General features: G+C 44.8%; 1 protein-coding gene across 1 annotated transcript; it reads left to right on the top strand.

The window, feature by feature from the left end:
- Nucleotides 1-50874: 50874 nt before the first annotated feature.
- On the top strand, nucleotides 50875-134708 carry IRF2 (interferon regulatory factor 2). Its single transcript, XM_052661365.1, has 9 exons — nucleotides 50875-51045; nucleotides 92210-92305; nucleotides 100613-100712; nucleotides 102112-102288; nucleotides 102598-102644; nucleotides 111546-111663; nucleotides 123459-123623; nucleotides 132048-132094; nucleotides 133403-134708. Exons 2-9 carry the CDS (start codon nucleotides 92219-92221, stop codon nucleotides 133709-133711), a joined length of 1050 nt encoding a protein of 349 aa, XP_052517325.1. The 5' UTR covers nucleotides 50875-51045; nucleotides 92210-92218; the 3' UTR covers nucleotides 133712-134708.
- The last annotated feature ends 9471 nt before the right edge of the window (nucleotides 134709-144179 follow it).

The following is a 144179-nucleotide window of genomic DNA, read 5'->3' as shown; positions in this document are numbered from 1 at the left end:
GCACACCAGGCCTCCCTGTCCATTACCATCTCCCGGAGTTCTCCCAAATTCACGTCCATCGAGTCCGTGATGCCATCCAGCCATCTCATCCTCTGTTGTCCCTTTTCCTCCTGTCTCCAATCCCTCCCAGCATTAGAGTCTTTTCCAGTGAGTCAACTCTTCGCATGAGGTGGCCAAAGTACTGTAGCTTCAGCTTTAGCATCATTCCTTCCAAAGAAATCCCAGGGCCTATCTCCTTTAGAATGGACTGGTTGGATCTCTTTGCAGTCCAAGGGACTCTCAGGAGTCTTCTCCAACACCACAGTTGAAAAGCATCAATTTTTTGGCGCTCAGCTTTCTTCACAGTCCAACTCTCCCATCCATACATGACCACTGGAAAAACCATAGCCTTGACTAGGCAGACCTTAGTCGGCAAAGTAATGTCTCTGCTTTTGAATATGCTATCTAGGCTGGTCATAACTTTTCTTCCAAGGAGTAAGTGTCTTTTAATTTCATGGCTGCAGTCACCATTTGCAGTGATTTTGGAGCCCAAAAAAATAAAGTCTGACACTATTTCCACTGTTTCTGCCTCTATTTCCCATGAAGTGATGGGACCAGATGCCATGATCTTCATTGTCTGAATGTTGAGCTTTAAGCCAACTTTTTCACTCTCCTCTTTCACTTTCATCAAGAGGCTTTTTAGTTCCTCTTCACTTTCTGCCATAAGGGTGGTGTCATCTGCATATCTGAGGTTATTGATATTTCTCCTGGCAATCTTGATTCCAGCTTGTGCTTCTTTCAGCCCAGCATTTCTCATGATGTACTCTGCATAAAAGTTAAATAAGCAGGGTGACGATATACAGCCTTGACGTCCTCCTTTTCCTATTTGGAACCAGTCTGTTGTTCCATGTCCAGTTCTAACTGTTGCTTCCTGACCTAAATATAGGTTTCTCAAGAGGCAGGTCAGGTGGTCTAGTATTCCCATCTCTTTCAGAATTTTCCACAGTTTATTGTGATCCACACAGTCAAAGGCTTTGGCATAGTCAATAAAGCAGAAATAGATGTTTTTCTGGAACTCTCTTGCTTTTTCGATCATTCAGCGGATGTTGGCAATTTGATCTCTGGTTCCTCTGCCTTTTCTAAAACCAGCTTGAACATCTGGAAGTTCACGGTTCACGTATTGCTGAAGCCTGGCTTGGAGAATTTTGAGCATTACTTTACTAGTGTGTGAGATGAGTGCAATTGTGCGGTAGTTTGAGCATTCTTTGGCATTGCCTTTCTTTGGGATTGGAATGAAAACTGACCTTTTCCAGTCCTGTGGCCACTGCTGAGTTTTCCAAATGTGCTGGCATATTGAGTGCAGCACTTTCATAGTATCATCTTTCAGGATTTGAAATAGCTCAACTGGAATTCCATCACTTCCACTAGCTTTGTTTGTAGTGATGCTTTCTAAGGCCCAACTGACTTCACATTCCAGGATGTCTGGCTCTAGGTGAGTGATCACACCATCGTTGGTCATGAAGATCTTCTTTGTACAGTTATTCTGTGTATTCTTGCCACCTCTTCTTAATATCTTCTGCTTCTGTTAGGTTCATACCATTTCTGTCCTTTATCGAGCCCATCTTTGCATGAAATGTTCCCTTGGTATCTCTAATTTTCTTGAAGAGATCTCTAGTCTTTCCCATGCTGTTGTTTTCTTCTATTTCTTTGCATTGATCTCTGAGGAATGCTTTCTTATCTCTTGTTGCTATTCTTTGGAACTTTGATCACTTCAGCGATATCTCAGCCCATCTCAGATCTACTGTCGAACAGAAGATGGCACCCACAGTTCCCAAACCAAGTTGCCCTGTCTTTCAGACGTTCGTTGATACCATTACCGCTAACTGCACTGTGAACTCTCAGAACCGCATTTGTCTGACCTAACACTCTCGGTCTGTGTAATGCAAGATAAACTACAGTTCCCGTGGGGCTCTGCTCCTGGGCGCTACCCGTGCGCCTGCGCATTCTGAGCATGGACTACAACTCCCAAGATGCATCGTGCTGCCGCTCTCGCCGCTCTACTTCCTGCCGGGGCGTGTCCTGAGCAACAGTGGCTCCGCGAGTCCAAGAAAAGTTAAAGATGGGTGGAGTTTGTGGGCTGCGTGGGAAGCTGTTGGGCGCCGCTTATTTTTTTCAATCACACAAAACCTTTGCTGACCTACAGCAAAGTGTACTGGTGCGCGGCTGCCTAGATTTATGGTGTGCACGGGCTTGACTCTTCTCAATTGGGAGAAGGGTCTTTCAGGCACTTGCACAGGTGGTCGCGGCCTGCGCTGGTCCTCGCCATCAGCTCTTGAAGCTGTCCGACTTCCCTCCCAGGGCGTGGGAGAGGCTGACAATCCTAGGTTTTCTTGGAGTGGTGGATTTTTTTTTTTTTTCAATCTTTATATTTTCGCGGGAAATTAGAAGACTCCAGAGGAGACTTCAAGTCAGATATTTTACCCTAGTAATCCACGCGCGCTTCTTGAAAGATTGTTCCTATGGTTTTGTAGTGTTTTGGTTGGGCCTGGCATTTCTATTTTCGTAATATTTCAACTCCTGATTGTTACTGTGCTCTGAAAACAGAAGAGTGGAGGAATGCCTATATTTATAATGAATAGGAAGTCTCCTAAGGAATCACTTGACTAACAGTTTTAATATATATAATTAATAAATGTAATATGACAATAAATGTAATGAGTGGGAAACTACAGCCTCCACCCGCCCCGCCTCCCCAAACCCCCCTGGAAACAGAAGCGTTCCAGTTCAAAAGTGGGGAATATCAGAGAGAAATGGGTTGAAGAGTGAATGGTGGGTGGGAGGTGAACAATTACAGGTAACCATAAATTGCTTTTTTTTTTTTTTTTTAATGTGTTCTTGAGGAGAAACCTGGATTCCCAGCTCTGGTATTTATTAACTGTAATTTCATCCAGGTTAGTTTACCTCTTTGAATCTCAGTCTCCTCATCTGTGAAATAAAGACGATTTTTCCTTTCTTCCCCATATGAAAGTTTTAGTGAAGGCAAGTTAAAGTATGTGAACATAGTTCTTAAACTCCATAATTACCCCAAAGTGAGTTGGTAATGATAGTTATGTGGCAAGTGTAATGAAAGGCCAGGGCAACTAGGAATGCTAGTTAAGAGTTGAAACTGGGGACCACGGGGTCAAGGCTGAAGAGGAAAGCAAATGAGTCTGGGAAGAGCTGAGAATCCGGGAGAAGACAGATGGGTCAGTTGGCAGTATTTATGACTTTTTGCTAAACTTAAGGAAGGTAGGAACCACATCTGTGTTGTTCACAGTGGTCTGCATGGTGTCCAACATATGAGGCCTTTGCTCTTGCCTTCCCTCTGCCTGAGCACTCTTACCCCATATATCAGTCCGGGTTCTCCAGAGAAACAGCCAGTAGGATTTGTGTATGTATGTGTGTGTGTGTTTATGGTGTGCATGCACTCAGTTGTGTCTGACGCTTTGTGACCCCATGGACTGTAGCCCTCGGGGCTCCTCTGTCCATGGGTTTTTCCAGGCAAGAATACTGGAGTGGGTTGCCGATTCCTTCTCCAGGGGATCTTCCTCACCCAGGGATTGAACCTGCATCTCTTGCTTCTCCTGCATTGCCAGGTGGATTCTTGACCATTGGGTTGCCTGGGAAGGTCAGAACAACCCTGAATACTAAGTATTGTTATTCTTAGTTTACAGATGAAAACACTGAGACCCAGAGACATGAGATAATCTGCCCAAAGTCACACAGCGAAGTAACAGGCGAAAGGAAGGCCAACTGGATCTGCGTATGCTGCTTCTCCACTGCTTCTTCCGCCTCATGGACATGAACTCTGAAATCCTTCCTTTTCTCCCCTACAACCCACTGTCCTTCCACCCTTCAAAAGAGTCTGTTCAAGAATAGTTCAGGATGAGACCCTCCATTTATTCCGCAAGTATTTACTGAGTGCCCACCTTCATACTCGCTTTGAAAGTGAAAGTGAAGTCGCGCAGTCGTCACCGACTCTTTGTGATCCCATGGACTGTAGCCTACCAGGCTCCTCTGTCCATGGGATTCTCCAGGCAATAGTACTGGAGTGGATTGCCATTCCCTTCTCCAGGGGATCTTCCTGACCCGGGGATCGAACCCGGGTCTCCCGCATTGTAGACAGGCGCTTTAACGTCCGAGCCACCACTCACAAAGATTTCTTGAGGGCCTGTTGTGTGTTAGGTACTGGTGGGGGTGCTGAAGATACATCAGTGAAAAACACACATCCCTGCACTGCAGAGCTTACATTCTACAAAGGGCAGAAAGACAGTAAACATAAGAAATAAGATATAGGGTGATGGGTTCAAGACAATAGGTGCTAAGGGAAACATAAGAAAAGAGGAAGATAGGCAATGTAAAGCTATCTGTGTGGAGGGCTGCGATTTTCAATATTATGAAAACAATATTGAGCAAAGATTTTCCAGGATATGATGGTCAGTTTTATGTGTCAACTTGGCTGAACTATCAGTTCAGTTCAGTCACTCAGTCGTGTCCGACTCTTTGCGACTCCATGAATCGCAGCGTGCCAGGCCTTCCTGTCCATCACCAACTCCCGCAGTTCACTCAGACTCACATCCATTGAGTCGGTGATGCCATCCAGCCATCTCATCCTCTGTCGTCCCCTTCTCCTGCCCCCAAACCCTCCCAGCATCAGAGTCTTTTGCAATGAATCAACTCTTCATATGAGGTGGCCAAAGTACTGGAGTTTCAGCTTTAGCATCATTCCTTCCAAAGAAATCCCAGGACTGATCTCCTTTAGAATGGATTGGTTGCATCTCCTTGCAGTCCAAGGGACTCTAAAGAATCTTCTCCAACAATCTTCTCTTCTTCAAAAGCATCATTTCTTCGGCGCTCAGCCTTCTTCACAGGCTGAACTATAGTACCCAGTTATTTAGATGAGCAATACTCATCTAGGTGTTGCTGGGAAGCTATTTTGGAGCTGTGGTTAACATCTATAAGTTGTGTGGGAGACAACCCTCCATATTGGGTGGGAGTAGGAGGGGGAGACTCATCCAATCACTTGAAAGGCCTTAAGAGCAAAACTGAGGTTTCGGTGAAATAGAAGTTCTGCCTCAAGACTGAAACATCAGTTCCCACCCAAGTTTCCAACCCACCTTACAGATTTCAGACTTGCCAAGCCCGCACAATTACCCAAGCCAATTCTTCAAAAAAAATCTTAGTGTACCTTGTGTGTGTGTGTGTGCACGTGTGTGTGCGAGTGCTATCATATGTGCGTATATGGGTGTATACTGTACATATATAGTACATGCATATATGTATAATGCATATACATATATGAGATGCTGAACACACACACAGGGTTGTTCCAATAATGAGAAACTTAACATAGGTTTAGCTTAGGACCTGCCACAGTGAGCATGTAAGAGATAGCTATTGTTAATATCATCATTATCATTCAGTATCAGAGTGAGGACCTTCGTAAGAATCATTAAAGTAGACTAAAAGTATAAAAGACTTAAGGGTAAAAAAAAAAAAAAAGACTTAAGGGCCTGTGAGCTTGGGATGCTAAAGTCTGAAGTGACTTTCATACACAAGTTTCATACACAACTCTCTCCTGCAGAGTTAAGGGCATAGTCCATTTTAGGTCTGGGTCCTTTAATTTTTTTTTAAACAGGATGAACATCTTGTAGTGTCTGTAGTCCAGAAAACAGACTAATTGACACCAAACCCTTCATTTTGCCCCAAGCTGCCATTTTAACTGCGGGGCTAATTGGTTCCAGGTCAGAAGCCCCGTTCATTTGCTGCCTACCAACACTTGAGAGAAAAATGTACATTTTTACTGTGATGTTTTCTCTCCAGGGTTCCTTTGTTTTCCCCTGAGTCGTTGCTTTGGGCAACAAGAGAAATGCTAGATTCCAAAAAAGCTTTTTATCTACCCTGACCCAACTCCACCTTAATTATGACCACAGACAGCTACAAGCATTTTTAAAAAAAGATACAAGGAAATACACATGTTGAAACCAATATACATCTTGTTGATTACCTATTGATATTTTACAATTTCTAGTTTTGCTCCCCTCTGATAAAACATACTAGTTTTTATGATATGTGGGTGGTGTGTTCATCAGAAAAATACTAATTTTGAAAAATATAGTGTGGACCTGGTCATTCTATGACATCATGTCTGATTTTAACTTCTTAAGAGGGAAACATTTATAGTCACAAAGCCAAGTAGATTTCATGCAGAAGACAGATGAAGGCCGGATGTTTGAGGTTTTTCTTCTGGTCTTTTTGCTTCCCGTAGTATCTGACTACAGCTAGTTATAATGTTTCATGTTTGTATAAGCAGTGGGCAGATTGTGAAAAAATAGACAGTTGGCTGCAGCATTCTGAGCTATGTTTTGTTTCTTGATTTCTGCTTTGCTCCCTTGTTATAAGAAATAAACGAGAGTGTTTAAGAATGATAAATTCTTTCAGCAGTTCTTTTTTTAATCCTAGGTCATTTCTTCACATAGGGAAGACTATGGAACTTGTAGTAACATTTGTTTTTGAGTATCATCCAATTTGGGATGGCTGGACTTTGGTGGGGAACAGGGGTTACCTTGACCTTCCTTCAAGATTATAAAATAATTTCTTGTCTAAATGTTAGGGGTGGGACAAAAAGGGATCACCGTCCGTGCTGTTTCCCAAATGAAAAAAACATGGATTTAAATGGAGCTCCTCCTTGCTTTCCTGTGTATTTTGTTTTAGACATGTTTATAATAAAGAATCAAAAGAGTGCTTTCACATTTATTATTTTCAAATTAAGGTAATTAAATGTCACTTTAATTCAATGTCAAATTAAGAAGGATTGATACAATACTGCTTCTGTTTTATGTTTTGGTTTTTTGGCCACAAGGCACATGGGATCTTAGCTCCTGACCAGGGACTGAACCTGTAACCCCTGCATTGGAAGGCAATGGTCTAAAGGTCTTAACCACTGGACAGTCAGAGAAGTCCCTGTCATAGACATAGGCAAATTGATAATAGAGCAGAATGAAGATACCAGAAGTATTTCTAAATACATATGGACAATTGATTTTCAACAAGGGTGTAAAAGGGAATTCTGTGAAGAAAGGGTGATCTTTCTAGCCAATAGTGCTGCAACAATTAGATGCAAAAGAAAGCAAGAAATAAAAAGGACTTCAATCTAAATGTTCGTTTGTAACTCTGCAACCCCATGGACTGCAGCACGCCAAGCTTCCCTGTCCTTCACTAATCTAAATATCTCACATAATATACAAAATCAACTCAAATGGATTATAGACAAATATGAAACCTAAAACTGTGACTCTATCAGAAGAAAATATAGGATAAACATCTATGACGTTGGATTTGGCACAGATTTCTTAGCTACAACACGAAAGAACCGTGCATAAAAATTGATAAATTGTCCGTATCAAGATTAAAATTTCTGCTCTTAAAAGACACTGTTAAGGGAGAAGGGATCGTTGGGGAGTTTGGGATGGACATGTACACCCTGCTATGTTTTAAATGGATAGCTGATAAGGACCTACTGTATAGCAAGCACATAGAACTCTGTTCAATGTTGTATGGCCACCTGGATGGGAAGGGAGTTTGGGGAGAATGGATACATGAGTAGGTATGGCTGGGTCCCTTCAGTGTTCACCTGAAACTGTCACAACATTGTTTGTTAATTGGCTATACCCCAATACAAAATCGGAGAAGGCAATGGCACCCCACTCCAGTACTCTTGCCTAGAAAATCCCATGGACAGAGGAGCCTGGTAGGCTGCAGTCCATGGGGTCGCGAAGAGTCGGACATGACTGAGCGACTTCCCTTTCACTTTTCACTTTCATGCATTGGAGAAGGAATTGGCAGCTCACTCCAGTGTTCTTGCCTGGAGAATCCAAGGGACGGGGGAGCCTGGTGGACTGCCATCTATGGGGTCGCACAGAGTCAGACACGACTGAAGCGACTTAGCAACAGCAGCAGCAGGAGCAGCAGCAATACAAAATAAAAAGTTTTAAAAAATTCAAGTGTAGGCATCTCAGAACCACCTTCCACATGAAAAAAAAAATGATAAAAATATTTTTAAAATAAACTTTCTAAGAAATCCTTTCCAAACAAACCCACGATGTCAAGAGAATGAAAAGACTGGGTTAAAAATTTGTAAATTGCATCCAATAAAGAATATATATCCAGGATACATATAAAAAAAAAACTCTCAAAACTCAACAAGAAAACAAAAAAAAAAAAAAAATGGGTAAAGATGTGAATAGATGCTTCACAAAAAAAAAAAAAAAAAAAAAAAACAAACCTCAGACACGACTGAGCAACTGAACTGAACTTCACCAAAAAATGTCTCTGGATGGCAAATAAGCACATGAAAAGATGTTCAATTTCATTAGTCAGTAGGAAAATGCAAATTAAAACCACAGTAAGAAACCACAACTGTTGGAATGGTAAAAAAAAAAAAAACACACACACACAATAAAATCTGACTACATCCCAAGTGTTGATTAGGATGTGGAACTCTGCTCTGTTGCTGGTGGGAATGTGAAATTGTACAAACACCCTGGAAATGATTTTGCATTTGTTTTGAACCAGACATTCCATTCTAGGTATTTACCCAGGATAAATGAAAGCGTATCTCTATACAAAGACTTGTACATCATTGTTTACGGCAGCTTTACTTGTAACAGCCCCAGATTGGAAATAACCGTAGTGTCCATCAACAGGTAAATGGGTAAACAAACTGGGGTACAAATAAATGATGTTCAGCAATAAAAAGGATAGAAACCTTTGTACATGCTGCAACATGGATGAATCTCACAAGTATTGTGGTACATGAAAGAAAAAAGATAGAAAAGAGTACCTATAGATTTCATTTATAAAAATTCTGGCAAATGAACACAAAGTGACAGAAAGCAAATCAGTGGTTGCCTGGGGAGTCAGGGATGGGAGGGAAGGGATAGGGTGGTATGTTTATTATCTTCAGTGTGGTGAGAGTTTCGTGGGTACATCATATGCCCACTGTACATCATTAAATTGTACACAGGAAATACATAGAGTTTACTGTCTGCTAGTTATATTGTGTGCTCAGTTACTCAGTTGTGTCTGACTCTCTGCAGCCCCATGGACTGTTGCCCACTAAGCTCCTCCGTCCATGGAATTTCCAGGCAAGAATCCTGGAGTGGGTTGCCATTTCCGATTCCAGCGGATCTTCCCTACCCAGGGATTGAACCTGCATCTCCTGGGTCTCCTGCGTTGGTAGGAAGATTCTTTACTCCTGAGCCACCTGGGAGGCCTGTGCTGGTTATAGCTTCAATAATTTGCAACATTTTGCTGTTCTCTTTCAGGGAGTTTGGGGGTAAAGGGCAGGCGAGAGATACAGCAAATCAGAAGAGGATATGGGATCGAGCGAGGATTTTGGTCTTTTATGAAGCTGGGATATGCCACAGCATGTTTAGTTGCTGATGAGCAGAGAGCACAAACAGATGCAAGAGTAAGAGGACCTGCCAGAGCTCTTGAGTGGGCAGGAAAGTCTGGGCTGGTATCCTGTGTGCGAGGGAGGCCTGGGCCTGGAAGAAGAGGACAGCTCACCCACAATGGGAGAAAAGACAGACAAGGGTGGGGCTTGCTTAATATGCCACACTGGCTCTTTGTTAATAATGAAGACGATATCCACAATCACAACAATGGGAATAGTCAGTAGGCGCCGTATTCATTAATAAAATGAGTCACACCAATTCAGTAGAACTTGATTTTCTTTGGTAAAATGTTCAACCAGGACACCAATGAGCATCTTGTTGGTACAGATTTCTGGGTCTCCTGCTGAAAAAGGGTGATGCCAGCAACCCTAGCTCTCCTTTGAAACAACACTCCCTTGGTCTGAATTGGACAAATCAGTTTGATAGAAATAATGGGAAGTCCCCTGCCTGAGTGTTCAGTATAAAATAACACTGCCATTCAAGTTTCCCAGTGTTAGGAATATTTTCATAAGGGAAAATCTCTGTTCTCTGACTTCTGTCCCTTGTTAGTAGCATCACTCTTGCCACCATGACCTATGCAGCAAAAGCAGCAGCAGTTACCATTTGTTAAGTGGCGCCCAGCAGCTCAGCAGTAAAGAATCTAGGATGTGGGTTCAATCCCTGGGTCAGGAAGATCCCCTGGAGGAGGGCATGGCAACTCACTCCTGTATTCTTGGCTAGAGAATCCCATGGACAGAGGAGCCTGGCAGTCTACAGAGAGTTGGACATGAGTGTAGCGACTGAACAGACATGAAGTGGCTGTCTCACTGCATCTCCACCACAGCCCTGTTGGGTTGATGTGCCATGAGCCCCTGTTAATAGTCATGAAAAATGAGTCTTACAGAGGTTAGATTATTGTCCCTGGTCACATCAGAAGTATCAGAGCCAGAATTAAAATCCAAGTCCGTGTGACTCCAAAACCTTTGCTCTTAACAAAAATTGTATGCAGTACTTACCTCCTCTTCTGAATTCGAAGTCTCACTGGTGAGAGTAGATTACATGCATCTTTTCCTCCGAGTCTTATTCACTGCAACCACCACCTTTGGACCATAATAAAGGAACTCAGGAGAATGAAAATAATTTAACATCCTGTCTCAGCAACTGTTTTCATTTTTGTCCATTTCCTTTTGATCCTTATCCACGTGTACATAGTTCACATAGCTGTAGATGCAATTTTATCTTTTGCTTTTATGGTTAATGTTATACCAGGCATTTTTCTTGTTGCTATTTAGTCTGTAGCGGATGCATAATACTCCATTTCGTTAATGAGCCATGATTTAATTAACAAAATCCCCTGATGAACAAATCTTATTCTGTTTTTCAGTTTTATAAACTATGCAAACTGATTTCCCCCCATCTTCTTGTAATTTTTTTTAAAGAACAAATTCCCAAGAGTGAGATTACCAAACAAGAATTTGAACATGTTTATGACTTTGGTACTTTGAAAGAGAGTGAAATTAGGAAAGTTTGTACCTTGGATGATGGTAGAAAATTCTCATCACTAGCACAAAGAGATGAATAGTTTAATTATTGTTCAGGATGACCAGAACTGAAGGCAAATGGGGAGTGACTGCTCAAGGGTACAGGGTTTCTTTTTGGGGTGATGAAATGTTCTCGAATTACATAGTATCGATGCTTGCATGGCTTTGAAAATATACTAAAAGCAATTCACGTGTATACTTGAGACAGGTGAATTTTTATGGTATGTAAATGTTATCTCAATATAGGGTTGCAAAGACCTTAGTCAGACATGACTGAAGTGACCTAGCAAAAAAATTAAAGACAGAGTTTCAGATTTTCCAAGTAATAGTTTCAGCCCTTGTTCAATTGCTCTCAGAGTGTTCTGTATTTGTTTTTATATCTGGGAGCAGCATCTCATAGTGCTTAGAAGCATCACCACTTAGCAGCTTCATGACCCCTGCTGAGTGCTGGAGGTTGCGTCCTCTGGAAGCCCACGTGGAGACGGAGATTGGGGTGTAGGATGTTTATGAAGGATTGGGACTTAGGAAGGCAGGGCAGAAGCAGGACTGGCTGGAGGAAAGGATGGAAGTGAGCTGCAGGTCTGACATAGCCTCAACCAACCCTGACTATCACCATCTTGCGTTGGGCTGAAATGGCCAGGCCGTTTTACAGGGACCTTGTGCTAAAGTTTGGTATGTGCTGCCCTGGAAGGGCAGACTCGCAGGTCAGGTGTGCGCCGCACCTGTGGCTGACCCTGAAGGAGCTGACGGCAGAAGGCTGACCTGTCTGCTCCCCGAAGGTAGGCAACATGACCGGGCCTCTGGGAGTAACATCTCTGTGTCTATCACAGGAAGTTGCTTTAATCTCCTTTGGCTCCATTTCCTCACCTGTAAAACTGAGATAATATCTACCTCCTAGGATTGTTAGGGGTTTCCCTGGTGCCTCAGTGGTTAAAGCGTCTGCCCGCAATGCAGGAGACCTGGGTTCGATCCCTGGGTGGGGAAGATTCCCCGGGAGAAGGAAATGGCAGAATTAAACACGGTAACACATTGCTTGCTGGGTGGTTCAGTGGTAAAAACCTGCCTGCCAATGCAGTAGATGTGGGTTTGATCCCTGAGTCAGGAAGATGCCCTGGAGGAGGAAATGGCAACCCACTCCCGTATTCTTGCATGGGCAGAGGAGCCTGGTGGGCTACAGTTCATGGAGTCACAAGAGTTGGACACGAGTTAGTGACTAAACAACATAGGGAACACTAAGAATAGTGCTAGTCATATGAGAAGAGTTCAAAAAATACTAGCTGCTACTCTTGTGCATCATTCTATCATTATTTATAATACTTAAAATTTAATACTATACTACTTAAAATATAATAAAGATATTAATCAATATAAGTTTATAGTACTAATTAATTATTAAATGGACTTCCCTGGTGGCTCAGAGGTTAAAGCATCTGCCTCCAATGCGGTGAAATATAATATATAAATACTGTATATATAGTATTAGTTACTATCATTATTAATGAATAATACAGTCAGTTTTGAAGAATTGTAGAGTACATACTGAGAAGATTCAGAAGACTTTTTAAATTTTTACTATTTTTTATGCTAAAGATTTTTTTTGATGTGAACCATTTTAAAAGTCTTTATTGAATTTGTTACAATATTAGTTTTATTTTATGTTTTGGATTTTTGGCCACAAGACAGATGGGATCTCAGCTCCTCGAACCCATACTCCCTGCACTGGAAGGAGAAATCCCAACTCCAAGCTTCCCTGTCCATCACCATCTCCTGGAGCTTGCTCAGACTCATGGCCCTCGAATCAGTGATGCCATCCAACCATCTTATCCTTGGTTGTCCCCTTCTTCTCCTGCCCCCAGTCTTTCCCCGCATCAGGGTGTTTTCCAAGGAATTGGCTCTTCGCATCAGGTGGCCACAAGTACTGATAAATAGTTGCTGAATAGGAGGAGCTCTCCAATGCAGGGGTTCAAGGGTGGTGGGCCTGGATGTTGCACAGAGCAGAGCCTGTGCATTGGTGGGGAGGGCAGCATGAGGCCATGGGTGCCCCGCTTGCAGTTCGGGCAAGGGGAGGGCACCAGGAGAGGAAGGTAGGTGCTTGGAAAGGGAGGAGGGAAAAGAGGAGCCTTTGCTTTCAGTTCAGTTCAGTTACTCAGTCATGTCCAACTGTTTGCAACCCCATGGGCTGCAGCATGCCAGGCCTCCCTGTCCATCACCAGCTCCTGGAGTCCACTCAAACTCATGTCCATCAAGTCGGTGATGCTATCCAACCATCTCATCCTCTGTCATCCCCTTCTCCTCCCACCTTCAATCTTTCCCAGCATCAGGGTCTTTTCCAATAAGTCAGTTCTTTGCATCAGGTGGCCAAAGTATTGGAGTTTCAGCTTCAGCACCAGTCCTTCCAATGAATATTCAGGACTGATTTCCTTTAGGATGGACTGGTTGGAGCTCCTTGCAGTCCAAGGGACTCTCAAGAGTCTTCTCCAGCACCGCAGTTCAAAAGCATCAATTCTTTGGTGCTCAGCTTTTTTTATAAAGAAAACTGAGCATTTGCTTAGTGACAGCTTTACCAAGGGCTGACGCTTGGGTACAGCTTTGCTAGAGGAGGAAAGACAGCTTACACTTTTTACTTTTGGAGTCAATATCAATTGTATCCACATTGCATAGGAGAAAATTTTCAAGGGTTGAAACAGCTTTGCTTTAAAAAAGAAAAAGTCATCATACAGGTAAATGGACTTCGTACGAATTTTAACATGTGTAGATTCATGTAACCAGCAGCACAGTGAGAACACAGAACGATTCTACCACCATGTAGTGTTCCCGGGGCTGCATCTGTGTCGTCATGCTCACTTTCGGCAGCCGCTGATCTGTTCCCCATCACTATAGTTTGAGACACCTCTGCTTTGAATCATTTTATCTTTTATCCTCACAGAGTTTGCAAAGACCATGGGGTTTTTGTGTCAGAGAAGGTGGATACGTCCTCCATTACTAAGTATGGGACTGGGGGAGGTTAACTTAATGAGGCATGGAAAGAAAAGGAAACATTTATAAGGTCCGGCCCAACAAGCATGTCTGTCTTTGCCATCTTGGTATCTGGACCTTACTCAAAAGATTGGAGTAAAGTTAAGGGCTGGTGGGGTGGGGCAGAGGTTAGGCATGCCTGCTCAGTCACTTCGGTTATGTGTGACTCTTTGCAACCCCATGGACTGGAGCCCACCAGCCTCCTCTGTCCATGGGATTCTCTAGGCAAGAAAACTGGAAAGAAAGTGAAAGTGAAGTCACTCAGTTGTGTCTGACTCTTTGCGACCCTATGGACTGTAGCCTACCAGGCTCCTCAGTCCAGGGAATTTTCCAGGCAAGAGTACTGGAGTGGGCTTCCCAATCCAGGGATCAAACCCTGGTCTCCTGCACTGCAGGCAGACACTTTACCATCTGAGCCACCTGGGAAGCCCAAGAAAACCGGAGTGGGTTGCCATTTCCTCTTTCAGGAAGTTACTACTCTAATGAATAATACGGTCGGTTTTGCCCAGATCATGCTGAAGAGGTGTGATGTAGCATACACACCGAGAAGGCTCTGAAAAGTTCTTAAAAATATAGAGTTTTAATTTTTTTCGACCAGTTTTACGTTCACAACAAAACTGATTCACAATGGAAAGGTTACAAGTTACTTGGGGAAAGGAGATAACGGGTTTGGCAAATGAAATGAGATGGGCAAAAAGTGAAAGAACCAGCACAGGGTGTGTTGGAGAGAAAGTTTTGTTTTCCTTTGTGGGGACGGGGTTGAGACATGGAAAGAGAAAGATTGGGGGAGGTTGAATGCTGTGATCCATAGTGTTTTGGGCAGTTATATGCTGGATAAGGAGGATATTCATAGACATTTCATTGTGTATTATAAAGGAAATCTTCTATGGTACTTTCAAAACATGTGTGAAGTTTTAAGTTGCTTTTCGAATATTTTTGGATAAAATTTACCTGTGTGTTCTATTCTTGAGGCAGACTTCATGCTTATTATGTTATACTTATTGTGATATACTGTTTCAGAAATGTGATATATATATATATACACACAGGCTTAATAGATACTGTGGGCCAGGCACTGTTGAAGTGGCCTTATCAACCTTATCTCATTTAATCCTGAAAATAACCCTAAGAGATAGGTATTATCAGTATTCTATTTCATAGAAGATGAAATCAAGATTTAGAGAAGTTGAGTAATCCAGTCAGAGCTATTAAACGGATTTGAACGCAGGCTTTTGAATGGCAGAAATCGGTCATCTAGCTATTATGCTATATTGCTGCCACTCAGCTTCAGATTTCTCATCTGTTAAGATAGAGAATAATTCCTAACCCATAAAATCATTCTGAGGGTTAAATGAGATCACTGTAACCTCCCTGCACAGTTTATTCATGTTCTTTGATTCCGATTGTCCATTACTGTGCCTTGCGCAGAAAAGAGATTTCAATAAAAGCACTACTGTTTTATGACTAAGCACATTCCATGCCCACTCTAGGTTTTACGCAAGACATTTGTGAGTTAATAATCATTGTGTTATCATTGAGGATACGAAGATAAATAAGACAGTCCTTGCCCTGAGAGCTCAAAAGTCCTGTGGGTTAAAAACGCACAGACACCGTTCCCAGATACTGTAGATAAGTGCAGTGAGAGTGGAAGTCAAGATGCACGGTCTGCCTGAGAGCTGCCTTAAAGGATAATCTGGAGTTCAGAGAGTAGGTGAGAAGGAAAAGGTGGGCTTAGGAAGGCAAGACATCTTTTGGAGAGTGGGAAGCCAGTGATATTTGGTGTTTGTTGCTGAGGCATGAGAGGTAAGGCAAGAAGTGGCAAGAAACGAGGTTGCAGAGGAAAGTACCCTGGGTGCCCTGCAGAAAACTTGAACTCCATCTTGTCAGCCACCATTGCCAAACATCTTTGCCCCACTCTTTTTTTTTTTTTTTTTAACATTTTGGCATATCCATGCCCTCTGTCTTATTATTTGCTTAATATTAACAGTTCTTTTTTACTTAATCTTGCCCTAAGCAATAATATCCCCCAAACCAGTTTTGTTATACTAGTTTTACTTTTCTAATAATACACTTTACAACAAATGGGTTACAATTAAAATTTTAGAAAATATCTATCATGGATCACTTAAAAATCATCTCAAAAAAAAAAAAAAGAAAGAAAAAATCATCTCAGATAGCACTGAGAGAATGAATGTGTATTGTGGTTGTTTGGGTAAGCATTAGGGTCCTTGGAGGGTTTTTAGTAGAGGAATGATTTATTAGATTTACTTTCTTTCTGAAAAATGGAAATTAAAAAATTTTTATATAGGAGAAGAATGAGCAAAAAAGGCATTTCTCATTATAAAAATGTCCTTTTTAAGATTTAGGGTTTATGTTTGCATCTTTTTTCTTTGGCTCCCAGAGAAAAACTAGTTTGCTAACTTTAGCCACAATACCTTTTAAGAAGGTCCAGGGAGGCCTGGCGTGCTGCGATTCATGTGGTCGCAAAGAGTTGGACACGACTGAGCGACTGAACTGAACTGAAGAAGGTCCACATGAAGCATTTGTTTATTTTTCTAAGCAAATACAAAATACTGTATTTGCTTAGAAATTTTTCCCGTCTGTATAGTTTTGGGAGCCTTTTGTTTCTGATTTTAAGAGTTTTTGTCTTTTTCTCTTACTTTTATTCAATTTTGCTTTATAATCATGCTTCCCAAGTAAAATCTACAAGACAAAGTGTTTTCAAAGAACTCTAGTTTCTACCCTTCATCTCTACCTGGTTCCTTCAATCCATTCCATAGGGAATCGTTTTGTTTATTTGTTTGTGGTTTGAAAGCGAAAGTCGCTCAGTCGTGTCCGACTCTCTGCGACCCCATGGACTATATAGTCCATGGAATTCTCCAGGCCAGAATACTGGAGTGGGTAGCCTTTCCTTCCATTTGAAAACATATGTGAGATATATCTCCACCTTGCTTTATTCACTTGGTATTCTGGAGACCACTCCATAGCAATACATAGAGATGTTTTTCACTTAGAATATGGCTTTGAGGAGAAAAGTAGTTCATACAAAGTAAGTTTTCTGATCACATGAAATTAAACTATAAGTCATAACAGAAATATTTCTAGGAAAAATTTGAAATTGAAATATTTCTAGGAAAAAACCCTTCAAGTATTGCATATTAATCATTACCCTTCTAAATAACCCATGGTTAAAGAAATAATTACAAAGAAAAATGTAAAATATTTGAATAAAATTTATTGACACACATATTAAATTTATAGGTTACAGCTAAAGCAGGGCTTATACAGAAATTTATAGCATTAAATGCTTATATTAGAAAGGAAGAAACCTAGACTTTCATCTTTAAAAAGTTAAAAAAACAAGAATTAAACCCAAAGCAAACAGAAGGAAAGAAACAACAAAAATAAAAACAGAAATTAATATACAAGAAAACAGGTGAAAATAAAGTAAAAACAAGAAGCTGTTTCTTGAAAAGATCAAAATTGATAAACCTCTAGCCAGATTGACAAAAAAAGAACAAAGTCACAAATGAGCAATTTTTCAAATAAAAGACGGCCATCATTACAAATATTAAAATAATTAGGATATATGATGGTCAACTTTATGCCAGTAAGTTTGATAGTTTAGATATAGACATCTCTTGAAAAACGCAAACCACTAAAGCCCACTCAAGAAGAAATAGATAACCTGAACAGCCTTCTACTAAAGAAACTGAATGAAAGAAATTGGATTTGTAGTTAAAAACCTCTCCACAAAGAAATTCCAGACCAGATGACGTGAATTTTACCAACCATTTAAGAAATGAATAGTATCAATTTTACACGCAGTTTTTATGACCTTAGCTTAGGCAAAGATATCTCAGGTAATTTAAAAGACTGGCTACACTAAGTGCTGATAAAGACACGGAGCAATTGGAACTCTTATTCACTGCGGGTTGGTTTACAAAATCATACAGCCACTTTGAAAAACAGTTTGAGAGATTTTTATAAAGCCAAACATCCACGTACATTTTCTATATGACCCATAACTTCATCCCTATGTATTCACTTAACATAGGAGAGAGGAAGAGGCAGTCACGCAGAGACCCAGCTGTGACTGTTTCTAGACGTTTGCTCATAGCATCATCAAAATGCAAGCAACTAAAATGTCCTTCAACTGATGAATGGATAAGCCAATGTGTCACTATACATCCATACAGAGGAATGCTACTCGGCCATAAAAAGGGACTGAGCTATTGATAACCACAACACGGATGAAATCAAAAGATTTATGTTAAGTGAAAGCGGCCAGACACAAAGGTTTTATATTGTCTTATTTTCATAGAATTCTTTAAAAGGCAACACTCTAGAGAGAAAAATGGTTAGTGACTGCCAAACCTGGAAAGGGGATTGGCTATAAAAGGTTGAGAACTTTTTGGGGTGATGGAAATCTGTTGTATTTTGATTATGGTGGTGGTTACACAACCATATACATTTGTCAAATCTCATCAAACTGTACTTAAAGGAGTGAGTTTTATTTTTATATACTTTACCTTTATAAACTTGACTTTAAAAATATAATAAAGGTAAAAAAAGAAATGAGGGAAAAAAGATTAAAAGGACTTCCCTGGTGGTGCATTGGCTAAGATCTCATGCTCCCAATGCAGGGAGTACAGAATGGATCACTGGTCAGGGAACTAAGAGCTTGAATGCCACATGGTTTGGCTAACAAAAGACATTGAAGGTGGATAAACCAATAAGGAGACAGAAAGGATGAAGTTTAAACTAGGGCCCGTGTGCATGCTCAGTCGTGCAACTCTTTCCTGCCCGGCTCCTCTGTCCATGGGGTTCTCCAGGCAAGAATACTGGAGTGGGTTGCCATTTCCTCCTCCGGGGGATCTTCCCCAACCAGGAATCAAACCCACGTCTTTTGTGTCTCCTGCATTGGCAGGCAGGTTCTTTACCACTGAGCTGCCCAGACAGACACCTTGATGAGCCTTCCACTAAGTGTTGTGTACAGATTGTCAGAGCTCAAAGGAAAAGGTTACAGCCCATATTGATCTAACTTTTAAAGCAAAGAAATACCAAAAAAAAAAAAAAATTACAATGTAGAAAATCACTTATATTTTAAATACACTGAACGTATCTGAATACATTGAATACATTTCTCTGGGGTCCCCACTGATAGCCCAGAGGTTAATTTTATTGGGCTGATATCCAAGCCAATTATTGTTATGATAATTCCCTATGTCTCAGTGCTGAAACATGGTAAACACACAACAAATATTTGCTAAGTGAATCTTTTGAATATTTCCTCTTTGCCAAGTTTCGGAGGCTTCCGGATTCCATGGACTGTGAGCACAGGTGAGCTTAGGAGGCAAACTCAGAAATGGCTGCACAACTGAAGACCCTTTTAAATTCATGGTGCCTGATGGAAGGATGGGAGGGGTTGGTGCTACTTGCTACCTGGTTTCAGTGGCTTTGCACCAAACTGATGTTTTGTGTTTTTTTTTTTTTTTTTTACCCTTTCTTCAGAGTTTTTCTTAAATCCAGCTGCAGTTCTCTCATGCATTCATTGCTTTTTTTTTTTTTTTTTTTTTGCATTGGCAGTTGGAGCCACAGAAGAAAGACCTGAACCTTCGCTGAAAATGTTTTTTTTTTCTGTTTTAAAAACTTTCCTTTTGTGTCTTTGGCAACAGAGCCTGAAAGCAGCACAGGGAAAATAACTTTGAGCATCACTGCTTTACAGTAGGAAACCATTTTAGCTCTATTGTCACCAGTTCAGTCTGGTTTGGGCACCAAAGTATCATGTTCCTAATCACACAGGAACTTGTGAATTCAATTCAGCATCTGGTGTGACTTCCCGAAATCACCAGTTAGGATGACTACATTCCTTTAACTCGACTGGGCAGGATGGAACATGTCCTAAAATGTGCTGGAGTCTCCTCTTAGCACCTCTTTCTCAATACCCAGAGTTGAAGAGAATAGTCCTGCCTTTCTCTTCACTGTATTTTTCTGTAGGCTCTCGACTCCCGGTGTGTGTTTTCTCAGCACCCTGTGCATGGAGCAGGTTGGGTTTGAATGTCATGGTTATTGAGCAAATTTGAAAATAAGTAGGAGTCAGAGTGAGAAGGGTAGCTGGTCTTGTAAGAGGAGAGAGAAGTTAACGGACTGTGGGAGGGGTGAGTCATAGCTGCTCTGAGTTTCAGAAACAGCTCAGCCCCGCCAGCTGCGGGCACTCCGCCTTTTAGCAAGTGACTCTCTCCGTACTCCCCCCATGGGCTGGAGCACGAATGAGCCTGAGGTCCTGCAGAGGAAACTCCACATTTGAAAACTGTACTTTAGCATTTTGGTTCTGCTCAGGGACAGTTTTTGAAAACTGGCCATCAATCCAAGCTCCCAGCAGTGATGTAAGCAAGGCACTGCCAGGGTGACAGAGGCTGGAGTACACAGAATTTCACTCTTTTTTTTTGTTTTTGGCATAATTAAGTAGAAGGATCTGCTGATGCTGTAGATTCAAAACGAGGACATCCGTAATGCTTCATCACATTTCTCAGTCCCTACAACTTCACATGTACATTCAGCGCCGGCACCCTTTAATGTGTTGGGAGGGAAAAGTCTGTAATAAAAAGAAGCTGAAAAAAAGAGACACAGCAGTGTGGTTTGGTTTCATGGGCACATTCCTCAAACTAGTGATCTCATTGGAAAGAAGCTCAGGGACGTCAGAGGTGTAGAGAGAAGGCAAGGCAAAAGTTCCAGGTTGGGTCAACCATTCAGCATAACCATTAATCAGGAGTGGTCCTGGGAGACTCCTGGGTGTCACGGCTTTGCTGCAGGAGGCCCATGACTGGTGAGGCTGTGAGATTGGGTTCAATGCAGGGGAGTAAATGAAGGGATGTTCCCTTTCGCCTCTCCATCGCCCTCTTCCATTCCTGTATACTGTTAGTATATCTCACAAGGATCCCAAATTGTCATTCCCTTCATAGTTGCCCAGTGGCTCAGGGGCTTCCCTGATGGTTCAGTGGGTAAACAACCCATCTGCAATGCAGGAAACACAGGAGATTCAGGTTCTATCCCTGGGATGGGAAGATCCCCTGAAGAAGGAAATGGCTAACCCACTCCAGTATTCTTGCCTGGGAAGTCCCATGGACAGAGGGGCCTGGCAGGCTACAGTCATGGGGTTGCAAAGAGTCTGACACGACTAAGTGATGAGCACACACGTATTGTGAAAGGCCCTTCAGTTCTTGGGCAAATGCACACGATAAAGACACTCTACCGACGCCTCTGAGCCACAGCTTTGACATAAGACATTTGCTCTTGGAATCCTGGTGTCTAACTCTGCAGACTCCAGTTCTACCGTATCCCTAAGCTGCTCAGCACAAAGAGAACACAGATAAATACTATCCAGCTCTCACATGAGAAGCCTCAGCAAGGTTGATTTTATCAGGTCCATAACTCATTTCCTGTGGACATTACAATACGACCAATCTCAGAGTGTCTTCAGAGTAAGGTCCTCAGGTTTGGGACAAGGAGAGAGAAGCAGTCAGCTGCAGCAACTCTGCACAAACCCTCTTGTGTAACCTTGTATCCAAGACCCCAAAGTTCCCCTCAGTCAAGGACAGCTTGGTTCTGGGGAGGAAAAAATTTAAAAGGATACACATGACAAGTCAGTGGTAAAACCAAGACCTTGACATTTTGCTTCTCTTCTATTTTTATGACAGAAAGAAAAGCAAGGCAGAGGGGTTGAATAGATAACAGATGACAACAAAAACCATACCCATTATTTCTTTTCCTAATTCTAGAGTCTATAATCATCACCCACATATCCTTCTGGAACACAACTTAAATACCATTTAGTCTTGCACTTAGTGTTATATACATACTTCACATAAGTATTTGGAATATGACCAAGTCTAGTATGGTCAATCCTGAACAATCTAAAAAGGAAAACAAAAAAGAAAAAAACAGAAAAAAAGTAATAGCCAAGCAGTAAGTGGTAAAGAACCTGCCTCCTGATGCAGAAGATGTAAGAGACTCGGATTTGATCCCGGGGTGGGGAAGATTCCCTGGAGGAGGGCACGGCAGCCCAACTCCAGGATTCTTGCCTGGAGGATCCCATGGACAGAGACTATAGTCCACAGGATCAAAAAGAGTCAAACACGACTGAAGCAACTCAGTTCACACCCACACGCACGCAAACCAGGGCCCACTGTCCGCTCCTAAAACGTACAGATAGAAAAGGACGTACGAATGCTGCTGGAACCTCTCTGATCCCATTAAGCAGTATGCCGGGTTTGGGTCAGCTGACCCGGCCTGTCACAGATAGGCCCCATCTCCCTTCACCCGTCTCTGGGTGCCCTTCCTGGTGGGGTGTGACAACCTCCCAAGTGTGTATTTTTAGAATTTTAAGGGAAAAAAAAAACAACTTGAACTCAAAGTAATGGAGTTTTGCAAAGCTACCATGTTTTTAAAAGTATGGTGTTCCCTAATTCATTCATTCATTCAACAAACATGGCTTATCTATCCACTATCTCCACTGCTTATTAGTTAGACACTCACTTTTTGACCGTTGGATAACAGCGCTGAAAAATCCACAGCGTCTTCTGTCTCATTATGCCTCGAGCGAGGGAGGGCTTTGCACCCCCGCTTCACCAGGTGTTTCCTTATTCAGAAAGAGGGCGGAGGGCTGCTCCAAACATCCAACTCCGTCATCTCAAGAAACAGCTTTTTTAGAGCAACTCTGTTCACTTGCTGTCCCTTTCTTCTCACATTCAAAACTGACTTGGTAGGTCTGGAACTTAATTGGAAAAATATTTTAAATTCCACTAATAGGTGGCCCTTCACTGATTCTTGGAAGCGGAAAATATTGTGCTTTGGTCTGAGGCAGCTCCGGGGCAATGTCCAACATTCAGCCTCTTGCACCCGAGTGGTCAAACAGCTGCAGGTTATTACAGAGCTGGAGAACATTCGGTATTTGAAATGAAATCTCTACACCTGACAGCAGCTTACAAGAGCATCTAGGCATAAAGGAGACATGGTTCCCATGAACCTTTGAAATGTTACCCAGCAGGACAAAACCCTCCTGCCGGAAGGCAGGGTAAATTTGCCTGCATCGCTCAATCGTGTCGTGCGCAATCCCTAATTAAATTTACTTATTTGTGTTTCCAGTTTTGTTTTTTTTTTCCTCCAAGCAAGCACCAGGCTTGGCTTGCCATCTGCCTACTCTTGCTTTTGAAAAGCCCAGTCATGTGATGAACCCTACGTATTAATGAAGATACTCATTAAATAAAGTAATAAATATTTAGAATATTCATCTCTGCTGAACTTTCCTACATTAGCATCAAAATGTGTAGAAGGATAAAAAGGCATGAGAATTCCAGATAGGGTTTTAATCCTAAAGCATAGAAAAACCAAATTAAGTGTATCCCCAAGGCACATTTCTCTTGCCTGGGCAAAAATATAATCTCGGTCCTTAAGAATTAAACCTGACATTTCCTTTGATTTAATTAGATGCAACAAAGGAACAAAGCCACATTTAAATGAATGCCTTTTTTTTTTTTTTTTGCAAATTATCCGCAATGTTTTCCCTACCTTTGGGTGGCTTGCCAAGCCTTTTACAGTGTTCTGGCCTGCATCATCTTCTCTGAATTTCTCAGCAATCTTGTGAGGAAAGCAGGTGACAAAAGTGACCATCATTTTGCAGGTGAGGAAACTGAGGCTCCAAGAGGTCTCAGGGCTGAGAACTGGCAGTGGCACTCTGCACCAGAAAGCAGGATTTAATCTCTGCTGCTTTCCAGAAGGCGCTGAGGGTGTTTGTTAGCACAGTACACAACCAATACTTGTGTGTGAGTGCCTGGGTGTAAGTATGGAGATGAAAGGTGGCTGGAAGGTTAGAAAAGAAAGGGAATATGGACAAAAGAGGGCTAAGAATTACTAGAGAAGTTATGCCAAATGTGGCTCAGGGCAATAAAATCAGCCCCATGTGCCGAAGGCTGAAAATAGGAAACGAGAGGCTATAATATGTGCTACAGGCCTCCCTGGTGGCTCAGCAGTAAAGAAGCTGCCTGCCAATGCAGGAAGCTTGAGTTCAATTCCTGGGTGGGGAAGAACCCCTGGAAAAGGAAGTGGGGACCCACTCCAGTATTCTTGCCTGGGGAATCCCATGGACAGAGGAGCCCTCGGCTACAGTTTATGGGGTTGCAAAAGAGTTGGACATGACTGAGCGACTAAACAACAACAGTATGTGCTACGCTTCATGATTTCTCCAAAGAGGGTCCATGAGAATTCTTTGGTTGGCACCCTAGCTGGTCAGTATGTTGTAGCCACGTGTTCTGGCAAACAAGCTCACTCAGAAGGACAATGCAGATAGTGGAGTGCAGTTTATTACACCGGCAGGACCAAGGCAGAGTATCCTCTTAGCCAAGGACTCCGACCAGTTTTTGTGAAAATCTTATATACCCTAAGTGTACGTGCTCAAACCCACCTCCCCAAATTCTCTGAAACTAGTCTGAACAAAGGAAAAGAAAGATACAATCAAAGTTAACCCATGATTCATATGCCTTAAGCCTAGGTAGTTAACAGTGGACAATTATCAATAGGCCTGTGGTCATGCCCCAATAAGCATAATAGACATTATGATTCTATTCGGTTACACAGATAATTAGGGTATTCTTTTAGGTGACAGAGAGTCTAGGTACGAGCCCTGGGGCTCTTCCATGGGGAGGGGCGTTCTGGTTTTCCAGTTGGTATGTCGTTTCCATAGATAACTGCATAGAGCTCAAAGTCAACAATCCAGCCCAAGATGGAGTCCTGCTTTCAAGATGGAGCCTGTTCTGTCTGTTTCCTCCTTCAAGTAGGCTTTGCTTTTAGCAGATATTGTAGTCAGTACACAGAGTAACAAGAAGACACTCACAACTTCGGGACTAAATGAGGAAGGACCAAAAGATAATGAGTGAAATCAGTAAATTATTGACTAAGGAAATAGAGATGCCCTAGATTAATCAATGCTGTTATATCAGGAGATCTGTACCAACTTATCTGAGGCTGGACATAATAGGTGTTATTAACCTAGAGGAATAGGAATCAATTGTGCTTGCTTTATCTCAGAGAAGGGGAAGGCACCTCACTCCAGTACCCTTGCCTGGAAAATCCCATGGACAGAGAAGCCTGGTAGGCTGCAGTCCATGGAGCTGTGAAGAGTCGGACACCACTGAGCGACTTCCCTTTCACTTTTCACTTTTATACGTTGGAGAAGGAAATGGCAACCCACTCCAGTGTTCTTGCCTGGAGAATCCCAGGGACAGGGGAGCCTGGTGGGCTGCCATCTATGGGGTCGCACAGAGTCGGACATGACTGAAGCGACTTAGCAGCAGCAGTGCTTGCTTTATCTAGGGAAGGATGACTGCTAACAGGAGGGGCAAGGCTGAACACCACCCTCTCAAGGAAGGAACTGGATGGCAGGAATTCAGCAGTGGGGGGCGGGGGCTGGGCACGGTATTTAGAGGGAAGAAGTAACTGGCAGGCACTGAAATCCTCTATGTATTACGTGACAGGCTGCTTCATCAGGTGTTCTGGAGCCTGGGAACCTCTGCCCTCTAATTTCATGATCATCACATAGCCTCTAAGGGACCTGGAAAATTAGAAGGAGCTGCTAAGATTGGGGTAAGTAGACCAAAAGATCTATCCTTCCTTATTAGGTAATAAAGTAGCATTCTGCTTTAGATCTCAGGTCTTCGGGCAGAGTTGATGTGAGTCTGTCCTGGATACAACCAATTCTGGGGCTTCTGCATCAGCAAAACAGAACCCTGATCTTTGAATGCGGTGAGCATACCAAGGCTCTTTGTCCATTTTGAACATTCCGTCTGGAGGAAGACAGTCTTGTTGGATCACAGCTCTGCTGATCTGCCGCAATGACAGTGCACATGGTGATTTTTTTCGTTTTATATCAATGAATAATTTCCTTGCAGCATGACGACAGTTTTCTGGTTCAAGGGCAATTGCAGCCAAATACCTGAACTAGAGAGAATAAGGGTTCTTGCCTTGGTGTTACCACTAACCACTTCTTTGATATTTCAAACTATTTAGTCGTAGTCAAGGTTTCCTCATCTATACATTCAAGGGAGTTCAGTATATGATCTTTGTAATTTGCCCAAGGTCACTACACTGATCAGTGACAACTGAGCATTTACCCAGTTACACGTCTCCTATTTGACTTCTCTTCTGTGTAAATTTGGGAGCAGAGCACAGGTTGGTGAGGGCAGGGAGTGTCCCAGGGGAATAGTGAGATCACTCAAAGTGGATTTCCCTTCTCCATAACTAGCTGGAATCAGGTGAGATTACGCACAGACTTCTGTTATCTACATGAAGGCCTCATAGATCAAGAGCCATTTCAGCTACAACCCAACCCCCCAACCTTCTTCATCTCACTGGAAACATATAGAGAATGACAATGATGGAAAGTCTTGTTTTCCTATTGCATGCTGGGGAAAATACTGTACTTGGTCACCCCAAGGATGAGGGATTCATCCATTCCAGCCCCTCCTGTTACTCATTTGGCCAAATACATGGGCTGGAATGCTGTGTTACAAGCCCTCTCTAACCAGGGTGGTACAAGGAATAAAACTAAATAAAACAATGAATGAAATAGACTAAGTTATCTTCTCTTCTTAGAATCTATCTCACCCCAAACTGGAGATACAGGCCACAGCCTCCTTCTGTCTCTCTTTGTATAATGATGGTTTATTGTACAAGGGCTGCAGCTAGGAGAGAATGTGCTTCTTTGGTTTGGTGTCCTTCTTTAAAGGAAGGCCACATTCTTTTCTTTTGGCTTATACAGTATTACTTAATTTGTCATTGGTTACTTCTAATTTATCATGTCTATTTTCTGAGGCTGGAAGTCTGAGATCAACTTTTTGGCAGAGATGGTTTCTTCTGGGGCTTCTCTGGCTTGCAGGCAGCTGCCTTCTTGCTATGTGTTCAGATGATCATCTCTTAGTGGGTGCACCTGTTGGTGTCTTGCGTCCTAATCGCCTCTTATAGAGACACCAGACATTAGATTAGGGCCCACTCTGATTATTCTAAATTAGTTACCGCTTTAAAAGTCCTATCTCCCAATTCAGTCACATTCCGAAGGACTGGGGCTCAGGACTTCGACCTGTGAATTCGGAGTGGCGCTCGATCCAGCCTGTAGCGTTTTCTGCAGTACAATAGAAATGCTACATGCTCTGTTTTCTTCTTGGAAATCCACAAAGTCTATTTGTATATAAAATATTATTCAAAGTCTTGAAAAATATTCAGTATTCATCTTTTACCCACCCCACTGTTTCATACATTTTAAAATCAAGGATCCTAAACTGTCTTTTGTCTCATATAGATTGGCTGGTGATATTGAACAATTGGACAGTGATCCTATCTGCCAACTGGTTCCAACAGCAAGGCCCGGTAGATGCTTGAGAGATGGAGGAAAGCAGTACAGACTAGAACTTGGGGCCATTTCTCATCAGCACCCGTCCTGCTCTCTCCCCACCTCCAAGTTTTAAACTTTGAAGGTGCTTGCTGAGTTGCTATAAATGGATGCTGAGAGATGGTTTTGTAAGTGTACAAGAGGGTTGACCTTTGCTATGCTGAGTCGCCTCTTCCACCTGTACCCAAGGAATCTTCCAGATGCTAGGGGCCTGGAGCCTCCTGGCTCACCTCTAACTGCCAGCCAGGGCAAGTGGCCTTTCACCTTGCCCTGCCTCTGCTCTCTTCTTTGTCTTCTTGTTTGTTGCAGGTGAGGAAAGGAGCAGAGCTCTGGATGCCACTGGGGCGTGACAGGCAGCTGGGCAAGCATCCATCCAAGGAAGCTGACAGCTGGTCTGAGTGGGTTGGGGATGGGTGAGAAAGGTTACTCCTGTGCAAGGTCAGCGTGTTCTGTGAGATAGCAGAGGAAAGTGCCCCTGCCACGCCCCAGTCCCAGAGTGTCAGCCAGCTAGCTGTGTGTACCACCTGCTCAGATCTTCCTGGCCCATACCAACTTTCTGCTTCCCACTCTTATCTTTCCAGCCTAAACTCTCTGTTCAGCCAGAGTTCTTTCTCTGGGGCCCAAGTCCCTTTCTGAACAATTCCTGTGGCTCTGGCCTTGCATGAATTATCTGAGTCAGACCCCAGACTCACTCCAGTCTTCAGCCAAGCAAGGACCCTCCCTGTTCCCTTGGCATCTGTGGCAGCAGATGGTTCTTTCTGTTCTTGTGGTTCTCTCATAGTGAAGCATCTCCAGGTACCCCAGGTAGAATCTGTCAGCTTTTCATATCAGAGCTGGACCAGAAAGAAAGCTGAGCACTGAAGAACTGATGCTTTTGAACTGTGGTGCTGGAAAAGGCTCTTGAGAGTCCCTTGGACAGTAAGATCAAACCAGTCAATCCTAAAGGAAATCAAATCTGAATGTTTATTGGAAGGACTGATGCTGAAGCTGAAGCTCCAATACTTTGGCCACCTGATTCGAAGAGCCAACTCATTTGAAAAGACCCTGATGCTGGGAAAGATTGAGGGCAGGAGGAGAAGGAGATGACAGAGGATGAGATGGTTGGATGGCATCACCGACTCAGTGGACATGAGTTTGAGCAAACTCCAGAGAATAGTGAAGGACAGGGAAGCCTGGCATGCTGCAGTCCATGGGGTCACAGAGAGTTGAACATGACTGAGTGAATGAACAACGTATCAGCTAAGCTTTCACACTGGTAGCTTCACAGCCTAGTGAAGATGGTGAGGTGATTTTAGAAGTGTGTGTCTACACAGTGACTGACCTGGAAGGTTAACACAGCATTGACAGCTTCCCTCTGAACAGGGCACCATGCAAATCACTTTACATGCAGGGTAAAGTGACAATAATAGCCCTGACAATAGCCCTGAATGGTAGAATCCCAAATTTACAGTGGAAACACCACCCCCTCCCCCAGAGAGTAGCTTCTCATAGTTAGAAAGTGTCAGAATACCCTCTTGGGCCCCCATCTCCCAACTTCAGGGCCAGGGCTCTCAAAACCAGCCTTAACAGACATCAGTTCAGTTCAGTTCAGTCGTTCAGTCAAGACTGACTCTTTGCGACCCCATGGACTGCAGCACGCCAGGCCTCCCTGTCCATCACCAACTCCCGGGGCTTACTCAAACTCATGTCCATTGAGTCAGTGATGCCATCCAACCATCTCATCCTCTGTCGTCCCCTTCTCCTCCTGCCTTCAATATTTTTTATCATCAGGGTCTTAACAGACATAGGTTTATGTTAAAACAACTCTGATCTATATTTCTGTCTTTGTGCCAGTACCATACTGTCTTGATTACTTTGGCTTTGTAGTAGAGCCTGAAGTCAGGCAGGTTGATTCCTCTAGTTCCATTCTTCTTCCTCAAGATTGCTTTGGCTATTCAAAGTTTTTTGTATTTCCATACAAACTGTGAAATTATTTGTTCTAGCTCTGTGAAAAATACCACTGGTAGTTTGATAGGGATTACACTGAATCTATAGACTGCTTTGGGTATTATACTCATTTTCACTATATTGATTCTTCTGATCCATGAACATGGTATATTTCTCCATCTATTTGTGTCCTCTTTGATTTCTTTCACCAGTGTTTTATAGTTTTTTATATATAGGTCTTTTGTTTTTTAGGTAGATATATTCCTAAGTATTTTATTCTTTTTGTTGCAATGAATGGAATTGTTTCCTTAATTTTTCTATTTTCTCATTATTAGTGTATAGGAATGGAAGGGATTTCTGTGTGTTGATTTAATACCCTGCAACTTTACTATATTCATTGATTAGCTCTAGTAATTTTCCAGTGGAGTCTTTAGGGTTTTCTATGTAGAGGATCATGTCATCTGCCAAGATAGAAATAAAGATCAATGGAACAAAATAGAAAGCCCAGAGATAAATCCACACACCTATGGACACCTTATCTTCGACAAAGGAGGCAAGAATACACAATGGATTAAAGACAATCTCTTTAACAAGTGGTGCTGGGCAAACTGGTCAACCACTTGTAAAAGAATGAAACTAGATGGGACCTAATTAAAATTGAAAGCTTCTGAACAACAAAGGAAACTATAAGCAAGGTGAAAAGACAGCCTTCAGAATGGGAGAAAATAATAGCAAATGAAGCAACTGACAAACAACTAATCTCAAAAATATACAAGCAACTTATGCAGCTCAATTCCAGAAAAACAAACGACCCAATCAAAAAATGGGCCAAAGAACTAAACAGACATTTCTCCAAAGAAGACATACAGATGGCTAACAAACACATGAAAAGATGCTCAACATCACTCATTATCAGAGAAATGCAAATCAAAACCACAATGAGGTACCATTTCACACCAGTCAGAATGGCTGCTATCCAAAAGTCTACAAGCAATACATGTTGGAGAGGGTGTGGAGAAAAGGGGACCCTCTTACACTGTTGGTGGGAATGCAAACTAGTACAGCCACTATGGAGAACAGTGTGGAGATTCCTTAAAAAACTGGAAATAGAACTGCCTTATGACCCAGCAATCTCACTGCTGGGCATACACACCGAAGAAATCAGAATTGAAAGAGACATGTGTACCCCAATGTTCATTGCAGCACTGTTTATAATAGCCAGGACATGGAAGCAACCTAGATGTCCATCAGCAGACAAATGGATAAGAAAGCTGTGGTACATATACACAGTGGAGTATTATTCAGCCATTAAAAGAATACATTTTGAATCAGTTCTAATGAAGTGGATGAAACTGGAGCCTATTATACAGAGTGAAGTAAGCCAGAAAGAAAAACACCAACACAGTATAATAACGCATATATGTGGAATTTAGAAAGATGGTAATGATGATCCTGTATGCGAGACAGCAAAAGAGACACAGATGTATCGAACAGTCCTTTGGACTCTGTGGGAGAGGGCGAGGATGATTTGGGAGAATAGCAATGAAACATGTATATTATCATATGTGAAACGAATCACCAGTCCAGGTTCAATGCATGAGACAGGGTGCTCAGGACTAGTGCACTGTGATGACCCAGAGGGATGGGATAGGGAGAGTGGTAGGAGGGGGGTTCAGGATGGGGAACACCCATGTACACTCATGGCTGATTCATGTCAATGTATGGCAAAACCACTGCAATATTGTAAAGTAATTAGCCTCCAATTAAAATAAATAAATTTATATTAAAAAAACAACAACAGCTCTGAGCCCAGCATTAACCTCACTCTTGATGGACTCACTGCATTTCCCTCTAAATTTCAGTTCAAAATCCCCCCACAGCCTCTGTTGGAATGCTCCCCTTGGAGTTCAGTGCTCTCAGTTACACAAAATCCATTCCTAACCAAGCCCCACTGGCTGAATTGTTTGGGGAAACATTTTGTTTCCAAGCGAAAACTGCCACTTAAACGTGAATGGAAGTATTGAGGCATTTCTCTCCCTGGCCGGCCGTGATCTGTTCCTTCTTCTTCAGAATCTCCTTTTCTCATCGCTGCCTCCGACAGACATCCTCCTGCATCTCACACAATGTATTTGCATTTTAAGCTGGCATCCCTTAAAGTCTCACACACATATTCTCTTTTCATATTTTTAAGAACAAAAATAATACACCTAAGGATGATCCAATTTAAAAAAGAAAATAAAAGGATGTAGCAATTTAACTAAGTAGGATTCATTGTGGGGCTGTCACAGGGGTGTGTATTAGGTAGACTTTGGTGTTCTCAGCTTCGTGGACTTAAGAGAGAATGAATGAAGGCTTTATAGTCCTGTAAGTCATAGTTTACCAGGTACATAAGGTAGACAAGTTGGTAATAGCAATTCATAGAAGAGGATCCCGGCTCTGAGTGGGCAAGTGACTGTCCGTGGTCCTGCAGCTGTTGTGGAGAGAACAGGCCTTCTGGTTGCAGAGGTGTGCGCTTTGACTCCTCCTCACACTAAGTTCCCATCCCTTTCGTCCAGAGAGTGGCAGACTGCTCCCGTGGACCAGAGCGATGCGATGAAGGAACGCCTCGCCCCCTTTCTCGTGTTCACAAGTTACACCAGAAATTCTGGGTAGTGCTTGCTGCTTTGCCGGCTGTGACGGAGCCGTAGCAGGAATGACTCCAGGGAGGGTCTCTGAAGCCCCCTCTGTTGCCTGGAGTCTGGGAGATGGGAGCTCATAGTCCCTTCCTCCCGCTCCCTAGGCTCTTGGTGCATAGGTGGGGAGCATCCTTCACACCGACTGCAGGAGGAATGGCCAGGTCCTTGAGCACCAAGCCTGGTCTCCAAAAAACTCATTTCACTGATGCTGCTGGATGGGAAAGAAGGAACCTTCAACCCAGTCTCTCTCCAGGGATGCTCATATAGGTTAGAGATGTCTGCCAGGCTCCTCTGTCCATGGGATTTCTCCGGCAAGAATACTGGAGTAGGTAGCCATTTCCTCCTCCAGGCGACCTTCCTGACGCAGGGATGGAACCCAGGTCTTCCATATTGTGGGCAGATTCTTTACCATCTGAGCCACCAGGGAAGCCCACATGGATGCGGGTGGCTGTGTTCCAATAAAGCCTCATTTAAAGATGCAGAGAACTGAATTGCCTATTTTCACATGTTGCAATATTCTTCTTTTGACTTTTTTGCAACCATTTTAAAAAGCTGGCTTAAAACTCAACTTTCAGAAAACTAAGATCATAGCATCTGGTCCCATCACTTCATGGCAAATATATGGGGAAACAATGGAAACAATGACAGACTTTGTTTTCTTGGGCTCAAAAATCACCTCAGATGGTTACTGCAGCCATGAAATTAAAAGACGCTTGGCCCATGGAAGAAAAGCTATGAAAACCTAGACAGCATATTAAAAAGCTGAGACATTACTTTGCCAACAAAGGTCCATCTAGTCAAAGCTATGGTTTTTTCAGTAGTCCTGTATGGATGTGAGACTTGGACCATAAAGAAGGTTGAGTGCTAAAAAATGGATGCTTTTGAACTGTGGTTTTGGAGACTCTTGAGAGTCCCTTGGACTGCGAGATCAAACCAGTCCTAAAGGAAATTAATCCTAAATATTCATTGGAAGGATTGATGCTGAAATTGAAGCTCCGATACTTTGGCCACCTGATGAGAAGAGCTGACTCACTGGAAAAGACCCTGATGCTGCGAAAGATCGAAGGCGAGAAAAGTAGGGGATGACAGAAGACGAGACAGTCGGATGGCATCACTGATTCAAAGGATGTGAGTTTGAGCAGCTCTGGGAGATGCTGAAGGACAGGGAGGCCTGACATGCTGCAGACCATGGGGTTGCAAAGAGTGGGACACAACCGGACGACTGAACAACAAAAAACGTATTAATAAAAGCCATTCTCAGCTCAGGGGCTGTACAAAAACAGGTTCCCTGGCTTTTGCCTGTGGGCTGTCGTTTGCTCAGTTGTGTCTAACTCTTTGTGACCCCATGGACTGTAGCCCACCAGGCTCCTCTGTCCATGGGATTCCCCAGGCAAGAATACTGGAGTGGACTGCCATTTCCTTCTCCAGGGGATGTTCCCAGTCCAGGAATCAAACCTGCGTCTACTTCATTAGCAGGTGAGTTCTTTACCTGCTGAACCATCAGAGGAGCCCATCGTTTGCTGACCCCTGAGCTAAAGCATGGTGAGCAAATGGGGGAGAGAGTGATCCCAGATGGGGTGAGAGAGACAGAGAGAGGTGGGTGTGGACCAGACCCCATGCAGGCATTTTGTAGGCCAAGGAAGTGAGTGGATTTTATTCTAATTGTTCTGGGGAATGCCTGAGGCACGTTAGGCAGGAGTGTGACCTGATATATTTTAATAACACTTCGGTGCATCTGAGTCCAGAGCGAACCTTCAGAAAACAAAGCAGACAGCAAACAGATGACAAAATATCGGAATGGGAATGAGAACCCCAACCTCAGAGGAAGTGATGTATTAGGAGGTAGGGTGTTTAAGCAGAGCATCCAGTCCATACTGTATACCCAGTAAATGCTCCTTCCCTACACTTCCCTTCCTTTGGTGATAAAAGCCTGGGAGTATTGGTTTGGTCCAAATCTCTTATCACTCTCAGAAAAATGATTCATTCTACTAAAAACAGGTCAGATATTGTCATTAAAAGTGGATGAGTGGGACTTCCCTGACAGTCCAGCAGGTAGGATTTCACCTTCCAATGCAGGGGGTGTGAGCTCAATCCTTGGTTGAAGAGCTAATAACCTAGATACTTCACAACCAACAAACCAAAACATAAAACAGAAGCAATATTGCAATAAACCTTCAATAAAGACTTGAAAAATAGTCCACATCCCCCCCAAAAAAACAACCCTAAAAAGAGTTGAGTGGACTCACACTCAAATTTTGACTCTCTGATATATGTGTAGGTGTGTTCATATTTTTATTGAGCCACATGAAACACCTAAAATTTTTCTACCAATTAAGGTTTATCAAGATCACTGGCCTTACTGATGAAACTGGCCTTACTATGAAAACACATTTAGTTTCAACCCATTTAATTGTCCTCATTAAAAATATTAACATATAAATCAAACTATTATCCTGGTGGCCTTGAAGTTACACAGTGATGTATGTCAAGTGTTTCTCAATAAAACTGGGGAAAATGTATCTAAAAGGTTTTAAAAATTTATCCTTAGGTACAGAGGAAAAAAAAACGTACTTGATCATTTTGCTAGAATTAACAACTAACCTTTATGTGCCATTCTGTGTTCTCCCAATCTCTGGAACTGACCTGGCATTGTATTGGCATAAAAAGGTACAAAACACTAAAGTCAGGAATTTGCCTGATATTGGAAAATTATCAACTTGGAAAAGGAGATGAATCACCCTGAACTCCATATGGGACAACATAAGACCGTGAGGCTGAGATGAAGGATGATAAAACTCTAACCAATCCAGAGTCTGTATGTGAAGCAGATAGTTGTAGAGTTAGTGATTTTATACCCATTTCACTTTATGTACTTAGAAAGGTAGAGGTAGTTGATCATAGTTATTATATATGCAGCAAAGTGTACATGTGACCATAGCTTCTGGCCTGGAAAAGTGCTGCAGAGAATCCTTCCTTGTCTCTTCCAGTTTCTGGTGGCTTCAAGTCAGTTTTCAAGACTTTTGTCTTTGTTTGTATTTTCTTTCAATCTTCTTTTTTTTAATCTCTGTGCTTCACTATGGATAGATTATATTGGTATCACTTCATATTCCCTGGCCTTTTGTGCCTAATCTACTGCTATTCCTATCCAGTGAATTTATTTAAATAAACTTTTGTTTGAGAAGAGTCTTGATTTACAGAAAAATTACAAAAATAGTACAGAGTTTCTATATACTCTCACCCAATTTCCCCTATTGCTAACATTTTATGTTATCGTGATACATTTATTAGAGCTCGTGAACCAACATAATAGCATTATCATACTATTAACTAAAGTCGATACTTTATTCAGATTTTCTTAGTTTTTATCAATGTCCCTTTTCTCATCTAGTATGCCACCTTACATGTAGTTATCCTGCCTCCTTAGGCATCTCTAGGTTGTGACAGTTTCTGTACTATTTGTTTTGGATGACTTTGAGAATTTTGAGCTTTGCAGAATGTCCCTCAGTTTGGGTTGGGGTGACGTTTTCATCATGGTTAGATGGAGCGTATTACTTTTTTTTATTGTTGCCGTAACAAATTACTACAAACTTAGTGGCTTTAACCACACAACACAAATTTATTACTTACAGTTCTGTAGGTCAGAAGTCTGACGTGAGTCTAACTGGGACAAAATTAGTCACCTGGGCTATATTTCTTTCCGGAAATTCTTGGGGATACTGTGTCCTTGCCTTTTCCAGTCTCTAGAAGCCATCTGTCAATACAGTCCCTTGGCCAGTGGTCCATTCCTGGAGCAACAAACAGTGACTCTCTCCGACACTTCCATCTCTCACCCTGCTACCATTGTCACTTCTCGTCTCTGGCGACAGAGCAGTAAAAGTTCTCCACTTTTAAGAACTCTTATGATTAGATTGGGTTCACCCAGATAATCCAGGATAATCTCTGCATCTCAAGGTCCCTATCCTTAATCTTATCTGCAAAGTCTCTTTTCCCATAAGTGTTCTTGCCTAGAGAATCCCATGAACAGAGGAGCCTGGCAGGCTACAGTTGATGGGGTTGCAAGAGTCAGACACAGCTTAGCAACTAAACCACCACAGTACATTCTGGGGTTTAGAATGTGGACATTTGGGGGGGGACACTATTCTGCCTACTGCATTGGAGTTATGGGTTCTTGAAACAAAGGCCACTGAGTCATTGTCCTTATATCATATTGAAGGTTCACGCTATCACGATTTATCACTGATGATGTTAACTTTGATCACTTGGGTGAGGTAGTTGGTCAGGTTTCTCCACTATAAAGTTACCTTTGCCTCTATTTCCATACTGTTCTCTTTGGAAAGAATTCATTACATGTGTCCTGCGCTTCAGGGATGAGAGTTATGTTGCTCAGCTGGTAAAGAATCCACCTGCAATGCGGGAGACCTGGGTTTGATCCCTGGGTTGGGAAGATTTCCCAGAGAAGGAAAAGGCTACCCACTCCAGTGTTCTGGCCTGGAGAATTCCATGGATTGTATAGTCCATGGGGTTGCAAAGAGTCAGGATACGACTGAGCAACTTTCACTTTCTTTCACTTTTTATGCTCACCTTACTGTCTGGAAGAAGAGAGGTCGATAAACTGCTTGGGAACTGGATGAGGGTGGAGAACCGGGGTAGGGGGTGGGGCGGGTTCAATTTAATCCTGCTAGCCCCTGCCCGAAGATGAGATGGCTGGATGGCATCACGGACTCGATGGACGTGAGTCTGAGTGAACTCCGGGAGATGGTGATGAACAGGGAGGCCTGGCGTGCTGCGATTCATGGGGTCGCAAAGAGTCGGACACGACTGAGCGACTGAACTGAACTGAACTGAACTGAGCCTCTGCCCAGATTTTCCCATTCCTGTGCTTTTCTGGGTTCTGTATGGAAAATTAGCTCACTTCTCATAGACATTCCTCCCCCACCCTTTGCAGACACTGAGGTTTGACCTTCCTTCTCTCTGACTCTTTGATATTCGTCTTTCGAAATCCTGTCTCCATATTCCGAGAGCACAGACATCTCCAGTTTCTGAATGATGGGTATGAATTTCTGTTACCTGTTTTCCTTGATGTTTCTTGATCAATTTTGAGGGAAAGGGGTTGGGTCGGTATGTCTTTACTCTGTTCTTCTGAAACCAGCGTCTCCCATATTTTTGTAGCAGAAAACAGGACTCGCCACATGGGGTGGATTCTTATAATTCCTTTATTTTTGTTTCATAAAAGCCTAAACTTGGAGATAAATTTTAATCACTGGCTAATAGGAAGAAATAAACTACACAGAAAAGGGTTAAAGGTCATCAAACATCTGGATAAAATACTAGTTTGGTGCACAGGTGTTTTGCCTACATGACCACAAGCTAAAAACATCTGGATGTTAGATTTTTTTCCCTTCTTTAGTTTTTACCAGCTGTCTGGTATCATGGAACAGTCAAGGCCATGTAATTAAAACAACTTGTGAATAGAATGCTGAGTTAATAACTTGAGGCTACTCTTCTATATGTGGCTTCCCAGATGACACTAGTCGTAAAGAACTCACCTGCCAATGTAGGAAACATAAGAGATGCAGGTTCAGTTCCTGGGTCAGGAAGATCCCCTGAAGGAGGGCATGGCAACCCATTCCGCTATACTTGCCTGGAGAATCACAGGGATGGAGGAGCCTGGTGGGCTACAGTCCTTGGGGTCTCAAAGAGTTGGATACAACTAAAGCGACTGAGCACAGACTTTTCTATACATCCTGAATGTGGCCAAGGGCAGGTCCACAGTATTCCATCTGCCCGTCCAGTGACACATGCCGGAACCTCAGAGCGTTCAAGGAATTCATGTCTGCAGGCACTCATCTGGTGACTGTCTTCCCTTTCATTCCCATGGAATCAAAGTATCGCAAGGAAATAGTTCTCAACCTATAGTTTTAGAGGCTGAAGAGCTGCCTCAGAGATCTTAAATGCACATATTTCTTCCACATGTTGGATGCAGGAGTGTTTCTATCCCCCCCACTCCCATATCTAATTTTTAACTGAAAACAAACTAGTTTCTTAACTCTAGAAATACATTTGATATATAATTCAACAAAATCCCTCTGGCTTAAACACCGAGTTGGCTGGGACTGAAGGACCAGAGGAGTTTGTTAAGATTGGTGTTCCGTGTGGGATCAGAGGACATTTTAAACTCTGAAATCTCCTGGCAAGAAATTTTAAGGTTAACGACTCAGTATGACACACTCACAGGTGAATTTATTTTTAATTACTCATTGTGAACCTGTTCTTTAAGGAACAGCTCAAATTCCACCATCACTGGAAGCCCGAGCCCTTCCGCTGGTATCCTTGCTGTGCTTCCTTGTTTACCACGTGGAACCGTCTTTTTTTTGTGCTTGACTGATGACGTGCCATACTGACGCAATGGACGCCTATCACTCGGTGAATTATCCTTCAGAAGAGGTACAGAGAAAACTGGACTAACGTCCCTGCTTTTCCTGAAGCCACTGAACTGATGTCATGGAGGCACAAGCACTGTTTTGAGCAGGAATACACACTCTGTCAAAGGGTATTCAGTGGACCAGACTCCACCAGCTGCTGGAGTCCCTCTGGTGGGCGCATCCGGCTTGCCCGGGGGGACGCCATCTTGGTTCTGTACGGTGACGTAGGAGAATTCCTCACGGGGACCAGAGAAGCCTCAACAAGACCAGGGTCAAGCTGGCATGAGAGCCGTGGCCTTTAGTCCCATAGTTTTCCACTTTAGGAAACTCCGGCTCTCCTTTTAGGCTGTGGGGATCTGAGGCCTTTCCCTCAGGGAGGGTAGGATGCTTTAGGGAAGGGAAATGTCAGCCTGCTTAGGTCTCTCCGTTGTGGTTCTGTGGGGTGGCTCTGGGTTAAAGCAGTCTTGCCAGAAGGTCCCTGAAGTGACGTAGACTAGTGGCCCCTCAAGAAGTCTATTTATAATTAATTATCAAGGGCAGTTTCTCTCTCTCTCACTCACACACACACACGCACACACACACACACAATACCAAACAAAACAAAAATCAGAAGTCAATATAATTCTTTAAATATATTTTAAAATTTTATTTTACCTTATAATAATAATAAAAATTTTGGCTGCACCCTGCAGCATGTGGGATTGTAGTTCTCTGATCAGGGATCAAACCCACACTGGCTGGGTTAGAAGGTGGAATCTTAACCGCTGGACCACCAGGGAAGCCCCTCAAAGGGATTTTAATCTTTCTCTTTAATCTGCTCTGTATTTCCAAATGTTCATTTTGTTTTAAGATTATCATCTTTTTCCTCAATACAAAAATAAAGGGGAAAAATGAGTAGCCCACTTGTCCTTAAGGTGACCAACATTAACAGCTTTTATCTACATCTTTATCCTTTTAAATTCAAACTTTTTGTGGAGGGGTCCAGTGATGTCTTTTGGGCTTCCCTGGTGACTCAGTAAATAATCCTCCTGCAATGCAGGAGACATGGGTTCCATCCCTGGGTTGGGAAGATCTCCTGGAGAAGGGAAAGGCAACCCGTTCCAATATTCTTGCCTGGAAAATCACATGGACAGAGGAGCCTGGGGGGCTACAATTCATGGGGTGGCAGAGTCAGACACAACTGAGCAACTAACACTAGCACTGTCATCTTTGCAAAAAAGGAAATCAAACTGTGAACATTTCATTGCATCATGAGCTTCATTCTTTACAATACATCCTGGCCCCTATCCATAAAAACAGATATTCTTAATTTTTTATTTTTTATTGCTGCCTAATATCCCACTGAATAGATCAACCTTAGTTTATTCGATCATTCAGTTACCAACATTCAAGTTCTTTCTTCCTGATTTCGTCATGACAAATGAGTCTGCATTGCTCTGTTTTCTACTGTCATCATTCAGTTCAGTTCAGTCCCTCAGTCGTGTCCGACTCTTTGTGACCCCATGGACTGCAGCACACCAGGCTTCCCTGTCCATCACCAACTCCCGGAGTTTACTCAAACTTATGTCCATCAAGTCCGTGATGCCATCCAATCATCTCATCATTTGTTGTCCCCTTCCCCTTCTGCCTTCAGTCTTTCCCAGCTTCGGGGCCTTTTCAAATGAGTCAGCTCTTTCCATCAGGCAGTCAAAGTATTCAAAGTATTAGAGTTTCAGCTTTAGCATCAGTCCTTCCAATGAACATTCAGGGCTGATTTCCTTTTGGATGGACTGGTTGGATCTCCTTGCAGTCCAAGGGACTCTCAAGAGTCTTCTCCAACACTACAGTTCAAAAGCATCAATTCTTTGGCGCTCAGCTTTCTTCACAGTCCAACTCTAACATCCATGCATGACTACTGGAAAAACCATAGCTTAGACTAGACAGACCTATGTTGGCAAAGCAATGTCTCTGTTTTTTAATATGCTGTCTAGATTGGTCAGAACTTTCTTGCCAAGGAGCAAGCGTCTTTCAATTTCATGGCTGCAGTCACCATCTGCAGAGATTTTGGAGCCCAAGAAAATAAAGACTATCATTGTTTCCATTGTTTCCCCACCTGTTTGCCATGAAGTGATGGGACCAGATGCCATAGTCTTAGTTTTCTGAATGCTGAGTTTTAAGCCAACTTTTTCACTCTCCTTTTTCACTTTCATGAAGAGGCTCTTTAGTTCTTCTTCACTTTCTGCCATAAGGGTGGTGTCATCTGCATATCTGAGGTTATTGATATTTCTTCCCATAATCTTGATTCCAGCTTGTGCTTCATCCATTTCAGCATTTCTCATGATGTACTCTGCATAGAAGTTAAATAAGCAGGGTAACAATATACAGCCTTGACGTACTCCTTTCCCTATTTGGAACCAGTCTGTGGTTCCATGTCCAGTTCTAACTTGAGCTGCATACAGATTTCCCAGGAGGCAGGTCAGGTGGTCTGGTATTCCCATCTCTTTCAGAATTTTCCACAGTTTGTTGTGATCCACATAGTCAAAGGCTTTGGCATAGTCAAGAAAGCAGTAGATGTTTTTCTGGAACTCTCTTGCTTTTTCAGTGATCCAGTGGATGTTGGCAATTTGATCTCTGGTTCCTCTGGCTTTTCTAAATCTAGCTTGCACATCTGGAAGTTCACGGTTCACATACTGTTGAAGCCTGGCTTGGAGAATTATGAGGATTACTTTGCTACCGTGTGAGATGAGTGCAATTGTATGGTAGTTTGAGCATTCCTACTGTCATATATGTATTATTATATTAGATGTAATATACTAGATATATATAATATAGATATAATACATGCATTTATTTACATATATAATACATATTTGTATAATGTAATAATACATATATGTATGCATATATTTACATACATAAACAATATGTTATTTGTATTTGAAAAAATCATTTAGAATATAAAAAATAGATAAGTACTATCAAGTCAAGAAACAAGTCAAGAAACAGATGCTGAATAAACAGATTAAAAATTGTATTAAAATATTACCTGGGAGTGGGGCCACATATAATCTGTTATCTTGAAATAACCATCTTTCCATTGTGGGTCCCATCTCCCAACTGCAAATGCCTCAAGGTCAAGACCTAGGTTTCTTTCTTTCCCGTCTCCTCCAGACTGTTAAGGACGCCCCTGCAGGGGGCCGGCAGTCCCAGGCCCACACAACCCACTGAGCCCTCACAGTATCTTTTGAAAACAGCTGTCTAGATTTCAGAATGAAAGTTTCCCATGTGTACAGTGTTATAAACTGGTGTATTCCTGGGCCAGCCCATGAAATTTTATTTTAACCCATCATGAATGAAAACTGTATACTTATACCATCATAGTTTCTTCTTACTTCTGAGGGAAAAGTATTCCGAAGTGAGTTTCCACTATGCAGAGAGCCCGCCTCTCCTCTGTGTGCATGTGTATATGTGTGTGAGAGAGAAAGATAAACATCATTCCCATCACTGCCTTCAGATGAGCTGTTTTCCTTCCCTTCTGATAATCCTATTGTATGTGGAAATAAAGCGAGCAAAGTAGGAACTATGATGACTAAAGCTGAAAGTGCCAGAAAGAGGAAAGACAAAGAAAGAAAAAAAGGTAACATAAAATTACGGTATTTTTCTTAGAATCCTCATTCATAGTTGAGATCTAAGAACTTGAATTTGATTGCTGAGCATCTAAGCATCTAGTAATATTCTTACATCCAAATGAAATGAAACTTTACAAGTAGAAAAGATTCTTTAGTTATAGATTTCTCTTAAGTCAATCTTTTTCAAACAGCATATTTAAAACATGATGTGAATCAAAGCAAAAGCTTATTCAAATATTAATAATGATCATGGAATATACCACTTATTAATAGCCACTGATCTGGACACATGGTAATTTATGTTTGGTTTTATACGTTTCTTTGGAGAGTCATTAAAAATTAATATTTTGATATAATTAAAGACTAGAAGAAACTATATAGCATTTGTAGGAAAAAATTATCTAGACAGATTTAAAAATTCTTATAAGGATGCAGTGTAAGATATAAGATGTATAAACCAGTGCTTTCCTTTTTGAAGTCCAGGAGAAGAAACTAGCTAAAATAAGTCATTTGCATAAAAATCATAAGCATATCAAGAAATAATTTTCTGAAATCATCTGTAAAATATATAACATTTTTACATTAATAAAAGGAAAATCTATCCTCAAAAATGTTAATTTTTCAACAACAAAACATCACCCAGTTATGTTACTCAAAGACAACCACTATTAATGTTTTGATATAGTTCCTTTTTGGCCTTATACATATGAACATCTTTGGGGTGCTGCTGCTGCTGCTGCTGAGTCGCTTCAGTCGTGTCTGACTCTGTGCAACCCCATAGACGGCAGCCCACCAGGCTCCCCGTCCCTGGGATTCTCCAGGCAAGAACACTGGAGTGGGCTGCCATTTCTTTGGGGTGACCTTACTGTAAATATGAAACTTTGTTTTCCTTTTAACCCTCAATGGAGAATAAATTTCCTACTATTATGTTTAAGTTCATCGTAAGCAAAAATACCATCAAGAGTGTATATGTGGTAAATATCTGTAAGCATTGTGGAAGATGAGAGGGTTAGGGTAGTGTTCCTCTAATTTCTCCTGAGGGAAAAGGCTTGGTCAAAAGTGTCATAAAACATGACAGGGGCATGGTAAAGGGGGCTTCCCAGGTGTCTCAGTGGTAAAGAATCCAGGAGACACAAGAGACACTGGTTTGATCCCTGGGTCACGAAGATCCCTTGGAGAAGGAAATGGCAACCCACTCCAGTATTCTTGCTTGGAAAATTCCATGGACAGAGGAGCCTGGAGGGCTACAGTCCATGGGGTTACAAAGACTTGGACATGATGGAGCATGCACACCAGCCAGCCAGCCAGTGGTTAAGACTCCGCACGTCCACTGCAGGGGATAAGGGTTCAATCCCTGGTTGGGAAACTAAGATCCCATATGTTGCACGGTATGTCCAAAAGATAAAAATAAAACATTAAAAAAAAAACCCCAACATGACATCAACCACACACATGGTGAAACAAGTGGTCATGATTCTGTTGGTTATACACCCCTGAAAAGATGAAAAGTTCTGTCAAGACAGGAACTAAAAACAAGGAAAGTATGGAGACAATCTGAGCAAGTCAAGTGAGGATGAACCTAAAGATTGGTCCCTCCTCTGGGGCTGGCTCTGCCTGGCTACCCAGCAGGAACTCACCCATCCACCCTCCCTCCAGTTTCTGTTCCTTGGTCTGCTTATTTCTGTCTCTCCTTCAGTCTTAAAGATCCTCACTCACACTTTGCTGTGTCTTCTTTCTTATCTCCAAGTATAGGAAAATGAAGCTGAACTAACAACCAGTATTTGAGACTTTGGTGTTTTTTTCCTTTTTTTTTTTTTTTAAAAAGCTACAAAAGCTTTTCCCCAAATGAAATCCTCAAAACTTCCTCAAAACTTCAATATGTAAAACAGGAAAGAAAGTGGTTTTTTTTTTTTGGTTGTCAGGAGATGAAATCCAGTATCCACAGTTGGATACTGAGAAAATATGTGATGGGCTATTTAAACCAATATTTGCTTTCAAATTACACAACATCCAAGGCAAATCGAGAAGTTTTACCTAAAACTTCTGCCAACAAAAATTCAGTTTTTTGATAGCAAAAAAAAAAAAACACAATTATGAAGTTTTTGAAGCTGAAAGCTTTGCTTTTGGACAACAGAAACTCATCTCTATCTCCCTCCCTGTACCCGCCTACCCCCCACCACACACACATACACATCCCAACTATTCATTACACACAAAGGGTTTCCGATGGTAAAAAATTCTGAAAAATTTTCAAAGTCAAAAAGAGAAAAAATATTCAAAACCATTAAATTTGGGGATGAATATTGATTTTGTGGTGACATAATCTCTGAGAATTATCATTGTTCACTCCAAACAGTCTAAGGAAAATAGTGTGTGCCAGGAATCCACAGTTGAATGTATCTTCTCTTTTTTAAGGAAAGTTCTTATGGGGGTGTGATAAAGAGCATGAAGTAAATATTTGCTTCACTTGTAGAGATGAAAATCAGAGAAAATGTTAAAGGGGAAGAAATACTTTAGAAATACAAAAAAGAAATGAAAAATTAGATCAGACTGTTCCCAAATATCCTTAATGTGTTGTTTCCTCAACAAATTCATCATGTAATGAACTGAGAGGTCAGCAAAAGAACTGTTGCAAATGCTAAGAAATCCACAAATTAAGAAATCCTTGCATTTCATTGATGTGGGAAATTTACAGTGTGACATTTTAAAACCACAGAACTCTTCAAAATCTTCCCATTGATCTCACAATAAAATCCATACTCCTTGTTCTGGCCTCTGCTTGTGTCCTCACCCTCATTCAGAACTTTTAAGTCACATTTACCTTCCTTTGGTTTCCAGAATACGCTGGGCCCTTTTGCTTCTCAAGGCCTTTGCCTCCACTCTCTCTCCTGCATCAGCACTTCATCACACAGTTGGTGTCTGTTATATGTTGAAGTGAATGCCCCTCAAAATTCACATGTTGCAATGCTAACCCCCAGGACCTCAGTGTCTTTGCAGATGCCATGAATTAAGATGAGATCATACTGTTGTTGTTGTTGTTTAGTTGCTAAGTCATGTCCGACTCTTCATGACCCTATAGACTGTAGCCTGCCAGGCTCCTCTGTCCGTGGGATTTCCCAGGCAAGAATACTGGAGTGGACTGCCATTTCCTTCTCCAGGGAAATTTTCCAACCCAGGGATCAAACCCACGTCTCCTGCATTGGCAGGTGGATTCTTTATCACTGAGCCACCAGAGAAGCCCATATTGGAGTACAGGGGCCCCTAATCCAGTAAGCTGGTGTTGGACAGGGAGGCCTGGCACGCTGCAGTCCACGGGGTCACAAAGAGTCGGACACGACTAAGCGAGTAAACTGAACTGAACTGAATCCAGTAAGACTACTGTTCTATAAAAAACAGGAAATTTAGATACAGGTGCACATCCAGAGAGAACACCTGAAGAGTCAGGCAGAGATGGAGTGATTTTTCCACAAGCCAAAGGATGCCCAGGATTGCAGAAGCTAGGAGGGAAGCACATCCTTCCCTCTCAACCCTCAGAAGGAACCAACCCCACGGACACCTTGATCCTGGACATACAGCTTCCAGAACTGTGAGACAGTACACTCCTGTTATTTCAGCCACCTGGTTTGTGGTACCCCAGGAAATGAATGGGCCCCCTAGTATTTTCTGTCAAAGGTCTTACTTGTTTCTCTCAGCACACGGATACAAATCTGTAACTATCTGATTGGTCTGGTTATGTTGACATCATCCCCATTAGAATGTAAGCTCTGGGAGAGCAGGGCTTCCGTTTATTCTTACCCAGAACACGGCCAGGAAATATCTTGGAGGTGCATCCAAGGTAAAGGAGGCAACATCAACAGCTGTATGTATGAAATGTCGTGCACATTTTGGATGTAGTGGAGATGAAACTTTCTGAGGAAGTAAGACTATTTATACTCTTTGTCCTTTGTTTCATGACACTTTTGTGTCTTTCTGATTGGCAAATTTCCAAACATTTTCAAATAGAATAAGGTGTATTACTCAAAGTGTTCAGAAGCTGTGGGGAGAAAGAGAACAGACTAAATATCAGCAAGGCTCACATGCTGGTGAGCAGAGGCGCATACAGAAAAGTGGTGGAAGCTGTAACAGAAGATTCTTAAAAAACTCCTATTCAGTGAATTTTGTGGTTTGCTGACTTTCTGTTACAAACTGGAAATTTATTTCTTGTTTGAAATAATTGCTTTTTATTAATTTTTTTCTGGTTCCTTGGGATCTGATATCTCTGTTTCTCTTTTTTTAATTTAAAAAAATTTTTTTAATATTTTTTTTAAAATGTGGGCCATTTTTAAAGTCCTTATTGAATTTGTTACAATATTGTCTCTTTTTTATGTTTTGTTTTTTTTTTTCGGCCCCGTGAGGCATGTGGTATCTTAGTCCCTTGACCAGGGATTGAACCGGCACTCCCTGCATTGGGAGGCAAAGTTTTAACTACTGGACGACCAGGGAAGTCTCTGACATAGTTTTAATTCTTGAAACTATTACAGTAATTGTTTCTAAAGAATCTCCAGGCAAGGCTATAGGCACTTTTCCCCTTTTGACTTTAAAAGCACTACTTTGCAGTTTATCACCTTAGAGACATAATGAATATTTCAAAGCCATTTGGGATAAGACAGAGAAATGATAGCAAAAAAAAAAAAATTATCAAGTTTTTGAAGCTGAGAGCTTTGCTTTGGGACAACAGAAACTCATCTCTGTCTCCCTCCCTGTGCCCCCCCCCCCCCACACCCCCCCTTTCTTCCCTTATTTCACCAGAGGAACAGGACAAAATTAATATTTATTACTAAGGATTGGGCAATGTATTACTCAATTGAAATTCATGATTTTCAGAGAATAATTGCAACAAATGAACCTCATTTCAGAGTTTCTAGTAAAATGGAAAAAAAACACCCACTATATGAGGTAATACAGTAGTCAAGCACTTCTCCAACTTAATGCCTATGATCCTTGAACTTAGATAGCTTTTTCAACATCTTTGCAGTTCTACTGTTTCAACTAAAATCTACCATGGCTGTATTGTTTATTCAACATGGAATTCACAATGATATTCTTTGCAGTGCAGAACTATAATCTACGGCTTTGTATTGGGGAACTGCTCTGGCAAGTGCGGAACACTCATTTTCCATGAGTTTATAACCTCTGCTGAATTCTATCAACATGCAAAAGAGTCTTGGGGGCCAGGACAGAAGTGGTACTAGTGATACTGTTGGAAAAATTAGGGCATCAACTGGCAGAGTTATGGGGGGGGGGGGGTGCTGATTTAATCACAGCTCTAAGTACATAGCCCTCTAGTTAGCATGCCATCATAGCCTATACTTGTAACTTTAACGTACAGTTCTAAAGACCGTGATAATAGCTGGAGGTGATGTCCGGGCCATTACTAGGATGATATAATGGAAATTAACATTCCAATTTACTAAACTGTAACAAAACTTCTTGGATGGCAGAGATTTTCATTTGTTATGTTCACAAGAAGAGTTCTTGGGCACTCAATAAATTTCGTTACTTAAATGATTATTTTATCAAATCAGTCTCATTTATTAGAACAAATAAATTAACCCATTTGAGAAAGGTTAACCTTGACTGTATCTTTAAGTTTCATTCACGGAAAGATCGACTGCTGTACGGCCAAGTCATCATTGTCCTTTCTCGACTCCCTTGAAATGAGTCCTGATCCATCCAGACAGATGATCTTAGGATGTTCCAATCCACAGGTGAGACATAAACAAACCTCACTCAGGAGCTCACTCTAGTTTCATTATGTTAGACTGCTCAAACAACATTTATTGCTTTAGATCAGATGTTTGGTCAGATTTCTTTCGCATGGCAAAAACTACTTTTCCCAGAGATTTTCAAAACGGTTATACTGTGCTATATTGATTCATTTCCCACAGAGGTTTATGACTCTATGCATCTCATCAAAAGGCTAAATATATTTTTTGACCCTATATACAAATACCATGTGGATTTGGGGGTCATATTTACATTTTGGGTCTGCAATCATACGTCTTCAAGAGCATAAGAACAGAGCGAAATCCATTCTATGGTTTGTGAGTTTAGGGGCCTGGAAATTAAAAACGCTACTCATGCCCCAGGAAGTTCCATAGACTCAGGAAAGATGGCAGTTGGTGATGCTTCCCCATTTCCTGGCTGGTTAATGAAGTAACAAATACATGGTGGCTGGGGAAAATGTTATGAGTTTAGTTGGGACATAAATAATTTGTTGCACCCAAGGAACATCTAGAAGGTAAATGCACCCAGAGCTCAGAAGGTTATAGATTTTGGAGTTATCACCAAATAGTGATATCTAAAGCTTTGGGTGTAGGCGAGAGCACTCCAAGAGAAAGCATGTAGAATGAGAGAACAGGAGGGGGCGGCGAGGCTAGACTGTCTCAGCACACCGTAATTTAGGGGGCTGGCAGCAGAGAAGGAACCAGCAAAGCAGTAAAATAGGACAGAAGGATGTCACATAGGCATCAGGCCGTATTATGGCGATTATTAAATGATACAGAGATGCTGAACAGAAATGTTCTTTACAAAAATTACTAAAAGGACATACATGAAAATATCTTCAGGTCTATTCCTTATTGGTAAAATTGCAGGTGTCATAGTCTTCCTTCAACTTTTCTGTATTCTGCACAACAAACATCGATTACATTTCTATTAAAAATACTCTGATAAAGTCTATTTTCTGAGAACCAAGGGCAAACGACTATAAGTTCCTAAGCAGCTGAGTGCCTCTGTGCTGGGCACTACCCTGAGGATAAAACGCCAAACAAGAGGATGGCTCTGCTGTTTTACCAAAAGGAATGCAAGCTGGTTTGACAAGGGAGTGGTGTGGGGCACAGTAGCAGGAGATGAGGCTGGAAAAGAGGTCTACTGTCAGATTATAATGGGCTTTTTCGGTCTTGAAAATAATATGGACTTTATTCTGAGGGCCGTGGAGAAATTTTTGAGGGGCGGGGTTAGGACTGGAATCGTGCTTCACCTGAAGTAGATTTTCTGCTTAACCTGGCTGTTAACCCGGACAAGTTCGAGTTCGAGTTCGAGCGGGAAGCCTAGTCCCCAGGCCACTGCCATAAATGAGTCAAGGCGATGCCAGAGGGGTGGAGGGGCTGGGGCCAGAGATATTTGGGATCAGCATCAACAGGTGCATATGATGGGTGGTGTGATGGGAGGAAGGAAAACATTAAGGACCAGGGGGTTGCTTGCTTGGGTCCACGGGGTGGGTAAAGAGTGACAAAAATTCTACAGAGTTTGTATATAGTTACTCTAATCATCTATCACAGTCATCGCTTCATGAAATAAGAAAGTGAGTGACTGTAGCAAATAGTATTCTATCAGAGGGGATAACAAGTAACAAGAGTATGGCAGATCTATTTCTGGGACCACAGCCACAAAGCAGAATCCTAAACCCGCCCCTCTCCTCACCACACGTGCATACTTAGATAGTTTTACCCATCTGTAGAGCTCAATACTTCTGTGAAAGAGGACTGCTGGAGCTATGTTTTTAGATAAGTGTTTACACATATGTAGCTATGGCCTCCTAGGAAGGGACTTCCTGTGTGAGGGGAGAGATATTTGGGAGAAGGCCAATGAAAAGGCATGTGGGGGAAGGAACAGGTATAACTAGATGATAATCTGTATTTTAAAGCAAGGGACCCCAAAGCGACAGGTCCCAAGTGAACTGTGTTAGTCTGAGCTAACACCCTTTGAAGGGAACTGGTGCAGCACTGTATTCTTGCATTCTCTAAATCATCCCCATTTCAGGGCATTGAAGACTGAGGCCTTAGGTTAAGCAACTTGACTGGGGAGTGCAGGTAGTTAAAGAGGCCAAATCGGAACCTGGCTGGAAGTACTCCAGTACAAACCTGCCTCCTGGTCCAGCCACAGTGAGACATCTTTCAGGAAAATCCGCTCTTACCCTTGCCCATCTTAGCTGCAGGCAGGGAACTTATAGGGGAGGGCCTTCCTTATCGCCCTCAGACAGGGTCCCAGATGACAGCAGCCCCTCAAATGGTTACACCCTCAGCTACTGATAAGGGTTTAAATAAGGTTAAGGACGCGCCGCTTGGCCCAGGTACTGCACTAGTATCTAAATAATGCTGTCTTGTCAGTTCATTGCTCCTTGTGTTCCTTGGCAGTGGGCAGTGTTACAAAGTGAACTTTTACTCACTCGGAAAACAGAGGCTGTAAACACCTGCCCCACCGACGGGATGGCAAGAACGTTGCTTCCACGAGCCGCCAGCCTGCTCCCTCCTTCCCGACCTTCGGGTCGCCCTTTAGGATGGGGATTCGGTAGGGTACCTGCTTTCCCCTCCTGCCGCCAACCAGCTGACGCCTGGAGCCCAAGCTGGCGCCCCCAGAGCCCCTCGCCCCCGGACCCCCCGGCTCGAGTGGTTTGAACGCCCGGGTGCGCGGGCGGCACACTCACGAACAGCCGCTTGTTGCTCCCGCGGCCGCGATGTGGGGAAGTGAAAATGAAATTGACTTTTCTGAGAAATGATGAAAGCGGCGCTGCCGGCCAATGAACGGCGGCGGCGGCGAACTTCCGCACCTCCCGGCCGGGCGGCTCGCGGCCTCCCCCCGCCTGCACCTCCCGGTTGCACAAGCTTGAAACAAACACTGGGGAGGAAGGGCGGAGGGAGGAGGGCGGAGCGGGGGGGGCGGGGGGAGCGCGGAGGGCGGGCTGGAGCGAGCCAGGCTCCGGGAGGGCGGGGGGCGGGGGGATTTCCAGCCTCGGCGCTTCGCAGTTTCCTCTCCTTGTTTTGCTTTCGATCTGGACTGTTCTCAGGCAAGCCAGGGAGTAACTTTTAGTTTTGCTCCTGCGATTATTCAACTGACGGGCTTTCATTTCCATTTCACACACCCTAGCAACACTTAAGCCTTGCGGAATTGTATTGGTAGCGTGAAAAAAGCACACTGAGAGGTAACATTTTTTTTCAAATAATAGTCGGGACTATGCGTGTGTGTTTTTCTCGAGGGCATGTTTAGGAGGACTGGAGGGGATGTGTGTGTGTGTGTGTGTGTGTGTGTGTGCGTGCGCGCGTCCTGATGGTTTGACACGATGTTTTGCAGACGGAAAATGCTGAGGTTCATAAATATTAATACTGATTTTTGGAGGAACAGTCGGCGCTGTTATGGATCATCTGGTTTTAGGGGAAGCAGGTTCGGTTGCTGCTGCTGCTGCTGCTGCTGCTGCTGCTGAGGCTGCAAGGAGGAGGAGGAGGAGGAGGAGGAGGAGGTTGGTGGAGGTTTAATTTCACTTTTGGATTTGCAGATGCGGAGAGCTGGCTCCATGGACACAGACCTGCTCTGTGCGATCCTGCGCCCCAGGTGTTGTTTGTGGGGAAGCAGGTCCGCTGGAGTCGGGCCTCCTTTTAAAAACAACATGATCGCGTGCATGTCTGTGCGTGTGTGTGTGTGTGTGTGTGTGTGTGTTTACAGATGCCGGCGCCACGGGATCCGAAGGACGGGAGCGGGTCGTTCTCTGCGCCCGGCGGCGGCGCCTCTCTCCAGGCAGCCTCTGGCGTAAATAGGCAGGAACCCGCCGTCCGCCCGCAGCCTGCGCCCCGCGCCCGGGCCGGGAGAGGCACCACCCGCCGCGGCCGAAGGAAACTTGATGGGGCGCCCGGTGGCAGTCCCCGGGGCTCGCCCACCCTCGGGGCTCGGGGAAGGGTCGCGGGCATCGGGTGCCAGCGGCCGGGGGCCGGGCTCCGATCGGGGCTGCGCGCGGGGCCTGGCCGGCGCGCCCGGCTTCCTGGGGGCTGGGCCGCTGCCGCCACCGCCCGGGAGGGACGCGGCGTCCTCCTTCCCGCCGGCTAGCGCCCGGCCTGGCCCTGGGGCTTTGTCGCTGCACTTGTCCCCGCGCGGGGCTGGCGTGGTGGTGGTGGGGCGGCTCGGGCGGCGAGTCCCGGGAGGGGTCAGCGGTCCGGGCCGCGGCCTAGCGCCGGGCGCCTCCGGGTCCCCGCGGGCGCCCCCCGGGCCGGCCTCGCGCGCTCGGCCTGACCCGCCTCGGCTACGGAGCGGGCAAGGTGGGGGCGGGGAGCCTCCGGGGACCGAGCGGCGCCCCGCTGGCAGGCCCGGGGCAGGGGGTGCCGGCGTCCCCAGGGGGTTCCGGGGCGCGGGCGGCGGCGGGGTGGGGACGCGAGTGCCCGCCCCGCGCCCTCCGACCCCGCTCGGGGCGCAGAGTGGCATTCGCCAGCCGGCCGAACGTGGTTGGTGCAAAGCCGTGGCCGCCACTTCCTTTCCGCCTCGCGGGCCGGGCTTGCCCACCAAGCGATGCCCGCCGCGGCCCATCGTGGCGCCCGGCTGCTCGCGGTGCCAGGGAGCCGGCTCTGAGAGGGCTCGGGCAGCCTTTTGCAAGTTGAAAGGGTTTCAGGACGCAGCTCACCGTCGCCCCCCCCGCCCCGCCCCGCCCCCAGGACGCACCGGCATCTCAGTTTGGGCCCCAGGTGTGGCTGCGTGGGCCGCCCTCACCCCCTACCCCTTTAGAGGGGAAGAAGCGGGAAGGAGGCTGGCAGCCCGAGCCGGGCGCATAAACAGCCTTCCGGGCACCTGGCGAGGCGCCGAGGTCAGCCTGTGTCGGCGGGACCCCTGGTCATCGCTGTAAATGTGACCCTTGGCACTGGCAGTGGAGGTGGCCACGTACTGGCGGCGTGGTTTTCTGTCGTCTTTGCCCCTAAAGGATAGTGTTTGGAACTTGGGGACATTTTCCCCGCTTCCTCCCTGTCCTGCCTCCTCCCTCCAGTGTGGGCATCGGTAATGCGCCCGGTCCTCTGCTCAGAAGAGTGCTGGCATCTTCCCTGTGCCACCGGCCTCCCCGTCGCTGTGACTCGGTCTGCTTTTGATGAATGGCGAGGGAGGGTGGAGGAGAGTTACATTTCCTGTTGTGGATTTTCAGGAATCACCAAGGTTGCTGTCAAGCCTGCATTCGTTTATGAGTTTTCAGACCGACTGCAGATAACATTGAGGACTAAGCAGCGTGCGCTTTGCTTTTTGGTGCTTAAGGGCAGGTACAGAGAAGGGCCTGGTGACAATCTGGAAGGGAAGGTAGATGGTCTTGACGTTAGGCAGATGCATGCTCTCCTCGCCACGACCTGGAAGATGACCCCTATTTACCTTCATGCACCCGAACTCAGGATTTTCTCACACCACCCCTATCACTCCTTTTTCGGAGAGGGAAAGGACAAAATCCTGGAAAAACTTGTGTTTTCTAAGGAAACTTCAGTAGATGGAATATTGAGGACTTCATGTGGTATTTTTTAATACCTTGAAAAATGTATTGATTGATGGGGCAAAGTCCAGAATTTCACTATAATTAGTGAATGGTTATAATTTATAACAGCCTGTTGTGTAAGAAGTTAGATTTTGGCCTCCTGGATCCCAGTTCTTGTCTGTTCTGATTTGTGACTGCTTCTTAATATTAAACATCTACATTTTTCATTCTAAATGAGTTGGTTTTTTTTCTTTTGTCCTTCAAAAGTTAGAGGTAATTCTGCACACTTCAGACTGACTTACCTGTTAAAGTGTCATGATAATTCAAACTAGGGGTTTGTGGCTAAACTGGAGACGGATATGGTGAACCAAAGTCCTGATAGCTCCAGGAACCATGACCCAGTCTCTCCCTTCCTCTGCTTTCCCGTATACTTTATTAGGCAGATATTCAGTATACCAAAGCTAGTTCAAGGTGTTTGAACTTAGTAGTGGAAACTTTAAAACTTTGGGCATTTACCATTGGGGAGTTTGATGTGCATAAATTTTGTCATGTCTTCAAGGACACTGTTCTTTTATTCTTGGTGTCATGGCATATAAGCTTCATTGTTTTTAGAGCACTTTCGTGAAACTTTCCTTTTGATAGTGAACAGACCAGTGAACTCTAAATGGGATATCGGGGACATGGTTCTGTTATGTGCTTCATACCAGAAAAAGGCTTAACGCAGATAAGGGACTTTATTCATTTAATAAGTATTCATAGAACATTCACTATGCCCCAGACACAGTGCTGGGTTCTGTGGGTTTAACTGAGAACAGGAAGGGAGTTTCTTTACCTTTTGGGGAAATTGCATTCTAGTTGATGAGCTGACCATACCTAGCCAAAAAATAAATACAGTAAGTACCTTTAGGGGTGAGTTCTATGAAAGGTGATAGTCAAATGTAACTGAATATCTGATAGGGTTGCTTTTGGGAACAAATGAGATACTGTTTTGAAAGAAGGTTGTGTAAGTTACAGCAGTCTACAAATGCGTAAGGCATTCACCTGCAGAATTCTATCAGATCGTTCTTAACTTCCCACTCCAGTATTCTTGCCTGGAGAATCCCCTGGACAGAGGAGCCTGCGGAGGCTACAGTCCCTGGAGTTGCAGAGAGTCGTATGGGACTGACCGACTAACCACGTATGCATTCTTATGCATTCCTAACTTTACAAGTCAGGGAATCATGACTGTGGGTTAAAAACTGACTTTCTTTTAGAGAATTTTCAGTAAGAAGTGATTTTACTTGTTCTGAGAGAATATAGAGAATGGTAAGGAATTAAATACAGAATAACTATTTTATGTAGAGCATTAAAATCTTTAACAAGACATCTGATATTGTTAGTAAGTTTTTTTCTGTCAAAAGTTAGATGGTGTCCATGGAGACCAAATGATATGGAAATAAAAATGATTGGACCAGTGTATTTTCCCTCCTTATATCAAGAAAAATCCTTTCCAAGGTCGTTGTGTTTTAGTGTGAATTTTCTTCCTCGTTGCTGAAGACTCTTCATTATCTGTTATTACGGATATGCTCTTAACTGATTTTAATTTTTGCTATAACATCTTTATTATTTTTGGCCATACCACGGGGCATGTGGGATCATAGTTTCCCAACCAGGGATGGAAACTGAACCCTCTGCAGTGGAAGCTCAGAGTCCTAACCACTGTTCCCCTAGGGGAGGCCCGCTATGACATCCTCAAAGCGAGTCAGTTAAGTTGCGTTTATTGTATGCTCACTATGTACCTGACACTATGTATGTGAAATGATATGTGACAGCATATGTGAAAATAAATGTAATAGGTGGTATGTTTATAATAGATATAAAACACATAAAGGGGTATATATAAATAACACACATTGTTGGGAAATGTCCGTTATTTTTAGCAGTAAAGCCAGTTCTTCTTTTGGTCTGTGTGGGACACATGTTCCTTTGAGCACAGGGGTTGGAAGTTAGGGCCTCTGTCCCTGTTCACCCCATTCGTGCCCTACTTTTGGCCTGGGTGTGATCAATATTCGGCTATAATTTATGCCCAAGGCAGGGTCAAGCAGTGGCCCTCATAGTGGGGGTGGCTGGTGAGAAAGGGAGTGATGAGATTTGATTAAATCTTGATTTTTTTTTTTCACCAAAGAATGTTAAGTTATCTATAGGATCCAGATTTAAACCCAAAGCCAATATTTTATATAAAATACCAAAGGCAATACGGAAATCAAGCCTGCAGGTACCTGAGGCTGGGTGGTGACCCCTCCAGAAGACCCATAGTCAACAGCAGTTTTTCCTCCAAAGATGCTTTTAAGATGATTTCCCATCTTAACAGTTCCATCTTTTGACAAACAGCCTCTGAAACAGATTGTGTTTAGTTAGGAAGACTTTTTGGGCCTGTTTTTATTCCTCAGAAACACACTGCAGTTAGAAATCATGGTTGACCTGAGAACCAGCATCAGCAAATATAGATGATCCAATTCCAACCCAGAGCAGAGAAACTCCATGTTGTAGGCAGCCTGGGCAGCCATTCCTTAGATAAACTGTTAGTCCTGTTGAACCTTCTGAGGTTCTGAAACTAGCTGCCATCTTCCTTTGTCCCCCTATCCGTAACTTTGAGTTCTGCTGGGGGTCCGGGGACCCCAGGATATGAACCATTGCAGTAACCGAGGGGATTATTTTGTTAAATGAATGCAAACGTTGGGTCCTTATTTCATTTGCTTATTAAATATCTGTTCAAGTCAGGGAATCATGACTGTGGGTTAAACACTGACTTTCTTTTAGAGAATTTTCAGTAAGAAGTGATTTTACTTGTTCTGAGAGAATATAGAGAATGGTAAGGAATTAAATACAGAATAACTATTTTATGTATGTCCAAGACGCTGGATAGTGGAAGGTGCATGGACTCAAAGAGCCCAGAGGCTCGAGTTGACTTTCAGTTCTTTTGTTAACTCTCCACTCACTTCTCCTTTCTGGACCTTAGTTTTCCTATCTGTAAGATGGGGCTGCATGGTTCTATCATCTTTGAGGGATGGGACTTATGTGTATCAGAATCATGGAGAGGAGGGGGCTTTTAGAAACTACCCAGACCTTCAGATTTGAGACTCAAGCCCTTGCCTCTCCTTGTCTCTTTCTTGTTGAGAATCCCTCCCCCTATCCCCCGAGTAAGCCTCTGACATTGACCAGGGTGTCCTGGATCCCTATCCCTCAGGTGTGTGGGCCAGAGCAAAGGCAGAGAACCACTGAATCAAGGGTCTCTTCGCAGGGCCGAATCTCTTCATGTTTTTTTCATTGGCTCCCAGGTCAGGCTATGCAGGACGAGGACAGCAAGCAGGTGGAACTTGTTATCCACCTTTTAGGCAGCTCTTTGAATAGGTAATCTGTGGCCCCTCCCCATTGACTCTGCCTGCTTTGACCTTGCTTGTCATACAGAAATGGGATCTGTAGTATGGTTGTGATATTTTGAATTTTCGGCTCTGAACAAGCAGAGGAGCATTGTGTTTCATGAGCCTGTCTCTCTCTAGGAAGGCCACAGAGTCATGGGTTTGTTTGTTGTTTGTTTCTGTTTTGGCTTATATTCCCCCTTATCAGTTTAGTATTCAGCTTTAATAAGCCAGCAAGAACGAGTCAGGCAGTACTGCTCCGTATGTCCCATGCCCTGTGTGCATACCTTGTAGCCCCACACTTATGAGATGAGAAGGCTGTGTCGTTCTTTCTGGTTCTAAGCATTTTTATATCAGGGGCAAGGCTAATTTAGTTCAACAAAATACCTTGCTTTAGAGTTCTGCGTGATAAAAGCCGGTCCAGTTTTGATTAAACATTTTTGAGAGTTAACCAGTTGCTCTGTCAGTTTCATGAATAATTTCTTTTCCAGCATCCTTAGCAATCCGTTGCTGTCTGTGTAAGAGCATTTGATACTCACAAACCTAATGTGATCAAAGGAAAGATGAGCTTCCCATTTCATCTATTCTTTTTGAGCTTACAGATGTCAGGTTTTTGTAGGAGCCAAAGAAATACCTTCTAGATAGAAGACGTGCTCCTGGCCCCATGAGCTTAGAATCCAGCGGACTTTCCCCTGTCATGAGGTTGATGTTTTGAGTGAGGAGAAGCTACATACATGTTTCAAGTCATATCTAACGTGTTACTTTTGAAGAGCTTTTCCCATGCTCCTTGCCCTAAAATTGTTGAAGGCGATGAGAACAATGACAGTGGTGGACCAGAGCGTCCTGGCACCTGATTAGGGTGTCAGTGGGTGTGGGGGGTGGTAGAGTATGAGTGGGGAAGGTGACAGTTGAGGGAAGGAGGTGATGAAAAAAGAGACGAAGGTGTAGAGTAGAAAATTATTGCCTCTTGAACTGTTGAGTGAGAGAGAGTGAAGAGGGAGTCAGACAGGTAGACTTTGTGTCCGCCACAAATGTCATTGAGACGTTTTTGCAAGTAAAGAGACAAGCTGGTAGTTAATTGATAGTAAATGCAGAACAAGTTGAAATGCTAGAGGACCCTCCACTTCTAACTTTGGAGTTTGGCCTTTTTTTTTTTTTTTCCTGGGGGATCAAATTACTGGGCATGGCCAACTTTAGACAAGTAAACAGGAGGCTGTGAGTGGTCACTCTTTGGGCATGGTTGAAACCACGTTAGAGGTGGTATTGGAGCCAGAGAGGATGGAGGAATTGGTGCCCTGACCTGAGGCCTTAAGACTCAAACTCAGTTACCTTTAGAGGCAACCACAGCCCCCTCAAAGAAGATAACATGTTGATGAAATGGATCAGCAGTACTGTCATAGCCCTTAAGCTGTCCCCTCCCCCATGCTCGTCTTCCTTGCTGCTCTTTTATTTTTGCCAGGTTGTAGGAGGTAAGTAGGGAATCCGGAAAAGAGAATCGGCACAGGGTTAAGACTGAGCTATGGATGCCATCGCTGGTACTGCGGTCACTATAGTTTGGAAACTAAGCGCTAGGTACTGTAGCTGGGGTATTGTACTTTGAAATAAACTTTCTGGAATACAGTTAGGCTGTGTACACTTAATGTCTTAAAAATGTTGAGCTCTCTGTTCCAGTAATCCTACTTCTAGGAACCTACAGATGTGAAGTAACAAGAAGCAGAACAAAGATTTATGTACAGGGATGTTTACTGTTCACTTCTGTTATACTGAGAACTCGGAAACACCCTAAATCCCCAACAATAGGAGCACATTTAAATGCGGTACAGCGCACCAGGCCCTGAGTACAGATAGCTGATAAAATTCATGCTTTTGCATTTAATGATGGGAAGGTATTTGGGGTGTATGTTGAATGGAGAAAAAGAGGATTTTCAACTGTGACCTTAATTTTGTTTTTAAAACGTGTGTGTGTTTGTATATATATCATTAAAAAAAAAAACTGGAAGGAAACATTTGGATGGTGTGTTTATGGATGTTTGGCTTTCTCCCCCAAATTTAATACAACAACACAATTACTTTTTTTTTTTTCACAATTAATTTATAACCAGAAAAATATTCTCAAGACGACTCTGAAGTGTCCCCGTTAACCTCATCCCTGGTAAATGTGGATGAGGACAAGTAAATCGGATGTTGCTAAGGAGGGTGTTGTTCATGAACTTGGCCATTCCCAGGCCCTCTCTGCCTTAATGTACAGAGCCAGGCTCTAGAATCAGAGCTTTCCCAGCCAGTGAGTGCCTAGATATGCCCTTGTCCTGATTCAGCTCTTACGGCTTCAAGATACCGAGATAGATGGTTCCTTTGGGAGGCTGGGACGCATTGTTTTATCAGCAACTGTGGAGGGTCTGAGATGTTACCCGCTTCACAGATATGCCCTCTGTGTATGTGACGGAAGCACCTGACAAGGGGGTAGGAGGTGAGAGTTCTTTCTTGATTTTTACAACCAGGTCAGCAGCCAGAGAGATGCTATGGTGTTGGCCCCCATACCTTGAAGTGATACCACTGGAAACTGATGGAACCTGGGTGTGGATTACCTTCCATAGACGGCATCAGAACGACCATCCCTCTCCGCTGCCAATGGTCCGGGGTTGGGGGGAGGCGGGTGGGTAGAGAGATTGTGTGCGCGCTCAGTCACTCAGTCGTGTCTGACTCTTTGCGACCCCATGTATTGTAGCCCACCAGGCTTCTCTGTCTGTGGGATTTCCCTGGCAAGAATAACTGGAGGGGGTTGCCGTTTCCTATTCCACGGAAACTTCCTGACCCAGGGATTGAACCCTCTGCTCCTTTCCTCTTCTGAGTCAACATCCTCACCTTTTGGAACATAAGGCTCTTACAACTACAGGTGTCCATGAGGTCATGGCTTTGCCCCTTTTGAAATGTACATGCTTAGAGAGGTAGGACCTCCTGAGACCCTGCAAACTTAACGCAGGAACCTAGTCAAGGCTGTAACCATTTGGCCCTCTTGAGAAGATTAGAGAAGTCTGATTATCCTTCTGGAGCAGGGCAGTTAGTTTAGACAAATGGCTAGAGATCCGATTCTTGTGGTAGGTGAAGAATAAACCGTTTCGAGGGGAAGTGAATGCAACCTGCCCTGTCTTATGTACACTGTCTTTGTACCTTGTTGGTTCCTGTGTCACAGGTGGCTTGGCTGTTTCACAGGAGCCCTGAAATCCGGGAGGTTTTATTTTCCCCACATAGCAAACTTTACAAATCCCCATGGGATTCTCCATGGGGAGATTCTAAATGGGATTGAGACTCTGTGTGTCTCAATCGGAGTGTGATTGAGACTTTCTGACTTTCCATAACTGAAGAAGCCTCCAAATCTGGAATTTGTGTCTGGAAAAATTTTTAGAATAGTTTTGATTCCTTTATAGACATGGGAGAGGTTTTTTTAGATGGGTTATGAAACTGGGGTTGGGTGTAACCATTAGGGGTTTAGAGGGAGAATGCCAAAGCACAGCTGATAAGAAAGAATATTGATTAGGACAACACTATCCAATACAGATAGAATGTGAGCCACATGTATAATTTTTAATGTTCTAGTAGCCACGTTAGAAAAGTAAAAAGAAGCACATGCTCAGACACTCAGTCATATCCGACTCTTTGGGACCCCATGAACTACAGCCCACCAGGCTTCTCTGGCCGTGGAATTTTCCCAGCAAGAATGCTGGAGTGGGTTGTCATTCCTCCTCCGGGGGATCTTCCCAGTCCAAGGATTGAACCCGTGTCTCCTGCGTCCTTTGCATTGGCAGGCAGTTTCTTTATCCCTGATCCACCTGGGAAGCCCCAAAAGAAGTAGGTGAAGTTAATTTTAATGCCCTATTATTTAGTCCAGTGTGTCCAGAAAATTATCCTTTCAACATGTAATTATTAATGAGATAATTTACTTACTTTTTTTTCATGCTGACTCTGCAAAACCCACTGTTACCTTTTATACCTTCAGTACATCTTAATTCAGTCTGGCCAGGTTGCAGCGGCCATATGGCTGGTGGCTACCATATTGGACCGGGTAGGACTTAGGAAATGAAGCAAGTTGTGAAGAGAAATATAGGGAAATACAGCGACTCAATCTGAAAGAACCAGGAAAAAAAAGGAGAGTTAGAGCACTCATTTGGTTATAACCGCGTCTCCCCGTGTGTCCCCTGCCAACCCTACCTCCTCTCATCTTAAAATAACCCCCGTTTCTCTTGAAATAATAAGATGCTCCGAATCTCTTCAGAAGCAACACACCGTGGGTGCCGTTCCTTTGGCCATAGTCCCAAACACCTTGAATATTTTCCACCCTTTTGAAGTGCTGTGAAAAACGTTGATTCCCTGGATTTTCCCGTTTGCAACACCTCCCTGACCAGGTTATCTGAGACCTGGGATCGTGATGTATTTCCTTGCATTCCCCACCCGTGCTTGATATGCAGTAAGCACTGGGTAAATATTTGTTGATTTGATTTTCAGCCCGAGAGCGAAGGTTAGCTCCGAAGGCTGGATTCCAGCTCAAGATGGATGGACGAGACCTCTCTTGTGTTACAAACCTGGTGGTATATGTATGGAGGCCGGAAACCCTGGGATTTGTCACTTTGCGTTAGCAGTTATCACTTTGTATTAAGGAGTTCAATATCCAGAAGGTGGAAAAAATGGTCTGGTTTTCTCCTTTGGACCGAGGCCTTTACAGAAATCTTATCACTCGATTCCTCTGACATTTATGTTCCGATGCTGATAGTAATACCTTCCGGTACATGTAAATAAGCTCTAGTTGCTGAGAAACCAGAGGTATACATTTGGGAGCTGCTACTTTCTTGGTGGGTTAGTTATTAATAATAACTTTGTTATTAGCAAACTTTCAGCCCATAACTTATAGGCAGGGAAGTTCTTTTGAAGTCAAGCCCTGGTATCTTAACAGTAGTCTTCATTTGTCCTCTCTGACTGTAATTGTTGGGGAGAAGCAACAGACGTAGCCACAGAGCCCAGGCAATTTATTTTTCCTGAAGCCTTACCTAAGAACTGCTTAGGTAGCTTTTCTCTGTGAGATTAAATACGACCTTCACTGAATCATGTTAGCAGGGCCAGCAGCTAGAAAAATAAAGACTAAACCAAACCTTCAGCAAAGAAATTCCCAGCTGCTCAGCGGGTCAGAGCTTTCTTGATTGCTTTCTTCCAATGAAAACACTGTAGATGAGTTTTAAGTGAATTCTAGTAGGTTTGGGGATTTGCAACTGACAGAAGAACAGGAAAGTATAATCTCACTTTAAAATCGTAATCCTGAGGTAAATCTTGATTGACTCTTTGGGGGGATGTTGGGATTTCGTTCATATGGGAAAACTTCACTTGTGTGCACTGTTGAGCTGACTTGGAATGTCAAGGTCCTCAGGGATGAGGGGACAGAGAAATGAGAAGCTGGTGGCCCCAGGGGATGCCCTGGGTTCGTGGGGTGCTCTCGGTGGCCCTGAGGACTGACACGGATGGCACCCCTTTCTTCTCTCCGTTATAGAAGCGAAGTCCAAAGGCCCCAGGAGGCAATGTGGGTGAACTACTATTTCCCCTTTGGGGTATAGCTCTCCTGGTGATTCAGGAAGTCAGAGTGAGTTTAAAATATTATAGGAGAGGGTTTATTTATTTGCCTCGCTTACAGGTGCTTTGAATGCATTGTTTTTGTTTTTTCTCTCAAAGTCAAGGTGCAAGTCGGGTTGCAGTCTGGGCAGTGGGGTCGGTCTGGACCCTGAAACGAAGGAGTGGGCAGTTTTGATCGTTCATCCAGTTGCTGTTTACTCTACAGTTGTGTACTCAGTTCTGACTCCATGTCGGGAGAGGACGTATAGAAAGGTAGAGAAGTCTTCAGCTTGGAACTGAGTGAGCTCGGCAGACGGTATGTGTTCCCTGCAGTGAGGAGCCTTGGTCTGGGCGGCCGAGACCTCAGGTTAAAGAAGTGACTTGCGGTGTCTGCATCATCAGTGGGCCACCCAGCACCGTCTCAGGTTGTCTGGGAGACCACAGTGCGGGCGCGGCACGTTTTGGGGCCAGCTATTTTATTTTCTAAGGGACAGATTCTCAGTAAAGCTTATCACAGGCGTAGAACAAGGTCTTGTTTCATTGTTCTGGCTGGTTCTCTACCGTTTTCTCTCCCTGGGTTTGGCGCCTTGCTTCTCCATTCCCTCCTTGCTTTGCCATTGTCTGCTGTCCTTTGTCATGAAGTGTCTGAGCCTTGACGGTGGTTATCTCCGCTTTCTACTTCCGCTCCCCTCTGAGGGCAGACTGGAACTGGCCGTGCTGCTGCTGACACACAGCTCAGAATCCCTCCCTGGAGGTTTGAGCCAGGAGAACCTCGATCCTCACATACCTCGCATGGCTTGAGATGACATCACCCTGAAGGGGAAATTGGCCCATATTCAATTTTGAAAATCCATCCTTTTTTGTGCATGTGTATATGTGGTCAGTAGATTACCTTCAGGTTACCTGAAAGTAAAGTATGACTATTGTCCACGACAGGGCTCACGGAAACAGTGACAGCAAGCAGTGAGTTCATGAATGCATCTGGTCATTGGTTTTTTTTTTTTTTTTACTATGGTAAAAGTTACATAACACAGAATTTCCTATTATAAACATCTGTAAGTATACAGTCCAAGGGCATAAAATTCATTTACAGTGTTTGCAGCTATCAGCACTGTCCTTTCCTAGAACCTTTTTTCATCATCTCAAACAGAAACTCTGTACCCATTAAATAAAAACCCACCTCCCTCTGCATGGACAGCCACCCTTCTCCTTGCCTCCTCTAGGTACTTCATATAGGTGGCATCAGACAATATTTGTCCTTTTGTGCCCGGCTTACGTCACTCAGCAGAATGCTTTTCAGGTTCATCCAGCGTTGGAGCATGTGTTAGAATGTCTTTGCTTTTAAAGACTGAAATTGATCCATTCATCTCTCGATGGGCCCTCGGGGTTGTCGTTACCACTGGCTATTGTGAGTCATGCTGGTGTGAGCTCTGCTGTAAGAAGTATCTGTTTGAGTCCCTGCTTTCAATTCTTACAGTCCAGTGGGTCACTCTAGGTTTAACTTTTTGAGAAGTTTGAGAAGTTTGCCATAGCACCTGTACCACTTTACATTCCCATCAGTAATGCACAAGGGTTCCAGTTTCTCCGTATCCTAGCCAGAATTTCTTCCCTTGAATTTTTTTGGTAATAGCCATCCTAACTGGTATTTGACTGTCTCTGTGGTTTTGATTTGCATTTCCCTAATGGCTGGTGATGTTGAGGATCTTCCCACATGCTTCGTGGCCATTTGTATATCCTGTTTAGAGAAATGTTTCTTCCAGTCCTTTGCCTGTTTTTGAACTGGTTGCTTTTTGTTGTTGTTGAGTTATAGGATTAAGTCATTATTTTATGGGTTCCAAAGTCTAGTCTGAAAGCTCAAAAGATACGCTCTGAAATACTAGTATGGTCTGAAAACACAGAACATTCTCCCTTGTTACAGTATGTATATAACATGTAGTATAAAACCAGTGAAAATTTTTCAGAATTTGAATTTGAAAAATTTTGAGATGTTGTAGAGCTGATAAAACACCTATTGAAGAATTAAATTATGCTGAATGAATTATATCAGAGTGGACTCTGAAATGGGGAATCAGCTAAGGGTGCTTCATGTTTACAGCTGGAGAAATCAAGCAGCCTGCCCAGGGTCACGTGGCCGGACTAAGTCCTTAGTACATTTTGTTGAAATCAGTAGTAAAGAGTTGATTTTTTTCTGTTACATTTTGAATCCTAAATTTCTGGTAAGAGAAAAAGCATAATGCTTGAATATGTAGTGAATTAGTTGTATCAGCTACTCATATGGTCGTCTCTGACTAATATAAGTACCTTCAATACTTGGGGCTCATAAAAAGACCCTAGGGTTCAGTACTTTTGAGGTATTTTGGATAAAACTGAGTAAAAGCAGCCTCAGAATAACATTCGGGGGCATGCAAATTTATACATAATACTCTCAGCAGTGGTTTGATAACTACCATTTGAGCAGATGAAGCAAAATAGTATTGTTATTACAAGTCTGCTGGGAAAAATGAATGAAAGCATTTGTGTATTTATTGTGAATAATTGACAAAATGAGAAACCATATATTTGTCCTTAATAAGAGCTATAGTAGACGACAAATTCAGTGAAATGTCAACTTTACAGTAACAAATTTATTGTTGGTTTACTTTTGTGTTCTGCTCGAATTTTCTGCTTCACTCAATCCTTTTGAGAAGTTGGTCTTTATTGACTAATGTAGCCTGACAAGATCATATATGGATAATAACTCAGAGTGAACTGTAAATAATTGGGAAGCAGATAGATAGCTGTAAAAATCTGTATTCCCTTCAGGCTTGGGGCCCAGACTTTGAAAAAAGTCTGTAAAACTAGCCTCAAGTAGCTATGAAAACAAATATGATGTTGAAGTTAAGTTGAAGACTCCTTCCTGCAGACAAATATTTTAAATACAACTTTCAGCAGAGTTAATTCCTTCAACAGATGTTTCTGGACTGCTGGTGTAGAGATGGAAAATTGACAATTCCAGCTTCTCACGGAGCTTATCATTTAGTTAGAGACAGGCAGGGAAATAACTATCTGTAGGAGCAAAAAGAACAAAAGATGTGCTTAATGGAAGCACAACAGCAAAGGCTATGAGAAGAAATTGGCAGGGGCTCTATCTTTGACCAGGGCAGTGGAGGCGAGCTTCACTGCATTTCCACCAGCTGTAGGAACAGGGCAGGTTCAGCCAGTTTCCTGTGGGGGCTCAGGGCATCTTTTGGTTGAAAGAGCAGTAAGAACAAAACCATGAAGGGTTGGAAATTCCTTCCACTCACTCTTGGTGGATGGAGAGTTCTCTTGTTTGATGGGAGCAGACGGGTCAAGGGAGTGTCAAGGATCATTCCTGGTAGGCACGAACACTTCCTTCAGTGCATGTGTTCCTGTGTTTACTAGCAAGGAAAGGCCTTATTCTGAGTTATAGAGCAAGTTTTGGGGGAGAAGGGTCATTGGGGATTTGGAACATCTCCCCACTCCTTACATTTTAGAAGATGATATAGGTAGTGACTTTTTAGCAGTTGGAAGTCAGCTGTGAGCCTGCCATGCTTAAGAGAAGATAGAAGGGTTAAGAATGATGCATGCCTTTCATTCATAGATACACGGGCACTGCAGGAAGGACCAGATTCTGCTTTTGATAATAACCAGGCCTGTCTAGGAGACGTTTCTGTATGTTTCTAAGAGGAAGTGATGCAAAGGTACAAAAATACTTTTTGTATCTTCTGTGTGTTTTGATTTGGCTTTTAGTGAGAGAGGAGTTATGATGACTAGGTTCACAATACTTAAGTAAGGGGGCGATAGAGACTGCTGCTGTTAAGACAGATGAGAAACTCAAGTTAGAGAACCAAGATGATGGCCCAGGTGCCCCCAAGCCAGAACTTGGCACAGCAGAAGTGTTTAGGGTGAGGCGTCCCAGCGGCTCCAGGAGTGACTGGATCTGGCTTCATCCCCGCAGCGGGACTTGCGGTTGGCATCGTATCCGCGGTGCACTTGGCCGTGTTATCTGAGTGGCATGATGGAAGAGCCTGGAAGGGCTGCCTCATGGAACCTTAGGGGCGAGCCTCAGTTACTCAGGAAGCCTGGGGGAAGCCGCGTGTATGGGTGCACCCAGTGGGACTTCTTCCCATCTGCATGTGCCCCCCACCCTCCCTGCCAACATAACCAGGTGACAGGGCAGAGGCCGTTACTAGGTTAACGGCTGCAGTGATAGCATTTATTGGATATGTGCTGGGCTCTTTGCTTAAGTTTGAAGGTCTTATTCAAAGGCCCAAGATACTTCTGTGTTATGTTTCAATAGATCACGCTCCAGGTTTCTTATCAACAACTGCCTTTTAGAGCTGATTATAAATTTGGGAGGACCGTCGTGGGAGGGCTCAGCACAACAACTTGGGTATGCCCGGCACTCAAGAAACGCTGGATGAATTAACTCCGGAATGATTGACCTAGTTCTCCCATTTGTCATTTCCTGTCCAGACAGACCTCCTCTGTGGGACCTCAGAGCCAACAGGGCTCCCGAACGGTGTTTTCTAATTCTAATGAGGAGCGAGGCCCCGACAGCAGGTGGGAGACACCTCAGCCACGTGTGCGTGTGCCCCGGGGTGTGTGAGGGTGTCTCCCCTCACCAGTCGGCAGGGACCCTTGTTAAGGTGCAAGGACAAAGGTCTCTCTGTTAGCCAGCCAGCCTCAGGGAGCCTTCCGGCTGTTTCTCGCCCATATCCGCCCATTTTTCCTGGGGCATAGCTTCTCCGAATTACTAATGGTTCAGACATGACACGCTGCGTCCGCCCTTTGCTTTGTTGCTGTGCTCCCTTTGTTTGGAAGTTTTTTCCTTCCTTTCCGCCTGAGGCCTGAGATCCCCTACCTTTCCAAGCCCGCTTCAGATGCCCCCTCTTCTTTGAAGCCCTCTCTTCTGGGTTTTGATGTAATCTAGTAAAACTCCCACAAAATGCCTTCCAGAAAGCTCAGAGTCCTGTGATTGTCAGGTTTATGAAATGACCAGGGTGAGTCCAGTACAGAGAAGAAACCAAGAATCAGTTGTGTTGATGAGTTCAAGCCTGGAGGAGTGTATTATAACTTCAGGCTCATCATGGGAAGCTTTGGCATCTTTGATTTGTTTCTCTAGGATGCCTAATTTTAGAGCTGGGTGTTTTCTGTTCCTGCCTCTGTTGTTATAATGTAACCTTTTTGAGGACAAAGATCATGTCCTGATTGGCTTTATATTCCCCACAGAGCTTTTCACAAGGTTCTGTTTTGAATGAAATGTTAAATAAATGTAATTCAGAAGTTTGCTAACATACTTAACTTGGTTCACCTGCAATGCAAAAAATGTTGTGAAAATGGTACAGTTTTTCTTTTTTGGGGTTGCATGCTTTAGCAATATTCCTCCCCCCTCCCGCTTATTTGTTACTTGTTAATATTGTAGTCCCATCATCACAACATGTGTTTCATGTCATCTGCTTTCTCCTCCCCATCCCCAGTCCCAGTGGGTTTTCCAGGAGGGGTTCAACCACTGTCTTATCAATCTGTAATTACGACATGAGGATTCATGTGCAAAGGACCGTACCTGATCTTTAGGGAAGACGAGTAAGAGACAGTTCCTGCTCGCAAAGACTTCACCCAGAGCTGTGCCTGTTTTCAAGTACATGAAGCTGTGCATTTCAGCCGAGTTTAGATGGTAGGAGGGATGAGTCGGTTGAGACGTCAGAAAGGTGGGTTGGGGCTGAGTTCTGGTGAGTCCAGATTTTACTCACTGGTCATTGTGGAGCCACTGCAGAGTTTCGAGCCGGGTGATGAGACGTTTGGGAAGAGGAACCTGGCCAGCACTGTGCAAGGTGCTCGCTCCAAAACACGGACTCCAGGGACCCTCCTGCTCCTTGGGAGGAATTCTGGGGTGTCCACTCTGCTATCAGGTGGGATGCTGGCTCTGCTCTTCGGAATGCTCTTGGGGGATGTTTTACGGGAGACCAAGGCACTCATCTCATACTTTTCCTCCTAATAGAAGTTGTTCTTTATCTGTTTCTTCCTCATAGCAGCTCTGCCGAGTTGCTATTAAGATCTCTGTTTATAGATGAAGAAGCTAAGATTTGGAGAGGTGACAGGGTGTAAGTGGCGAGATTCCCATCAGGCGTGCTTGACACTAGACCTGTGCTCTCTCCAGCACCTTCTGCTGAAACCAGGAAGGGGGGGAGGGAAGCCAGTGTGGTCCTGAGAAGGGCTGATGGAGAGGGGGACATGGTGACAATACAGTGGATGCCAAATCCAGTTTCCAGGTACTGTTTGGGACTTGGTTAGTGGCAGTAAGTAGCTTTGAAAAATATTTGAAGACATTTCTGCAGCTTGTAAAGGAAAGATGTGTTCTTGAGTCAGGTCTTAATGTATTTGGGGGCGGTTAGCAGTGCTGGCTCTCATTTCCAGTTGGAATTCATCAGTGATTTTTTAAAAAATGCTCTAGGATTTTCATAATTTAGATAAATCTGGAAAGTAACTTATCTGTGCAACTTCACACAGTTTCTCATTTTTTTTTTTACAAGAAAGAACATTACATTAGTATATGTAACAGATTTAGATCATTGTAGTGTGGTGGTTTCTTTTTAATGTTTTAGAAACATTGAAACACCCATGAATAGAATCATTACTGTGGAAGGGTTAGTTTGTGTGTTGGATCTCAACCGGTTTTGAGCAAAAAGAGCTGAACTGAATGGCTCTGTAATATTATACAATAAAAGTGTGGTGGTTTAGTTGCTAAATCGTGTTGGACTCTTTGTGACCCCATGGATTGTCGCCCAACAGGCTCCTCTGTCCATGGGATTCTCCAGGCAAGAATACTGGAGTGGGTTGCCATGCCCTCCTCCAGGGGATCTTCCCGACCTAGGGATGGAACCTGGGTCTCCTGCACTGCAGGCAGATTCTTTACTGACTGAGCACCAGGGAAGCCCCAATAATAATAAGTATAATAATTATAGTAAAAGAGAGAAGGAGAAGGAAGAAGGGGAAGAGGACGAGAAGGAGTAAAAGAAGAAGCATCAGTAGTAACCTTTACTGAGAGTTCACTGGCTGAAGGGACCAGCTCAAAGGAAATCCCCGAAGGAAAAGCCACAGCAAGGAGGAAGCTGTCAGAGACCCTGTGGATGTGGAATGAGGGGAAAAGACAGTGCCCTTCAATGCCAGCCTTTTTCGGAGCAAATTATTTTCAGGCAAGTATCTTTGGGGGGAGCATCAGTTGCACCATCAGTTCAATTGAGTTCAGTCGCTCAGTCGTGCCTGACTCTTTGCGACCGCATGGACTGCAGCACACCAGGCTTCTCTGTCCATCACCAACTCCCGAAGCTTACTCAAACTCGTGTCAACATCATCGGCCAGTAAATGGATTTGAAATCAGATGGCAGCAAACAATTTTGTCATTTTATGCAAATAGGTTTTCTCGGAAGGTTCCAGTATTCTGAATCCCTCTTACTCGACTTTTCTAACTGAAGTAATGAAAACATCCCCGCTTTTCCACGTTCCCTTGTTTGTGTTCCTAGTGGGACAAAACACCCACCATCCATAGGTCACAGAGAATCCTATGGTGGTGGCAGGTAGGCAGTGACTTGGGTGATGTAAAGAGCTTGGAGAATTTAGGTCCTGCCCATTTCCTGCCGTGTTCTTCCTTCCCCAAGCTACTGTGTGTGTCTCAACAATCCACTCTGCGGTCCAGAGTTTTCTCACATGCACCATCTTGTTTAACTTCTCCTGTGCTTTCCCGGGGTACTTGAGGACCGAGAGGTCTTTTCTGGGCGTTTGGATTGCTGGCTTAACCGGATGGCTCCAGAGACACCCACCTATTCATGCGAAGAGGGACAGTCTGAAATGGACTCCCCACTTAACTCCCAAAAGGAGAAGTCACGGCTTTCAGGCTTTGCCTTACTGCAGAAGCAGTGCTCAGAGGACATGCTGACTAAGGGGAAAATAGGGTCGCTTCTTTTCCCGTTTTCCATATGGAAAGGAGGTTTGAACATGCAGTACGAGCCTGAGTCCATATGCTTTGAAATCTGTCCGTGGTTCTTGCTTTGCTGAATTGCAGAATCTGATGCCACCTAGGTACGTGGGTCTGGGGCCAAACACACACAGTGGTCGCAGCACGACTTTAGATTTATGAAGCCTTTTTTAAAAGTCAGTCTGCCCTTCTAGGTCCTTACTGCCTTCTGTGAATTCTTCTAGAAGATACTCTTTTAAAAAGTGATGGATTTTTTTTTTTTAATGCTCTTAGGTTTTTATAATTTAGATATACCTGGAAAGTAATTGATCTGTGCAACTTCACACAGCTTTTTCTCAACTTTTTTTAGAAGAAAGAATATTGCATTTGTATATGTAACGGATTTAAATCATTCCTTGTGTGTTCTGTTTTTGATGTTTTAGAAAACATGTTTCACACATGGTTAAATCGCCTTGAAAACACTTGACTGGGTCATGGCTGGGTCAAAGGATATCCTTTAAAATGTCTGATACCATGGTCAAGCTGTCTGGAAAATTTGTATCTGTTTGTACTCCAACCTATAGCACATTTGAGATGTAAAGCACAATTCTAAGTGTTTTACAGGGTTCCTTTTCTAATCCTTGGAAAGCCCTGTGGGAACAGATAGGGTTGATAACCTGCCCAAGGTCACACAGCTAATAAGCAGTAGAGATGGGCTTTCAGACCAGGCTTGAGTTCACCTCGTGGCCTTTTCTGCTCTGTTACTCCTGTGGCAGCTCTTGTGAGGAAATTAGGCAAGGGATGCTCTGATGATACACTCCTTCCTTCTACGAGTCCCTGGGTGTGATGGGAGCTCTTCTTTTTTGCCCTAAGTTTTTTTAAAATTTAAGTTTATTTTTTTTTAATTGGAGGATAATTGCTTTACAATATTGTGTTGGTTTCTGCCACATAACAACATGAATTAGCCATAGGTACACAGATGTCCCCTTCCTCTTGAACCTCCAGGGAGCATGTAACTTGTGCTCCAGGGAACATCATTCTTGCTGCATCAGATAAGAGAGTTGCAAAACGGTTTTCCTGAGGCAAAACCTTTGGTCTTTACATTCTTTCCAACACTGTACCCTTCAGAAAGTGTTCTCCAAGAAAGGTCTTTGGAGATGCATCCCCTTTCCTCAGCTGTTCCTTGCTCCATGTTTGGCTGGCTGTAGGCAAAAACAGGCAGGAGACAGTGTTAAAATCTTACCCCTATGCACCCTTCTTCCTGCTGTCTTGTTCTTCGTGGAGGTGTTGGGAGGCCCCACGCCCTGCCCATCAGGGATGCCTGTTTGGGGTGGCCTCTGGTGGTTGCTAGCATCTCCTAGGGGACATTGTCAAACAGAGGTATGAAGGTTTTGCAGTTTTGTTTGGGGACTTCAGCTTTTAAACCCTTGGCTACCATACCTGGTGAGACCAGTCATACACACACATACCCTCGAATTATTTTCACCAGTGCAGCCTTGGGGTCATATAAGGTCTAAAGATTTGTTCCTCTTTTAGGAAAAGCCCCAGACAGCTCACTGTCTTCCTGTTCCATCCTTGTTTGTGGGCGATTTGTATTCTTAGTTGCTCCTCCCTCAGAACAGGAGACCCAACAAAACAAAGTAAGGAAATGCTACCACGACTTGGCTCTGTTTTCTTTCTGGGTCTGTAGGCCTGCGGGAATTAAATGCTTGTGTTCCTGAAATGTTCCTGACACGAAGAAGCAACTGTCAGAACTAGTCTGCTGTCCATGAAAAGCTTGGGAAACATACCCATTTTTTAGCGTACATGTTTGAGGGCACGTGTAGACGAATCCTGTCCATTCAAGTCTAAAGCCCGTCTCAGATGCTGGAATCTCATGGTAGTGGAGCTCGGGGATGGAGGATCAGCTTTCCCAGGGACTAAGCCAGACTTTATTTTTTGAGGCTCCAAAATCACTGCAGATGGTGATTGCAGCCATGAAGTTAAAAGACGCTTACTTCTTGGAAGGAAAGTTATAACCAACCTAGATAGCATATTCAAAAGCAGAGACATTACTTTGCCAACAAAGGTCCGTCTAGTCAAGGCTATGGTTTTTCCAGTGGTCATATATGGATGTGAGAGTTGGACTGTGAAGAAAGCTGAACACCGAAGAACTGATGCTTTTGAACTGTGGTGTTGGAGAAGACTCCTGAGAGTCCCTTGGACTGCAAGGAGATCCAACCAGTCCATCCTAAAGGAGATCAGCCCTGGGATTTCTTTGGAAGGAATGATGTTAAAGCTGAAACTCTAATACTTTGGCCACCTTGTGTGAAGAGTTGACTCATTGGAAAAGATTCTGATGCTGGGAGGGATTGGGGGCAGGAGGAGAAGGGGACAACAGAGGATGCGATGGGTGGATGGCATCACTGACTTGATGGACGCGAGTCTGAGTGAACTTCGGGAGTTGGTGATGGACAGGGAGGCCTGGCATGCTGCAGTTCATGGGGTCGCAAAGAGTCGGACACAACTGAGCGACTGAACTGAACTGAACTGAAGCCACAGCTTCTCTGCAAAGGGAACAGTGATAATAGTGTTACCTACCTAACAGGGTTATTGTGAGGGTTGAGGGAGGTAATGTATAAACAGCATAGAGTTTAATACTAGGTGCACATCGTAGCTATTGCCCCCATCATTCTATCACCATCTTTACCTGCTGAGGAATCAGGAGAGCATTTTTTTGGGAGGCAAGTTTGCGTGTTTTCTTTTTTTTTAAGATATATATGTATATATTTTTTTTGGACCATTTTTAAAGTCTTTATTGAATTTGTTACAATGTTGCTTCTGTTTTTTGTGTTGGTTCTTTTGGCTATGAGGCATGTGGGATCTTAGCCTCACCCTCCCCATCAGGGATTGAGCTCATGCCCCTGCATTGGAAGGGGAAGTCCCAAGCACTGGCCCACCAGAGGAGTCACAAGTTAGATTTTTCAATGCGTGTATTTGCAGTCCATGGGGCTGCAAAGAGTCGGACACAACTGAGCGACTGAGCTGACTGATTTATAAACAGTTCAATTCAGTGCATGTAAACGTAATTGGTGGCATTCGGGCATTGGCCTTTTTGGTAGGAAGGTCTCTGGGTCTCCTTGACCTTGGCCATCATAAGCCTTGCTGTGTTTTCTTGCTTCACACTGCCTAGAGGAAGTGTGTGTGCAAGGATGTCCCAACTGAATCTCTACCCAAGTCCCATAGAACCGAAACAGTTCAGAGGTACATTAGACGTCTCACGTGGCAAGGATACACCTGCCCTTTCATTCAAAATTATTTTAAGTGTAAGGGGGTAAAGTTTCCGGACAGTTCCTTGAGTGAATTTGCATTTGTGCCACTTTGAGTCTTTTTCTTTTCACGCAGTGGTTTCTGCAGAGCAGTAGGGCTTATATTAAGTAGAGAATGACTCGCGTGCTTCCTCAATGGATGATGCAGTTCTTATGCTGCATATACTGTGATAAACAGCAACAAATAAATGTGAGTTAACTTGATACTCCTGGAAGTATCCTGTCATAACTTTAATTTTTGAAATCGGATATTTGTAATGTAGGAGAAGGAAAGATGGCATTACAAATATCATTGTAAGGCAACCTTAGGGAAGAAATTTTAAAGAAATTTTGAATCTTATTTAAAGCTTTTCTTGGGCTTCAGAAAAGCCACCACTTTTCTGGTGGCTCAGAAGAATCTGCCTGCCATGCAGGAGGGTTTGATCCCTGGATTAGGAAGATCCCCTGGAGCAGGGAATGGTTAACCACTCCAGTACTCTTGCCTGGGAAATCCTGTGGACAGAGGAGCCTGGTGGGTTACAGTCTGTGGAGTCGCAAAGTGTCAACATGACTGAGCGACTGACACTTTCACCTTACACTGTAAATAAATATTTTATGTATGACATTGGTAAAGTAAAATGTTTACCTATTGCTTGGTGGAACTAATGTAAAGGCAATAATAATTTTTAAATGGCTACCTAAGATGTCAAATCTTAAAATATTCAGCAAAAGCATTCCCTCACTTTGTACTATGCAAAACCAATCTGTATTAAAGTTTTCCATTTCAGGACTGAAAATGTGCTGTTACTAACTCAAGCATGGTGTGTGCCTGATTAGTTTATAATGTAAGTACAGTTTAAGGAAGAAGATGCTGATTGCCTTGTATAACATGGGAACAATATATTGCAAGGATTGAAATAAGTTGAAATTAATTACAGACCCCAAATCCCTTCTTTGCAATCCAAAAAGCTCTGAAAACTGAAAGTTTTTTATCATGACTCATTTGTCTGTATAGTCTGCCCCGAACTGGCATGAAGCTATTTATAGCTTTTACTAATCCCAGTCAGTGTGAATGTTCCTGTTTTACTGCAGAAATATTGCTGTATTAGATTAAGTGGATCTGCTCTAGAGATTGCTGGGGGTGTTATGTTCTATATGTTATATGCACCATATCATCTCTCTACAATCCCAAAGCTGCTAAATTCTAAAACATATACGGTCCAAGGATTTTGAATAAAAGAGCAGTTATCTCCTATGACCTGAAGACCCCCTTATCCTGCTTTTTATTCCCTCCATAGTCTCTCTTTACATCTGTTTAGAGGCAAGGTATAATTATTAGTAATGCCCCATTCATACTCAGAAGTGTTCCATTTTGGACCACAAATAATATGGTCACTATACTGACCATCTGTGTATTCTGGGTAATGGAGGAGGCAGTGGTGATGGGCCTCAGTAAGTTTCTTGTGAATTTCCATATATACCACTTTGAAATAAATATGATTCCAGATTATATCTTGAAACCCTAAAATAATAGAAAGCAGTGCTTATAAGAAATAGTTTTTTAAATGTAAAAATAGGTACCCCAGTGCTTTCTCAGACAAATTAATCATTGCATTTATATATACCTTCCTTTTTTTTTTTTTTTTTAAGGCAGATCACTATTTTCTTCACTGTAATTGCTTGTGTACCAGCCTTCTTTTACTAGGCTGTCTCCCCTCTCTGTTCCCCCTCTCACTGTCTTTCTTGTCTGACATCCACAGTCAGGTCCTAGTTTATTAACTCGGCATCAATCTTTGCCATTTGCTCTTGAACCTCATGGAGATTCTTGACTAGGGAGGCGGATAGGTTTGGAGTCTGGCCTGGCCTAGGGAGACTAGGAAGTCTTGCCCAGGATGTGCTTGTGAAGCTAAGACGTGAGCCATGTGAGTCAGCGAGTTGCCTTTGAGAATGGCAAGTACGGAGGTCATGGGTTGCCCTGCTGACCCGAGGGTCAGGGTCAGGGAGTAGGCCAGCATCGGGAGGGGAAGCCGGAGCCAGAGCCGGTGACAACAGTGAATTTTAAAGGAGATCACAGTTTATGCTTTTACAAGTGTCTTCTGGTTGCCGGGCAGATAACAGACTGGGGTTGAGAGGTGCGGGAGAGCCGTCAGAATGGACTTGATTGGTGCGGGCTCCGCTGAAGGCAGGAATTGTTCTTGACTCCCTGGTTTCACTTTCTGTTCTTACAGTGTTGTAGTTATTCTCCTGGGGAAACAGTAACTGTGTGCTGTGCTTGTTACTTGCAGGCCAGAGCAGTTACTGAAACGATCAGCTAAGTGAGAGCAAGTAGAGCTGAAGGCTTTTCAGGCTTCCGTTTTCTCCACGTTGAGGAAAAGTTGTAAATAAGACACAAAAAGCAAAAAAAAACCAAAAAACAAAAAAAACAAAAAACCACCCCTTACTCATGGTGGGCTTTTCTTGAGCCAAGTCCAGGAAATTGGCTGTTGGGATCAGGAACTCTTGTCATGAAAGAAGATGAAACTATGCTGGCCGGCAATGCCCGCTCTGGGGCCTCTGCTGACAAGTGGGACTGGCCCGAAATGCCCCCCAGAGAATCCTGCGGTGTGGGGTCCTCTGAAGACATCAAAACCCGCCATCTCTGGGGGCGCTCAGGGACCTGCCCTTCTGACGTCTTTCTTCTGCTGCTGACTTCACCTACAAGGTGAAGCAGTGTTACCTGGAAACCAACCTCATGTTCTAAAATCTAAATCTAGCATCTATTTAGTCGCTCAGTCCTGTCTGACTCGTTACGACCCCATGGACTGTAGCCTGCCATACTCTTCTGTCCATGGGATTCTCCAGGCAAGAATGCTGGAGTGGGTTGCCCTTTCCTTCTGCAGGGACTCTTCCAGACCCAGGGATCAAACCCTGGTCTCTTTCACTGCAAGCAAATTCTTTACTGTCTGAGTCACCAGGGAAGCCCCAGATCTAAATAGCTTCAATCAAGAATGAGTTCAATTAAATATGAATTCAGATGTTTGACTGGGGATAACTCTTGGATGCTAAAGTCTGAGAGCCTTCTCAAATATGCAGGCTGGCTTTTGGGGTCATCTGTTCATTTCCCACATACCCTATACTTAAAATGACTCTTGTACTGTCTTCCCTGGAAAATGAAGCTTCAGGGTTCCCTGTTCAGATCGTTGTCGCTTGATTGTGCAGCCCCTTATGGGTGGACATAAGTGATTGATGCACATACTTCATACAGTCATGGTACCCGTGGATTAAGAAAAAACTACCAGCAGTTTAGTTTAAGCACCTCAGGGGGAATTGGCTAGAGTTTGTTATATTTGCAGAAATGCTGTTGCTTCCCACTCTGGACAGTAAATCACTGGCCTGTTTGGCTGTCTTCTTTTTTGCCAAGTCTTTTTCTTTGCAGCTAATTTCAGACTTAAAAGTTGCAAAAATACCTACAAAGAATTTTCCTATTTTCCCAACCTCTGGAGAGAAACTTGCCAACCTGAAGTCCCATCACTCCTGAATCTTTGAATGTATCTATCCTGCAAACAAGGATGACCTCTCCACGTGACCGTCAGATTCGGGAAATGGGCACGAGAACTTTCTAACCCACAGATCCCATTCAGATTTGCTAGTTGTCTCAATAATGTCCCTTGTAGCAAAAAAGGAAAAATCCTATCCAGGTTCAGGTGTTGTGCTTTTGCCATCTTTCCTAAGCATCCATGAACTTGAGATTTTTGATGATTACAAGCCAGTTATCTTACACAGCAGCTGTCAGTGTGAGTTTGTTGGCGGTTTCCTCACGATTAAATTCAGAAGATGCATTTTCTGCAAGAATATCTCGGACGTGACGCTCTGTTCTTTTTGCCTCTTCTCCGGTGGCGTATGTCTTTGATTTGTTCCTTTATTAGTGATATGCATTCGATCATTTGAGTAAGGAGATTATCTGTCCGCCTTCTCCACTGTAAAGTTACTTTTTCCCCTTTGTAATACAGAATGTTTTGTGCGAGGCACTTTGAGACTGTAGAAGTGTCCTTTTCTCATCAACCTTTCACCCACTGGTTTTCACTTGTGTGCTGGCTGAGTAATTACTACTTGGATTGCTGCCAAACAGCAATCTCGTTCCATCATCTTTCCCTGGTTGTTAGTTGGCACTGTACTTTGCAGAAAAGCTTTCTCTTCTCCCTATTTTTTGTAGATCCCTATTTCATTCAGTGGGCCATAACACAATTTTATCATTATCTCAGTGCTCCAGTTGTCTCAGATTTGGCCAGTGGAGCCCCTTCAGGTTGGCTACTATATTTTTTCGATGTGCTCCCAGCGCTCTTTGATCATTTCCTTCCTTTCTGGCTTCCAAGATGGCTCAAGCTCATCTTCAGCTTTCCCTGATTGAGGCCTGGAATCAGCCATTTTCCCAAGAAGCCTCAGTGCCCTGCCCAGTTGTGGTGGACGCAGAAGCCCCCGGGGCCAGCCCTGGTCTCCACCTTGCCCAGGGATTGTCCTGCTGCCCCAGGGTCCCAGTGGCAGCCAGACCTCATCTTGGCCTCCATCCTTGATAAGTAAGGACAGTGCTAGGCCCGGCAGAGATCATAGTCACTTATTCAGATGTTCCCAGTCAAATGTGTTAGCTGAGTCAGACAAGACTGCTTATCTTTAGTATCCGATATTTATCAGGAGCTGTCATATCAACGAGAACAAAATGAGCCTTGTGGTAATAGTCGAATCTGCATTGGTCAGGGGAAGCTTTTTTGGAAGGGTAGATTTAAAACCGGCCCCTGAATTCCCAGACAGAAGTGAGCTGGTATGTAGAGAGTGGAGGACACTCAGGGCACTGAGAGACTGAAGCTGTTTGGAGTGGAGTTTGTGGGCTGGGGTGTTGGCACTCTTTAGAGGTTCTGAAACTAGAAGTGAAGGGGAAGCAGAAGACCTCGTGGGCAAGCGATTGCTCTTCATGCACGCTGACGGCTGTGGAAATTGACAGATACCCACAATGCCTAGCATTTCTGTGGTTTTCAGTACCTTACAAAAGTGTTCCTGTGAAACCAACTCTGAGATGGTGGAGCAGTGGCTTCCATGGGGTTTGTCTGTGTTCCGGAAATAGTTCCCTGGGTTAATCAGTAACCAGCAGGGCAGGGCAGGGCATGCTTCCGTCGCTTCCTGCTTTCATCAGACCCCTCCAGGTCCCAGGTGGCCCATGCTCAGGCCAGGTGACCCTGCTTTACTAAAATGAAACCACTGGAAAATACACCCAGTGATTCAAGTTTGAAAAAAAAAAGATTATTTCCTGTTGCTTCTTAAAGAAGGCATGGAGGTGTAAAGGGGTGGAGAGTGGAAAAATATTTTTATTTTGGAGTATGGGAGTGGGGAAATGCTGTTTTCCTTACAAATTATAAAAATAAAGCCGGGCTGGACAGGATATGCAGTCCCTGTTGCTGATTTCCACCAGCCAGGAAGGTACTAAAAGGGGCAGGAAGTGTGAATTGAAGGGGGTGGAGCTGGGTAATGAGGCTGTGATGCTTTCGACTCTTCAGGTCCGACGAGTGCAGCCTGACCAGAGCTCCGTGCCAGCAAGGGCTCCCTGGGCGGGCACTGGGTCGAACTGGGAGGCACTGGGATCTCAATGCCTCTTTATGTGGTTCCCAGTTTGGCCTCATAGTCCACAAGCTAAGTGAGGGCCTAAGACTCCTTCTGTTTCTTTATTTATTTTTAATTTTTCAATTTACTTTTTCATTGGAGTGTAATTGCTTTACAATGTCGTGTTAGTTTCTGCTGTAAAAACAGCACGAATCCATTATATATGTACATATATCCTTCCTCCCTCTCACCCCGCAGCCCCCCATCTCAGGCTGCTAGGTCATCATAGAGCACCAGCTGAATTCCCTGTGCTATGTAAGCAGCTTCCTACTAGCTTACTGGCTTTGCACACGGTGCTTAATATATGGCAACGCTACTCTCAGTTCATCCCACCCTCTCCTTCCCCCACTGTGCCCTTCTGTTTAAATCAGAGCTCTCCCACCTTCTGTGAGCATGGACAAGTTGCTTGACCTTACGTGCCTCAGTTACTTCATCTATCAAATGGGCATTTTAGTAGCAACTGCCTTCTAAGGTTTCCGTGAATCAAGTGAAATAATGCCCCTGACCAGCTTAGAACCTGCCAAACACTTAACCCTAGTTAGCTAGTGTTGGGATTGTTGCCATGTGGCGGGGGATACAGGGCTTGCAGGTCTAGGCGGAGGTAAGGATGACTCACAGAAGCTCACCGCTTACCAGCAGGGTTTCCTCCCCAAAGATGATTCAGCTTGCGGAGGGTGAGTCAGGCCTTTTCAGACCGACCTGAGAGTAACAGTGTCTCAGTGTCAGGTGGATAACCTGCCTTAGCAGGAAACCCACAGGGGTGTCTTTTGCAGACACTTTGTTTTTTTCCTGGCACGGGACCACTCACAGTAACTTGGAAAGACTAGAGCTGGCCTTGAAACTATGTGTCTCTCTTTGGGAACAAATGGTTCTCCCTTCACCCAGGCACATCCCAGGTGTTCAGTAACCACTCATGACCAGTGGTTACCTTGTTAGACTGTTTGGATACTGTTTGTTTTTGTCCCTTAGTGACTCTTTGTGACCCCATGGAGTATAGCCGGTCAGGCTCTCCTGTCCATAGGATTTCCCAGGCAAGAATACTAGAGTGGGTTGCCATTTCCTACTCCAGGGGATCTTTCTGACCCAGGGATGTCTCCTGCATTGCAGGAGAATTCTTTACTTCTGAGCCACCAGGGAAACCCCAGGACATTGGTACCACATGTTAACACGTGTAGCAATGTTAACAGAAGTTTGTCTCGGTGGAATAAGGCAAAATGCAGCGGTGACTGTAAGACAGCACAGGATACATGATAGAGGCAGTGTATATTATGGATTTAGGGGCAGTTTTGAATTCGCCAGTGTGGGTTTGTGGAGATGGCATTTGAATAATCTGTAAAGGGGTGCCTAACTATTACCAGGCATGACTTTTCTCCTGGGCTCTGGCGTCACTTCGGATATCCCAAAGATATCTTAAATTCAATAGCCGTGAAACCAACCTCAGTATTTTTCTTCTCTCTCTCTCAAGAAGAAGTATAGCTGATTTACAATATTGTGTTACTTTCAGGTGTACTGCACAGTGATTCAGTTATACATATATAGATACATTTATGTATACACAGATATGTACATATTGTCTTTTCTATTATAGCTTATTACAAGATATTGAGTATAGTTCCCTGTGCTATATAGGAAATCCTTGTTTACTTTATATACAGTAATGTGTATCTGTTAAGCCCAAACTCCTAATATCCCCACCCCCTCAACTGACCTTTTCCCCTTTGGTAACTAAGTTTGTTTTCTACATCTGTCTGTCTGTTTCTGTTTTGTAAATAAGTTCATTTGTATCATTTCGTTGTAGATCCCACACATTAGTGCTATCATATGGTATTTGTCTCTGTCTGACTTACTTCGCCTAGAATGGTCATCTCTAGGCCACTGGCAGCATCACGGATGGACCCAGAGATGATCATACTAAGTATTTCTCCTCTTAAACCTTCCACATTCCCTGTTGCAGAGTGACATTACCACCTGCTTGGTCTGAAGAAGGACGAAAGGAGGTCACAGAGTAGTCTGAAGAGGGAAGGGAGTCAGACATTCAGGAAAAAGAGTGGTGCCCTCTGTTTTTCTCTCTGGGGTGGGAGGCAAAATCATTTGCTGGGATCAATGAGTGTGGAAGTGAGGGTAGAAAAATCTGAAAGTGCTCCCGTGGAGAATGAGAAACACTGATGGAGAAGGAACAACAAGACAAAGGCTGTTTGAAAGCTCTGGTGAAGTGATAAACAATAAATCTATAATGGTATTATTATTATCATGACTGGGTACCATTCGGCCAGGGGCTTCCCAGGAGGCTCAGTGGTAAAGAATGTGCCTGCCAAGCAGGAGACGTGAGTTCGCTCCCTGGGTCAGGAAGTTGCCCTGGAGGAAGAAACGGCAGCCCACTCCAGCATCCTTGCCTGGAGAATCTCAGGGACAGAGGAGCCTGGCAGGCTGTAGTCCATGGAGTCTCAAAAGAGTGTGACACGACTCAGCGACTAAACAGCAACTATTCAGCCCAGTCCTGAATTTTTGCCATGTGAGTAAACAAGAAGAGGGAGGCAGTGACACCTGTCTGTAGTAAGGTGGTTGGGAGCTGTGTCTGGGAAGCAGTGGGTCCGGAGAGTGGACATTCTTGGGAGATGGAGCAGGGATGCGGAGCGTGGCTGGGGGACGTGGACCCTCTCGTTGGGGAGCGCACATCTGCACAGACGTGCCATGTGGCGTGGATGTTCAAGGCTTCCTCCCGGGTGGAGACCTTCTGTTCTCTTTTGGCTACATTGAGAACTGTTTTGTAGAATGACCGTTGGCTCACCTGCAGTACTGAAAACCAGAGATATTTTGGTGTCTTTTGAGCCCATGTGTGGGGGCCGTAAGTCAATTTCTTTGTCAGCTTATGGTTGTGATTCAGAGGCTAAATCGCCCTGTTTCAGGTGCCAGGGTAGATTGTGGTCAGAAACAGGAGATTTTTGTAAAGGAGCTCTGAGGATGTCTTCTCAAAGGTATAGAAAACATGCCTCATAAGAAATTTGTGGGTGTGCAGTGGTGAATATGCCAAACGGTAGTTTGGATAATTCTCAGTATGGGAAACTGGCTCTGCGGTACTTAAAGGTATTTAGACTTTTAATTTCATATGCAGTTGTATTCCATTGATGAGAAAATCTATTCACCATTGGCCTCCCTGTTTTCCCATGACTCACTTGTTTACTAACATATGAAATCTGAAAGGCCGTTGGCTAATGATCCTAAGTATTATCCTAGGATAATAAAAAATAACTGATTCTTGACTCACAAACTTAGAAAATGAACTTATTGTTTCTGGGGGGTGGGGGGGTTTGGGGGGAAGGGATAGTTAGGGAGTTTGGGATGGACAGATGTACACTGCTGTATTTAAAATAGATAACCAGCAAGGACCTACTGTATAATGCATGAAACTGCTCAGTGTTATGTGGCAGAGATATTAGCTGTGTGTTATTAGCATTGGTATCTCATTCTTAGTAAGGGCTTGAACCAGTGTGATGGGGATAAAGATGATGATGATAACAGTCATGGTGATGGTGATTTTTAATTTTCAATTCCAACTTCCTCTAAGTACACATAATTTTGACCTGAAATTCTTTTATTTTATTTTTTTTTTCAAAAAGGTACATAAAAGTCAATATGAGGAGCATAGGATGTCATGTAAGAGGAACTTACATTTTGGGAAGGACTACTATCTATCCAGGAGAAATTACCACTAGAAATTGCTATATTATATTCCCGCGAGTGTATCACCACTTGTGTGTTTTCCTGTTCCTCATAGCCACCATCCTCAACAGAGCAGTAGCTCTGGCCACTGGCTTCCTTGCCTTCATGTGTGGAACAGTGCTTGATTCATGATGAAATGTGGCCATTCAGGACTTTTCAGTAACCCTGCAAACAAGCCCAGTGTCTAGAGGGGCATTTGAGATCCTCCAGCAAGACCTGGATTCAAATCTTGGTTTGGATTCAAATCTTGAATCTTGGTTCCCACATTCAAATCTGGGGGCTTGGGTGACTTGGACACTTTTTTTTTTTAATGTACCTTTGTAAGCTAGGCTTTCCCTCATCTCTAAAATGGGGATAGTAATACTTAACTGACAAAGGCGATTGTGAGGGTTTGCGATGAATATATTAATACGTGAACTATCCAGTCTGTGCTTCTGAACGCTGGCTGACTCTTATGAAGCTGCCCCATGTTGATACGTGAATCAGTTGCTTGGTCCACATCAGCAAAGAGGCCTTCCTTAGTTCTGCTTTGGCCATGAACACCGGCGCTTACCTTGCCTGACTTGGCTTGCAGTCTTCTGTCTACGTAAGTGATCCCGCCCTGCCCTGTAAACTCTTCCTGTACCATAAAGCTTTCGCGTAGGAGCCCATCTAATAATGATTTATGAATGAGTTCACCTAGTTGGCATTTAATCACCTACTGCGTTCTGATCCCTATTGCAGTCTTTTATTATGGTAATTATAGTATTAGTTAGCTTTATGTAATTTATGTCTCATGCCCCCAGTTAATTTACTAATTCCTTGAGGGTAGTGATCATGTCTTACATGTCTTTGAATTCTCCTCAGCACAGCACACAGTTCCTCGTAATAATGTGTGTTGAATAAATATTTGGTGGTATGGATGAATGGATATTGCCGACAACACATCCATAGGGGGAGAGAGTCCAGAGGTTAGAACTGTGAGAGAGGGTTAATGGGTGAAATCGGACTCGAGTTGGCTTTTGTCGGGAGGGTGACATTTATGTCGGTTGATAAGGGGGCTGGCACGTGGCTATGTGAGGACAAGAAGAAGCCTGCACAGGCATATTTAAAACGAATGCAGCTGCAGAAGCCATGGGGCTAGGCACCACTGTGACTGGCTTCTGTGACACAGCCTCCAAGTTAAGCCCTGTGCTTATCAGCAACTTCGCTCCCAGGCTTTTGCCTGCCCTCTTACCACGCTGTGACACACCATCTGTGATGCTGTAACTGGGAGCTGACGTTTGGCGGGGCTGCTGATAGAAGATCTCTAGGTTTGCTTCTAAGTGAAGATGCCTTTATTTCCTCTTCATTCCTGAAGGAAATTTTCACTGTATTTAACATTTTAAAAGAGCAGTTATTTTCTTTGGGTGCTTTTTAAAATTTATTTTAACTTAATTGTTTTGGTCTTGACACACAGCATGCGGGGATCCTAATTCCCCAGCTGGGGACTTGAACCCGCGCCCCATGCAGTAGAAATGCAGAGTCCCAGCCACTGGACCGCCAGGGAAGTCCTACTTCACGTGCTTTAAAGGCATCTTTTCCATCATCCTCTGTGTTCCATGGTTTCTGTTGAGTAGTCACTATAAGGCTTCTGGGTTTTGTGTTTTTTGAAGGTCATGAGCCTTTTTTTTTTTTCTTTAAGAACCTGTTTTTCTTCTGCTGATTTTAAGATTTTTCTCTATATTTTTTGGTTTTCATCAAAGGTACTACACTATGTCTAGGTGTGGCTTTATTTATAGTAGTCAGTTTGGGGTCTGTAGTGAGTATAAGAGAATCCCAGGGACAGCAGAGCCTGGGGGGCTGCCATCTATGGGGTCGCACGGGGTCGCACAGAGTTGCACACGACTGAAGCGACTTAGCAGCAGCAGCAGTGAGTATAAATTTGTGGTTAGATGGTAATTGATCACTGTCTCTTGAAATATTGCTTCTACCTCATTCTTCTCTCTTATCTTTGTAGAACTTCCAACTACCAATATCTAGACCTTTTGGGCTTCCCTCGTAGCTCAGTCGGTAAATCATCTACCTGCAATGCAGCGGACCCGGGTCTGATTCCTGGGTTGGGAAGATCCTCTGGAGAAGGAAATGGCAACCCACTCCAGTATTCTTGCCTGGAGAATCCCATGGACAGAATCCCATGGACAGAGGAGCCTGGTGGGCTACATATAGTCCATGGGGTCACAAAAGAGTCAGACACAACTCAGCTACTAAACCACCAGGACTTTTTAGGTCTAAAGTACAATCTATCAGTGTTATGGATTTTTGATCCTTTATTATACATATCCCACTCTTTGCCTCAGTGCTTCATTCTTGTCTGTTTTGTCTTGTGGCTCACATTTTCCCCCCAGTGATGTCTAATCTGTTGGTAAACTCATCCATTGAATTCTTACTTTGAAATTATCAGTAGTTATCCTTTAGTGTAGAATTTCCAGTTTTCAGTTCTCTGAAAAGATTTTCCATCTTGTCTTTTATTTCCTCGAATGCGTTAAGCATGGTTGTTTAAAGGCTATGTCTGGAAACATTGGTGTCTGTGTTTTCATTAGTTCTGTGTAAAATCCGTGTATGTGTCCCTATTGGTCCGTTTCTATTGTTTACTACGTTCCTTGGTTTTCTTTTTTGTTGTCTTTCATCCTCGGATTCCTAGCTATATTGATTGAATGCTGGCCGTTGTATCTGAAAAACACCAGATAGAATATAAATCTTAGGATAATGTTACCTTTCCTCAAGATATGTTTTAAGGTGACTTCTGGTAGTTCCAGATCATTTCAATTTGATCAAGGATTGAGACTGATCAAAAAGCCGGGCTTTGGTGTTTGAGGCTAGTCTATTTCCATTTCGTTTTACACCTTTACACGACTTTTGTGTTTGGGAGTGGGGACTTCCCAGGACTCCCTTTTCCTAGCTGGCTCCTGACTTCAGTTCTTATGCCCCTGGTCACTGGAAGTGTCCACAGCCCTGCTCAGCTTCGAAGCCCTGCAGCTTCCTCTCTGGGTTCAGCAGTTGCTCCTAGGCTTGGAGAAGAGCAGCCCCAAATATCAGGCTTACCTTCCTGCATTCCTTCTTTCCCCCAGACCTTGCCCTCCTAATTCTTTACCACCTCTTTAGTTCTCTGATGTTTCTAACCAAATTTTTAAAAACACGCTTTGTTCAGGTTTCCTAGTTATTCACTAGGGGAGTTAGGTCTGAATTACCTACCATGCCATTACCAGAAGCAACCCCCCTCTCTCAGCCCAGAGTTTTATTCTCTGAATCCAGCAAGGACATTAGAAGTCTCTGATACTGAACATTAACATGATTTAAGTGGTGTTTTAGGATGATTAACATGTCAGTGGTATGCAAATCAGAGAGGGGTTGGGAAAGTCTCTTAAGTAGAACAGTTAAAAGACCATCTGAACGTTTTCTGCAGCAAGAGGAAGGCAGATGTTAGGGTTTCTGAGCCTGGGCATTGCAGACAGACCTGAATGAGAGTCTGGGCTCCCGGGCAGTTCCCCAACCTGTCCCCTCATCTGAAATATGGGTAATGAAGTCCCTACCTTCTGGCATTGAAGAGAAGTGAGAAGCTCCCAAAAAACCCTGGTTTTCATGGCTAGCATGTAGTAAGTGCTTAGTAAGTGGCCTGGTATTCTAAGAGCCAAACCGCAGTTATTTAGGTTAAAATTCAAGATCTCGGTTAAATCAGGACCAGAGTTGGCATTGTCAGCCTCATGGGGGATGTGAGTTCTTCCGTTGAAACACAGTGGACAGCTCTTATGCCTTCATGGAGCAGCGCTGGTGCCTGTAATATTCTAAATACTTGCCGTGCACTGAATTGATTTATAATCAGTGCCGTGGTTTCAAAGGTGATCCCAACCCCAAATCTCAAAGATGTTAGGATAGCTGATTTTTCAAAGTCAACCTTGAGGATAGATGCTTCATATTTTAGGTTTGAAAGTGTGATCACTCAGTTGTGTCCATCTCTTTTGCCTCCCCGTGGACTGTAGCCCATCAGGCTCCTCTGTCCATAGAATTCTCCAGGTGAGAATACTGGAATGGGTAGCCATTCCCTTCACCAGGGGATCGTCCAGACCCAGGGATCAAACCTGGGTCTCCTGTATTGCAGGCAGATTCTTTACCATCTAAGCCACCGGGGAAGCCCATGTTTAGGTTTATAGAAGCATAAAATTTAAGTTTTTCACTTTTAATGCACTGTGTACAGGAAATGAAGCTTACAAAAGAAGATAAATCAGATTATGAGCCTTTATGTTACAAAAGGATTCCTAGAGTTACAAATAACCTTGGAAATTATCTTTGTGAAACCTCTCCTTTTTCGAGATGATTAAAGTGTCCACTGGAGAGATTGAGTGACTAACCCAGGGACACACAGTAGTCAACAAAGTCAGAACTGGAACACAAAGGTCCAAGTTTCTGATGAATTTTGGTGCTCTTGGCAAAAATAGCACCTCTTTGTCTTCCCTGACTTTTTCAACTCTGTTCAGGTTTCCTGTGGCCTGAGTGTTTCTGCCCAAGGGAAACGCACATCAGAAAAGGAAGACCCAGCTAGCTCCTTGAATTTCACTGATGGAAGCTGGAAAGCATGTGCCTCGTAGACCTGTGCTAGATCAATGTTGAGTTCCACCTTCCCTTCCTTTCACAGACGCGAACTCAGCCTCTGATAGTCTTGAGAAATCTATGTCAAATGGCAACCTTTTTATTCTCGATCATGTGGCAAGACCACTGGTAATTCATTACCTGTTTAGTGTGTGGGAGGGGGAGCCAAGCTCTAAAATCGGGTAAGAAAGAGGAAGTGCTTCCGTGTAAAAGGGTTAGCTTTCATTGTAAATCATCGGGGATGTCCTAGCTATTTTAAAAAGAGAAAAAAACACAACACCATGGAACCTGAAATAAGTGAAGCACTTGATAATAGTTTTCCCTGCTCTGATCAGATATTTGTTGTATTTGCTTTTCCTAAAAATCTGCTTATAATTTATGACAGTCCTGACTAAAGATTTAGAACAGTTTCTATATGTGGGATTTCCATAGAGTTTGGCTGGGTGAGCGGTAAACATTGAGGTTTGGCTGAGCTGCATCCTTGTTAGAAAGACATATGTAAATGGACTGGGTCAATAGGTAGATGACGCCGCAAAACACGTTGCATAGAGACTAGTGGAGGCGGGCTGTCTGCCGGGACGACCAGACTTTGTAGCAAGAAGAACCAGACTCTTCGCAGAAGAACCAAGTGAGTCTGGAGCCTTGCTCTTTAGAGTGTGGTCCAATGACCTAGGAGCTTGTTAGAAACTGAGAATCCCAAGGCTCACCTAGACCTCCTGAATCGAGATTTGTGTGTGCGTTAATGTTGGTGGAGGCCTGGTCTAGGTTTTATAATCAGCTCTTACTGTTACTGTTCACAACACTGATAATATCCTTGGTTGGTATAAATCTCTAGTTTTTCTCTTCACTCTTGGGAAGATGACCAAAGTCCTAAGCGTGGTTTTGCAGGCCTGTGGGGTCAGCCTGTCTCTGACATCCCCCTGTTGCTGACTGCCTTCTGCAGCTGGTCCTGCTGCTGGGGTCTTTGCACTGTCTGCTGTCCCATCTTCCTTTAACTGTAGACGGAGTAGGAGGCCTGTCACCTGACTCAGAGCATCTTCTGCGTTAAGTTTCCTAGGGTGGCCATAACAAAGTACCACAAACTGTGACTTCAACAGAAATCTGTTCTCTTACAGTTCTGAAAGTTGGAAGCCCCAAGTTAAAGTGTTTGTAGGGCTGTTCTCCCTCTTAAACCTCCAGGGGAGGGTCGTTCCAGCTTCTGGTGGTTGCACGCAGTCCTTGGGTTGCGGCTGCATCACTCCAGTCTCTGCCTCTGTCCTCACATGGCTGTCTGCCCCGTGACTGTGCCTGCACATGGGCTTCTGTGTGCGTGTGTGTGTGTGTGTGTGTGTGCACTCAGTCACTCAGTTGTGTCTGACTCTATGTGTGTCCCTATGGGCTGTGTAGCCTGCCAGGCTCCTCTGTCCGTGGGATTCTCCAGGCAAGAATACTGGAGTGGGTTGCCATTTCCTCCTCCAGGGGAATCTTCCTGACCCAGGGATCGAACCCACATCTTCTGTGCCTCCTGCATTGTGGCAGATTGTTCCACAGAGCCGCCTGGGAAGCCCCCCCTCTCTATGTGTCTATGTCTGCATTTCCCTCTTCTCCAAAGACATTAGGTTCCTGTGAGCCTCTGATCACATTTTCATCAACCCACTGATATGTAATCTTGTTTTACGTGCTTCTGTTTTAAAGACTCCATATTTATTACATCTTGTAGACAACAAGCAGTAACTCATGCCTGAAGGAAGTTTATCTCACACACGTATTTTCTCTAAAAGTCACGTCACAGCCTTCTTGCACTTAGAGATGGTTGACAGCGTTTCAGACAGCCCACTCTGGGGGCCATTTTAAATGGCAAAATCACCGACAAAAAGGCACGAAAATGTGAAAAATGTTGCACTGGATAGACTGTGAAAAGGACACGTATTTATAGTGTGAGAGCTGAAATAAGAAGGCAGGATGTTACCGTTTTGACCTTAGTTGCGAGCATGTGCACCGGCTGACTCAGGATTTCCACATCTCTGGGCATGTCTGTGAAAGGCCAGGGAACACCTCAAGGATCAATCTGGGTGATAGAAATATACTTAGTGAGTAGGTACATTTGCAAATATGAAATCCTCAAATAATGAAGATTGATTGTATTTCCCCACACAGGCTTTAAAGATAGAAAGTTTTTTGCCTTATTTCAGGTGACCATTTTTTCCTAAATGGGTTGTTTGTTTAAAAAAAAAAATAGGGGAGGAACATGTTATAAATTACAGATGGAAAGCAGGGGCGTGTTTCCTTGTTGCTGAGCTAAGGTAGGGCTGCAGAGGTTCCTGGGCCACAGCGGTTCTGCTTATCATCTTGTCCCCTCAGAAGAGCTTGTCACCTCGTATCCACGCCTCCTCGCCCCTCTCTACTGCCCAGACCTACCTGCCCCCTCTCTGTGTCTCGAGATCTTTTTAAGAAGGAGGATCTGCAGGGTCAGCTGGGCAGAGCCCTCACTGTGCTTGGTCACCCAGTGGATCTAATGTGGACAGCTTTCCCTCATGCTTCCAGAACTCTAACCTTATCATTTTGTACACCAGAGGTGCCCTGGGCTGTAGGAATTGTCTTGTCCCCTGTCTCCTGCTAGACCGGGGTCCCTAGATGGCAGGGACCATCTCCTTCCTTCCTGTTCCTGGAGCATCACTCTTGATACATGACCTGTGAATCCATGGATGAAGGAGTGAGCGATTGGAACAGCTTGAAACTCACTCAGAGCAGCCACGTGGGCCTCCCTGTGGCTGTTCCATGTCCTTTCGTGGTGTCCCTGCTGTTCCTGTCACTCCTGAAGTCACCAGATGAGTGGACAGGGCCAGCCAGCCGTGGTGACCCCATCTTGGCTGACCTTCAGAGCTGGTCCTTGTGTTGCACCTTTCTTGGGAGGGATGGCTGCATTTAGGTTTTGTAGGATTATCCAAAGACCTATGAGAGCTGGAGTTCCTGCTCTCAGTGAATTTACTCTTTGGAAAGAGGAGAGGGTGGGCACAGCTGAGAAGTTTCCGTTTAAAAAGGTAAGAGTAAGAATAAACACTACCTTAGAATAGCTGCCCTATAGCAATGTTTGATTTTCCGATGAGCAGTACAAGATCGTGGGCATTGTGGGATGTGGAGGAGGAGGGATTCCTGCAGCTGGCATGTCTGAGAGGCCTTGTGGGGAGGAGGGCAGAGACTAGGTCTTGGAGAATGGCTCGGGATTGGCGAGGCCGGGGAAGAGGAGCAAGGAGGAGGTGGTGTCTGTGACGGCGAGTGGGTCAGAAGCAGGGAAAAGGTTCAAGGGAAAGGCAAGGGCTAGGCTTAATTCTAGAGTCAGAATAGGCTTTACGGGCAGAGAGTGCAGCTCCAGGTGGCTCATAGTGATGTTTGCCCTCTGGTGCAAGCTGCGGGCTGGGCACAGAGGAGACAGGAAGTTCTCTGTGAGCTGGAAGAGAGTGTTACTGAGACTGTGATCATCCCAGCCCGAAGTCATCGGAACAGAATATCCAGAGCTCATTTCTGGAGGAGAAAATGAGCCAAAGATAGATGAGGCAGCCAAGAGTTGAAAATAGCGTCCTGTCCCACTGTCCATGAAGTCCTGTGGAATTGGAGACTTGGTTGCCATTGTCTCTGCTTTTGCGTCGAATGCAAACTTGTGTGTAAATAGGCTGAAGATGAGTGAGTGATCCCGCTCTGGGTATATTTAGGTGGGCAAGGGATAGACTGTAGAAATGCATCTGGAAGGAGGAGGGAGAGGTGTTTTGTGGGCCGGTGGAGGAAAGGTGACCCCAGGTCAGAGGGGACTCGTGGCAGTGGAGAAAGACCCTTGAGGGAGCACTCTGAACAAGAGATGCTTTCACATAAAAGTGATGCTGAAGCCGGAGGAGGAGGCTGGTGTGCCCTGTGGGGAGACAGACTACATCAGGAGGGGATGGCTAATTGATGAAAGACCTTGAAACCAAATGAACTGATATCTTAAGAGCTTGCCCAAACGTGCCTGTGTTGGGATTTCGAAGCTTGTCAGTAACTCAGATATCCCAAAGGAATGGCTACTGTGTCCACCCTTGGCTCTTAAGAAGATGATGCCAAAGGGTACTTGTAAAACACTGGTCCTCTGGGTACCTGATACACTGAAGGTATCTGCCGTAAACAAACACGGGTTGGGAGGGGGTAAGACCCAGCCTTAGGGTTTCCCAGGTGGTACAGTGGTAGAGAATCTGCCTGCCGATGCCAGAAACACAGGAGATGCAAGTTGGATCCCTGGTTAGGAAGATCCCCTGGAGAAGGGAATGGCAACCCACTGCAGTATTCTTACCTGGATAATCCCATGGACACAGGATCCTGGCGGGGTACAGTCCATAGGGTCCCAAGAAGTTGGCCGCAACTGAGCGCACAGGCGCAAAACCCAGCGTTAGGCATCCGAGTCCTCTGACTGGCTGCGTTTCTGCATCATGGGACCCTCTTAGCTGAGAGCAGGCGTGGCCCTCACTCAGCATCACCCCACGGAGACAGCCCCTCGGGAATGAGTGGGGCAGGATGCTCCGGGGCAAAGCCCCTAATACGCTCTCATAGCCCCCCGGCCTCTGGGTACACATAAGCCGTGCGATTTTGAGAAAGAAGAGTGTACAGGCAGGCATAGTGTCAGACTTCACCGGTGGATGTGACAGTGAGCAGCAAAAATGCCTGATGTTGTATTTGCTTTTCTGCAGAAAGACACCATGCCGGTGGAAAGGATGCGTATGCGCCCGTGGCTGGAAGAACAGATCAACTCAAATATGATACCAGGGCTGAAGTGGCTTAGCAAGGTAAGTGTGTGCGTGTGTGTGTGTATATGTGTGTATGTGAGTGTGTGTGTGTGTGTCTGTGAGAGATTCCTACTAAAAGCAGCTGTGTGTGGAGTGCTGCAAGTATAATTGTTCTTTGTGTTCCAGATAGTATGCTTCTTTATTACAGAAACTAACCAAGCAAAAGTGATTATGAAAATATCAAAGAATCATAAAAAGAAGATTTATCATCACTTCAGACTGTAGCCTTGACCCCGAGTTAAGGCTCTGGTCTCATGGATGACTGTTGTGGGAAGCGTCTGGCTGTATTTCTACTCAGTGCTTCTTACCCTTCTCCATCTCTGAATATTCTTTCTTGCTTCTCCTGGTTTTCTAGGGTTGGAGGACATGGAAACTCGAGGGCTTTCTATTGGGAAAGGAGCGTATTGATATTCTTTTCAGTATTCTCTACATAAAGAAAACTTTTGTATTTGTCTTAAAAAAAAAGATGATTTTACTTTTATTATCAAACTCTTGTTTGTGTGCCTACCTGTCCGAAAAAAGCAGTATTCTGTCCTTTACGACCCCCTCCCACATATGTACATAAATACTTTCTTACTTTTATCAACCTCAAAACTCTCAGTTTAGTTGATCCTGACTCTTAGGGGATGAATCAGGAAGCCATTGGATGTAAAAATAAAGAACGCCTGGAAATACTCAGTTACCATCTAGAAAGCAATGGCTACATTGTACTTTCTTTAAGATAGCCCAAGAGAGATTTCTCTCTCACTGCTAGGAGTATTACAGTTCTTCTGAGCAAGTGTCTTTTTCCTCTTCTGCCTCCCCCTGTGTTTTTAATCTTAAGGACACGATGAATAATTTAGCAGGTCAGGCTTTACCCTTGCATCACGTGCCAAGAGCTGACAGCCCGATTGTGGCCGCTCCTAACAAGTGTACAAGATATTGTTCAGCCTGATTTTTGTATGAATATTGTTCCTTACTTCAGTTTTATCTTCTCAGATGTCTCTCAATCTTACTTCTTTTTTTCTTCCTCCTCGTTTACCTATTTTTTCATTTATTTTAAATGTAGTGGTGTATTATATTTGAATGTTACCTATTTAAATGAGTCCCTTCTGAAACAAGATGGCATAGAAGTAAACAGAAATATTTTAAGTAAAGCATATGCTCATTTCAAATGACCTGTCCCATATTCTAAGGTCTTAGGGCAAACAATATATTTTTCCAGCCTTGCTGTGTCTGTAGTATTATAGGTTTGTATCCCGGAGGGGCTTTGTAATTAGCCTCTTCCAAAGAAACAAGTCATCAGTTCAGTTCAGTCGCTCAGTCGTGTCCGACTCTTTGCGACCCCATGGACTGCAGCACGCCAGGCCTCCCTGTCCATCACCAACTCCCAGAGTTCACTCAAACTCATGTTCATCTAGTCGATGATGCCATCCAACCATCTCATCCTCTGTCGTCCCCTTCTCCCGCCTTCAATCTTTCCCAGCATCACTGTCTTTTCAGATGAGTCAGTTCTTTGCATCAGGTGGCCAGAGTATTGGAGTTTCAGCTTCAGCATCAGTCCTTCCAATGAACACCCAGGACTGATCTCCTTTAGGATGGACTGGTTGGATCTCCTTGCAGTCCAAGGGACTCTCAAGTGTCTTCTCCTACACCACAGTTCAAAAGCATTAGTTCTTTAACGCTCAGTTTTCTTTATAGTCCAACTCTCACATCCATACATGACTACTGGAAAAACCATAGCTTTGACTAGACAGACCTTTGTTGGCAAAGTAATGTCTCTGCTTTTTAATAAGCTGTGTAGGTTGGTCATAACTTTTCTTCCCAAGAGCAAGCATCTTTTAATTTCATGGCTGCAGTCACCATCTTCAGTGATTTTGGAACCTCCAAAAATAAAGTCGTTGTTTCCACTGTTTCCCCATCCATTTGCCATGAAGTGATGGGACCAGATGCCATGATCTTAGTTTTCTGAATGTTGAGTTTTGACAAGTCATCAGGTAGATCTTTTTGTCGTTTTGCAGACAAGGAAATCAAGGCTCACAGGTTTAGGAGGAGTGTATTCTGAAGAACTGGTAATATTGCCTGTGTTGATTTAGGATGTGAAGTTAAAGCAGATGTTCCCAATTTCTGAAGAGAAGTCGGTTGTTTGCCTTTGCTTTCTCCTTTTCAAAACCCACCCACCCGTCTGGGCTAGCTTGACCCAGTGGCGTGCTTCGAACGTCACCACGTCTCCTGCAAGTGGGCTCTTAATACACTGCAGTGTGTTGTCTGTAGTAGGTTGAACAGTAGCCCCCCTCAAAGATATGTCCACATCCTGACCCCCAGAACCCGTGGTTGTGACCTTATTTGGAGAAAGGATCTTGGCAGATGTAACTAACGTAAGGATGTCGATGAGATCATCCTGGATTACCTGGTGGGCTGATCCAGCGACAAGGGTACTTATAAGACACAGAAGAGGGACTTCCCTGGCAGTCAAGGGGTTAAAATAATTCACCTTCCAGTGCAGGGGCTGTAGGTTCAATCCCTGGTCAGGGAGCCAAGAGCTCACACGGCCTAGCAGCCAAGAAACCAAAACATAGAACAGAAGCAATATTGTAACAGATTCAGTGAAGACTTTAAAATAATGGTCTGCATAAAAATAAAAACAAAAAAATCTTAAAAAAAAAAAAAAAAAGACACAAACGAGGAGACACACCCACAGAGGGAAAGGCCAAGTGGAGAAGGAGGCGGGGACTAGAGTCTGCAGCCATAAGCCAAGAGCACCTGGACCCACTAGAAGCTGGAAGAGGCAAGGGAGGATTCTCCTTAGAGCCTTTGCTGATGTCTTGATTTTGGATTTCTGGCCTCCACAGAAGAATAATAAGATTTGTTTCTGTGGTGCTCAGCCATTCAGTGGGTGGCAGTTTGTTACGACAGCCCAAGGAAGCTTACACCGCCTCTCAGAACTACTTCTTCACTGGGGCTGTCCACCGAGATACCTTTTCCTCAAACCCCTGTGTCCTTGTGTTTTGGATTTTGTTGTTCAGTCGCTAAGTTGTGTCCGACTCTTTTCGAACCCATGGACCTCAGCACACCAGGCTCCTCTGTCCTCCACTATCTCCCGGAGTTTGTTCAAATTCAGGTCCATTGAGTTGGTGAAGCCATCCAACCATCTCATCCTCGGTTGTCTCCTTCTCCTCCTGCCTTCGGTCTTTCCCAGCATCAGGGTCTTTTCCAATGCGTCGGCTCTTCGCATCAGGTGGCCAAAGGATTGGAGCTTCAGCTTCAGCATCAGTCCTTCCAATGAATTTGCAGGGTTGATTTCCTTCAGGATTGACCGGTTTGATCTCCTTGCAGTCCACTAGGCTCTACAGACGACCAGAAAGTGAATGGATTCTTCTTGGTGCCACTGAACACTTAGTGCCCCTCAGGCAATCCTTCGTGTGGAGCCTTACTCACCTGGCTCTTGGCTCCTGAGTGCCTTCCCTCCATCCCCTTGTCCTCTGCTGGGCTGGGCATGGGCCAGGCTGAAGGACAGAGAGGGGGCAGTGGCTGCAGCAGATGGCGCCTCCCAGGACAATGCTGTGCCCGCAGCTCCTGGGCTGCCTGAGGGCCCAACGCTGACGGAAACGCCCTGTGGCTGTAGTCACTGTAGATGTTGGGTGGCCTCGGGGCATTTCCTATCTGTACCCACACCTCCCCAGGGCATCTGTTTGTAGGTTTCTGCTAACTTAGGCTTGCTGGCTTTCGGCTGTCTGCATAAATATTTCACTCAGCCCCCGCTGTTATTCCCTGCCCATTCATAAGCCCAAGAATCCCTACTTGTATTCTGAGTGGTTTCAGGTCATCCCCAGTTCTCTTCTGCTGAAGGCTGATGAGAGTCTTAGAAAAGCTGTGCCACCCTCAGGGCTTTGTCGTTCCCCGTGCTCACGGAGAGGCACTCCAGGCTGGCCATGTACCAGGGCTGTCTTGACCGTCGCTGAAAGCTAGGCGCCAGGCCTGACACCCTGGAGGCTCCAGGTAACATTGTGCTGAGAATGAATGGATGAAGGATGGCTACTTGAAGGGGAGGGACATCGGTGACTCTGTTTTTGTAAGATAATTAGACTCAAGAACACTGGGTTAGCAATGGTCACATCGCTCTCAAACGGAGACTCCATCATACCCAGTGCATTCCTAGTGAGAGATAAATAGGTGGCCGAAATTAATGCCTTAAATTTGTTTCCATCTCCTGCTTCCAATACATGAAAGGGTGGGGAAGTGAATGAAAGTCTGTTGCTCAGTTGTATCCGACTCTTTGCAACCCCGTGGACTGGAGCTCACCAGTCTCCTCTGTCCATGGGATTTCCCAGGCAAGAATACTGGAGTGGGTTGCCATTTCCTTCTCCCAGGGATCTTCCTGACCCAGGGATCGAACCTGCATCTCCTGCTTAACAGGCAGATTCTTTGCCACTGAGCCACCAGGGAAGATAGATAGGTGGCTAATTAACGCCTTGAATTTGTTTGCCTCTCCTGCCTCCAATACATGAGGGGGTGGGGGCTGATGGAACAGGTGCTCTGGATTCCTCTGGAGGAGCAATAAGGAGGTTTGCGCAGCAGCATTGTACCTAGCTTCTGAAAGTGGCTGTGGCTTGGGCCAGTTGCTTTTTATTATGAGTATTTAGTATGCTTGAATGATCTAACAACTAGAAAGAATAGTGTAGCAAATTCCCTTCTAGATTTAAAACTCACGTCTAGATTGAACAACTGTTAAGAGTTTAAAAAAATCAGTGTGTCGGGAGGTGATTAAAGCAACTCCCTGACTGGGTATATCTGTAAGACCCAAGAACATTTTCTTATGGATTCTCAATACCATTACCAGTTGGATAATCGTAAATTAATCATAATTAATCATCATTTAAAGTGCCATTACTGCCCCGTTCCTATTCAGAATACCTGACTATTCCCCAGATATCTTTCTAGGATTTATTTGTTCCATCAGAAGCCACAGCAGACCCCCAGGTTGTGTTTGGTTCCTGGGTATGAGCAGCGCCCGCTCCCTTTTTGCCGTCTCTCCATTGGCTTGTTGAAGAGACCAGGTCTGTTCTGGGTTTGTCCTCGTGCTTGATTTTGTGGTTTCCCGGGGCTGTTTCTTGAGGAAGGAAGGTGGCGGCATCCAGGTTCACTGTTCTCACCCTGATTATTGAGGTTCCTATTTCTCCGTGGTGGTCTGCCTGGACCCAGGCGCCAGGGCCCCCTCCCTGAGCCCTGGAGGTCATCGGGTAATTCCAGCCTTTTCCTACTCTGCACTTTGAAAGCAGGGTTGTACTTGTGTAAATATCAAGCCATCTCAGAACACAGTGAGAAGTCCAAACAAAAATAGCAAGCGACATTAGAACATCTTATAAATATTGGGGGAGTGAAGCAGCCGTGGGAGATGAGAAGGCTGGATTCCGCTTGGGGGTCAAGGTATGTTTGTTCTGCGTTGCTCAAAATTATCTCAGATGTTCTCCACTTGAGCCGGCTCATCTCTCCTGCCTACAGGTGGGCAGCAGTCTCTACATCTGCTGTTGTGGTCAGTCCTTCCATACACAGTGTGTACAGCCACCCTGGAAAAATGTCTGTTTAGGTCCCTTGCCCATTTCAAGGGGATTCATGGTGGATGATTGCCAGGTTCAGTCATTACTTTCATGGTTTCATGATTTGGGCATGATTTCTGGGAGACTGGGTTTGGAGGTGTGTGTGTGCTTGTTGTTGCTGTTGTTGTTGAATCACTAAGTTGTGTGTGCTTGTGCACACACACACGCTTGAAAAGATCTACTTATCAGAATCAATTTTGTGTCTCAGGAGATTGATTTCAGATTCTGTCACCCCAGATCACCTTGGATCTAGAAAAAAGTGCAAGAGTCTGATTCTTTAAGGGTCTGTATCTTTAAGCATAAACCTTTAGATTCTGGTTGTGCACTTCAGGAAAAATTCTTTCAGAGGTTAAATTTATGTTTTGTTTTGTTTTGTTTTCCTGGGAATGTTAAAAACTGCATTGAGTGATTTTGTGCTCTGATACTCATCTACTGTAAAAAATAAAGTTTCGCTCAACCCTCTTCAGATCACTGCCCTTTTGAAACTGGCCAACCTGAAACCCTGCCCTCTCTCAGTGGATGATACAGCGTGAACACGGAGTGTTTTATGAAAAACCTCTCACTTTCAGTTCTTCTTTATTGACTATGTTTTATATACATGGAATTTTCCCCTTTAACAGTTCTGGGGAACCCTCAAATGTTCTGACATATTTTTAGTTCAGGCTTTGTGATTGGTTCTGTGGGAGGCATCAAGTCCCTTTTGGGTCGGTGGGGCCCGTTTGTATCTTTCATTGTGTGAAACCAAAGTGGTGGAAAATCCCTCCTGACATTTACTTTCCTGCTCCAGTGTATTGTGCAGAGATTTTATTTCCCCATCCCTAGAAATGATCAGACCTACCTTGAGAGCTTTAAAAAAATACAGTTTTCTTGGTCTTTAATCTTCATGGAATCCAAGTCAGCGGATCTGTTGTAGGTCAGGAAATCTAAATCTAAACCCTGGGAGACAACGGGCAGTGTGAGTCGGTGATTGAATACGGGGTCACACGACCTAGGTTCTGAATTTGGATATTTACTAATAGTACCGTGAGTTCCTTGAATGGATAATTTAAATACGTTCCTCAGTTTCCTTAACTGTAAAGCGGAAATAGTGACATATACCCAGCTCCTTCGGGTGTTGTAAGAACCAAAACTGAGACCGTGTGAACATGCAAAGTAAACTGGGTTTCACACAAGTAGTTGTACTATTTTGTTTCCAAAGCGCTTGTTTCTAGTCATGTGTTTGCCAGCGTTGATTTAAGCAGTTTTGAGTTGGGATGTAAGAGAGATGGACAGGGTCTTCTATGACAAGAATTGTACTTGAGGGACTTTTCTTCAGAAAAGGAGGATCATCCTCACATAATTGGTACATCTTTGTTTATATTGTTGCTTTCTCCTCAGGCAGGGTAGTGGACACATAGGGATTAGAACAAAATCTTTTTAGTTTTTTTTTTTTTTTTTTTGACTTCTCTATTTTGTTTTATTTTATTTATGTATTTTTGGCCACGCCATCTGGCATGCGGGATCTTTATTTCCCCAGCCAGGGATCAAACCTGTGCTGCGCCCGCCCCTGCCCCCACCCTAACCCCTGGGCCTGAGTTTGAGTAAACTCCAGAAGTTGGTGACGGACAGGAAGGCCTGGCATGCTGCAGTCCCTGGGGTCGCAGAGAAGTTGGACATGACTGAGCGACCGAACTGACCCCCTGGACCTCCAGGGAAGTTCCTAAAACAAAATCTCTCTTTTCTGTTGGCTGCATGAGCAGATTGAGAGATTCAGTCTCTGACAGTGGCCCAGACACCCCGACTTCCCTTTAGCAGTGAAATGAGTATTGCTTTGGAGAGTTGCCTAATTTTAAAAAATTTCTTTATTTTTAATTGAAGGATAATTACAGTATTGTGTTGGTTTCTACCATACATCAGCATGGATCAGCCATAGTATATACATATGTCTCCTCCCTCTTGAGCCTCCCTCACACCTCCCACCCCTCTAGATCGTCCCAGAGCCCCGGGTTGAGCTCCCTGCGTCATACCTCAAATTCCCACTGGCTGTCTGTTTTACCTGTGTTAGTGTATATGTTTCCATGCTGCTGCTGCTAAGTCACTTCAGTCGTGTCCAACTCTGTGCGACCCCATAGACGGCAGCCCACCAGGCTCCCCCAGGCAAGAACACTGAAGTGGGTTGCCATTCACTTCTCCAATGCATGAGAGTGAAAAGTGAAAGTGAAGTCGCTCATGTCTGACCTTCAGAGACCCCATGGACTGCAGCCTACTAGGCTCCTCCATCCATAGGATTTTCTAGGCGAGAGTACTGGAGTGGGGTGCCATTGCCTTCTCCGTTTCCATGCTAGAGTTGCCTAATGTTTAATATACCTGAGCTGGAGTTCCTCTTTACCAAGTGACAGAAATAAATCATAAGCCGTAGACATTTCAGTCAGTGGCCATCCATGTACCTGTGGTCCTGTAAAACAGGAGGCACAGATAGTGAAACACATTGGCATTTCCCATATCATCGCTTTTGACCTTGAAATTTATTTCTAGCCTACCAGACTCCACCTGCCTCTTGTCTCACCTGGTAGACTGTCAAGGTTTGGGTCATAGTGAGGAAATGACTTTGGTTTACCATAGACATTCAGCAAACCCAGTGATTTTACTTAATGGGGAGTCTTACTAGCTAAAACTTGCCAGAACCCTCTGCAATGATGGCCTGAAACCGTTGGCTGCAGTTCATATTTACTTTTTTTTTTTTTTTTTTTAGGAAAAGAAGATTTTTCAGATCCCCTGGATGCATGCTGCTAGACATGGGTGGGACGTGGAAAAGGATGCACCCCTCTTTAGAAACTGGGCCATCCATACAGGTATGAATCCCACATCATCTCCAGAGGCTGGCACTGTTGCTTTTTTTGTTGTTGGTTTCATGCTTTTTAAAAAATCAAGGTATAACTGACAAATTAAATTGCAGGATATTTAAAGTGTACTTTGTTTTTTGGTTGAGAATATTTAAGTTCTACTCTCTTGGCAAATTTCGCTTATATGATAGACTGTTAGCTATTGTTTCTTTTTATTTTTACTGCATGTATGAAATGCCTTGGCTTATGGTTTCATGAAGATAGTGCTGATAAACCTGTGACTTGTCTCCAGACACATCAGGACATATGAGGTATAGACTTCATCACTCAGAAGTGATGCTCCACCCATTCCATAGAACTGAGTCTTTAAATTTCCTGGACATGTGGTTTTCTTTCTTTTTTTTTAACACCAAAAATACTGTATATTGGGATATATCCGATTAACAATATTGTGGCAGTTTCAGGTGAACAGTGAAGGAACTCAGCCATATAAATGTGGTTTTCTGATGAAGTTCCCCAGGTGTGTACCAGGGGGATGTAGAACTGATTTGTTCTGGAGCTGTAAACCTTGGTCGAATTATTTCCCCCAAAGGTAGTCGAGATTATATTTATTTATAGTATAACTAGAGAGCTGTTTCTCTTACTATTTATTTAGCTATGTATTTCTTACTATTTATTTAGCTGTTTATTTTTGATTATATACTTACTATTTATTTAGCTATTTATTTCTTCTTATTTATTTGCTGTTTATTTATGTAGCTATTTATTTATAATTTCATTTAACTAGGGAGCTGTTTGGTTGAGAGTCAGTTGAAAAAGAGACCTTCCAGTGACTTATGCTTGTTGGTCTCCTGGCCTCCTGAAGTGAAGTGAAGTGAAAGTAACTCAGTCATGTCCGACTCTTCGCGACCCCATGGACTATAGAGTCTATGGAATTCTCCAGGCAAGAATACTGGAGTGGGTAGCCGTTCTCTTCTCCAGGGGATCTTCCCAACCAGGGATTGAACCCAGGTCTCCCACGTTGCAGGCAGATTCTTTACCAGCTGAGCCACCAAGGAAACCCTCCTGACCTTCTAGCTTTTTCTTTTCCTTACCTTGATTCTCCACATTGATTTCTACCTTTATTTTCTCTGAAGTTGTTTTGTAGACCCAGGGTGACCAGTTTGTCCCAGTTTGCCCTGAAACTGTTGGGTTTTAAAACAAAAATTCCCACATCCCAAGAACCTTCTCAGCTCGGAACAAACCAGGACGTTTGTTCAGTGTAGGCGTGGCCTGGAATGAAAAGCATTGGCTCTACAACCCGCCAGCAATCCTGTTTCCAGAAATTTTTACTCCGGAAATAATTCTCCCTCTCTCTCTCTCTTTTGTTTTTTTCTTAACCTTCATTCTTTCAACTATTTTTTTTTAGGAAAGCATCAACCAGGAATAGATAAACCTGACCCAAAAACGTGGAAGGCAAATTTCCGATGTGCCATGAACTCCTTGCCTGATATTGAGGAAGTCAAGGACAAAAGCATAAAGAAAGGGAACAATGCCTTCAGAGTCTACCGGATGCTGCCCATGTCTGAGCGACCTTCTAAGAAAGGTAGATAAAGATACTTACCGGCTAAAACAACCGTCACTTAAATAGCACCTTTGTGATTTCTTGATTTCCACAATCGTAGCCACAGCAAGGATACAACCCTTGTTCCCATTGTGGATGTTAATTCTGCCCTTACTTGGTTGAGTAAAATGACTCTCAGGGCCCCCAAGGAAAGGAAAAGAAACGTTTGGAATCTTGACCATCTACAGATTACAGCAATAAATGCAGTGAGAGTTTCAGAAAGAATTTAATGTAGGGGAAATGTCTCTCAGTTCTTCATGGGTTAATCCCGAACTGTTTTTGTTGCCACAGGAAAGAAACCAAAGACAGAAAAAGAGGACAGAGTGAAGCACATCAAGGTAATCTTTGTGCAAAGAGGAGGCAAAGTTGTGATCATACTAGTGATTCGTAGTCTGTCTCATGAAGACAAGCGATGTGGTCTCTGCGAAGTGTTTAATCTTGCTTCCTTTGCCGTTGTGATTTCTGTGCTTTCCATGTCGCCTCTTTGGCATGTGCCCACTTGTGGGCTCAGGTACTCACACCTCCCCTGCTTCATCCAATTTCCCTGAACGATTTATGAATGAACTCACAAATTCACGCTGAGCCTGGCAGTCTCAGGCCTCCATCTGGCCCCTGCAACGTCTTGCCAGCTGGTCACGTAGCTCCAGCTAAGCTCCAGCAACCCGCTACTATCTGATAATATCAAGTATGTTTTCAGGCCATTAAATATATTTTAAAGTATATTAGGTATTATAAACATATTAAATACATTTAATACATTTGTATATGTATGTGCATTATATATGTGTGTGCTTAGTCACTCGGTCATGTCCAACTCTTTGTGACCCCATGAACAGTAGCCCACCAGGCCCCTCAAGCCTGGCAGGCTACTGTCCATGGGGCTGCGAAAGAATTGGACGTGACTGAGTGACTAAACACACACGCACACACACACACACACATATATATGTGTGTGTATATATATTTATGTGTGTGTGTATATAAATTTATGTGTGTGTATATATTTATGTGTGTGTATATATTTATGTATATATATACATATTTGTGTGTGTATATATATTTTGTGTATATATATTTTGTATACATATATTTTGTATATATATTTATGTATATATATACATATTTGCGTGTGTGTATATATATATTTTGTATATATATATTTGTGTGTGTATATATACATATGTGTGTGTGTATATATATATATTTTTTTCCCTTGATAGGCTATTAGTTTGTGGTCTGTTCAAGCCCTCTATTTGTGTGGATCTCAATATAGAACTAGCTTTCATAACTCCCAAAGGTCTTCCATAGGGATGCGTTTGTGCATGTGAGCTATTCCGTCGGCTGTGTGGTCTGAAATCCCCTACCCTGTGAGGGTCTTTGTGTGTTGATTGGGGGGCCCCTTGTTCAAAAGCCAGAGAATCACCAAATATCCCATGAGAAACTGAAGATGAGCTTCAGTTGCTAGGCAAAGAGCAGACTCTACAGTCCGGGCCCGTAGACCACCAGAGAGACAGTGGTCTGCTTCAGCGCACCCTGTTTGCAGATGAGGAGATGGTGGCATGAGAGGGTTGAGTGACACGGGCCCAAGGGCAGCGGGACATGTGGCCAGGTTCACATGGTAACTTAGAACTGAACTTAAAAGTGATGCCAAGTACTCTGATTTCTACTCCAGAATAACTGTTGAAGGAAAATCCAAATTATCCAGATAGCACAATGTCTAAAAGCAAACCACTGAGTCAGAATAGTCGGAAAAACACACACAAAAAATATACTTCAGTTTGACTTGTGAAGGTAGTTAGAGGGGAAAACAGGTAAATTGTTAAAATTTCAGACACATTTACTTCTTCAATGGAAAAGAAATATTTTAGCTAGAGTATTTCAGCAGTGAGACTTCTAATTTCCACTTTCAGTATTTTTAGTTGGTGACTTACTTTAAATATAGCACGCTATAGGCCTTATTTTAACTTTTTATTATGGAAAAATTTTATACACACAGGAAGGAAGCAAGTGAGTCAAGTGTACTTCATAGACCGTCACCCCACTTTCAACATCAATCAGCTCATGGCCATTTTATTACATTAGTACCTCTGTCCACTTCCCTATATGCATGAAACTGCAGATACTCAACCATTTTTGACTTGCAAAAATAATTTCATATGGTTCAGCCCAATATTTTAAAGCAGATTCCAAACATCATTTCTTACACAGCTACTTCAGTAAATATCTTTAAAAGATAAATGCTGTTTAAAAATAATCCAGAATTATTATTACATCTGAAAAAATTAGTTCTTCAGTATCACCAAATATCCATCCAGTCAGTGCTAAAAATTTCTAATTTGTCTCATAAGTTTCATAGTTTTTATACAGTCTGATATAACTTGAATCAAAATCAGATAAAGTCTACATGTTGTGATTTTTCTATATGTCTCAAGTCTTTTTAATCTATGGGTTTCCACTAGATTACTTTCAAAAAATTGTTTTTTTCTTTTTCTTTTATTTATTTTATTTTTTTCTTGCAATTGAAAAAATCTTGTTTGTTGTATCAGATTTCCCACCGTTTGGATTTCTTTTTAGGGCCTACATTCTGATAATTCTTGTTTAGTCAGAAAAGTGTAACTTCCACAAATATGTGATTTTGAAGAATCCTCTGTAGTCTTTTAAGTACAACTCTATCATATTTACTGCTATTAATATTCACAGCATCTAGCTTAGTCACTGGTACAAAACAGATAATTAATACATATTTGATCACTGCATAGATAGATTGAGTATTTGTTGACCAAGTAGATGCGTAAATAAATATATGGGGAGGGAGTGGAGGGTTAGAATGCAGATTGAATTTCATAATCTCAGTTAATGAAGAAATAAAAATGGAGTAACAGATGTTTACTTTTCAGCTGACTTTGTTCAGACATATCCACCAGAAGCAATGACTATTAGGTACCAGTGATTGTAAGATCTACTATTATTTTTTTTATCTGTAAGCAAGGAAAACTGCTTGCAGTGAAATCCTGACACACATAATTGATCAGAAGGCACATCTTACTTCAGGGGTAGGGAAATGTGAGGAATGTGCCCCCTCACAAGTCCATCAGTGTGAGAATTGATGACACGTGGGGTTCTCGGCAGTAAAGGTCATCTGCAGTCGTGTCACAATGACAGTGTCTTCCATGTGGCCAGGCCCCACATTGACGCAGGGGAGCAAGTGAGAGCTTTCCTCGTAGGTGCAGCCATGTGGGTTAATTCCATCCCAGGAGAGGGTGCAGTGAGAAATCCTGCTTTGATATAGGCTTGCTTAGTACCTGAATTGTGTCCCTCAGAGAGGCATTGTTCCTTCAGCAGAAGGTAGGTGATTCATCAGAAGTAAACACAACTTAACTTTTGAATAGAAATCCCCTTCCATCTAACCTACAACAAAGACTGGGAACATGGAGGAGGCTGGTAGGCTTTCCCAAGTGCTGTGGCTCATGGCTGCATAGTGTTCATTGAATGTTTCTGTAGAGCGGTTCAAAGTTCATTCCCCAGATTGTCTGGAATTGTGTAAAGGATTTTACTGAGATGTTCATACATTACTTTTTATTGTTTGTCAAAACAGCTAAGATCTGAGTTCGTATGTCCTGTGCATATATGCAACTGAATAGACTAGGTAGGTTTCTTCTACAGAGAAAATTTGTCTTACACGTATGCTTCCCTGGTGGCTTAGCATCTACCGGCTAAAGCAGGAGACATGGGTTGGATCCCTGGGTCGGGAGGATCCCTTGGAGAAGGAAATGGCAACCCACTCTAGTATTCTTGCCATGGACAAAGGAGCCAGGCACGGTCCCTGGGGTCGCAAAGAGTCAGACATGACTGGGCAACTAAGCACAAGCATGTAGTAACTAGGTATGAAAATTTGCTGTTAAAACAAGCTCTTCCGAGTCTTCTTTCAATTAAAGGTGAAGTTTTTTTAAAGATACCTGAATAAATACTGTTCTTCTATAAATTATTGTTTTCATTGTAGGAGAGTTGATTGAGTTGAAGGTTTTAACTAGGAAGGAACATTCAGAGCGTGCTGGCCCACTCGTAGAATATTTCTTGGGCCATTCAGGCAGTCTGTTATCTCCATGCTCTTTGTTTCCTCTGGAATAGCTTCCCGGAAACTGGGAGACCCAGGGCCCATTGACCACGTAATGTGTGCAGACATGCTGCCTCCATATCCTAGGATGTTAGAGTATATGCTGAGTACTCAGTGAGCCATTTTACTTGAACTAAGCCTTGCCTGCGTGGAGGTAACTGGCTGTCTAAGGAAATATTCGCATAAGAAGCACAGTAGAGAGCAGTACTAGATGGCACGTCATCAGAGCACATTTGTGTTTCAGAAAATGTCCCAAGGCCACGATCAGTACGTATGCTGCTGCTAAGTCACTTCAGTCGTGTCCAACTCTGTGAGACCTCGTAGACGGCAGCCCACCAGGCTCCCCCATCCCTGGGATTCTCCAGACAAGCAAACTGGAGTGGGTTACCATTTCCTTCTCCAGTGCTTGAAAGTGAAAAGTGAAAGGGAAGTCACTCAGTCGTGCCCGACTCTTCGCGATCCCGTGGACTGCAGCCCACCAGGCTCCTCCATCCATGGGATTTTCCAGGCAAGAGTACTGGAGTGGGGTGCCATTAGAAGTGGATAAAACAGAGGGGTGTAGCTGATGTTCTGGAGCTCCTACCATGCTCTCAGCTTCAACTATTACCTGTTTCATCCTTCTCATGATGGGCAGGTTGTCTCCCTTTTGCATCAGCAGCAGTGGAAGCACAGGGATGTTGAGTGATTTTCCCAGAGTTGCACTGCTTTATGGAGTTGGGATTTGATTCCAGGCGAGGCCAACTCGAGAACCTGTGCCCCATCACCTTCCTCAGTGCCTCCTGGCCTCTTGGAAGCTGTGGGCTCCGAGCCAGGCCTTAGGGGACACGCCAGTAAATTGGTGGACATCCACCACCACCAGCAGCATTGCCCGTGAAGGTCTGGAGGTCAGAGTTGCTGTTTGGTCTTCAGTGGGTAGGGCTTCCCTGGTGGCTCAGATGGTAAAGAATCTGCCTGCAATGCAGAAGACCTGGGTGGGGAGGATCCCCTGGAGAAGGGAATGGCAACCCACTCCAGTGTTGTTGCCTGGAGAATTCCCGGACAGAGGAGCCTGGCAGGCTGCAGTCCACGGGGTTGAAAAGAGTTGGAAATGAGAAGTCAGGAAACCAGCTCTATTAGAGCAGAAGCCTGAGTGAGATCTCATGGGGAAAAGAAAGCCTGTAGGTAGGATGGATTCGAAATGAATGCTTGTAAACTGTAGACTGCTTCCAAATCAAAGAATTGGTGCTCCTAGAGAAAATATAATCAAGGACAGCCTGCACAGTCACTTGGTAAAGAGCAGGCCTGGTCTCTGTTAGTTTTGAGTGCAGACCTCTAGATGGGAGTTACAGAAAAGCAGGTATTGGCTCAGCAGTTTTTGTTTTTTTTGTTTTTTTTGGCCACCTTGCACAGCATGCTGGATCTTAGTTCCCCTACCAGGGATTGAACCTGCGCTCCCTGCATTGGAAGCGTGAAGTCTTAACCACTGGACTGCCAGAGAAGTCAGCAGATTTTTCTGATGAGCGCTCAGATCCCACAGTGACTTGAGCTGGCTTACCAGACAATATGCTCGCTGTTGCTGTCCACAGATAGACTGAGTGACTACCTATCAGGGATCATACTGGAGTGAACTCTTCATGGGTTGCAAGGGACCTTCAATTTTTAAACCTTAATGAACTGAAAACCCATGCCAGCAACCCACCTGAACTTACAACAGATGGAATCAGAACTGCTCTGGAAGCAGGGAACAAGTGAAGGGCTCACCCAGCCAACCCTGGTGCCTTCCTCTCCTCCTGGAGGCTCTTGAAGGGACTGCTCAGAGCACAGTCGGCAAAACTGTTTGGCCAACTAACCTCCATGGATGCTTTTGTGGCATAAGGCACAGCTGAACTCCTTGGGAAAGACTTGGAGCGTGGGGGACTTGATGTTTAAGGGAGGTCTTTTCTCACGGTGATGGAAAGCAGTCAGGGAGGAGAGACTGCAGTAGACAGTTAGCTGAAAATCGTGGTTGGAATGGAGAAGGAGACATTTCTCTGCAAGAGGATGCTGAGGATGAAGACAGGTGTGGATCCAAGAGGCAGCCCTGAGTTTTCAGGCCTCATGGAGAGATGTTAGGACAGAAAGAGGAGCCAGGTTGGCTTAGGACTCAGCAGGCCAAGCTATGGTACAGCCAGGTGTGGTACAGGGCAAGAATGAGCATCACAGAGGACCAGGAGATGCTGTGGGCAAAGGCCGTTCGTGACCTGAAGGATCTCTGTATACTTGTTCTATAGAGAAACGTTCACCTATTTTCTTAATTTGGGCTCTTGCCTTAAAAAAAAAAAATACATAGTTTAGTTTTAGATCTTCCTATTCTAATAATTGCAAAAATGTCAGCTGGATGTAGTGAAGATCCCCATTTTTCTGCTCCCTGGATGGAAACCTTTCAGAGCGGCGCTGGATGCTTTTCACCAGACAATCTGCTGTCTTGTCCTTCCAGAACCAAAGAGAAGGTTTGCGTGGAGGACTTGGAACTCGATCGGCTGGTTATTTTGGATGTGGGGATGGGAGGGGGCAGTGTTCAGAGCAGTGTCAGTCTCCATTGGTGGCGGTGGTGCTTTAGTCGCCCAGGCGTGTCTGACTCTTTGGGACCCCAGCGATTGTAGCTCACCAGGCTCTTCTGTCCATAGGATTTCCCAGGCAAGAGTACTGGAGTGAGTTGCCATTTCCTATTCTCTTCTGTTACATAAGATGTGCGGGATTCGAGGCAGGGATCTGGGGAATAGAACAGTGTTGGCAGTAGTTCTCTCTCAGTCTCCATTGGAATTAGTACAGGATCCAAGGGTTTATTAAGACAGAAACTACTGGAATTGGACCATGTTCCCTGACCAAAGACTGGGTTCAGCTCCCGTATCTCCTCAGATTAAAATGAGTGTGATCTTGGAAAACTAATTTCGTCTCTGAGTCATAGTTTTCTCAAGTGTGATGTGATAAAAGTCGCACCTGCCGCTAATTAAACTGTAGATCATGTGAAATACTATGACGTCTCCACACTGAGAAATCAGAATAACTTAGGTTTTTAAATATATGCAAGTCTGACTGCCTCATTACTTTTATAAGAAACCTAGCATGGAAAATGGCAACAAAAGAGACCCATGAAAATGAGCAGTTCTTTCCATAATTCCTTAAAATGTTTTTAGTTCCTTTTGGGAAATCAAAGAGATGGAAGAGGAATAAAATGACACATGGAGCTTGTTGGAGATGAGGGGGTAGAGAGGGGGCCATTGAGAAAGCCAGAGAGGAGGGGGCCCTCAGCGAGGTGGAGAATCAGGTAGATTTTGTTGTCAAGAAGGGAGAGTTACAGGTCTTCCTGTAGGATGTCAGAGTGTGAGGCTGAGGGACAGAGACTTGCAGAAAGGTGCTTGGATTTGGGAGAGTGGAGTTTTATCAGTGACCTTGGATAATAGCGAGTGTTTATTTAATTATAGATGACAGGTGCATATTTGTTGTATTTAATCTTCCCATCATCCCTGTGGGGATGCTGTGGGTTCTAGTATTGTCCTCAGTTTACAGCTGTCCACAGCATCCTAAGAGGCCACTGAAGAGGCTAAAGCCCTGTAACTAGTGAAAGACTTGAACTCCAGGCTCATGTGACTCCAAAGCCAGGCTGTCTCACCGCCACCCTCTCCGGGAGCTGAGAGTTCGCTTCCACGAGTGGAGTGGCAGCAAGACTGCAGGCTTTTCCGAGCCACAGTGAGGGGGCTGTGGTGCGAAGGCAGGTGCACAGTTCAGAGTTTAGCTCTCAAGGGAACGTGACGCCTCAAGTCATAAGCAAGCGAGTTTCTTCCCAGAAAGGATAAACTCTGGAATTTGTAAAAGAGATGCTACAGGAAAAGAGGATAAACATTCTACCTAACAGGGCTGTCCCAGGTCCTTCCTGGGGTGGGGGTGGGGGTGGGGGGAGTGGTCAGCATTTCATACATCTGGTCAACCCTGCCATTTGTGATTGTTTTATTTTTTTCAAGAACTGAGCTATACAGTGAGGTAATGTCTTCAAAGTCAGGGATATCGTGCTGGGAATTTGCTGGGTGGGACTGTGGCTTCCCTAAGGTTTACAGGGCATTCGTGATTGAGTCCAAGCAGCACATGCATTGATAAGAACACTCTGCATGCCTTGGAGCAGCCACAGTCATATCTATCTCATGTGATCTTCTGCTCCCGTCTTCTGTTCTTTCCATCCTTATACCCCCTCTCCAGTGTGGTTTCCCCAGGAGTTGTGTGCGGCTTTTTTGGTCTGATTCTGTTGCTGTCGTAGATAGCAATAGCTTCTCTTCTCTTGAAGAGAAGCGCTCTCATCAAACCACTGAAAGTCAGTCTGCACCCCAGCACTGGCTCTCCCAGAGATGTTCGTGCTTTCAGAGGTTGGAGGGCTGTGGTGCACTTGAGTAAAGCAGAATCAAGAGCCAAGCTTAGGCAGAGGAGTTGGTTCTCCTAGATTCTTTAGTATCGATATGTAGACTCTCGGAAGGCTTTAGCAGGCACCATGGGTATGACTGCTCCACTGGCCTCCACGGAGTCGGAGAGTCTTCATCTGGGAGTCTGGCCCATGTCACCAGCCGCCCCACCCCACCCCCGGGGCAGGATGCTCAAGTGGCCAGGGTCCAGGGCAAACCCTATATGAGAAAAATTCATCCACCATGTGCTCTGAGTTCCTGTCCTTGGGCTCGTAGTTGAGGCAGAGCTTTTCCTCCAAAAGCATAAAAGGATTCCTCCCTTGGAGAGAAGGTCAGGAACTGACACACGCACGCCCTCCTTCAGAGAAGGAAGAGTTGAGGTCTCCCCAGCACGGAGCTTTACTTAGATAGTAAGGAAGCTTCCTTACCCAGGGGTCATCGGGTGCAGAGGTAAGCATTTCAGAAAGGCAAGCCAGGTGCAGTGGTGTTACCTCCTCCAAGGAAGAAGGGGAAGAAAAAGGGAACACTAGAGGAGACATTCTAGGCAGAAAAGTGCTTTTTGAGCTCTAGCTGATTGAAAACATGCACTTGAAACACGCACTTGGGAGATGAACCTGACCTTGGCATTAAAAGAAAGCAGACAGGGTAGAATTTAAGCTAAGCAAAGGAAGGGAAAAGGAAGTGTTCTCAATTCTTTTTTCTTTTCTTCTTCCTAGCAAGAACCGATTGAGTCACCTTTGGGGCTTAGTAACGGAGTAAGTGATCTTCCTCCTGAGTATGCGGTCCTGACTTCAACTATAAAAACTGAAGTGGATAGTACGGTGAACATCATAGGTAAACTGTTTTGACATCTCATTTCTTTATACACACAAGTAGCCCCTCCGGGGTCGAGAATTTGTAAAACGTGACTTAAAATAACATAGGCCGTGGGAGGAGGGCTTGGAACTGTCTCAGAATGCAAGTTCAGGCCCTCGGATGTCAGGGCTGAAAAATACAATCCTTTGAGGATCAGATAAAGGAACTGAGGTGAATGGACCTCAAGAAAATAGGTAGATGAAAAGAGATTCCCCGCCCCGCCCCGGCGGCTAATGACCGGCGGTTCTCAGTCTTTGCATTTTTGGTTATGTGGACAAATGTGTTAGTTATTTAACTTGGGGACAAGGAGTGGGGGAGACTGTCCCCACGAGTCCTCACAGCATCTCCTGGATGATGGACCTGCCGCAGAGGTGGCGCTCATCTCTCAGATGTGGAAACAGAGGTGCATGGCCAGAGGGCACGCTGTGATCCCGCAGAGAGTGCTGAGTACCTTCTGTGCAGCAGAAGCAGCGCTGTGCACGGGGAGATAGATCGGGAGCAAGGCAGGACCAATTCCTAGTTTCATGGAACTGCAGATAACAACAGCTTTACCGTCTATGATAAATGCGCCAGAGGGACAGACTGGAGATGAGATGCTGCTGCTGGGGGAGGAACTGCAGCAGGCGGCTGGCAGCAGACCTGGCCCCATGGACCCTGATGCAGGAACACGCTTGGAGGACCAGAGGGGAGGCCAGTGCGCCTGGGGAGGGCGCATGAGGCACCTCAGAAAGGAAGTGGGGTGGGCTTATGGGGGCCTTTGCAGACCCTGGGCAGGAGGTTGGGTATTTTTCCTCAAAGTGCTGGAGGGTGGGTGGGTGTGTGAGTGTGTGTGTGTGTGTGTTTTAAAATTGAAATATAGCAGATACTAAGGCTCACAGATGTTTCATATACACGCATCATGTAAGCCCCACCCCTGGAGGCTTTTAGGCAGGAGGGTGACAAGTGTGGATTATATCTCAATAAAGTCCCGCCGGGGTGCTGCCGTGAGTGGATGGTGGGGACCCTTCGTAAGAGTGGAGGCCCAGCCTTGAACTTGTATTCTGACTCCAACCCAGGAATCCAGAACCTCCGTTTCTTTGCCCTCATTACCTTTGGTTTCATTTCATTTTGCTCCATTTGTAAACAGTTAGGGCTTCTGACACTGGTAAGAATGGGAAAGATGAAGCAGAGCTCCCAGAGTCAGCCTCACGCCTGAGGACCTTCATTTGTGGGTTCTCAGTGGCTTCCCAGTGGCTCAGCAGATAAAGAATCTGCTTGGAATGCAGGAGACACGGGAGATGCAGGTTCAGTCCCTGGGTTGGGAAGATTCCCCTGGAGAAGAAAGTGGCAACCGGCTCCAGTATTCTTGCCTGGGAAATCCCATGGAGCCTGGCGGGCTACAGTCCATGGGGTTGCAGAGAGTTGGACATGACTGAGCTACTAAGCACACAGTGTGGAGTTTGGGCCGGAAGTTGCAACTGCTGCATGTGGGATTTTGGAGTTTGGAGGTAGAATCACACGCGCAGGGTCTCCCTTGCACTTGGAGTCTCCAGCAGCGTGCAGGGTGAAGGAAGAATGACGCATACGCTGTATCTCGCTACTGGACGGCCTTGCCTGCCTCTTTGGGATGCCGCTCTTCTGCACAGAGACAGATGGCCCCACAGTCATTTCGAGCTGAGTGAACTGTCCAGCGAGCAGCCTTCTCACTTCCCCTCTGGAGCGAGGCTGCTTGTCTGACCGGAAGTCCGGCTCCCTCCCCCAGGGCCAGGAGCTGCTTCTCCAGCACCTGGGTTTTGATCGTCCCTGTGTCAGCAGACTGTCCTTGGAAAGCTTCGGTCCTCTGACCTCTTTTTAAAAAGCAAGATATTTGCCAACCCTCCAGGCACGCTTTCTTAAGATTCAGCTTATTTTGAGGGAGCTGTTTGACTTTTGAGCTCCCCTTCCTTAAGGAGGGAAATTCAGCCTCAAATAAAATGCGAGACAGAAACCAGAATTGGACCAGTTTTCTTTACACCCCACTTTTTTTTTTTTAACATTCTGGTTGAGTCTTCAGCACGTAAATTCTCTGTCAGGTTGGTTGTTCTTTGCCTTTTGGTGTAGTGGGCGCTGCATGGCGTTGGTACTGATTTATTGAGTCGTTCCTTCTGGGGCAAAGATTAGAGAATCACCAACCAGATTAAATGATTCTCTTCCAAAGAATAAAGTCATAATAGATGGCAGTAAAATGAGTTTGAATATCTCTTTCTAACTAGTCAGTGACCCTTGCAAAGGTGTGTAATGAACGATGCAGTTGATCCATTCAAGTATTTGAAAGAAGTGGGTTATTTGTGATTATTGCTAACAGAACCACTAGTTCAGATTTTAAAGCCTTCTCAGATCCTTGTCTCCACTCTCCCAAGTGATGATTAATTAGCCATTCTAGCCTCTGTGATGTGTGGACCGAGATGAGAAACATAGCTGTTTCTGATTCCGAGCCTCCTGTGGCATTGGAGAGATTCTTTTCTGGGCTCTCATGACACCATTTCTTGCTTTCTATTTATTGGTCTCTAAACCCAGAGTTCCTTCCAGTTTTGTATCCAGGCACCAAGATGAAAACTTCAAGATGTTTTCATTCCCCTCTTATTAGCCTGCGTTTATGAGATCAAAAATGGGAGCTGAAATGAGTCCTTAATACGAGAACCTTTTCCTCGTTGTTGGTCGGCTCTGTCCCTGGGGAAATAGATTGAAAATCAATATCTTAATCCCGTGGAGTCCAGCCAGCCAGTATATTTTTATTCTGGAGATGGGCAGGCTGTGTGGTAAGCAAATCCAGTAAGGGCGTAAACAGCGAAATGTACTGTTACCCTGACAAATGAACTCTTGCTGGATCGCAGCTGTGTTTCACTTTTATTCTTAGGGCAGCAGGAAAACACACACACATACACACATGCATGAGCGCACACACACTCACAGTCAGCGGGCAGTGTCCTGGGCTCGCCTTCCTGTCCATATCAGCTGAATGTACTTCCAGATTTAGCTGGCTGTGCGCTCCAAGCGGGAGTGCGGCGTCTCAGTACTTAAACCAGGTCTTTTCCCGTTTCCTCTCTCCTGAGCGTTTATATGCACAGGTCAGCACCCCCCAACACCCTTACCTGCTACCCCTTTAAGAGGAAGGAGGGAAAAAAGAACACTCCTTATTGTTATTTTTACTTTTCTTTCACATTGAATTATTTCGTGTATGTGGCAACTTCTGTTTTTAGGAAGTGGAAGAAGCCAGCAACATACTGGATTGTTCTGATAATACCCTGCTGGCCTACTGCCCGGTCAGCAGGGCCTCTGCTGAGCTGTATTGAAATCACCTCCAGGCCAGTGTGTAAAGTCTGCAGGTGCGGAAATTCTGTCTCCCTGGCTTAGGTGGGGCTTCATCACCCTCATTGTGTTCCTTGATAAAGGTAACCCCACCCTGCAAGAAAGCAAAGACTGCTGTGAAATAAGGAAGGCTGTTCATGACCCTGAAGTAAATCAGGCAGGCCTTGGGCAACTAGACATAGATAGGAAATAATGTGATTTGGGTTTTGCCTTGATTTTGGTGGCCCAAATTGCACAGTCTTCAGACATACCTTTTTTTTTTTTTTTTTTTGGTAATTGCTTCCAAATTTTACTGACTTCATCTAAAGTAAACCTTGAGTAGGTTTTTTTTCTTTTCAGCCACACTTAGAAACTTTGAGTATCTACAGGAGCAGAAAACAACAAAGAAGGCATAAAAGAGATTCAGAACTAAGAGACCAAACTTGGGGCCTCCCAGGGCCTCACAGTTATAGCTTAAGATCGGCAGCCTCTGGCACCAGATTTCATAATTGCTAGAGGACGGCCTGCCAGTGCAGGAGACGTAAGAGATGCGGGTTCGATCCGTGGGTCAAGAAGATGCCCTGGAGGAGGGCACAGCAAACCACTCCAGTACTCTTGCCTGGAGAATCCCATGGACAGAGGAGCCTGGCAGGTCCATAGGGTTGCAAAGAGTCAGACAAGACTGAAGCAACTTGGAACACACACAAAGATAATGCTCAGGCTGTAAGGCTGTCTTCATTTTTTCAGGTCCTTTGTGGGTCGTTCTGTATCCCATTTTCCCTGATGCTTCAGATATGAGAAATTCCATCTATAAGATAAAAAAGTAGCTTCGGGGTGGCTCTTTCGATGGAAGGCACCCCTCTTGAGAAGGGGCGAATAAAGGCTCTCCATGCTGGTTCTCAGTGGGCTGGGCCTTGTCCTGGAGGCTCTTGGGGACAGGGTCAGAGACCGGATATCCAGTTTTATCAGGACCCTGAGAAAGCTTAGCCATCATGTGGTCCATGTATGAGGTGTAAATCAAGATCTCATAGCGTTTTCAGACACAACCAATAATATATCTTGTTTTTCTTTGGTGAACTGGACCTTGGAAAACCCAGGGTGACAGAGGTGAGCCAGCACAGGACATGGTCTCAGTCCCACGTGCCCCTGCAGCCCGGGGCAGTGGAGGTGGAGGTTTTATTTATTTATTTTTCAACCTTCAAGGAGTTTTTATTTACCCAAGAAAGTTTCAACTTTTCATGAGGCTATAGATGTTTTTCTCCTTCTCCCTCTCTTGCCACCTCTGCCTCATTTATAATTAACTGTCTAATCCTGTCTTCCCTGGTCGTATTTCTCAAATCCGTCCTCTTCTATTTCTGATGGGACTCCCAGTCACCTTCGCACTGGCCCGAGCTCTGCATCCGCGCTGCCCCTTCTCCACGGAGTCATTTGTCACAAAATGCCAGGCCTACCCTGTCACCACTGCCCTGGCCCAGGACCAAGGCCCTCACGTCCACAGGCTCCTGGTGACCTAGCCCCTGCCCACCTCTTTTACACCTGTGTTTGAACTTGAGTGACTCTGAACAGTTTAATTTCTATGTGTGCATCCAGGGAGAAAAAGGTTTGGGTCGTGGGTTCTGTTTCTGTGGGTGGATGCTAAGGCTCTGTCCGCAGAGCAGAGTGAGGAAGGGGCATTTGGTGGCTTCATCAGGGAGGGTATGCTGCCAATCCATGAGGTCCTACGTTTCTGCTCCCATTCAACCGAGTTTTTACTAGAAGACACCGTTTGCTTCTCTTTGTAGCAGAGCAGCACAGGATGCTGTTTCCTGGTGGGAGTGAAGAGTGTATACACACCCGTCACACTCTGGCTCTGCCCTGCACCCCTGTAGACCTGTCACTGTCGGGGGGGGGGGGGCAGTGTGCCCCATGTGGGGACAGAGCTCCCTTCTCTGAAAGTACTAACCTTGTAGACACTGTCTCTACCACCCTTGAATGCCGAAACCAAATCATGGCCAGATTCTTTTATCTAAAAGAAAAATGGGAGAGCACCAGATTAATATTAACAGGATGGGGCTCTAGACCCAGTTCTGTAGGTTTCTGATTGTCACGTGGCCCTAGGCAAACTCCCTAACTTCTCTGAGAGGCAAATTTCCTCGTGTCTGAAGCAGAAATGATAAAACTGATCCCGCCCACCTCACAGGGTGGTTGTGAGCATGCAGTGGGTATCACCAGAAATCACTGTGTGATTGAAAAATGAAAGTGAAAGTCTCTCAGTTGTGTCCGACTCTTTGCAACCCCATGGACTATACAGTCCATGGAATTCTCCAGGCCAGAATACTGGAGTGGGTAGCCTTTCCCTCCTCCAGGGGATCTTCCCAACGCAAGGATCGAACCCAGGTCTCCCACATTGCAGGCGGATTTCTTTACCAGCTGAGCCACCAGGGAAGCCCAAAGTGTGGTTAGAAGATGGTAAAATGATATTATGATTGTGATATTATCAAAATCATATTAAAGTAGATTTGATTAAGAAAAGTTTTCTCTGTGTTACATCATCAGGGCTGGTCTTCACAGTTTAAGTTCTCAAACTTCAGATGAGGTCAGAGAGAAATTTCTCTCCGTGGTAGCTTGCAAATTGGCCTGCTTTTCTATGCCTTCAGCTGGACCCTGCAGCCGCCTGAGTGACCTTGACAATTTACCCGACCTCCCTGGTTTTCAGCTTTTTTCAGCTGCCGAGTGGTAGGACCTTCAAAGAACTTTCCCATTCCTAGTAGGCTACTTTTAAGATCTTTCTCTGAGGCATGGGGGCAACTACTTTCTTGGGTGGAGCCCTGCATTAAGTCAACAGTTATTAATAAAGTGCGAATGACCTTTTAAGGTATCAAACTGGCTCATCAGTAACGAGCCATGAATAATATTGTTGTAAGTCTCAGCAACGAGGTCCCGATAAAATTACATTCCTGCGGGTGTCTCTTTTCCTGACGTGCTGACCTTCGTAAGCTAGAGGAGCTTAGTGGATTCCTTGCTCCTCGAGCCATTCGAGAATTTCCTTGGCACCCAATATAGAACTGTTGAAAAGCAATTTCACTATTGGTTATGAGCCCGGAGTTTTATTAAGGTGAGATTTGAAAGTTTTTCTCCTAAGAGGAGCTCAGAGAGCCCTGGGTAGCTCAGTTTGAACTTCCTTAACTCTTTCTTTCAGGAGACGGTGCTGCTGAGCACTGGAGAGGGAAAGTTGAATTTCCACCCTGAGACTGCCACTTAACCAGCTGTCTGACCATTGAATGCTCTGTTAGCTGTTTGATTCTCCACGATATTTTTCCACCTGTGTAAGACAGGGCAGGGTGATAATCATATCTTCCCCATGGAGTTGTGAGGTCTTGCAGGTGGGGAAGACGAACTGCAGGGCCCAGAAGGTGTTAGGTTTCGTTCTTATTGGTTATCAGGATCATCCGGCACCTAGACAGCTCCCACCCCTGTCCTTACATGCTGTAGCACAAGGGTCCCCGACCTCTAGGATCGAATGCCTGATGATCTGAGGTGGAGCTGATGCAGTAATAATAGAGATAAAGTGCACAAAAAATGTAATGCACTTGAATCATCCCCAAACCAACCCCACCCTCAGGTTCTTGGAAAAATCATCTTCCACGAAACTGGTCCCTGGTGCCAAAAAGGTTGGGTACCACTGCTTGAGCAGATTGCTAACTTTGCTCTTCTGTGACTTTTCATTCCTCAGGAATCAGTGGCACTGTCTGTGTAGTCCCCTGGGGGCAAAGTTTGGTGATTCAGGGAAATCTGTTCTCATCTGTCTCTATAGATGGGTAAAGAGAGAGAGATTGATCAAGGCTGGTGTGTAAAGCCCATCCAGAGAGCATCTCAGATGTGTGGGACCTCCGTGCTTCTCTCTTGGACTTGCAACTTATGAGTTGGGAAGTTTCTAAAGTGTCCTTGGTCGTGTTCAGATGGAGACTGGTGCTCGTCCCTGTCCCAAGCACAAAGCCACACACTCTCGGGGCGATGCTTGGCCTTAAACATCATGGACTCATATTAACTGGGTACCAGATGTAGCCCAGAAAGCAAGAACTTACTTTTCTCTCTTTGTCACTGGTATTCAGGATACACTTAAAAATTGAATTAGAGGTGCTTACCTACTTTTGGTCTGAAAGCATGTATATTAAGTGAAATACAGTAAAAGCAGCCCCCTTTGAAGGTGTGCAGTTCTGTGAATTTTGATGGATGTCCTCTGTGGTGTGACCACCGCTATATTTAAGACACAGGTCACTTTCCTCACCCCCAAGTGTTTTTATGTCCCTCTTGCAAGCCCCTGACAGCTGTGGCTGCTCTGTCTTTATCACTTCACCTAGATTTTTAAAATCCCGCTTGCCAGGAGTCCTGAAATTTCTCTGGAAGACACTCGTTGTTCCATCCGGTACTCACAAATGGTCCTGAACTCCTGCAGGCCTCTGGCTCCCCGCCTGGGAGCCTTGCTCTGTTTATTCATCTCTTTACTCAGCAGAGTCATCGAGCTGCTCTGCGGTCCAAGCCGCAAACGTGTGCTGTGACTCGAGACACAAAGTCCTCATGCAGGTTCTCGGCTCTCTCGGGAGCCATGGTTGGAAGATGACATGCATGAACACATAATAAAGAGACAGAATTAACGGGGCATGTGAGGCCGAAAGTCAGGACACGGTCCCGAGATCATGTCACGTTGTCGTTTTGGCTGAGCCTCAGGGACAGCGAAAGAGGGACCCACAGGAAGGAGAGGGCAGCTCTGTTCTGGGTTGGGGCGGGCAGGAAGAGGCCCCCCAAAAGCAGAAGCGTCTGACTCCTGCCTGCCATTCACCCTCCCCTTCTCCCCTCCCGCTCGCTGAAGCCTTTGATTTCCTGGAACTGGAAAAAAATATTCCACTTCCTGAACTTTCATCACAGGCCCTCCGCTTTCTGTTCCTTTTCATGACTGTCCTCAGCTTTTTCTCTGGATCATTGCGTGCTGGCCTCCAGCCCCGCTGGACTTCTCACAAACCAGATCCTGGCCTAGACTGCGCTTCCTCGTCTCCTCCTAGGACCTGACAGCCAGGCCTTGTATAAAGAAGATGCTCCAGAAATCTCTTGTCAGTTGAATGACTGAGTTGGGCCTTCTGGGGGAAAACCTTGAGGGAGAGAATTCCCGGTCAGAACAAAGGGATGCAGTTAGGAAGATGCTTGAACGGCCACCATTGTTTATCCTCCCAGGAATGACAGTGCAAGGGAGAAAGGAATTTTGGAGGATTGGAAATTAAAGCAGCCTTGATTTAAATCAAATTTATAAAAGATCTTAGCGTGTAAGATCTCACACACAGACACATGCACGCACAGACACACCTTGTTAGGTTTTTATATCCACCCCCAGTTAGGGAAAGGAAAGACGCCATCTCGTTTTTCTGCCGTTTTATTTTCCTTGGGAGAAGAGGCAGAAGGAACTTGAGAGGGGTCAGTGTCAGCGCTCAGTCCGTGTTTGGTGAGCAGCATAATGGATGCTCTCAGGCCCGAGTAGGATCATCCAAAGGATAAAATAAGAATTGGGGAGTCTGCCTGCCGTATTTAGCCTGCCCTCCTCCTCTTTAATTTTATGCGTCCCCCTCCAGGAAAACCTTGGTGGCGTCCAGTTTCCATTTCATTCTGTCTGCCGTGACTTTGAGGAGTCTGTTATCACATCCCCAAATCTCCTTTCCCAGCTTCTTTGGCGCCTTTCTTTTCTTTGCTAGAAAATCCATGGATTCTCACTCCCTTCTAAAACCTCCCCCCTCTACCTTGTGCTGGTCATTTCATCAGCCCTCATTGCCCAGGCAGTTCAAACAGAAACCCATGTATAAACAGAAATACTTAAGTCATCAAAATACTTGGAGCAGTGAATACAAGAGCTGGCCCATGATGCTAATAACTTCTCCAGGAGACTGGAATGTGGCCGCCTTCCCGCCTAAACTGAACCTTTTCCAGGTGGCCAGGGACACAGAGCACTGCCCATAATCTGAGCCGAGTGTACTTAGGAGGAGCCACTGTACTTCTCTGTGCCCGAGTGTCTTCATTTATTACAGGATAGTGATGCTTTCCCTGACATTCTCATGTGATGAAATGTTAAAGTGACTTCAGTTCAGTTCAGTTCAGTCGCTCAGTCGTGCCCGACTCTTTGCGACCCCATGAATCGCAGCATGCCAGGCCTCCCTATCCATCACCATCTCCCGGAGTTCACTCAGACTCACGTCCATCGAGTCCGTGATGCCATCCAGCCATCTCATCCTCTGTTGTCCCCTTCTCCTCCTGCCCCCAATCCCTCCCAGCATCAGAGTCTTTTTCCAATGAGTCAGCTCTTCGCATGAGGTGGCCAAAGTACTGGAGCTTCAGCTTTAGCATCATTCCTTCCTAAGAAATCCCAGGGCTGATCTCCTTCAGAATGGACTGGTTGGATCTCCTTGCAGTCCAAGGGACTCTCAAGAGTCTTCTCCAACACCACAGTTCAGAAGCATCAATTCTTCGGCACTCAGCCTTCTTCACAGTCCAACTCTCACATCCATACATGACCACAGGAAAAACCATAGCCTTGACTAGACGGACCTTTGTTGGCAAGTAATGTCTCTGCTTTTGAATATGCTATCTAGGTTGGTCATAACTTTTCTTCCAAGGAGTAAGTGTCTTTTAATTTCATGGCTGCAGTCACCATCTGCAGTGATTTTGGACCCCCAAAAAATAAAGTCTGACACTATTTCCACTGTTTCCCCATCTATTTCCCATGAAGTGATGGGACCGGATGCCATAATCTTCATTTTCTGAATGTTGAGCTTTACTCACGAGCAAAACATTGATTATGGGTACGGAGTGCTTTGAGAGGGGCCCTTGGGAAAACGTCGGTCCCGTTTGCTTATGGGTGCCAGTTTTCAGGGATATTCCATCCAATCAGTTGCCAACAGAAGTATATGGTCTGCTCTGTTTGAAAGTGGGACAGGGCATTAGGGGCATTCAGATTAAAACCACGATGAGGTATCACCAACATGTATCAGAATGAGTAAAGTCAAAAAGTAGTGATGACACCAAAATCTGGCGAAAATGTGCATCAGTGAGCTCATCCATACATTGCTGGTGGGAACGTAAAATGGTATAGCCGTTCTGTACGCTACTTTGGCAGCATTTTGTAAAACTAAACATCTAATTACCACATGATCCAGCAATTGCCCTCCTATGCCTTTGTCCCAAAAACGGATACTTATGTTCAGATAAAAACTGCATGAATGGTCACAGCAGCTTTATTTATAATAGCCAAAGAATGGAACGTACAACAAGTCCTTCAGTGGGTGAATAAAAACAGACCATGGTACATCCACATCATGGAATATTACTCAACAGTGTGAAGTAACCAACTACTGATAAACACAACAACTTGGATGAATCTCCAGGGAATTATGCTGAGTGAAAACAGCCCATCTCAAAAGGTTACTGTGTGAGTTCATCTGTGAGGCATGCTTGAAATGACAAAAATTATAGAAACGGGAAACACATGAGCGGATGTCAGGGGTTAGAGACAAGGGGAGGAGGCTGAAGGACGGTGGATAACGGTTATAGAAGATGCTTGTGGGGATTAGACTGTTGGGTGTTTTGACTGTGGTGGTGGCTATATGAAACCACGTGTGTAATGCAATTGCCAGAACTAAGTATACACACAAACACACACAAAGGGGTACAAGTGAAACAAGGAAATCTGAACAAGACGCATGATTATCAGTGTCAATATCCTGAGACTGCACGATAGTTTTATCAGGTGTTACCATTGGAGGACACATGGCAAAGGGTGTGCAGGATCTCTGTATTATCTCTTACAACTGTACGTGACTCTCCAGTGATCTCAAACTGAAAAGCTTGATTTAAAAAAAGATTGAGGCAGGATTCAGAGCCAAGGTGGTGTGTTAGAACTGGGAAGGCAGTCTTTTCGATCGTTCTGATATGACATCCTTTGCCTGCAGAGGAGGAAGAGGGCGGAGAGTATGAACAGAGCATCCCACAGCTAGACATGACACAATAGGGTGGGTTTTGGTGGTCCTTCCACTTTATTAAAGTTTGATGAGCTCTCTGGACCCCAGGACCCAGAAACTAGCACAGCAGCTTCCTTTAGAGGAGGAGCAGAGAAGAGAAACGGGTCAGGTTCGAAGCACTGTTCCCTCTTGCACCCTGGGGTAGGTCTGGATGCAGCCTTGGCCCTGGGCGGGTTGAGTTTGGGGTGCTGCCACACGTGAGCACCGTTGGCAGGGCTATTTCAGCCTTGGGGAACCAGGTTATTGGCAAGCTGCTTCTCCAGGGACATTAACCCAAAGCGAAGGCTTGTTCTTATTTCATGGCAGATGACATTTGATAACTGGGACTCCGGCTCCTGGGCTCTCTTGGGGGAGGTTTTCTTTCTTGAGAGTGCATGCCAGGGTGGTGTAGGCTGGGGATGGTGGCACATGATGGCCGTCTTTTCTTTAAAGTCGTAGGACAGTCACATCTGGATGGCACCTATGAGGATCAAGAGATTGTTACTAACCCACCGGACATCTGCCAAGTTGTGGAGGTGACCACCGAGAGCGATGAGCAGCCAGTCAGCATGAGTGAGCTCTACCCCCTGCAGATCTCCCCCGTGTCTTCCTACGCAGGTAAGGAGGTGGGTGGGTCAGAATCTCTGCCACTGAACAAGGAACAAGGCAGGGAGGTCCTTTAGTCTAACACATTTTGCCAACACAGCAGAGAACCTGTCCTCCGTCCTAAGGATTATTCTGGCTGGAATTATTCTAGCTTTAATGTTCTCAAGCAACATCTTCTTAGAGGCTTGTTCACAGTACCACGTCTTGGTCACATTTCACTTGATCGCCCATAACATATTCACACATGACTAATAAATTAGAAGGTTTCTTCGGGGGGGAAGTATGTTCGATTTTACAGATGTTATAGAAAGATGTTTCAGAAAAACCTGAACGAAAGTTTTGGTCAGTGTAACAGTTCATCTGTGTCTGTTTTATTTGTACACATTATCAGAAATTTGGAAGGGTGTTTTTCACGGGATCTGAGTTTGTCCCACCTGGGTAGGACCTTAGGGATCACCTCTTGCAGTTCCTTCATCGGAAGTGAAGGGAAGTGAAGGAATTGCTCCAGGCCAGTAAGTGTTTGGGTCAGAACTTGAACTGAATCTGCAGACCCCACATTCCATTCTCTCGTTCCGCCAAGTTTCCTTGTCATCTCCACATAGGTTCCACTTCTTCAGTTTAGCAGAGCTTCTCATTGGGCATTTTGAACTCTCTAGGGAATGTCCCCAGACTGGCAGAAATTGGCCCCGATGTCACAGTGTTAGGACCAGATTCAGCGGGCTCTCCCATCCTTAGAGGATAAAGTGGTGGCTCCCTTCCTCCACCAACATTACGTCTTACGTCCTCCTTCTGATGATCTCCACTTGACTTTTTGGGACTCGGTTATAATTATGAAATGTAAGGTCTGAGTCAGGGTTATTCCTTGCAGATACTACAGGTAAAACGTGGATGTCCTCTGATGGGTAACCACAGTCGCTCAGGTCAGGAATTCTTCCCAGGGCTCTTTATGTCCTGCCAGTAGCCTGTCCTTCAGTCTGGGCACCACCCCAGTGACTGGCACAGAGTCGGCTTCAGAATTAGGTGGATTCATGTGACACATTGATTGTACATTAGCAGCCCCTAAATTAACCTTCTGTTTCCTGAACCCCAACTTGCTTCCATGTCAACTTAATTTTTTTCAATCGTGGTGAAATATCCGTAGTATAACATTTACCACTTTAGCCTTTTTGTTATGATTTTTTTTGGCCATGCTCTGTGCCATGTGGGATCTTGGTTCCTCGTGCAGGGATGAACCCATGCCCCCTGCTGTAGGAGCGAGAAGTCAACCACTGGACCACCAGGGAGGTCCCCCCACTTCAGCCATTTTTAAGTGCACATTTCAGCGGCATTCAGTGCCTTCACAGTGTTGTGCAAGGAGCACCCCGTCCATCTCTAGAACTCTGTCACTTTGCAAAACTGAAACTTCGTGCCCGACATACAGTAACTCCCCATCCCCTGCCCCCCAGCCCAGCCCCTTGGCAGTCCCCCTTCTACTTTCTGTCTCTCTGCATTTGGCTACTCTATGTACCTCATATAAGTGCAATCATACAGTATTGGTTCATTTGTGACTGGCTTATTTCACTTCGCAGAATGTCCTCAAGGTCCTGACTTTCTTTTGTGCTGCAAACATAAAAGGAAAGTGAGAAGCAACCTTGGCTACAAGAGGCCTATAATCTGCCAAACAGGCTAAGCTTGTCATCAGTTATTTATTCATGAAACATATTTTGAACTCCTGTGGGTACTAGTCCCTGTAATAGAAACTGTAACGATACTGTTTGTTGCGTGTTCGTTGTGCCCTGGAAACTATGCTAAGTGCTTGATGTTGACTGGCTTATTTAATTGTCAGGAGAATAACCCTGGGTACTGTCATTATTATGTCTTTAAAAATTAAGTATCTAAGGCTGCTGGGGTGAAGCAATGTGTCCAGAGATGGACAACCTGTTGCACAGTGGGACCCATGCGTGGCTGATGCTGTTCTTAGCCCTTGCACTGCGATGCTGCCCTGCAGGAACTTGTGGGGCTCTGCCATTCAGAGCAGTCCACATGCCAGGATCTCAAGGGCCAACCAAAGGAGGCAGAGCCAAGTGTTTTTGCCCTGATTTTACAGTGGAGATAACTGAAACCTGAAACTCTCAGCCACTTTGCTTTTGTTTCCCTGACCATGGCTGAAAATGTGTTACTTGGTGTCTCATGCACTGCAGGCATTGTTACATCGTTTTTTGTTTGTTTGTTTGTTTTGCTTTTAAAGGGGTTAGTGCTTTAGAATCAACTTTTCTATTTATCTGTTGAGTAAGAGTTTTCAGAAGTGTTCTTGGGAATTCTGGAAGGGCCTCTTCTTGCTGTTCTGCCAGCAGTAGCATTTTGCCTTCGCAGAAGAATCCCAAGAACAGCTGATTCATGCAGAGAGAAATGAAAATGTCATCACCCTTTTCAGGACATTTGCAAGATTTGAAAAGAAGGATTTTAGTGCCAGGCTGGCAGGCAGCGGGGTTTGCTCAGAGCCTGGTGTTTCAGCCTGGCCTTTATTTCTTTCCATTGTTTTCATTGTCTGAATTCTCCAGAACCCTTTGCAGGGAGGCTTATTGGATAGAGCCAAGGTAAGTCATCACTACTACTTTTCTAGAACCCAGGACACACCAGAAACTTACCTGTTCCTGACCATGGGTAGCTAAAATCTTTCAGTCAGGAATTCCATAGCTTGCTGCTAGGAAAGACAGCTTCTTGGTTGTGTTCCTTTTTAAAGTTTATGGTCTCCACAAAAAAATAGGCTGTTTGCCTGTTTTTCATGACAGGCTCCCTTTGTTTGGACTATTCAAGTGAATTTCAGCCTTCTCTAACCACTTTCATTCATTTAGGAAACTGGTATTTGGAGGCAGTTGTTTGCTATTTTTTTCCTCCTTACTGATCATTGAAATAGAATCCCAGTAGTATTACAAAAACCACATTCATTGTTGAAAGTTGGTCTTCTCCATGGTCTAAATATGATGTTGAGCAAAAAAAAGGGACAGTTTCTTTGAGTGGACGTACTTGCGCTGTGGGCTTCCCTGGTGGCTCAGTGGCAAGTAGTCTGCCTGTAGTGCAGGAGACGTGGGTTCAACCCGTGGATTGGGAAGAGACCCTAGAGGAGGAAATGGCAACCCTTTTCAGTATTCTTGCCTGGGAAATCCCATGGACAGAGGAACCTGGTGGACTGCAGTCCATGGAGTCACGAAAGAGTCGAACATAACTTAACTACTGAGCACACACACTTGCATTATGTTGTTTGAAGACAACGTGAAATTTTAGTTGGATTCGTGAAAATTTATTCTGGGACCGGACGTCCCAAAGCCCAACCTTGGGAAACTCTAGAGAAGAGTCCTTTTTATTTTTAAAGATTCTGGTGTGTGAACAGGGATTATTTATTATGTTGGTGGTGGTTTAGTAAGAGAAATCACAGTAGTATTGGGGGAAAGGCTGGATGAGAGGATGGAGAAGAAGGCAGAAGACAAAGGATTGATTTGTGATAACTGAGAGAAGGGAGACCAGCCACCAGCAGAAAAGACTTTGGGCCCTTCAGGAAACCGGAGCAGGCTTGTTTGTTGGGTGCAGCAAAAAGAAAAGTGCTTTAAGAGGACTCAGGTTCAAAGAACTTGCCTGGTGGTCCAGTGGTTAAGAGTCTGCCTTCTAATGCATGGGATGCAAGTTTGATCCCTGGTTGGGGAACTAAGATTCCACATGCTGTGGAGCAACTAAGCTGTGTGCTGCAACTGGAGAGAAGCCTGCATCCCGTAACAAAGGATCCCACACACCACAGCAGCCAAATACAGAAATAAATATATATATATTTTAAAAGAGGGCTCTGATTTGAACCTTTTCATTGAGACTTGTAGTGAAAGTCATGGAGGAAGTGATCGAGGGAAAAGAATCCTTGTCAATCTTATTAATAAAACTTGTTGAACAACTCTTCCTGAAAATGTACCAAGATGTCATTGTGCAAAAGGGCTGTGACTGAAGACATGTTGTCTCCTTCCAAATCATGTTCCTAAGAAGGTCTGGCAATAAAAACTGGGCTAAGGGGACTCCCCTGGCGGTCCATTGGTTAAGACTACGGGCTTCCCCTGCAGGGGGCATGGGTTTGATCCCTGGTCAGGGAACTAAGATCTGCGTGCTAGGCCACACAGCCAAAAAAAAAAAAAAAAAAAATAGAGCAGAAAAAAAAAGAAAGAAACCAGGCTACATGGAGAGTGAGCCTAAGACTGGCATCATTGTAAAACTGCAGGTCCTGAAGGGAGCACCCGAACCTCCCTCTTCCCTCTCACCTCGGTTGCTTCTGGGAAAACAGAGACCAGAAAGCTCAATCAAACTGCTTAGGTGCCTGCTATTACTCTGTAAACACTACAACTTACTCAGACCATGCTTAGGAGGCAACTCCCCCTTTTTTTTCAATTCCATTTTACTCAAAGCAAATAAAAAACCAAACTGAAACTAATGAAAAGGAAAAATAAAACAACTCATATTGATGTGTCAGCAACAATATTGATTTGGAAGCGGCAGCTACCGTGAACTTGTTAGTTCTGTGAAAATACCAGTGGTGAAGTAAAACCCAAGAAAACAGAGGATAACAGGTATGCGTGGCTCCCAACAAAGCACTTTGAGCCAGTGACCCAGGAGTCGCTGGAAGTACCTCTGTTCTTCTAGAGAGAAGGGTTTGAGATCCTCAGGCTGGGGCTTCAAGCATCCTTTGCTCCTAAGCTGAAGGCACTCGAGGCCATTCTTTTAAATACTAAAAACTAGAGAAATCAGGGACTTCCTGATGGTCCAGTGGTTAAGACTGCACACTTCCAATGCAAGGGCCAGGGGTTCGATCCTTTGTCCGGGAACTAGGATCCCACATGCCGTGCCGGAGCATCCAAGAAAATACTTTAAAAAAATAAATAAGTAAAAATCTCAGTTTGCTAATATGGAGATTCTTCAAAACTGCTTCAGAGGGAATTGACCTTCCTTTAGAAATGATGCTCTTCCATTAACACTTGTATCAGCTGAAAACAGAAGTTTGGAGCATGTGTGTCTCCTCTTGTCTCCAGCAGTTTCCCTGAAGTTTTACTTACAGGTGGATAACATTCTGATCCCGTTTATGGTCATGCCAGGTCCCAGCACAGAGTCTTCCCAGAGACTGCATCCCAAGCCTTCACGCATTGGTGACTCAATTCCCTGCTGCTTTTTGCCCATTTCCAATAAGCCTGGTGGCATCCTGTGTTTATTTGAAGGGGAGAGGAACAGAAGATGAAGTATTTCTGGAGGGTGATTAGGAGGAATTGGAGGGGCTGGACCTACAGGAAAGGAAGAGAAACCTCGACTTGGGAACCCTAAGAAGCTAACACTCAAAACGGAAAGGGGATCTTGAAGTTTCGTGGGAGGTCGGAGCTGCAGGAGAGCCTCAGTGCCCAGGCCCCGGGGATCAGAAAGCTGGTCTGTCTTCTCTCCCTGCGCTGACTCAGACCATCACACTTGAGCTGGTTTCTCAACTTCTCTGTTCTGCTTTCTTCTTGGGAGTGGCAGCCACTGATTGCTGTCTCCTCTTCGGAGTCCTGGGATAGCTGGAAGATTAAGCCAGGAGGGGTGCTTTCCCTTGCCGTTGTTTTTACAATAACGTGTTTTGGTGGGGAAGGGTCTCTTGTGCCTGGCGTTGCTGGTTTGCCCTGATAAAGAGGGTGAAGGCTTCCCAGGCGTCTGCTTCCTCTGCTGGACAGGCCAGTTTTCTGGCTGCGGGTGGTCAGCTGTCTGCGATGGCTCAGGCCTGGGTGAAGTCACTGAAGTACAGTGACCGAGAACGGTGCTAAGAGGCCCCAGAGTGGGCCCCGTGTCATCACTTTCAGCTTCTTTGAAGAATGATTCTCTGCCTCAGTTTGTCCGTTTGTTCCCTAGCCTTTAGTTCGTGGAGGGGGCTGGTCTAAGACTGGTGCTCTGTGTGGTCGGAAGGGCTCTGTCTGGGCTTGGGGGCTACCTGGTCACAGCCATGCCACCAGCAAGGTTGGAGGCTGGAGGCTAGGGCCTTTGTACGTTTGGAGTGGAAGGGGTAGAAGCCGTGAGAACACACAAGATCTTCTGTCCAGTGAGGGAGGGGTGGGGTGACAGGACCTGCTTCCTGACTTAGGGTCCTTGAGAGACTGAACGAGACCTGCAGGCAAAGTGCTGGCCCACGGCTCACTAACCCCATACTGCTGCTGCTGCTGCTGTTGCTACTGCTAAGTCCCTTCAGTCGTGTCCGACTCTGTGTGACCCCACAGACAGCAGCCCACCAGGCTTGCCTGTCCCTGGGATTCTCCGGGCAAGAACACTGGAGGGGGTTGCCATTTCCTTCTCCAATGCATGAAAGTGAAAAGTGAAAGGGAAGTCACTCAGTTGTGTCCAACTCTTCGCGACCCCATGGACTGCAGCCTACCAGGCTCCTCTTCCATGAGATTTTCCAGGCAAGAGTACTGGAGTGGGTTGCCATTGCCTTCTCCTACTAACCCCGTAAACATTCACTAATACGGCTTCCCTTCAGGCCTTGTCTGTAAAGTGAGTGACCCCGAAGGTGACCTCTAAGTGTCCCTGTATTTTGGAAGTTCTCCCTTCTGTGCGTTCATTTCTTGATGTTGTGAACCCTGAAAAACTGCGCGCCATCAATTTAGTATTTGAGACACTTAAAATTTTTTTTACTTAAAAATAATCAAAGGTAGTTTGCGTAAACATTTTTAAAAAATTATTTTTACTTGAAATCTTGGGGATTCCCTGGTGACTCAGTGGTGAAGAATATATTAATACCTGCCAATGCAGGAAACTCAGGTTTGATCCCTGGTCCAGGTAGATCCCACATGCCGCAGAGTGACTAAGCCTGTGCACCACAACTACTGAGCCTGTGCTCTAGAGCCCAGGAATTGCAGCCACAGAAGTCTGTATACCTGGAGCACGTGCTCTGCAACGAGAGAAGCCACCGCAATGAGAAGCCCACGCACCGCAACTGTGGAGTAGCCCCTGCTCCCTGCAATTAGAGAAAAGTCTGCACAGCAATGAAGACCCAGCCCAGCCAAAAATAAATAAATAAATATTTTTTTAAAATAAAAAAAGAACACTGGTAAATTACTTGGAAAAAAAAAATACCTTGTATTCTGTGCACAGGTGATATCACCTCTAGTTTGTTGCTTGATTCTGTTCCCTGAGTATGTGGTACAGATCCAGTGTTGAAGGAGGCTAGTGAGCTCAGGACAAAGGCACTCCAGCATTTACTGGATGTGGGCTGTGTGCTGAGCCCTGGGCTGAGCACAGCATCCTCTTTGGAAGGGGCTTCTATTCCCATTTTACAGATGGGGAAAACTGTGCCTCCGTGAAGTCAAGTCACTTGCTCTGTCTCTCACAGCCGGCAGGCTGAATCAGGGTGGTGACTGAGTTGGTCGTCTGTTGCCGCCTACAACTATGAACTTAGTGCCTGAACACAACACACTTTATCATCCCACAGTTGCTGAGGGTCAGGAGAGCAGGCGTGACTTGGCTTGGGTCTTCGGCTCCGGGCATTCTCTGCAGAGACCTACAGTCCAGTTCTGGGCCCGGGCGGCTGTCGCATCTGAGGATGGGATCTGGGAGGGTCTGCTCTCAGGCTCACACAGCGCGGGCTGGAACGTAGTTCCTGGCAGGTTGTCAGCCTGGAAGCAGCCCCTCGGTTGTCTGTCCGGGTGCCTCCCTGCCGTGGCGGCCTGCCCCCTCAAGGCCAGCCAGGGAGGTCGTCGCCTCATTAGACGGGGTTTCAGGCTTATGTAATGTGATCGCACACAGCCCGTCGCCTCCGCTGCGTTCCATTGGTTTCAGAGCAAGTCACGGGCCCCTCCTGCCCTCCGGAGGAGGGAACCCCACGAGGAGGTAAACACGGCAGCTGAGGCTCACGGGAACCCCCCTAGAATCTGTGCATCCACAGCAAGCCAGGGGGAAGATAAACCCCTTTATCCTTCCAGGATATCAGCGCTGAGGGGCTGGGAGGAGACTGGGCTGGAAAGGAGGGACCTGGGGAGACTGGGCTGGGATTTAAATGAACCAGCTGCCACGGATGGTGTGGGGCCTGGATGGAGCAGCCTCAAGGAAAGGGCCTGACACGGAGGCGGGAGCTGGCAGAGGACCAGGGGGGCAGACGGGCACCCTGGGGCCCAGCACCCCACCCTGGGAAGCAGAGACCATGAATAAACGTAGCCTGGCCCTGGGAAAACGAGCCATCCCTCCACTCTCAACCTTTTCTCCGAAGGGGCAGAACGAGAGAATTCCAATTCTGCCCAGCACCTCCCATGCACACGCGTTTGACCTGAGCGAAGGAGACGGAGGTTATGAATTTAGTGACCCACTTCTTTGGAAGAAAAAGTTGCTGATATATATTTTTTAAAACACTGCCTGAGTCTCCAAACGGTTTGAGCGGCAGGAATGATGGGCCTGTGTTTTTCTCTCTATGAACAGAAAGCGAAACTACCGATAGCGTGCCCAGTGACGAAGAGAGCTCGGAGGTAAGCATGGTGGGGCCGCTCTCGCCAGCAGGTGCTGGGACGGAGCCTTCCCAACCACCACGGTGGTTTCCTCGTGGCTAGTGAAGGTTCTTTTCTTTGATCATGAGTTTCATTTGTGGCTTTTCTTTTCTTTTTTTTTTTTTTTGGGTGGTGGTGGTGAAATATACATAATGTAAAATTGACAGTGCTTTTGGATTTCAACTTACAAAATGAGGCTTTGGGAAGAACGGGAGGGCAGAGAGTGAGAGATGTCTCAGTAAGAAAGAAGGCTGTGACACAGGAAAAAGCCAGGAAACGCTGATGTTCTTAGCGTCATAAACATCCTAATTCTCGGGCAGAAATAGAAGGTCCAGGTGGCCCTGGGCAGTGATGAGAGGTCAATGTCAGGAAGTGCTTTAAGCCGGAGCAACTCTCCAGGTCCCTGGAGTCCCTGCCACCCGCCATCCATGCTCACTGGCCAGGTGCGTGTTCAGTTGGATTCTGAGTCCCTCTCCTGTTCTGCTTTCTCTGGCTGGGCTCTGACAGTGGCAGCCAATGGCTCTGATAGTGAGCGAAGGCATTCCTGTGAAGCCTGCCTTGTGTCTGTGTTTGAGTCAGTTATAGACAGACAGACTGCCTAGCGGTTGTTTGAATTAGCGATTTCCCAGGGTGCGAACTGCTTCCAAGGATAGCCTGGGAATTCTGAAAAGACAGCAGGCGCAGGTGCTCGCACATTCGGACCCTGTTTCTTCAAGGTCAGAATTCTAGCTCCTTCCCTGAATGGCGCCTGCACCTTGAAGCTAGCTGTTGGCAGCACGCTGGTGCTCTGAATTGCACCCATTTGAAAGCGACCCAGGGGCATTCCCTGTCTGTTACTGAGCACCTCACTCGCCTCCCTCTAAAAAACGCAGCTGGACTCAGGGATCCGGTGGGGCCATCGTGAAGACCTGGCCACGCTCTCGCACCAGCCATCCTGGCCCAGAGCTTCCTGCCAATCAGGCCAGGCAGCTGGTGTTAGAGGGGAACCAGAAACCAAGCTGCAGCTTTATTTTCCTGCCTTCATAGAATAGCCTCGGCTAGATTTCTGGGAGGTGGGCGACGGGCATTGATGATTAAAAATAAAAGATGGAGGGGAAGAGAAACCGTGTTTTGGGGGCATGTGTGACTGGGGATGGATCTCAGTTCAAGGATGTGGAGTCACTCAGCTTCTCGTTTATTCCATGCCTCTTAAATTCAGACACTTAACACGTGGGGAGAAGGGGCTGGGTTTTAAAAAGCCACTGGAGAAAGGGCAGAGGAAATACCTGTCATCATTCTCTTCTTTGCAAGGGTCGGCCACACTGGCGGAAGAGGAACGTTGAAGGCAAACAGTACCTCAGCAACATGGGGCCGCGGAGCACGTACCTACTGCCCAGCATGGCCACCTTCGTCACGTCCAACAAGCCCGACCTCCAGGTCACCATCAAAGAGGAGAGCTGCCCGGTGCCTTACAACAGCTCCTGGCCCCCGTTCCCAGACCTCCCCCTCGCCCCCCCCATGAGCCCCACGCCCAGCAGCAGCCGCCCAGACCGGGAGACCCGGGCCAGCGTCATCAAGAAGACGTCAGACATCACCCAGGCCCGCGTCAAGAGCTACTAATAAGCCTGCGACTTCCCTTGGTGGTTGTCGGGATTTCTTGGCTTTGTGTTTATCGTTTGTTTGTATTTTATTTTTCTCTCTGACACCTGTTTTAGACGAATCTTAAGGGAAAAAGCCTTGACAAAATAGAACATTGATTGCTGTGTCCAACTCCAGTACTGGAGCTTCTTTTTAACTCAGGACTCCAGCTTCTTGGTAGACGCGTTATCTCTAGAGCCTGCTGGATCTCCCAGGGCTGCTCCCTCAAGTTCAAGGACGTCATAGGACCAACCCCCATATGGGCAGTGAGGTGCTGCGTTGCCTGTGGTCAAGGCCAGCATGGTGGAATGGATGCCTCCACACGGAGGAGAAAATGTGAACTAGCTGGAATTTTTTATTCTTGTGAATATGTACATAGGGCAGTACTAGCGACGTTGCAGTCTGCTTCTGCACCTTATCTTAAAAGCACTTACAGATAGACCTTCTTGTGATCCTGCTCTGTTTCACAGCACAGTCAGCACCCCCCTTCCCTATCCTTCCCTCCTCCCCTCCCAGCCCTGACCCTTCATCCCTTCCCTTCCCCTCCCTTCTCTTTCCCTTCATCTCCTCCCCTCCCCTCCCATTCATTTTCTTTCCTCCTCTTCCTCCCCTCAAAGGCCATGTTCCACATCCCTGAGGAGGAGAAGAAGAAAATGAACTTCTCCACCAATGTCCCATTTTAAAAGACTGCTTTAAAAAAAAACAACAACAAAAAAAAAAGAGAAAATCTTTCTAATCTGCTATGCTTGAATGCCACGCGGTACAAAGGAAAACTATCCTGGAAAGATTATGCAAATTCTCAGATTTGAAGACAAAAATACTCTAATTCTAACCAGAGCAAGCTTTTTTATTTTTTATACAGGGGAATATTTTATTCAAGGTAAAATTCTAAAGAAAATATAATTGTTTTTTATCTTTTCTACAGCAAATTTATAATTTTAAGATTCCTTTTCTTGTTTATCGGCAGTTATTACATCCTTGTGGCACATTTTTTTTTTAATTTTGTAAAGGTGAAAAAGCTTTTATGAGCTCATGTAGCAATCAAATTATCCTGTGGATTGATAATAAATGAATATGATATATAGTTAAATTTTTAATGGGCATCACGCCTGGCTTTGTCTGTGTGTACCTTAGAGGACAGTCATGGGACAGGACTGGCAGGGTATCATTTCTTCCGGTGGACTGGAACTTTCCCCCTTTCCTTTTCCTTTGTGTTAATCATTTAGTCGTGTCCGGCTCTTTGTGACCCCATGGACTGTAACCCACCAGGCTTCTCTGTCCATGAGATTTTCCAGGCAAGAATACTGGAGTGGGTTGCCGTGTGCTTCTCCAGGGGATCTTCCCAACACAGGTATCCTGCATTGCAGGCAGATTCTTTAGGATCTGAGCCACCTGGGAAGCCCTGAGGATACGGATGCCTTCCTCTGCTGGGTGTTTGCCCGCAGCTGGATCCTGTGCTGAATGTTGTCTTACGTGACGCTTTCACCTCTTCACTCATCAAGGTTGTGCACAGGATAGAGATTTATCTCCATTTCACAGGGAAGAAATGGAGACTGGAAAGGAACATGCCTTTATGCAAAGCCTCACAGGTAGTAAGCGTCCGAGGCTGGTGTGACATAGAGGGAGTCTTTTTCCCCCTTTCCACTGCTCTCTACTGTTAGCAAATTCCATGTACATCTGTGCTTTTCTTGTTCTTAAATATATGATTAAAATTCTGTATGTCACATCCCAAGCTCACGGATAAGCCATTTTTCGTAACAGGAGATAGTTGTTGGACTCCTCCTGTCTCGGTCTTCTTTCTAAGACCTGGGGCCTCAGCCCAAGGCATATCTTTTCGAGGGAGAAATGTGAACTGCAGAATCCCAGACTCCATCGCCAAGTCCGTGACCTCGGGAAAGCCACCCGGCTCACCCCTCAAGCTTCCACCGTGTCCGTAAAATCAACCTATGGAGCCTCAGCCCCCTCCCTGTTACCTCTGGGGCTTGTGCAGGAGATTGCTGGGTTAATATTTGAAAAGCTTCCTTCAGTGAAAGGACAAAGGGCTAACTTTATACCTCCCTCTGTGTGTGGCTGCAGATAGAATTAGTAGCCATAAAATTATCCAGCCCTGAACAAAAAATGAACTGAAGCATGTTACTGGTTGCTGTGCTGTGGCTGAAATGCCAGGCTGGACGCTTGGCTGCTCCCATGAGGAGCACCCAGGTGACAGTGGGTTTACCTCCCCTTCACGAAAAGCCCCTGCAATCTCGGCGAGAGGAGAAGCTGCAGGGAGGAGGGGTGCCAGTCTTCCTCTGCCCTGTGCCCTTCACTGAAGACCTCACCTTCTCCCAGGTTCTGGACAAACAGGTCCAGTTCTTTGCAACTTGGATCTAAATCCTTCTACTCAGCCACCCTGCTTTAGAATCAATTAAAAACCAATAGCGGAAGGCGGCTCTCGGTCATGTGACCTGGAGATGAAAGGGCAAAGGGGAGATCCTCTTGACCCCTTTCTCTCTTCCAAACACAGAGGGAACCCCCCTGACCCCCAACTCACTTCCAGGCCTCTCGGCAGCTCTGCAGGGCCCAGAGGCCGCTCCGTGTGCTGCTGGGAGCACGGTTGTAACCGGACAGGCAGCATCTCACCAGGTGAGAGAAGATGGAGAACTGGAAATGCACCCCTGAGGGTCCTAAAGATAACCATCCATGGCCAAGAAAATGCAGGTTCGATGCCTGGGTCGGGATGATTCCCCTGGAGGAGGGCATGGAAACCCACTCCAATACTCTCACCTGGAGAAGCCCATGGACAGAGGCACCTGGCAGGCTTGGGTCCATAGGTCACAAAGAATCGGAGACGGCTGAGCACGCACACAGAGCGTAGCCAAGAAGGCAGCAGAACCAGAATGGTGTTTAAATTATTTCTGAGAAAGGGCATGCTCTGTTGTGTTTCTCAGTGTCACTTGCCAGGAGTGTGGGGAAAGAGCCCCGTACCTGGGCTTGGCCTGGCCTGAGGAAGAAAAATCAGTGAGATGGGGCATCTCAGGGACTCAGCTTCAGACCTCATTGTCTGATACAGGAAGTGCTGGGGACACGTGCTTCCTTTGGCTGGCAGTTGTGATGGGCTTGGGTGTGTGTATGTGGATATGCTTTTTATGATGGGCTTGGTGTGTGTGTGTGCACTGATAATACTTTTATGATGGGCTTGGTGTGTGTGTGTGTGTGTTGATATGCTTTTGTGATGGGCTTGGGGTGCATGTGTGTCTGTGCGTATCTGTGCGTGTGTGTAACTGGCAGGTTCGGTGTCTTAGTCTCTGCTCCAGCACCTGAGTCATCCCCTTAATAATGAGGAGCCTGTTCAGCTGTGAACTCTGCAACCAGTGGCAGGAACTTCCGCCCAGTCCGAAGGTTGAAAGAACCCAGCACATCCTGAACCGCAAAGAGCTTCCAGAACACCGTTTGCAAGTTTCTAAATAAATCCATGCTCAGCCATAGCATTTTTCCATGTTTTGATGGAAGTAACTGCCAAAGGAGGTGTTTAGTCTATTTGAATGTATTTATAGAGAAGAAGAAATATACACAGAAAAGAAATACAAATCTCCTGGCCATCCAAACCCCAAAAGAGTATCCGTTTTTTTTCCCCCATCCTAAATCTAAAGTATATTTGGCTATCAGGTAACCACTAGTGAGATCAAAATTTTAGGATTGAGGAAGATGAGTGACTGGGTTTCAGGATTCTGAGTTTTCCAATTTGTGCTTTGGGAAGTATTTTGCATGTGAATGAAAACGACGGTTAAGCCCCAAATGGCCTCCTGCCCTAATGGAACACTAGACATTCCTTTGGCTCGAGGCTATTCTTTGAACGTTGAATTCATTAGGTTTTAAAAGCCCCCTGTTATTCTAGCTTTGGACAAACAGACCCAGATAAAAGGTGAACATAAGAACCCCCTGCGATTCTGCCAAATTTCTACTGAGGAAAGAGAAAGCACTAGGAGGCTTGCAAGCAGGTAGCCCAGAGGGGTCCTGGCACGCAGTGTCATGCACCCAGTGTCTCAGTAGCAGCCTTGGTTTGCAAAGAGAAACGGAGGCAGAAACTGGTTTTTACTTCATGGTGTTCAGCTGCCTCTTGAAATACCACTCCCCTGGCACACCCTGGGCCAGGATGGTTGGAGCCGGTGGACTAGAGCCTGACCCACCCAGAGGCCTGGGAACCCGTTCTCCACCTGTTCTCGGGCTGCCGCAGACCCCTCCCCGAGGGGACCCCACTCTGTGGGACTGGAAGCTTCTCCAGGTTGTGTCTCAGTCATGTTGGCCTTCCACATGTGGAAATTAGGCAGTCACCCCCCGCCCCCGACCCAGAATCTTCTGCTCCTCTGGGATCCACACACCAGTGTCAGAAGAACAGGGCCGGGCCCCTGGGCTCCGGCCCTGGGGAGTGTGGCCAGCCACAGACCCAGGGAGGAGCACCCCTGCTGGGCAAAGCTTCGGGTGAGGAGACACAAGAAGATGGTGGGTGTGCAGTTCTCTTCCAAGGCTGCCGGCCCTCTGGACCCTAACACCATCCCCTGCCTGGCTTGGGCAGGCCTGGCCTTGCTGGGCAGACAGACCAGGGTTTTGTTGAGGTTCTGCGGCCATGCTAACAACAGGTGCAGGGGTTCTGCTACCGAAAATAGAGCCTGGAAGGAAGGAAGTGGCCAGGCCTAATAGCCAGTGTGAGCAAAAATGTGAAGTCTGTCCAAGAACTTGAGTCATTCCATGGAAGGGTTGGAAGGCTCGAGATGTGGGACATGTCAGAGTTCACACGGTCTAAAAGAGTTTTCTGGAGTCCTTTAGGCAATTTCTTAAGAAGAAAAGCAGCCCAGGTGGTGCCTCTGTTCCCTAAGCATGCTGCCCTCGGGTGGCTTGGTCAGTTTCCCTGTATCTGCTTTGTAAACACGTTCAGACTGCGCTTGCTGTTTCTGAGGAATGCATTGTGCTGGATTGTGCAACTCCAGCTCCATTAACCCCTCACACACACAGCCGGAGAAACGCCACCGTCACATGGGCACAGTTGATTTTAGCAACACAACTGTTTTTGCAGGTGCTCAACAAACTCCAGGGTGACGGCATCGCTAAGTTTCAGTTTGTGTTGAGAAGAATGTTTGAAAATCTAAACATCCAAGCATTCAACCGCATGAATCATCGGGAAACGAAACTCTCCAACATGATCCATCTACTGGAAACTTGGGTCGTAGAACTGAGCATGCTCACATTCTCCAGTTCTCAGTAATGCACCAGATCAAAGACGTTATTTTGAATCACAAATTATACTTGAACCCGATGTCTGAAATTTCAGGATAATGTTAGCCGCTAGAGGCTGGGGAGGGAAGGAGAGGAGGGGGGAGTTGTTTATGGTTTGTGATGGCTAAGCATTTATTTATCCCTAGAATTCACATAAATATTCTCAATAGAATTCACTTTTCTATCTCCCGATGACATTCCAAGCAGATTTCCCTTGCCTTCCCAAAGGATCTAGTGCTATAACTTTTCTCTGGGAAGCTCCTGTATCAAGTTTTTTAAATTTTATTATGAAATACGCTATTAATTGTATTTCACACCCTGAGCTGTAGCATATTCAGTGCACAACCAAAAAAGAAGATTGATAAAAGTGTAGAAGGCAGCCCAAGGCCATTGCTCAAATTTCACCCTGATGGCTTCTGCGATCATTCACAAGACAGCTGTGACATGGGAAGGAAACCCCAGGCTGGTTTAAAAGATTTGTGTTTGCAAACTTTAATTTGCAAGATGGATTTAAAATAGTATAATTTCAAATGCCTTTCTTTACCACCTCATGAATTTAACTAGGGCAACTAATCATCTTGGTTTGCTCAGGTCATGGGATTTCAATGCTAAAACTGAGAAAATATCAGGCAAACCAGAAGGATTTGGTCACCCTAAATTTAATGCCGAGATTCAGAGAACACGTATCACTTTGCTTTCTTTGAGGATTTTCTAAACCCAGGTGAAAGCTTCATGAAGAGACATAAGTGAGGGTATATTGTTGATGACCTTGTTATTAATACAGTAATTTAGGAGTAGTATTCGGGTAAGAGGGCTTCCCAGGTAATGCTAGTGATAAAGAACCCCTCTGACAATGCAAGAGACGTAAGAGATGCAGGTTCGCTCCCTGGGTCGGGAAGATCCCTTGGAGGAGGGCATGGCAACCCACTCCAGTGTTCATGCCTGGAGAATCCCATGGTCAGAGAAGACTGGTGGGCTACAGTCCATAGGGTCACAAAGAGTCAGACACAACTGAAGCGACTTAATATGCACACACCAACATTCTGTTCAGAAAAGTAGATTCATTTATTCAACACTATGGAGTTCCTACTCTCTGCCACTAAGTTTCTAAGTGTTAGAAGGCTGTACGGAAGTGAGCAAAACAAAGTGGTGTTTGAATAGAGATTCAATTCTAGTAGTGGTGGACATCCAACCAATAAACAATCTTTGGTGGTGGTTTAGTCGCTAAGTCATGTCCAACTCTTGCAACTCCATGGACTGTAGCCCAGCAGGCTCCTCTGTCCATGGCATTATCAAGCAAGAATACTGCAGTGGGTTGCCATTTCCTCCTCCAGGGGATCTTCCCAATCCAGGGATCAAACCCATGTCTTTTGCATTGCAGGTCGATTCTTTACCAACTGAGCCACGAGGGAAGCCCAACAATCTTTCAGTTCAGTTCAGTCAGTTCAGTTGCTCAGTCGTGTCCAACTCTCTGCAACCCCATGAATCGCAGCACTCTGGGCCTCCCTGTCCATCATCAACTCCCGGAGTTTACCCAAACTCATGTCCATCGAATCGGTGATGCTATCCAGCCATCTCATCCTCTGTCGTCCCCTACTCCTCCTGCCCCCAATCCCTCCTAGCATCAGGGTCTTTTCCAATGAGTCAGCTCTTTGTATCAGGTGGCCAAAGTATTGGCGTTTCAGCTTCAGCATCAGTCCTTCCAGTGAACACCCAGGACTGATCTCCTTTAGGATTGATTGGTTGGATCTCCTTGCAGTCCAAGGGACTCTCAAGAGTCCCCTCCAACACCACAGTTGAAAAAGCATCAATTCTTCGGCGCTCAGCTTTCTTCACAGTCCAACTCTCACATCCATACATGACCACTGGAAAAACCATAGCATTGACTAGACGGACCTTTGTTGGCAAAGTAATGTCTCTGCTTTTGAATATGCTATCTAGGTTGGTCATAACTTTCCTTCCAAGGAGTAAGCATCTTTTAATTTCATGGCTGCAATCACCATCTGCAGTGATTTTGGAGCCCAGAAAAATAAAGTCTGACACTATTTCCACTGTTTCCCCGTCTATTTCCCATGAAACGATGGGACCAGATGCCATGATCTTCATTTTCTGAATGTTGAGCTTTAAGCCAACTTTTTCACTGTCTTTCACTTTCATCAAGAGGCGCTTTAGTTCCTCTTCTCTTTCTGCCATAAGGGTGGTGTCATCTGCATATCTGAGGTTATTGGTATTTCTCCCAGCAATCTTCATTCCAGCTTGTGCTTCCTCCAGCCCAGCGTTTCTCATGATGTACTCTGCATAGAAGTTAAATAAGCAGGGTGACAATATTACAGCCTTGACGTACTCCTTTTCCTATTTGGAACCAGTCTGTTGTTCCACGTCCAGTTCTAACTGTTGCTTCCTAACCTAAATATAGGTTTCTCAAGAGGCAGGTCAGGTGGTCTAGTATTCCCATCTCTTTCAGAATTTTCCACAGTTTGTTGTGATCCACACAGTCAAAGGCTTAGGCATAGTCAATAAAGCAGAAATAGATGTTTTTCTGGAACTCTCTTGTTTTTCAGTGATCTGGCGGATGTTGGCAATTTGATCTCTGGTTCCTCTGCCTTTTCTAAAACCAGCTTGAACATCTGGAAGTTCACGGTTCATGTATTGCTGAAGCCTGGCTTGGAGAATTTTGAGCATCACTTTACTAGCGTGTGAGATGAGTGCAGTTGTGCCGTAGTTTGAGCATTCTTTGGGATTTCCGTTCTTTGGGATTGAAATGAAAACTGACCTTTTCCAGTCCTGTGGCCACTGCTGAGTTTTCCAAATTTGCTGGCATACTGAGTACAGCACTTTCACAGCATCATCTTTCAGGATTTGAAATAGCTCAACTGGAATTCCATCACCTCCACTAGTTTTGTTTGTAGTGATGCTTTCTAAGGCCCACTTGACTTCACATTCCAGGATGTCTTTAAGAGACAATAAATACTATGGAGAAAAATAAAACTGGACCAGGGAGAATGGGAGTGATGGGAGATATTTAGAGCTCTCATTTTAGGGCTTAAAGGATCCATTGAAGGGTTGACAGTTGTAAAGCCCAGCAGTTAGTGGGAGAGATGAACAGTGTGTATCAGCAGGGTTCAGTTGCAGGAAGCAGAAACCGCTCTGGCTATTTTCAGCAGAGAGGCATGGACTGGGGAGAAGCAGGTGTTCGTGTTTTGGGAAGGCTGGAGGGGCCGAGAGCAGGCTGCCTCACCTCTGCCTCTGCTGTCAACCTCAGAAACCAGGAAGCTGGCGCTGGAAGTACCTAACGATAGTGAGGATGTGATGTTTTAGTGGAAATTTGAGAACCAAGAAGTCCCTGTCAGCCCCAACCTATCTCTGGTGTGTGTGTGCTAAGTTGCTTCAGTCATGTCCAACTCTGTGCGACCGTATGAACTGCAGCCCACCAGGCTCCTCGGTCCATGATTCTCCAGGCAAAAGTACTGGAATGGGTTGCCGTGCCCTCATCCAGGGGATCTACCTGACCCAGGGATGGAACCCACGTTTCTTATGTCTCCTGTATTGGTAGGCAGGTTCTTTACCACTAGCGCCACCTGGAAAGCCCACTGGGGGCCCATTAAATTAGTGACTAAACGTTGAGACGCAGCTTTAGAAAGTCCCAGTGTCTCACAATCACGTTGCCTGATGATTACAAGTGAATGCGAAGGAAGGTGGCTTCTGCCTCCATCCTGACTCTCAGTGTCACTCATGTGCAGATAACTAACTCGTCGAAACACATTCGCAGTTTAGAAGCCCAGATACAAGAGCGACTAGGAAATAGGCTGTCCGTTTCCAGCTTTGGCGTTAGAGGAAAGCAGAAGAGAAAAAGTTGGGCAGGACTTCCCTGATGTTAAGGTTCCTGTGCTTCCAATCCGGGGGGATGGATTTGATTCCCTCCCCCACCCAATTTGGGCATGGGGACTGCTGAGTGCTTGTTTGGGATATGCATACACCTCAAGGAATTCACTCTGCCAATAACACCAAAGGAAGTAAAAATTCCCAAATAAGAACATCCAGAGACCAGAGTCATCATTCTGTACTTCCAGTGTATATGGGACTGTAAGATGGTGTGGTGGAAAGAGATTGGGTTTTTGAAATCACATGAACCTGGGTTCAGTTCTCAGCTGACTTTTCGGAAATCTCTTAATATCTATACAAAACAGAATTTTTTGTATATAAAAGAAGACATTAACATCTTACTCACAAGAATGTTGTGAGAAAGGAGATCTTGTCATTAAAGTCTGGACTGTGTTGTATGCACTCGGTTTTATCAAGCACATAATCTGGATATAAAATAGCCAGGATCCATATTACAGAGCGCTGCTTCCAAATGACGTATCCACTCCACATTTATATTAATTCAAGAATTTATCACTGAGGATTCCAGAGCTCAAACATGTGACCCCAATTTCTATGTAGCCCAAAATTAGTGGGGTTTCCCCCCCTAGCTCCTGGTCCAGGCTTTGTTGGGCAAGACTCATTTTATGATTGAGTGGGCTTAGAGTTAAGAAAATATTCCTTCCTGGTAGGAGTTGAAGGCAATCAGAATCTGTCAGTAGGGACTTATTTTTAACATCATGGACTCAAACACATTTTTAAAATGCCTTCTAAGACCACCAGGTGGAATTTAATTAACTTTTGATTATTGAGGTGATCCTAATTGACTTCATTCTGGGTCAGCAACATGATTTTCATCATAGACCAGTGGGCACACTGATTCCCACCAGATTCGTAGGATGCAGGACATATTGACTCAGCAAGTTTGAAATCAGGTGCATTTCAGCGAACTTATAAATCAGACAAGCACACTATTAAGCTTTTGTGTTTCTTAATATTTTCCTACCCTATCCTAAACTGTTATCTTAGGTCATGGACAGGATAAAGGAACTTGGATGTGACAGAAGCTTCGACAGAATCTGATATAGACCAGGTGTAGGGGCAGAAGTCCTTTCCAGGGTATCTGTTTGCCTCAATGGATCAACATGGGGATTGAGAAGCTTCCTGGGAGAAGAGCTAGAAGAGTGTGTCAGAGAGTAGATTCTGGGAAGACAGTGTAGGCTGAGGCTGTGACCAGCTGGAGCCGGAAAGATGCTGAAGGTGGTGGGCACTGTTCTCGGTAGTGTCGGGACTGCTGCTTGTGCCCATAAAGATACTCCATCACCCTTGAGAGACG

Source organism: Budorcas taxicolor, chromosome 24 (assembly GCF_023091745.1).
Source record: "Budorcas taxicolor isolate Tak-1 chromosome 24, Takin1.1, whole genome shotgun sequence".
NCBI lineage: Eukaryota > Metazoa > Chordata > Mammalia > Artiodactyla > Bovidae > Budorcas > Budorcas taxicolor.
This window is presented reverse-complemented; position numbering and strand designations above follow the sequence as displayed.

Bases quoted from the DNA above. Each gene is read 5' to 3' on its own strand.
- IRF2 (XM_052661365.1), top strand. From the start codon at position 92,219: ATGCCGGTGGAAAGGATGCGTATGCGCCCGTGGCTGGAAGAACAGATC. The intron at 102,645-111,545 runs GTAATCTTTGTG...TCTTCTTCCTAG, and splicing joins ACAGAGTGAAGCACATCAAG to CAAGAACCGATTGAGTCACC. The intron at 132,095-133,402 runs GTAAGCATGGTG...CTTCTTTGCAAG, and splicing joins GTGACGAAGAGAGCTCGGAG to GGTCGGCCACACTGGCGGAA.